This window comes from Quercus robur, chromosome 1, assembly GCF_932294415.1.
Source record: "Quercus robur chromosome 1, dhQueRobu3.1, whole genome shotgun sequence".
In the NCBI taxonomy this organism is placed as follows: Eukaryota; Viridiplantae; Streptophyta; class Magnoliopsida; order Fagales; family Fagaceae; genus Quercus; species Quercus robur.
In genome coordinates this window covers 32,332,453-32,476,631 of record NC_065534.1, presented here as the reverse complement: position 1 = coordinate 32,476,631, position 144,179 = coordinate 32,332,453, and the positions used below count along the sequence as shown (strand labels likewise).

General features: G+C 36.2%; 3 protein-coding genes and 3 pseudogenes across 11 annotated transcripts; all 6 read left to right on the top strand.

The window, feature by feature from the left end:
* LOC126731134 (heat shock cognate 70 kDa protein 2-like) overlaps nucleotides 1–429 on the top strand; it is a 2,624-nt pseudogene extending 2,195 nt beyond the window's left edge.
* Nucleotides 430–2,661: 2,232 nt separating this feature from the next.
* Nucleotides 2,662–5,632, top strand: LOC126731118 (heat shock cognate 70 kDa protein 2-like; annotated as a pseudogene).
* Nucleotides 5,633–27,694: 22,062 nt separating this feature from the next.
* Nucleotides 27,695–121,259, top strand: LOC126731005 (heat shock cognate 70 kDa protein 2-like). 9 transcript variants are annotated; one of them, XM_050435014.1, is made up of 5 exons: nucleotides 27,695–28,133; nucleotides 30,366–32,347; nucleotides 97,093–97,150; nucleotides 97,214–97,612; nucleotides 98,400–98,635. In XM_050435014.1, the coding sequence occupies exons 1-4, from the start codon at nucleotides 27,923–27,925 to the stop codon at nucleotides 97,609–97,611; spliced, it is 2,649 nt and encodes an 882-aa protein (XP_050290971.1). In that variant the 5' UTR covers nucleotides 27,695–27,922; the 3' UTR covers nucleotide 97,612; nucleotides 98,400–98,635. The 9 variants fall into 9 exon arrangements, 6 of the variants coding, with proteins under 6 accessions (XP_050290971.1, XP_050290974.1, XP_050290975.1 ...); XR_007658341.1 differs by lacking the exons at nucleotides 97,093–97,150; nucleotides 97,214–97,612; nucleotides 98,400–98,635 and adding exons at nucleotides 118,433–118,816; nucleotides 119,552–120,721; nucleotides 120,874–121,259 and having other exon boundaries at nucleotides 27,696–28,133; nucleotides 30,366–32,281; XR_007658335.1 differs by lacking the exons at nucleotides 97,093–97,150; nucleotides 97,214–97,612; nucleotides 98,400–98,635 and adding exons at nucleotides 118,433–118,816; nucleotides 119,552–120,721; nucleotides 120,874–121,259 and having other exon boundaries at nucleotides 27,697–28,133.
* Nucleotides 38,218–97,086, top strand: LOC126692090 (heat shock cognate 70 kDa protein 2-like; the record flags this gene model as incomplete). The annotated part of the gene is made up of 3 exons (XM_050387567.1): nucleotides 38,218–38,678; nucleotides 89,427–89,472; nucleotides 95,237–97,086. Coding segments are annotated over exons 1-3 (2,061 nt in total), but the record flags the coding sequence as incomplete, so codon positions are not given.
* Nucleotides 112,002–118,426, top strand: LOC126731102 (heat shock cognate 70 kDa protein-like; annotated as a pseudogene).
* Nucleotides 121,260–134,209: 12,950 nt separating the features above from the next.
* Nucleotides 134,210–139,480, top strand: LOC126731086 (heat shock cognate 70 kDa protein 2-like). Its single transcript, XM_050435020.1, has 2 exons — nucleotides 134,210–134,678; nucleotides 137,107–139,480. Exons 1-2 carry the CDS (start codon nucleotides 134,468–134,470, stop codon nucleotides 139,278–139,280), a joined length of 2,385 nt encoding a protein of 794 aa, XP_050290977.1. The 5' UTR covers nucleotides 134,210–134,467; the 3' UTR covers nucleotides 139,281–139,480.
* Nucleotides 139,481–144,179: the final 4,699 nt, after the last annotated feature.

Sequence of the window (144,179 nt, the reverse complement as noted above, 5' to 3'; positions counted from 1 at the left end):
CATTGCCAATGTTTGTCAAGTTTCAGGTGATATGGATGAAGAAAAACCTGAAAATAAAGAGCACAAAGTAAAAGAGATTAACAAGAAGGTTTTGGACCCTAAGAACTACATGGCACAAGATATTGAACAAAAGAAAAAGGTCGAGGCAAAGGCTGCATTGAAAAATTATGCTTACTACATGAGGTACAAAATCAAAGGTGTGAAGGATGCATTGGCAAAAACTGAAGATGCAATTGAGCAGACCATCCATTGGCTTAATAGGAACCAGCTTGCTGAGACAGATGAGTTAGAGGATAAGATAAAGGAGCTAGAGGGTATTTGTTACCCATTCATTGCCAACATGTACCAATGATAATATTGACTAAGTCTCATGTTGAATTCCTTGTCATAATTAAGGAATTCTTCATTATCATCTCTTGAGCATTTCAAAATCACCAATCTATAAAAATTACTAAGAACCAACCATTAACAACCATGAGTTCCTCAAATATTTACCTTAGAGCATCTCCAGCAGACTAGGCAAATTTTTGTACTGTTTAGAGAATGAACAGTGACATTTAGCTTTTGCCTACTCACTTTTCAAATACACTTTCTAACAAATTCTCTATCTCATTCTCTATCTCATTTAAATATTCATTCTTCATTCATTCTTTATCATCATTTATTCTACCTATATTTATTCCCAACAATTATATTTTTTAATGAAAAGTGTTATATTTACAACATTTTTCGCAATACTTTCACAAGAATTATAACAAAATCTTATATGAAAAGTTGTTACTAATTCTAATTTGAACCCACCACTGAAAATATATTTCTACTCACCAATATTAGCTAATAACAATATGTTATTTAAGATTTATTGTGAAAATATTGTAAAAATATTGTGGTAGTATTTCCATTCTTTCATCCATATGTTTCCTTTTTTTTTTTTCTTTTTTTTTTTCTCTTGTTTTTTCTACACCACACCGTATACCCATATATCTCATCCTCTACTTTTTTTTTTTCTCTACTTTCCACTTCCAGAACCTCCCTCTCTATTTCTTTCTCTAGCTCTCTCATTTTCTACTCTTTTTCTTTTATTTTTCTACCATTATCTTCAAACACACACAGACACGCATGGAGAGAAAGGAGAAATCGCCCTTGCTCCACCACACCGCCACCGTTGCTGCTCCACCACACACATACGTCTCTATTTTTTTTTTTTCTTGATCTTTTATTGTTGTTCTAATTTTTTTTTTCCTGTTCTTGATCTGTTGTTATTGTTGTTGTTGTTTTGATTTTAGGTTTGTTGTTTAAATTAAATCAGTTTTTTATGAGAGCAAGAATTGTTTTGTTAGAGCAAGAATTGTTCTGTGAGAAGAAACAAATCAAAGAAGAAAGAGAAAGAAGTGATAAAATATTAAGTGCTGGAATTTTTTAATGAAAAAAAAATCAGTTGCTAATCTACAGTAGCCCATCAGACTTGATGAGCTACTGTTCATCAGCCCAAAAAAAATCCAGGTATACCGAACCTGTTGGAGCATGAACAGTGCACAAATTCTCCAAATTTTAGCTAACAAACCCGGATACCGAACCTGTTGGAGATGCTCTTAGGAGAGAATTCTATTGCTTTGTATATATGAACTGGAACCAACCATTTTTTTTCAATTATAAATATTTATGTAATTTTGTGGTGAAAATAAAAGAGAAAAGAATCAAAATGATTGAAAATGAAAATCTCTATGTTCTTTTTTTTAAGTATTAAAAATCTTTATAGTGAGTCTGTGTTTGTCGGTAAACAAGACATGGGTATATATACAACATACAAAGAAAGAAAAAAAAGGATAGCTTAAAAAAAATAAAACTTATCCTTATTATTGTTGTCCCACATTCCCAATGTTCACACTCTATACGCACTGATATCATCTTGAAAAATGTGTATATATAATATTCATATTTTGTAATTTAGTGTATGGAGTGCGGAGGTTAAGAATGTGAGACAATCATTGTCATATCATTGAAATAGTTATGATAATCTCCACTGGTAAATGCGTTGAAACTTATTTCTCTTTATGTTGCGACTACCCGCCTCTCTTATGCTTTTATTTTATTTTTTCCTACCAAAAGAAAAAAAAAAAAATTTGTCAGACATATAAAAAGGAATTATGCAAGAATAATAAAAACGAATGCACTCTTCAAGAGGCAATTGACATTATTGTGCAAGAAAAAGACAATGATTGACTTTTTCTGAATACTAGGAATAAGTAGAAAAAGAACTTCCAGTAGATGCTTCCCCTTAAAGAATAATTGCAACTCATATAATCAAACAAACAATCAGGCCGGAATTATCATACAGATGTAAGATATTGAAGTCTTTGCATTTTTTTTTCCCTAGGGTCGGTGGTAATTAACACTTGCAAGCTTGTTTGCCTGCACGTCCTTGCAGGTCTCAGCCTTGGTGCTATGAATATTTTAGTAGCAGCTAAAAATAAAAATAAAAAGCTTGTCTGCTGGTCAAGTCCACTGTCGGAACATAGTACAAATGAAATTCTTGTTTACCTATAATAAGTTAGGCAGCTAGTACTTTTCAGTTTCTACTTCCCAGTACAAATGAACAGTCATCTTTCTCTATAAAACTCCAAGAGATTTCCTTGTTGTTTTCGTTAATTTGGTTTAGCTATGGCTTGGAAAGGTGAGGGTCCAGCGATTGGGATTGATTTGGGAACATGCTACTCGTGTGTGGCAGTTTGGCAAAATAATCAGGTGGAGATCATTGCCAATGAACTGGGGAACCGAACGACACCATCTTATGTGGCTTTCACAGAAACTCATCGTGTGATTGGTCATGCAACCAAGGAACAGCTTGCCATGAATCCCACCAACACTGTCTTTGGTGAGTTCTCACTTCTCTGACACGGTAATATGGCACGAGTGTAGATTCTAGAGTTTCATTTGTTTGTGTGTTGTGTGTATATGCAAGTAAGGTTTTCATTGTCCGCCTTAAAAGGAAAATACTAAATCTATTATAAATTTTATTACAAATTTACAAAATAATGTGTAGAATAAAATTGATCGGCGGATTTTAACAACATGATATACTAATAATGTTAGAATTTCTTTTTTGTAATTTATGATATATCATTTTATAAAATCTATGTAGTAAAAATTTGTAGTATCTCTAACATCACTTATGATAAAATTGTCAAGAAAAGAATTTTTTTTTTCTTTTTTTTTTTAAGTAAAAGGGTAAATTACACTTTATCATTTTAAACTATCACTCCAATCACATTTAACCTCTTTGAACTATCAAAACACTTGATTGACTCTCCAAAGTTACAACTTTATTTCAATGTTCTCCTACCGCGTTTGTAACTTGTTTTAGTGTTAAGTTTGACTGAATTTAGTATTAAAAGATTAATTTACTCATATTTACAAAATAAACAATTGAGGTTAAATTGGTCTTTCAATGTTAAATTATGTTAAAGTTAACAACAAAATAGATGATAGGAGGTTAAGTGTATCGTATTTTTGAAATTGGGGGATTGAATGTATGTTTTGATAGTTCATGGAGTATACTGTAATCAGGGTACGTAATATTAATCTTTATTTGGCTTTAGGCAAATCCTTAGGGTGGCATGAAAAAGTTTGTCAGTTTTGTCTTCCTAATGGTTTCATGAGGTCTGTATATTGTGAAGATAGGAATGTTTAATATGATAATCTCATTCTATGTTAATGTTCATGTTGGTGGTATGAATGTAAGGGTCTAAGCGTTTGATTGGAAAGCGATTCAGTGATGCCTCCGTGCAACATGAATTGAAATTGTGGCCGTTCAAAGTGATTTCTGACCCTGATCATGGGAGGCCCATTATTGTGGTCACATACAAGTATGGGGAAAAGCATTTTTTGGCTGAAGAAATCTCTGCAATGGTTCTCATAAAGATGAAAGACTGCTGAGGCTTACTGTGGTTCAAAGATCCAGAATTCTGTTATTTCTGTACCAGCTCATTTCAATCACTCACAGCGTCAAGCCACAAAGGATGCTAGTCTCATTGCCGGTCTAAATGTGATGCGAATTATCAATGAGCCAACTGCTGCTGCTATTGCATATGGGCTAGACTTGGTGAAAAGAATGTACTCATCTTTGATCTTGGTGGTGGAACATTGGATGTCTCAATTCTCATCATTATAGACGGTGTCATTCATGTGAAAGCTACAGCTGGGGATAATCATTTGGGAGGTGAAGATTTTGACAGTAGAATGGTGAACCATTTCATTAAAGAGTTCAAAGATAAGAAGGATATTACTGGCGCTAAGGCTCTTAGGTATAGTTGTGGAATGTTTGTGAAAGGGCTAAGAGGATTCTCTCATCTAATACTCAAACTACAATTGAGATTGATTCTTTATATGAGGGTATGGACTTCTACTCAACCATTATGCGAAGCAAGTTTGAGGAGCTTAACATGGATTTATTCTGGAAGTGTATGGAACCGGTTGAGAAGTGTTTGAGGGATGCTAAAATAGACAAGAGAAGTGTCCATGACGTGGTTCTGGTTGGAGGGTCTTCTAGGATCCCCAAGTTTCAGAAATTGTTGCAAGATTTCTTCAATGGGAAAAAGCTCTACAAAAGAATTAACCCTGATGAGGCTGTTGTTTATGGTGCTGCTGTTCATGCTGCAATTCTCAAGGGTGAGGTTAATAAGAAAGTGCAGGACATCTTGCGCTTGGATGTCACTCCTCTATCCCTTGGTTTGAAAACTGTTGGAGATGTGATGCATGTATTAATTCCAAGAAATATACCACCATTCCCTTCAAGAGGGAGACAGTGTTCACAACCTACCTTGATAAACAGTCTGATGTGCTTATTCGGGTATATGAGGGTGAGTTTGCTAGTAGTCTAGTACGCGTGACAACAATTTGCTGGGCATGTTTAAGCTTTCTGGTACTCCTCCATCTCCTAGTGGAGTTCCACAAATCAATCTTTGTTTTGACGTTGATGTTGATGGTATCCTGAATATTTATGCCAAGGAAAAAACCAGTAGACAGAAATTGGACATTAGAATCACTGATAAGGGTAGGCTATCCAATGAAGAAATTGAGAAATTGGTGCAGAAGGCTAGGAAGTACGAGGCTGAGGACGAGGAACTTAAAACGAAGGCTGAGGCAAAGAATGCACTAGAGAATTATGCATACAACATGAGGAACACATTCAGAGATGAAAAGATTTTTGCTACTGTCCTTGCTGCTGACAAAAGGAAGGTTGAATATGCAATTGAGCATATTATCCATTGGCTTGAAGGGAATCAGCTTGCTGAGTTGGATGAATTTCAGGACAACATGAGGAAGTTAGAGAGCATTTGCAACCCCGTCGTTGCCAAGATTTATCAGGGTGCTGATGGTGAAATGGAGCCTAAGGAGGAGATTAAGTTCTATGAAGGTGATGAGACTGACATGAATGGAGCTACGCAAGAGATTGTGCCTAAGAAGGACATTATTAAGATATAGGGAGGTGCTGATTGTTGCATAGTTGGAGCCACGCAAGAAGATGAGAAGTATAAGGAGATTAAGAACAAGGCGCAGGGGGCTGAGAACGAGATTGGGGCAAATAACACGTTGAAAAAGCATGTTTACTACATGTACAAAATCAGAGATGTGAAGAATAATTTTTTAACAAAGATTCAATCTAATGCTGAGTAATTGATGATAAACATGTTCGGGATCGGCAAGGCTATTGGGTTTTATTTTTCTCAAGAGCCTTCAAAATAAAAAATATTTTATGATTCAAAACAAAACTAACACCCATATTTAGCATTAACAAATTGGTAAAACTTGGATTAGGGGTACCTAGACTTGGACTCAACCCAACTGATCAGACTTGATTGGAACCGACCTACCCGTGACCAATCCGAGAGCTTTGGCGGGTCGGCGGCGGGTTATGGAACCCAGAAACTGACTCCGACGGGTTGATTGGCGGGTTTTCTCCTCTAAAACCCGCCTCAACCGACCCAACAGGAACAAATTCCAAAATCCGGTGAAGCAAGAATTTTTCGGCGAGTTTTTGGTCAAAATACTTTAGATTTTTACGAGATTTATGTTGGATTTGGGGAGATATCATCGAATCTAGTGAGATTTTAGCCAAATCTAGTGGAAATCTCATCGGATCTAGCAAGATCTCACTAGATCCAGTGAGATCTCCACCGGATCTAGCGAGTTTTCACCTGAAATCAACTATTTTGGCCAGATTTTTCACCATGGACGGTTTCGACCGAATCGACCGTTTTCAGGCGCAAATCCGACCACTCCGGTCTGACTCCCTCGCTGGTTGGCAGTGGGTCAGAACTACCTCCACCCGATTTTGTTAGGTCGGTCTCGGGTTAGGCACAAACCCGACCCAGACCGAACCGAGGACACCCCTAACTAATTGGATACACTTGTTTATATGCAATTTTTGTTGGTTCCTCAACTAAATTCAAAAACATAGTTGCATTAAATTTAATTTTCCTTAAAATATTTGTGCTTTATTGAAAAATGTAATTAAAAGTTTAAATTTAATTGGGAAACCTAATGTATAAAATCTAATTAAAAAGTTAGACCTAAGTTTTGCTCTTAACCAAATATATATACATATAGCCAAATCCAATTAGATTTCAAATTGGAATTCAATTATAACCTAATTTTGTACCACATGTCTCATCTAATCTAAGATTTTAAATTTTTGTACCAAGTAAGTTAATTCTATGTAAAAATTGGATTTTAATTAGAGTTTAAATTTGCACCACGTGTCCCATCTAATCTAAGTTTTTAAATTTTTATGTCAAGTAAGTTAATTCAGTATAGAAACGAGGAGTTCAATACAAATAAATCATAAAAAATTTTAATCATATATTTAACTTTATATATAAAATTAGAGGAAAAAAGAGTTTGGATGATTTTATATTTATGAACATTTTTTTTTTGTGTAACTAAAAATAATTCAGATTTATAAGTCATTGATGTAATATATCATAACTATGTACGGTCCATTGCTAATTAGGTAATCTATATATATATATATATATATATATGGGAGGATGAAGCCTGAAGAGAGAGGATCATTGAGTGGAATCAACCTGAGGAGCAACTGGGCCCAACTATTCATCAGATCAGGCCCAGCCCCAACCAGGATAACCCAGTCGGAGAAACCGAAGAGAGCGGTTGGATCGAGGAGCATCTGCTCCTTGGGAGATTGGGGACAAACCACCAAGGCCGAAAGGTTAAAGGCCAAGGAAGGAAGTAGAGATGTGTAAGTAAGGGAGGGAGGAAGTTTCCAAATAAAGCACCCATCACCTCCACATTTAATCCACTATACCAACTCAGCCTGCCACATTGATGGCAGAATGACCCCTAAATAGTGTCCTCATAGCTTGTAGCCTACTCTACCACCACTAGCAAGGCAATGATGGGACAAATATCTAAGGAGAGGTCAACGACCATCCAAGTGGAAGGCTAGGGTGCAATCCAAGCAGCTATATATAGGAAAGAATATCCTCCTAGACAGGAGATCGAAAAAACTCACAAGGAAGATAGAGAGAAAAATTGAGAGCTATAAAACCGAGAAGTGTATATCCTAAGAACTATTGCTCCTCGGCCCACCCGAGGACGAGCATAAATAAGAATTTCTATTTTCTTGGTCATAATCCTCCATTTAAACTGTTGTCTTTGCCAGCCTTCTTTCTCTAATTACTGAACCATAGTTATCAAGGCATAAAGGTTTGTTCTTGGCTAACCACCTCTACAAATGAATTGTATTGGGCCTTCATTCCAACCCATTATGTTCAAAGATTGGGCCGGACGGTCTATTTTTCCCCCTACAATATATATATATTTTTTTTAAAACCAAAGTTTAGAGAAAATTCAGTTAGAATTAAAATTAGATTTTGCTTTTGTTAGCATTTCATAAAAATTAAATTGCTTAGTTTTTGCTGTTATTTTTTCTCTAAACTAATGAACATATTTTTTATACTGTTTTTATTCAGATATTTTGTATGCGAAGATCTTGAACCTAAAAAATTGTAATTGAGCTGAATAATCTCATGCACCTATCCCCATTTAATTTAGGAGATACTATTGGACCAATCTATTCTTTTTATTTTGTGTTGTATTTAGTAGAATTTCACATGCAATGATTGTGAATTGATATTGTATATGTAGTATCCAATAATGATTTTCAAAATTATATACATAATAGTAATGTAATGAGAAATTGACGTAACTAACATCATGAAAATTACAAGGAAAAACCATTTTAACACCTCCAAATGTCCTAGTGGAATAAATGTCCTATATGTTTAATAACCCAAGCTAACATCAATAGCACCATTACAATTTATTATTATTGTGCGTAAGCACGGGTTACATACTAGTATAAATAAGAGAAAAGAGACAAAATAATAGTTTTTAAATTTGTAGACATTTTCTTTCTCTTTTTAAATATTGTTTCAAATGATGTAGTTTCAAAAAAAAAAAAAATATTGTTTTGTTCATATTTGTTACATTACTCATGGAGATGGATAGAAGAGTTACATTGAAAATTGACTCAAACTTGAGCAACGAAAATGTAAATTTGAATAAATGAGGTACATGAACATCAAGGGGCAAAAACATAATTTAGGCTTTAAAATATTATTCAAATTATGGTCCCTATAAAAATAAGTTTTAAATAATTAATGATATTATGTATATATATATATATATATATATATTTTTTTTTTTTATGTATTAAATTGTATAATTTCTGTTCTGTAACCCATCCATGGTACTAGTTTAATTGTATGATAATTCCTGGAAATATAAATGCTTTATTGGCTCATGATATTATTGGGACTAAAACAAAGGAATCTCATAAACCCAAACGTTGAATCACCACCGGCCACCATAAGTTTAATCAAACCCAGGACACCTCACCAACAAATTTACCCATGCCCCCATGACTACCTAACACCATATTTGCAAACAACCAATGGACCTATCAACCCGCCACCATGATGTGGCTTAACTCGCCCTTAAAACAACATAGTTTACGCAGTTTTTATTAGTAAAACAACGTCGTTTTGAGGTCATGTGACACATAATGACAGCATCTCTAGCAAAATTAGATGGAATGATAAGATTTAAAGCAATCTCAAATGTTAAGGACGAAAATATAAATTCTTAAATATATTGGGAAAAAATCAAAATTACTCCAAATTTAAAAAGTGGAGTATGTAATTTAATCTAACTTCTTTTAGAATATAGCAGGAACTTTCTCCAAAGGTGCTTTACTAGCTTTTGTTATTCAAAGTGTGTAATGGAAAGCTATTCAAAGTGAGTAATGGAATCGGGTGCTTTTTGGTTTATTAGTTATTATTTATGAAAATTTTTGTGTAAAGATAGTTTTTTCATGTTTTTCAATGATTGATAATATCATAAAAAATGAATTAGAGAAAAACTATCTTTGGCTAACAAAAAAAAAAAAAAAAAAAAAAAAATTATTGCTTATTTTTAAAGATTTTTTTCCATTAAAATATTTTTAGAAAATAACTCTATGTCACAGTAAGCTAAATAAGAGAAGTTACCAGATTATTTTTTAACTGATTTAATGTTTCTACAAAATATAATTAAATGAAATAATTTTATAGAAAATACGTTTTTAAAAAATCATTTATTTTCTAGAAAACATTACTACTGAAACAAATAAAGTGTTCAGTAAAGATATTTATATATTAGGTTATACAATTATATTCAAACACATAATTGATTTGATTTGATTTGTTTTTTTTTTTTTTTGGAAAGATAACATCTTTTGTTCTATATTGGTCATTGCAATCATGTATTTGAATTTAATTAAAGAACCTAATTTATAGTACCCAAGGACTTGTAATAAGTTTTACCCATTATTTATTACTACTTAATGACAAAGTCACCCATATTTGCTAATGAGGCAGACATGCTAGTGGTATTGCTAAAGATATGACAAATTTTATAATATTTTCCATAATTTATTGAGAGTTAAATGTCAAATTGTGATTGTTATAACATTCCTTTAACAGGAACTTATACACAGCTTTTATCATACACCAACACAACAAAACACCTTAACCTGTTTAAAAAAAAAAAAAAAAAATTGTGTCAATAGAATTGTTGTCCAATTTATCAAATTGTTTTAGAAATTTTTTTATTTTTCATAACTTGTTGAGGTGAGAGATTGTAATTAATATAAATGAATTTCGCATATGACCACCAATAATATCATTTTTATTTAACATCAAGAAAAGGTCTATAAACACACAAAAATTTACAATTATTGAGGTAACAAATTATCAAAGTAAATTAAAAAGTAATGTTTGTATGGGTCTATATAAAAATTAAAAAAAAACTTATCAATTTAATTATTGTAAAAAATATTGTAAAAGTTTTTGGATACGTGCCATTGCTCTCTAAAGATGGAATTTGTTGTCTATTTAAACTTAGTGCAAATTTATTACTCTACTTAAAAACCAAAAAAACCAACGTTTTATGACGCAAGCACCTCAAATGAAATGTGATGTCTCTATTGGTGTCACTTCACAATCACAACGGTAGAAACTAGACGAAAAAGTTTGGGTCACAACAAAAGACACAACTTGTGCCACAACTCGCTTATGTGGTAAGTTATTGTTGGTAGAGCGGTGTCCCTATATGGACTCACCATCACCCCTCTACCAACTACAACTCACCACATGGGCCAGTTGTGGCACAAATATGGGTGTCAAATGGGTGGGTTTGGGTGGATTTGGAGTGGGCATAATTGGGTTGGGTATATAAAACTCATTTACCCATTAAAACTCATTTAACTAATTGCTTCTAACCCAAATCCAACCCAACCCAATTATTATGGGTAAACCCCAACTCACCCAATTACCCAATTATCAAAATTACCAAAATGCCATTAAGGTGAAAACTCCAACACTTTCTTGGATTCTCTTTTCCACTCTCTCTAGTCTCCATTTTTTGGGATTAAAAAATTCCACATAAGCACATCCACGTTAGCAATTATATTAAAAATCCAAATAAGTTTTTTTTTTCTTTTCTATTTTCTCTCACTTTCTTGGCAACCAAACAGTGTAACAAATACAAAGAAATGTCATTTCAAGCTCAAAATTTTCCTAAAATTTCGAAAGCAACTGTCCTTGAAACAAATAGAAATTCTTCTGAACCAAAAAAATAGAAAAATGAACGCATCCTTATCAATTACTTCGTTCTTAAATTACCCAAATATAAAATTAAAAAAAAATTCAAACCTAGTAATGGTGTTTGAGATATAATGTGAAAACTATCAAGTCAAAAATACCCCAACTCAAGCTTTTGTCTTTCACGATCAGTGAGCTTGGCAGCAAACCCATTGAAACTCCTTTTGTAACTTCTAACCAAGCAATTTTCTATAGAACTAGAAAGAGAGGGAGCAAGCATAAAAAGTAATAATTGCTTGCTAGTGATACAATAAAAAGTTCGAGCAATGCTCTGGTGGAGATGACGGCGAGTCGAGTCTAGACTTGGCGATGAGCCTTCACGTTTTGGCGACGATCTACTTGAGTTTAGGGTGGTTCGAGGAGGCGATTTCGGTTCTGGAGCGGGCCATTTAGGTTCCGGATCCTCCTAGAGGCGTCGATCACGCGCTCGTGGCGTTTTCCGGTCACATGCAACTCGGCGACATGTTTTTGATGCTTGGACAAGTGGATCGCTCAATTGCTTGCTATGAAGAAAGGCTTAAGATCCAAATTGAAGCCTTGGGCGACACCGATCCACGCGTCGGTGAAACTTGCAGGTTTGAATTTTCGTGCTTTTGATTTGCTAAATGTAGATCAGATTGCCATAGAGAAATGTGTTTGTTGTGCCTCATCATTCTCTGTGAGAGCTAGAGAGAGAAAGAGAGAGAGAAGTGTTTGGAGGGCGAGAAAATGAAGGAAAATGAAAACACTAAAACGTGGTTTTTTTTTTTTTTTTTAATTTTTTATGGGAAGGGCTGGGTTGAATTTGGATATATTGTTTTTGGGTTAAATAGGTCTCAATGAGTTTTTAGTTAAAACCTAATAATTACTGGGTCTAATTGGGTTTATGCTCATTTAACCCAACTAATAATTGGGTGGGTTTGGGTTCAATTAGAGTGAGTGAGTTTGGGTGGGCAAATGAATTTGGGGTTACTTTGCCACCTCTAGGCACAAATTGTGCCTTTTGTTGTGGCACTAAAACTGCTTAAACTAGACAGTTTTTTTTTTTTTTTTTTTTTTTTTTTTTTTTTTTTTGAGAAAGAGAAACTAGACAGTTGGGAAGTAGTACATGTAGAATAAATTTATGAACTATATTCAATGGTGCAAAGAAAAGGACAATAAAGTTGACCTAAAACTTCACGCTGATTTTTTATTATTATTATTATTCAATTTGAAGAAATAAAATAAAATTCAGTCCATAAAAGAGTTATTAATTTTGGCCCTTAGAAGGTTTGCTTGAATACCGTTTATTATTAAAAATTGAAAACTAAAAACACTGTAGTAAAATAATTTTTAAATGTATAAATAATACCGTGTGATCTAGTTTTAAAGTTAGATTTGCGTTTTTCCGTATTTACGGGTCTCGTGAATTGTACACGGGATCCAGCCAAAAAAATACATAAACGGGCACGTCCTCTGTTTTCAATACAATCGAAACATACACAAAATTTTTTTCCTAAGTAATTTTGGCACTTATAAATCAATATTGATCTTCCCTTTTCATCATTCATGAGCTTAATTTTTTTTTTTTTTTTGGGAATGTATACTAAGTTGAGTGTAATATAATTTACTTCTTTACTTGTTTGGCTAAAAATTGATAAAAATACAATTATATTTAAAAAGAAGTGAAACTTTAAAAAATTATATTTACTAAAATAATTAAATAAATTGAGAAAAAATGTTAGCCAAGCACATTCACTAAATTAGATTAATTAGAAGCTGACACATACATATTTACCTTTCAAATATTTTAATGGATTTACGAATTAAAGTGCGAGTTAATATTGTTTTATTTTTTGAAAAAAACGATAAAGTTTCATTTTGTTTTGAAGGATTTTTTTGATGGAGTTGTTAAAGTAACAATTCACCTAATGCCTGTCTAGGAAAATTTATTTCTATTAATTTATTAAGCTGAAAAAATACGTGAATAAGATAGTGTGGGGCCCGGCCCAAAATAATGGGCTAAGTAAACTACGGGCCCGTTCGAGAAGAATCCTGTCCGAGGAGAAGTCATAGCCCAAACATTATTTAAGCCCAATTGCAGTAAAGGAAACTTGTCCGAGGAGTAACTCCTCCTCGGACATTACGAAGTCCGGATCAAGAGCTCGCCCCAACCATTGCAGCTCACCCTCCAAGCATATAAAAAAGAATAAAACCCAAAATATCTCATGGAAAGCTGCCACCACCACATTAAATGTGTCACAATCACTCTCTTGGCCGCATTAATGAGGAAAAGACCCCTGAACAGTGCTACCTTGGCCACTGCAACTCACAGAGGAGTGATAAGGGTGGCTGATAGGACAGGTGCTCAAGTGGGGACCTAGATGATCAACAAGTGTAAGGTTCAGATAAGAATGAGAGGCCTATATAATGTAGTGGAGTTCCTCAAAGAGGGGGACGAAAAATGTATGATCTGTGCCCAGGAAATAGAATCTTCTGTTAGACATCCATTCTTGTGTTTTTTGTTTCTGCAATAACATTGTCCATGCATCAGACCGACTAAGTTCACTGAGGCTAAGTTCTTTGACCCATCATCTACAAAGATTTATTGTGTGTTGCGCCTTGGGCCAAGGCCTGATCAGTAGGATTTGGACTAGGAAAATCGTGCAACTACAATTGGTGCCGTCTGTGGGAAGAGCTAGGGCATCAGCTAGCACAACAATCGAGCATGGCAGAACCAGGTCCACACCAGGAGAATCCTCACCAAGCTAACTCCCAACAGACACAACCCGTTGAGTCCCAGAGGCAAAATAACCCTGCCAACACAGGCGGCAGAGGAAATCGTGAGGGAAGCGTGCATACTATCCATACGAGCTAGAGTCACACTCGGATAGGTAGTCACGTATCCCAGAGGCGAAAAAGTCATCAGGCCATTCAGCAAGAGATTGACGACTTGAAAAGGAAGTTATGACGTGTGCAGCGAAAACGATCCCCCTCTAACTCAGAAGAGTCCTCTAATGGGGAGGATGCGAGTTACCAACGAAGATCAAGGACCCCCCTGAGTGAGACCTTTTCCTATGAAAGGGAACCACACCCTGTACGGAAATATGAGAGCCCATCCAGCAAGGGCTCGGGAAACGATGCTATGAAGAAGGCGCTAGACCAGGTTTCAAGGTTACCCTTCACGTATAGAATCGAAGGGGCTAAGCTGCCTTGACGCTTCAACCAACCGGCGTTCGCCATCTATAACGGCCGAGCAGACCCGGTAGAGCACGTGAGTCAGTTTAATCAAAAAATGGCGATCTACTCGCAGAATGAAGCCCTAATGTGCAAAATCTTCCCATCCAGCTTGGGATCAATGGCGATGAGATGGTTCAACAGCCTGAAGACAAATTCCATAGGCTCATACAAGCAGCTCACTCAGGCCTTCTGCTCCTGCTTTATTACAAACACCAGAGTCCCTCGACCCCTCAGTTCGCTATTGTCCTTATCCATGCACGAAGGAGAGACCCTGAAAGCATATTCGGATAGATATTGGGAGGTGTATAAGGAGTTAGATGACAATCATGATGATGTTGCTATCAGCACATTCAAAAGTGGTCTCCCCACCGAGCATGGCTTAAGGAAATCCCTCACTGGTAAACCGGTTGCCAACGTTCATCAGTTGATGGATAGGATCGACAAATACAAAAGGGTGGAGGAAGATCAGTTGCAAGGAAGGGGAAAGGAGAAGACCACTCCTCCCAAAGCAAACGATTTTAGGTCGGAACGATACAACAACAGCCAGCCGAGGAGAGATTTTTCGCAACAGGCTGAACAGAGCAACCCGCAGACAGTGAATGCCGTATTCAAGGAGCCAGTACAACAGGTGCTGGAGAAAGTAAGGAACGAGCCTTATTTCAGATGGCTGGAGACCCTTCCAAACGTAACCAGAACCTGTACTGCCACTATCATCAGGACTATGGGCATACCACTGAGGATTGCAGGAATCTATGGAATCACCTAGATCAGTTGGTCCGAGAAGGGAAGTTACGTCACCTTCTGCACCCCTTGAGCGGCCATCCCGGTCAAGCAATACAAGAGTCTCGAAAGGATGTGTCCTTAAGACCCCCCACCGGAACGATACATGTCATCCTCGTCGCACCAGGAAGAACTGGGCCACCCCTCCCCAGGGTACTGGCTGTTGATCGGCTCCCCTCCGAGGACAGGCAAAGGGAACCCAGAAGGTCAAAAAAGGGAAGCTCTTTGATACTGGGATTCTCGGACGAGGATAAGAGAGGAACTATTCAACCTCACGACGATGCCTTAGTGGTTACGTTAAGAATTGGAGGCTTCGATGTGAAAAGGGTGTTAGTAGACTCGGGAAGTGCGGTAGAGATAATGTACCCTGATCTATACAAGTGGCTGAACCTGAAGCCGGAAGATTTGGCAGCTTATGACTCCCCCCTTCTTAGCTTCGAAGGGAGGATTGTTACCCCAAAGGGGCAGATCCGACTACCCATACAGACTGGGTCGGAGGTGGTGGAGGTAAATTTTATCGTGGTCGACGCTTACTCACCCTACACCGCGATAGTTGCCAGGCCATGGATCCACGCCCTAGAAGCCGTATCCTCCACACTCCACCAAAAAGTAAAATACCCATCCAGAGGACAAGTAGAAGAGATCCGAGGAGATCAGGCCATGGCCAGGCAGTGTATGGTGGTCGCTATCTTACATCGGCCCCGTGCTGAGTCCTCGGCCCCTGAGAGCTTATAGCAACCAGCCGCCTCGGCAGGGCAAGGCGATGGACTAGCCGAGGAAATAAGGTGTGAAAGTTTAGATAAATTCGCTGTCAACAGTGACCCGGAGAAGTTTTTTCAGGTTGGCTTCGAGTTGCCTTCTCAAGAAAAAGAGGAACTGGTCAGATTTCTCAGAGGAAATGTCAATGTGTTTGCATGGGACGCCTACGACGCTCCGGGAGTTGATCCTAGCCTTATTTGTCACCACCTGAACGTCAACCCCTCTTCCACTCCGAAGAAGCAGCCACCCCGACGCCCCTCAAAGGAACATGCTAGTGCCGTAAGAGACGAGGTGGCAAAACTGAAAAAAGCAGGGGCTATCAAAGAGGTCTTTTACCCCGAATGGTTGACAAACACGGTGGTGGTAAGGAAGAAGACAGGGAAGTGGAGAGTCTGCGTGGACTTCACGGACCTGAACAAGGCGTGCCTAAAGGACCCATTTCCCTTACCCAGAATCGACCGATTAGTGGACGCAACCGTGGGTCACCCTCGAATGAGTTTCCTGGACGCCTTCCAGGGCTATCACCAGATACCCCTTGCGTTAGAAGACCAGGAGAAGACAACTTTCATGACGCCCGTCGGAAACTATCACTATAAGGTGATGCCGTTTGGACTGAAGAACGCGGGGTCAACCTACCAAAGGATGATGACCAGGATGTTCGAGCCACAGTTGGGCAAAATCATTGAGGTCTACGTAGATGATATGGTCGTAAAAAGTAAAGTGGTGTCCGAGCACGTGAAAGACCTCGAAACAATCTTTGCTGTCCTAAAGGAGCACAAGCTGCGGCTCAATGCTTCCAAATGTTCATTCGGGGTCGGGTTTGGGAAATTCTTGGGGTATATGGTAACCCACAGGGGAATAGAAGTAAGTCCCGATCAGATCAAAGCAATTAACAGCCTGTGTGCTCCTCGAAATTCGAAAGAAGTGCAGAAGCTCACAGGCATGATCGCAGCGTTAAACAGGTTCATATCACGATCAGCGGATCGATGTCGACCTTTCTACCTCTTGATAAATAAGTGGAAAGGGTTTGAATGGTCGGAGGATTGTGTTCGGGCCTTCCAGCAGCTTAAGGAATACCTATCACGACCACCCATCATGTCCAGCCCCGAGGCAGACGAGGTACTGTTTGCATACGTCGCTGTAGCCCCCCATGCTGTCAGCCTGGTACTGATACGGGACGATAATGGGGTGCAGCGACCAGTTTACTATGTGAGCAAGTCATTACATGAGGCTGAGGTGCGATACCTACCCTTGGAAAAAGCAATTCTGGCGATAGTGCACGCCACACGGAAGCTCCCTCACTACTTTCAGGCGCATACGATCATCGTTCTAACTCAGCTCCCCCTTCAAGCGGTGCTTCGAAGCGCTGACTACACAGGAAGGATCGCCATGTGGAGTGCGCTTTTGGGGGCCTTTGATATTAAATATATGCCCAGATCCTCTGTCAAAGGTTAGGTCCTCGCAGACTTGGTCGCGGAGTTTGCTGAACCCTCTATAGAAACAATAACCGAGAAGAAAGACATGGATGGAAAATCGGTTGGTACAATTTCAGCAAGGCGAACCTTGCATTGGAAGGTCTACGTGGATGGCACGGCCAACCAGAGAGGATTTGGAGTTGGGATAGTTTTAATATCACCGGACGGTGCTGCCATTGAAAAATCACTGAGGCTCGGGTTCTCGGCTACGAACAATGAAGCCGAATACGAAGCCTTACTTCAAGGGATGACGATGGTTCAAAGATTGGGCGGAAGAGTAATAGAAGCATTCTCGGACTCCAGGTTGGTCGTCGGCCAAGTGATGGGTGAGCTGGAAGCCAGAGATGCTAGGATGCAAGAGTATCTAGGACAAGTCAAACGCCTACGGACGAGCTTTGAGTCCTTCAATCTGACGCATATTTCTAGGAGTGTAAACACCCATGCAGATCGCTGGCCACTCTCGCCACGTCCTCGGCGCATAATCTGCCGCGAATGATCCTTGTCGAAGATCTAGTCCAGGCAAGTCCCATTAGAAGAAACCCGGCCCAGGTCCATCAGATCAGAAAGAGTCCCAGCTGGATGGACCCCATAAAAAACTTCCTCCGAAACGACATCTTACTAGAGGGAAAATTAGAGGCCGAGAAGATACGTAGGAATGCTCCTCAGTTCTGGCTATCAGAGGACCACAAACTATATCGGCGCTCCTACTCTAGGCTGTACCTACTCTGCATACATCCAGAAGAATCCGAGTCTCTACTTGAAGAGTTACACGAGGGAATTTGTGGAAGTCACACTGGAGGAAGGTCGCTGGCACACAAGGCACTCACCCAAGGATACTGGTGGCCGAACATGCAAAGAGAGGCCCAAGAATACGCTAAGAAGTGTGATCAGTGCCAGAGATTCGCCCCAAATATCCACCAACCCGGAGGGGTCCTCAACCCCCTCTCTAGCCCATGGCCATTCGCACAATGGGGTCTTGATATTGTCGGACCTTTCCCCAAAGCTGCGGGGAACAAGCGATACATAATAGTCGGAACCGATTACTTCACTAAATGGGTGGAGGCTGAACCTTTGGCCAACATTAGGGACGTGGATGCCCAGAAATTCATCTGGAAGAACATTATCACCCGCTTCGGAACTCCACGTACACTCATTTCAGACAACGGTCTTCAATTCGACAGTAAGAGCTTTAGGGAGTATTGCCGCGAGTTTGGGATCATTAACCGATATTCCACTCCCGCCTACCCCTAAGGAAATGGGCAAGTCGAGGCCGTGAACAAGGTCATAGTGAACGGACTGAAAAAAAGACTAGATGAGGCAAAGGGGAGATGGGTAGAAGAGCTCCCACACGTCTTATGGACCTATCGGACAACGTCGCGACGGTCAACCGGTGAGACCCCCTTTTCAATGACTTATGGGGCTGAGGCCGTGCTCCCAATCGAGAACAACTTTCCCACATTGAGGTCTAACTCATTTACCCCAAACAGTAACGACGAGTTATTGGGAAGAAGTCTAGACCTAGCCGAGGAAAGAAGGGAAAAAGCAACGATCCATATGGCCTATTATCACCAGAAGCTAAGACAAGGGTATAATGCCAATGTTAAACTGCGACCTTTAGGTCCGGGTGATCTCATAATGAGAAAGATTCTCAGCAGCGCAAAAAACCCCTCTTGGGGCAAGCTGGGGCCCAATTGGGAAGGACTATATCGCGTCACATCCGTGGCCGGGATAGGCGCCTACTATCTAGAAGATTTGGATGAAAAAACTGTACCTCGACCATGGAATGTAAATAACCTCAGAAGATATTATTATTAATGAAAATGGCTTAGCCCATGTTTTGTTTCGTGATTATCCTGTGCCTACTGGTCTATTTACAACTATTCATAGTTTTAAACAGAACCTAAGTCCTGCATGGCTCCTCGGACCACAGACTTAGGGGAAATTATTACTTATGACAATTTATCCAAGTTTTAAACAAAACCTAAATCCTGCATGTCTTCTCGGACCACAGACTTAGGGGAAATTATTACTTATGACAATTTATCCAAGTTTTAAACAGAACCTAAGTCCTGCATGGCTCCTCGGACCACAGACTTAGGGGAAATTATTACTTATGACAATTTATCCAAGTTTTAAACAGAACCTAAGTCCTGCATGGCTCCTCGGACCACAGACTTAGGGGAAATTATTACTTATGGCAACTATTCATAGTTTTAAACAGAATCTAAGTGCTGCATGGCTCCTCGGACCATAGACTTAGGGGAAATTATTACTTATGACAATTTATCCAAGTTTTAAACAGAACCTAAGTCCTGCATGGCTCCTCGGACCACAGATTTATGAGAAATTATTACTTATGACAACTATTCATAGTTTTAAACAGAACCTAAGTCCTGCATGGCTCCTCGGACCACAGACTTAGGGGAAATTATTACTTATGACAATTTATCCAAGTTTTAAACAGAACCTAAGTCCTGCATGGCTCCTCGGACCACAGACTTAGGGGAAATTATTACTTATGGCAACTATTCATAGTTTTAAACAGAACCTAAGTCCTACATGGCTCCTCAGACCACAGACTTAGGGGAAATTATTACTTATGACAATTTATCCAAGTTTTAAACAGAACTTAAGTCCTGCATGGCTCCTCGGACCACAGACTTAAGGGAAATTATTACTTATGGCAACTATTCATAGTTTTAAACAGAACCTAAGTTCTGCATGGCTCCTCGGACCACAGACTTAGGGAAAATTATTACTTATGACAATTTATTCAAGTTTTAAACAGAACCTAAGTCCTGCATGACTCCTCGGACCACAGACTTAGGGGAAATTATTACTTATGACAATTTATCCAAGTTTTAAACAGAACTTAAGTCCTGCATGGCTCCTCGGACCACAGACTTATGGGAAATTATTACTTATGGCAACTATTTATAGTTTTAAACAGAACCTAAGTCCTGCATGGCTCCTCAGACCACAGACTTAGGGGAAATTATTACTTATGACGATTTATCATAGTTTTAAACAGAACCTAAGTCCTGCATGGTTCCTCGGACCACAGACTTAGGGGAAATTATTACTTATGACAGTTTGGGAAATTATTACTTAAGGGAAATCATTTTAAGGCGTGCGCGCAGTCTAGCATCATTGCAACCCTCATTCAAATTCGCTGCACAGCATCCTTTTTATCTCGACCGTTTATATTTATTTATGTCGTTGCAAACGCAAAAAAAAAAAAAAAAAAAGGAATGGTACTAGCATACATCCATAGAAAGCAAAACAAACATTCTATATTAATATTCCGAGGTCAACACAAAGAGAGGTCCTTACAAAAGAACGCAAAAACAGGACGACTCTCATTCAAAAAAAAAAAGGGGGAATACAAAAATTAAAAGCCTAAAATCTAAGCCTTAGCAAGAGGATCTTTCTTCTGCTCTGGCTGATGAGGAGGATCTTTTTTTCTGCTCTGGCTGAGAAGGAGGAGCCTTGGTGGTAGAGTCTGTGGCAGGATCCTTCGCTTTATCAAGCACAGGGACGACATCAGGCACCGCCAGATCTTGCTCCGAAGCCGCTTGGGTGCCATTAGGATTCTCTCGGATCTCCTGAGAATAGAAGATGTTCTCGGGCAGTCTCAGCGGCGAATTCGCAGGAATTCCTGCAGCATCAAGGGCATGAGCCCATGAGATGCTGCAATAGTCCCTGCACACCTCGGGGATCTCCTCGGATAGCCTGGCCTCCGTTTCTTGGACCCCGAGCTGGCGAGAAGCATTCTTTTCAGCCTTTGCAGCCTCTCGGATCAGCTGAGCCTCCTCTTTGACCTGCCGTAGCTCATCCTCGACTTTTTGTAGGGCAGTCTTGAGATCCAGTACTGCCTGCTTCTCGGTGGCAGGGTTGATCTGGGTCGCGTACAACTCTTTGCGTTGATCCTTCGCCTGGGTCTTGGCACTTTTTAAACCGGCCTCTGCACTCTTGCGCCATTTCTCCAACTCCTTGAACTTCTCCGTGAGTTCAAGGTGATCGTGCTTGAGGGACCCCAAGGCTTTCTCCATCTCCGTCCGAGACTGGGTCTCAGCCTCAGCCCGACTGCGATTATCACGACAAAACTCCTCAGCCACAAATACCTACTGAGTAATCTGCGAACAAAACAAGATTGGTTTAGAATTTAACAGGGTTAAATAAATTAATTTAATAAAATAGTAAAAGGGTCACTTACCATGGCGAGATCCCTTTTGAGGGATAGGAAAATCTCAGGCTGAGAGAACCGCCTGTAGGCTTCCATATCCCGAGGAAGGAGTAGGGGTTGCTCCAAGGCATCAGCTACGTATCCTGCTCGGCCCCGATTATAGTCTCGGTTCGACGCATTGTAGGGGATAGCAACCCCATCTAGCTCCAGCTTGGGGCTCCATGTACGCGGGGTAGCGTGCACCTCAGCACGGTTCTCCTCATCCCGGCTTTCCACGGAGTCACCCCTTCTGCTCCTCGGCGCCCGGGTGGTTTTTTGTTGCTTGGTCGGCTAGGCAACCACCTCACCTTCCTCAGGAGCGTCAACCGGCCTTTTCTTCTTCAGGTCCGGATTAACCTTGAGGCCTAGGTCCGAGGGAATCTGAGAGACCACAGGGGGAAGGGTCTGGGCCTGTGACTGAGTTGGTCCTTTTGATGATTGACCTTTTGATGATTGACCTTTCCCTCGGGAGGCCATCAACTCCCGTAAAGTTTTTCCCTTACCAGCCATGGGGTCTATCTCTTTGTCCGAGGGGTCGTCCAAGCAGGCTATGATTAAGGGAGCACCAACTGCGAAGTGTTGATCCTGCTCTCCTTCAAGATCAGAAAGCTCAATCAAGGGGGCTTGCTGAACCTCCTCTTCAAAATAAAACTCGTCTATCTCTTCCTCAAGGGAAAGACGAGATGATTCGGTTTCCCCTTCAATCGGAACAGCAACGCCAGGGTCGTCTGGCGGAGGTAGTTGCTCTGCTAGGAAGGGATCTCGAACGCCAGGTAGCACGACTGGTGGAAGATCACGTCGAGCTAGGAACCCGGTCTTAGACACGTCAATCCTAGCCAACCTCGAACTGCCAGCCCTTATGGCGTGACTGATAGCTTGGAAAGAGCGGCTTAGAGGTTGATAGCCCAGAACCAGATGAGCTGCACATAACTGTCCGTCCTCAGTAACGTAAATTTCCGACCTTAGAAGGTAGTTCAACGCCGGCACGTTCACGAGGCTTAGCCGAGGAGCGACATGAACTTTATCTACAAACGTCCAAGAGGAGTGGGATTAGTTCACGAAATTTTCCAATTGTAAAGAAAGCGAGAAAAATAACCCGCCAATACTAAACCCTTTCCCGAAAAGGACTGGCCCTAAAGACGCCGCACCTGGGACTCATGCCCGAGTTGGACAATGAATACCATCGCTCCACTCCCCTGAAGCAATAAGGAAATCCTTCTTCACGGTCTTATTGGATATTGGGAGACAAGAGATCAACCTAATGACCTCGGATCGGGATTTAAGATAATACCCTCCTTTCTCGATGTGATGACACTCGTACAGATAAACCACATCGTGCCAGGTAAGGCCTAGATTCATCCGCTCGTCTAGGACGTCTACATAGCCTAGTATCTTGAACATGTTTGGGGCACACTGATGCGGCGTTAACTTATGGTTGAACAGGTATTCCCTTGTAATCCTACGCATGGGAAGTGTCATCCCTCCCTCTATGAAAGCAATCATGGGGATAACAACTTCTCCCTCGCCTCTATCTGTCAATACTCCTTCAAGAGGACAGTACTGCAGCCCCACCCCTAGGGGAATGTGGTATTTTGCCCTAAAGGCCTCTATAGCGGCCGGAGTATTTACTAGTTTTTCGAATCTACCCATCTGAGCTGAACTGGAGGAATGAAAATAAAGACCGAGGAGAAAAGTAAAGTCCGAGGAGGGAATCGAAACAGTGAAATGAATGAAATTTACTGATACCTTCACAAAACGCTCAATGGGATGCCTGGAAATCTCTCTTGGAGGAGACGCTTCACGAAAAACGGCTATGGAAGCTTAGCGGACGCAAGTATTCGTAGATCTCTGGAGTTCGATGGAGTTCTCTGGAATCCTCTGGAGTTTATGAGATGCCGATAAAAAGAAAACTGAACCTCTCTGACATCTTATATAGCCGGGAGGAGAGAGAAAAGATCGCTCCTGCCTAAAAATTCGAGAAAAAATGCTGGTCGTCCGATCCACGCCTCACCGTTGGATGAAGGGGACATAAAGCCTCCGGGAGTAAATGGCCACGCCTCGTAAATTGTAGCGCGTCCAAAGTAACTGCCCGCACGCGCGCCCAAAGCCCTCCTTACTTCCATCCTCTCACTAACATCAAAACCCCGCTTTTCTCCTCGGAAGGAGATAAAAACCGGAGTTTTGAGGGGCTATTGTGGGGCCCGGCCCAAAATAATGGGCTAAATAAACTACGGGCCCGTTCGAGAAGAATCCTGTCCGAGGAGAAGTCATAGCCCAAACATTATTTAAGCCCAATTGTGGTAAAGGAAACTTGTCCGAGGAGTAACTCCTCCTCGGACATTACGAAGTCCGGATCAAGAGCTCGCCCCAACCATTGCAGCTCACCCTTCAAGCATATAAAAAAGAATAAAACCCAAAATATCTCATGGAAAGCTGCCACCACCACATTAAATGTGTCACAACCACTCTCTTGGCCGCATTAATGAGGAAAAGACCCCTGAACAGTGCTACCTTGGCCACTGCAACTCATAGAGGAGTGATAAGGGTGTCTGATAGGACAGGTGCTCAAGTGGGGACCTAGATGATCAACAAGTATAAGGTTCAGATAAGAATGAGAGGCCTATATAATGTAGTGGAGTCCCTCAAAGAGGGGGACGAAAAATGTATGATCTGTGCCCAGGAAATAGAATCTTCTGTTAGACATCCATTCTTGTGTTTTTTGTTTCTGCAATAACATTGTCCATGCATCAGACCGACTAAGTTCACTGAGGCTAAGTTCTTTGACCCATCCTCTACAAAGATTTATTGTGTGTTGCGCCTTGGGCCAAGGCTTGATCAGTAGGATTTGGACCAGGAAAATTGTGCAACTACAGATAGGATTTTAGTTTTTTTTTTTTTTTTTTTTTTTTTTTTTTTTTTTTTTTTTTTTTTTTTTTTTTTTTTTTTTTTTTTGCGAATACTAAGTATTTTTTAACATACACACACACAGAGGGGAAAATGTTTTTTAAAGAAATTTACAGTGGTGTATATCCAAAAGGGTCTAACTCTTGGATACATAACACATGCTTTAAACCTTTTTAACTCACACTCATTTTCAAATGTAAGATTAACCCATTGTTTTTGTGAATAAGATAGGATTTTAGTTTGTTGGCTTATTCCGTGCTATATTTTCTTGTATTATAATTTATTACTCTTAATGGGTTAATTTGTAATTGGCGGAGAGGTCAAAGAGTTGGAGCTAAAGTTGGCAAAAAAAAAAAAAAAAACTCGTAAAAGTGAGATTACATGAGTTAGGTGACGTGTTAGGTAGATTATTCATTTTGGAAAACTGTTGGAGAAAAATCTCACCTCTCTTTGTCGAGCAAGATTGCCAGAACTAGGGGCAGACGAATCAAGAAATTTTATTTGCGGAGTCGAGATTAAGTTATGATATTGATCTGCAATTGAAGAAAAACTCAGAGTACTACATACTTACATACATATATGTCTTTGTAAATTATTTTAAAAAAGAATATTAAATGTAAAGTAAACCACAACTCATATATATAATAGCACAAGATTCTTGTAAGGGATTTTTAATTAGTGTGCTACGTATTATTTAGTAGCACTCAAAATATTAACAAAGCTAAATGACCAATTTAGGTCATTTTTTCCATGTGTTTCTCATATTCTTTTGAAAAATCATAAGGTCATAACATTCTTAAAAATTAAATATAAGTATATAAAAAAATTGGACTACTTCTACAAGAAGACATACTATCTGTAGGGGTGTTAGGCCCAAGAGCCTACATTTATGTATATATTGGGCTAGAGGCCCAATCCGAGGACATTAAGCAATCCGAGGACGGGGGGAAACACTTTCATAAGGATCTGTTTTAGTAAGTGAAGAGGAGAAACCCGTTTAAGGTCGTCTAGAGGGGTGGTTTGAGGAAGAATCCCTCCTCGGCTGAGCTAAGCCAAAGTTAGAAGGTGTGGTCTGTCATCAAGAGTAACATTCTGGATCATTCCATATCTGGAGATAAGTATCAGAAAGTAACAGGATAGAGAAAGATCATGAAATATCTCAAGGGAAAGCTGCTACCTTCGCATTAAATGCTCTGCAGCTAACTCTCTAGCCGCATTGATAAGGAAGTGATACCTGAACAATAATTTCTAGCCTTATAGCTACTACCTAAAAACTTTAGGAATGTGCTGATGGGACAAGGACCAATGCCTACAATCTGATCTGCACGTGGAAGGTGGGGATGAAAGGGGAAGATAGTATAAAAAGAGACAGAGGCACTAAGAGAAGGGGATTAAAATCAAGAGAGAAACATTGTAACAATCAGGCACCAAAGTTGTAATCAAATTTGTGAGAAACATATAAGAACTGATCTCCTCGGACTGTACCGATGACGATTTTCTTTACTTTAAATTAATATATCTTCCTATTCTTGTCATCTGGGCCTACTTTATTTGTTGTCCAACTCATTTTAGCCTAATTTTCCAACCCACTCTTTACAAATTCATTGTTTTGGGCTTATTGGGCTTGAGTCCATCCATTTTTTGGGCTAGGAACTCAAATCCGGTTCTTACACTATCAATAAAAATTAAAAAAAAAAATCACTAATAAGCAAGTATAAAATAAATAGAATTTAAATTAAACTAAAGTAGATTACTATGGTCAAAAATAAATTCAAAACCATTTTTGTACCTCAACTAAATATAAATTGAACTAAAATAGAAAAGTTAAATGATGGGGAGTTGGAACCTGAAAGTTAAGGGGTCGTTTGATAATGTTGTTCTAATAATGTTGTTTATATTTTTTGAAAATATGTGTGGATGAAAAAATGTGTAGAAATATTTGTAATATTGTTTAAATACTGAAAACTGTTGCTCAAAATACTTCCTTTTTTTACTATTTTTAATCTCAAAACAATTTTTATTTTTTATTTTTTTATAAACTGGTGTTTGCTACTCTTTGCTTTTATTCTCAAAAAAAGAAAGAAAAAAAAAAGAATCATTTCAAAAATGATACTTTTTTTTTTCAATTTACGTTTTTTTTACATAATAAAAGTTTTTTTTTTAAAGAAAAAAATGATATTTTATTGTAAAACTTAATGTGTTGTTTAGAAAATAAAGGATGTGTTTAATAGAAGTGTTTAAACAGTAACTTTCAGTATCAGGGGCAGTTTGATGCATTTGGGGGCCTAAGGAGAAAATTGATTATATTGTATTAGATGTAAAATTACTACTAATTAATATGAACTACGTAGAGTTTTTTCTTTTTTTAGAAATTTTATAGATAGAAAAAATTTGACAAAAATTTTCATACTTGTTGATGTGGCAGATTGATAGTGGTAAGTAAAAAAGCGGTGTTAGTGGTAGACTTAAATGAGAACTAGTAAAAGTTTACTAATTCAACTCTTATTATTATTCTTTATTTTTAGAAGTGCAGCATTCACAATATTTTTTACAACAAATCCTAGGTTTTAAGTTTTTTTTTTTGTTTTCTATTTGAAAATATCACTATAATTATTTTTTTGCCATCAATAACAACCTACTACTTAACATTAGTTGTAAAAGTGTTGTGAAAAATATTATGGACATTGTATTTTTCTCTCTTTTTTATTTGTTTTTCATTTGGTAAAAAAACATTATTTTATTTATTGATTATAAATAAACCTATTGGTTCAAATTTGAAAACCTTTTTTTTACTTAGGGTCTTAAACAACTGCATTTCTTAATCTAGCATCCAGCCGACTCTGTTCAGTATTTAAACTTCACAACATATATTTTTTCAACACGTTTTAATGGACAATTATGTATTACCACGCCACTTAAACAAAGATATTAAAAATCTATAACCAAAACGGGCCTACAAAATTTGCCGCGTTAAAAGAAATTATTAAAAAAAGTTGTAGGAAATTTCGAGATCTTTGCTCGGTTGAAAAAGAATTGGCCTAGGATAAAGCGATACTATTTATCCAAGGCATCGCTTTATCCTTTATGACATTGATTGAAAGTGGTACGAAAAGTAGAACAAGAGTCGTAGATTCGTCTTGGGACCATAGTCATCTAAACAGACAAACAATCATGAGACTTGTGAGCTAAGTTTAACTTTGAACATGGTACAAATAGAACTCGTTTACTCCACTTCCCACTGCGTCTTTGAGTCAGCAAACCATAGTGATAGTGTAGAATTTCTGTGATCTTAACTTAAAAGTTCCAACATTTTCCTTGTTCTTTTTTTTTTTTTCTGTTCAATCTTGTTAGCTAAGATGGGAAAAGGAGAGGGTCCGGCGATCGGAATTGACTTGGGAACGTGCTACTCATGTGTGGCAATTTGGCAACGTAATCGGGTGGAGATCATACCCAATGATCTGGGGAACCGTACAACACCATCTTATGTGGCTTTCAATGAAACTCACCGTTTGATTGGTCAGGCAGCTAAGGACCAGGTTTCCATGAACCCCACCAACACTGTTTTTGGTGAGTTCCTTACTTTTACAAGTTTAGATTTTTAGAGTTTTATTGGATTGTTTCATGTTTGTGTTTAAACTTTAAACATATATATCTGGGTTCTGTTTTAATTAGTCAAAATTATTGTGAAGCTGAGGAAACTTGAAAAAAAAAAAAATATATTACTGTTGTTTTGCTTTCTTTTATAATAGTGAAAAGGAACAGAGTCATTTACTGTAAAATGGGGAATTTCTCTTTCTGTTATAGGAAAGTCCTTTGCTTTTAGTGAGAGTTGTAGTTTAGCCCTGGTTACCGGTTTGGTTTGAAAGCTGGGTTTCGGACTATTGTGATCTGTGTAGTCAAGAGTTTTTCAAGTCACAGTTGTTATAACTGTATTGGATCATTATTAATAATCAATGTGCCATGACTTTAAAGTTTAATTTTTGTAAGCAAGCTTCCTATACATTAGATTGTCAAAATTAGAAATTAGATTTTAGCTTTCCTTAATTATGCATGGCTTTACCAATAATGTTATGGACAACTTTTTTCACAACAAATTCTATAATTTTTGAAGTTATCAATTGTGAGTAATGGTCTATGAGCATCAGTTATATCTACCATTTATAGTCAACCACTTTAGTAATTGTAGAATTTGTAGTAAAAAAAAGTTGTGTTTGCCGCATTACTAATTGTCTTATGTAAGGTAAATTAAAACTTAAAAAAAAAAGTTTCATGTTTTTTTTTTTATATATAAATTTTACGTCTTAACTATGATATTTGATATTTTATATATAAATTGTTTGCTGATTTAGTTAGTAATAATTCTTCTAATTATTTCTTAAAATTGTTTTTGTTTGAACAAGTTAAGACCGTTGGGTGAATTATTAAGTTACAATATTGACTTTAATAAATTAGACTATATTGTTCTATGCTTTATATTTTATTTTATTTTTGTCATATTCTAATTTTATATTATTGATTCTATTTCAATTATTTGTAAATATTTTTCAATTATAAATATCTACTAAAAAATATCAATCTAAATATGAAACATTTAAGAAAAAAAATAAGAGAAGAGCAAAAAAATCAACTGAATCTCAAATAGAATCTCTTGATAAAGTTATTAGGAATTTAAAAAGTATAACAAAAAATTTATGTGAAATTTGAAAATTCAAAATAAAAATTTATCAAAAAGAGTTGGAAGGGCATGAAATAATATTAGGGAAAAATGGCGATGAAAATAATCATAATAATATTCAAATTTCAAAAATATAATATAACAATTCTTGATTACATAAAAATGTTAATCATTCTTTTTAAAATGCATATATAGCTTACAAAATTTTATTACCAATATTTATTTACAGTTGTTTATTTGTTTCTATGAAAGGAAAAGTTTTTAAAACTAAAATTGATTATGTCACAAGAAAATTAAATGAATTAGTTATATTATAATTTGAAAAGTGGATATGAGAAGAACCTAAATATAAAAACTTAATTAGTAATTTTACATCTCAAAAGGTTAGAAGAATGTATTTTAATTTTTTTTTAAATAATGAATTTTAAATATAAGAGATGCTCCATTTCAATCTTATTTCAAAATCAATTATATCATAAGAAAATTAAATGGATTGCTCATATTATCGATTAAAAAGTTGTTATTAGGAAAACCTATATATACTAACTAAATTAATAAGAAGAGTAGCTTTTATGTTATAAAAAAAAAACTATAATGGATTTTGGATATGAAATGGTCCCACTTAAGATTATGCTCTTAGCCTCTTAGAGCAACCACATCAGCATGTGTATAGTCTTCTAAAATAAAATAAAAAGTACTCATTTTATACATTTTGATTTTGAGCAAAAAAACACTCACATCAGTGGGTGTAAAAATGTGTAAATATACACATTAGCTACAGTAACTGTGTATATTTATATGGTTACTGTAGCTCGTCTATCTATTATTTTAGTATTTGTTTCTCTCAACTTGATTTAAGCTGGTACTGATTGTATAGCTCATTAGTGGCGTGGTCTTCTCATATTGTGTTTCTTTTGTTAATAATATTTTCTCATTCAATGTTGAAATTTCATTTTGCATAAGACAAATCCCTGGAGCGGTAAGAAAAGTTCATCTATGTTTGCTTTGATATGGTTTCAATGAAGCTATGAATGTTTAATGTAATGATTTGTTTATTCAGCAAAAAAAAAAAAAAAAAGTAATGATTTTTTTTGCATATTGATGTTCATGTTGGTGGTATGAAGACTCTAAGCGTTTGATTGGAAGGCGATTCAATGATGAATCTGTGCAACGTGACATGAAACTGTGGCCATTCAAGGTGATTGCTGACCCTGATCATGGGAGGCCCATTATTGCGGTCACATACAAGTATGAGGAAAAACATTTTTTGGCTGAAGAAATCTCTTCAATGGTACTCGTAAAGATGAAGGAGATTGCTGAGGCTCACTGCGGTTCAAAGATCAAGAATGCTGTCATTTCTGTCCCTGCTCGTTTCAACCACTCACAGCGTCAAGCCACAATGGATGCCGGTGTCATTGCTGGTCTAGATGTGATGCGACTTATCAATGAGCCAACTGCTGCTGCTATTGCATATGGGCTTGACAAGGATGGTACTGGTGAGAAGAATGTGCTCATCTTCGATCTTGGTGGTGGGACACTGGATGTCTCGCTTCTTACCATTGAAGGGGGTATCTTTGAAGTGAAAGCTACAGCAGGTAATACTCACTTGGGAGGTGAAGATTTTGATAGTAGAATGGTGAATCATTTTGTTCAAGAGTTCAAGAGAAAGCATAAGAAGGATATTACAGGGGGTAAGGCTTATAGGAAGTTGTGGAATGCTTGTGAAAGGGCTAAGAGGATGCTATCATCTAACACTCGAACAACAATTGAGATTGATTCCTTGTATGATGGTATTGATTTCTACTCTTTTATCACCCGAGCCAAGTTTGAGGAGCTTAACATGAATTTATTCAGGAAGTGTATGGGGCCTGTTGAGAAGTGTTTGATGGATGCTAAGATGGACAAGAGCAGAGTCCATGATGTGGTTCTGGTTGGAGGGTCTACGAGGATCCCCAAGGTTCAGAAATTGTTACAGAACTTCTTTGATGGGAAGGAGCTCTGCAAAAGAATTAATCCTGATGAGGCTGTTGCTTATGGTTGTGCTGTGCAGGCTGCAATTCTCAATGGTGAGGGTAATATGAAAGTGGAAAAAATCTTGTGCCTAGATGTCACCCCTCTATCTCTTGGTTTGGAGACCTCTGGAGATGTCATGACTGTGTTGATTCCAAGAAACACCACTATTCCCACCAAAAAGGAGGAGGAATTCACAACCAACTCTGATGAACAGGAGAGTGTGAATATCCAGGTTTATGAGGGTGAACATGCCAAAACAAGTGGTAACAATTTGCTGGGCAAGTTTGAGCTCTCTGGTATTCCTCCATCTCCTAGTGGAGTTCCAAAAATTGCTGTTTGTTTTGATGTTGATGTTGATGGAATCTTGAATGTTTCTGCCAAGGACAAAACCACTGGAAAGAGGAATAACATTACAATCACTGATAAGTGCAGGCTCTCCAAGGAAAAGATTAAGAAATTAGTGCAGGAGGCTAAGAAGTACAAGGCTGAGGATGAGGAGCATAACATGAAGGCCGAATTAAAGAATGCGCTTGAGAACTACGCTTTCAACATGAGGAGCACATTTAGAGATGAAGAGACTGTTGCTAAGGTTCGTGCTGTGGACAAAAAGATGGTTGAAGAAGTAATTGAGGAGACTATCGATTGGCTTGAAAGGAATCAGCTTGCCGAGGCAGACGAATTTGAGGATAAGATGAGCGAGCTGGAGAACATCTGCAATGCAGTAATTGCCATGATTGGTCAAGGTGCTGATGATGACGTGGGTGGAGCCAAACTTGAGGATGAACAGCATATGGAGGAGATTAAGATTCATCAAGGTGTTGATAGTGATTTGAATGTAGCTACTCAAGAGGATACGAAGCCTAAGAAGGAGATTCACGTTTGTCAGGGTCCTAATGGTCACATGGCTATAGCCATGAAAGAGGTTAATATTCAGAAGGAGATTAAGGACAAAGTGCAGGAGGCTGAGAAGAATATAGCTCAGGATAAGGAGGACAAGAAGAAGGAGATTAAGGACAAAGGGCAGGAAGTTGTGAAGAATATAGCTCAGGATAAGGAGGATAAGAAGAAGGAGATTAAGGACAAAGGGCAGGAGGTTGCGAAGAATATAGCTCAGGATAAGGAGGATAAGAAGAAGGAGAAGGTTGAGAAGTACAAGGCTGAGGATAAGGAGAATAAAAAGAAGATTGAGGCAAAGGACGCGTTGGAAAATTGTGCTTACTACATGAGTTACAAAATCAATGATGTGAAGAAGGCTTTGACAAAGACTGAAGATGCAATTGAGCAGACCATCCTCTGGCTTCAAAGGAACCAGCTTTCTGAGGCAGATGAGTTTGTGGATAAAATGAAGGAGCTGGAGGGCATTTGTTACCCGTTTATTACCAAGATGTACCAAGGAGCTGGTGGTGATTGTTAAATGATTCCATGGCACATTTCCTTGCTTAATAGCTTATTAAGAATGTTGTTGCTGACAGAAACATAATTCTCTCGGGGTCTCCCTCTGTAAATTTGGTAGTAGCTTATTAATAATGTTGTTTATAAAGATGCAGCAACAGCCTTATTGTTAATCTCGTTTTGGTTTGTGAATGATGAGGGTTACATGCTTGGGCTGATATGGTCCATGCTCTCTGCTTCTCTCTGTTTTGAATGCCAATATCTTTTTACCTCTATGAAGCTATTTTCTCTGGAAAAGATAAATTTCTACCGCTCTCGACCTTTCTCAAATCTCAAACCAACGAAATTTCGTAGTTAACAAAGCAATAAAAGTGCAATATGAGAGCAAAATTTCATTCGGTAGTTGTGTATCTTCGTGTGACAATGTTGCTTTACTTCTTACAACCCAATGCCTTAGAAAGATGCAAATTGGTAAAGGAACAAAATTAAGTGATATTTGCGGAAGTCAATACTTGTAATTCCAAATTTAATCAACGTCAGAAATGTGGCCCATGCGGACTAAGTAAACCAAAAAAGAAAACCTTATATGAACTAAGAAAATATTTTAAGAATATAATCAACAAGAAAGTGGATAATAAACATGAAGAATAAAACTGACTTCAAGTTACATGGTAAAAATAAACACACGAAGACCAAATTTTTACTAGAACCAAAAATTATACTGTAATATTTTATAATGAACTTTCTTTTTAAGTTCTTTAAAAATTTTGGTATTTAATATAATCGGAATAGTATTCTAAATTGTTTGAATATTCAGTAATGAGTTTTATTTTGAGCAAACTATGTTAAAAATTCCGTTGTACTCATAATGTGCCAAATAGAAAAGCATGTCGAACGGTGGGTAAAACTTAGTTGAGCCATATATCGCAAGCACGCTGTGTAAGAATTCATTTTTATTATTAAAACAAAAAAAAAAATGTTATTTAAAAATAATTTGATAAAAGATGAAACTTCTTTAGGACTATTGATTAATTGGAGTAGTTTTTCTACTTTTCGAAACGTTAGGCAAAAAAGTTTATGTAGGGACACGTTTTGCAGCCCAAGCCCGAGGTGTATGGGATCTTGGACTAGTGAGCCCAGTACAATAAATTTGTAGAGAGTGGGTCAAAGAGCTAGGTTTTAGTGCATGGATGATAGTTAATATGGTGTTCATGACAATCAAACAGAGATGAACTGAGTTTATCAAAGAAAGTATGTTCTTGGCACAATCCGAGGAGTTTTGTTCTAGTAAATATTGAATGAGAATGGTTACAGGAGTTCTTGAGATTGCTACAGTGCTTTCTTTGTTAATCCCCGAATCTTCCCTCCATGGTGGGTTTCTCCTATTATATAGTCCCCTTGAACGATTTTGGCCTTCCATTTGTTGATCATCCAAGTCTATACTCGAATGCCTGTTCCATCAGACACCCTCTCTGGCATTCTGTGAGTTGCGGTAACCGAGGTAGCACTGTTCAGGAGTCTTGTCCACATAAATGCGATGTTAGCAGCGTTACCTTAGATATTCCTGAGTTCCTATCCTTTAGAACTTCCTAGAGGGTCACTCTAACTATTTAGGACTTATATCTGATCGTGCTTTAGCTGGTCCGAGGAGATATTCCTCCTCGGACTCGGACTACCATGCTCTCGGCCAAAGCCCCACGCCCCATTGTATGATTTTGGGCCCATGACCCCACAGTTTATAATTGGGGTAAAATGCTGTTAACATCCATAAGGTTTATGCTAATGTCAATTAGGTCCAAGACTTTTCAAAATTGATAAACTTGGTCACTAATCTCAACTTAGACTTTAATATGTTATTCATTTTATCCTCTCTCTTATGGTGATTAGGGATCAAGTTAGTCAGTTTTGAAAAGTTTTGGATCTAGCTGACATTAACTCAAACCTTAAAGGTGTTAAGTGTATTTTACCCTAATAATTTTAATGTAGTTTTGGTGCAAAGCATGGAGAAAGCACATGCTACACGTCATACCACACGTAACACTTGTGTCCGGCCATTTGGCACAACCACAATGTGTAAAGACACAACATTTAGTATTTAGTACTAGGCATAGGCAAGATATGTTTACGTCCTACATTAAACTTTTCCATGGTCTCTAGTAGCACTGAACCCCCCCCCCCCCTCCCCGTTACTAGAGTAATATCTCTCACGTTGTCGTCTGCCTTGTCCTATTTTTTTTTCTCCCTATCAGTGTAGACATCTCATTTTGTACCCGTTAATAAATTTTGGTCCCCGGCTCCAATGATAAGCTTGATATACGTCAACCAAGGGTAATTAAAGAGTTCACAATTGTTTGGAAGTAATCACGACTCAAAAGCGCTCAAATCGCTTTGAAAACAATGCTGAAAAATGACATTTGTTTACTGTTTTGACCATAATTTTGGCTCCACAAATACTTTTTGAGTGAAGTTTGTTTCATTGGAAAGTAGACATCCTGGGCTTCAATTTGAATACAAATTTTGCCTAATTTGGATGAGTTAGTTATAACTGTTTGAAGTCGGGCCATCAAAGCTGTCGGGAATTAGGGTATGCGTACGCATGAATCAAGTGTGCATGCGCACACTTGAAAGATGCGTACACACACTTGTTTTCTAGGCAGTGAAACTTCATTTTTAAGGGCCCAAAACATCATTCTTTGATGTGAACCAACCCCTAGACCCTTGGGAACGTCTAAAGACATCTAAAAATCCCCGAAAACCCTAATTTTAACTTATAAATACTCACCTTATGTCTCCAATCAAAACCCTAACTAGAGAGAGTTTATTTTTTACCTCCATCTTCTCTAAAACCTTAGTTCTCTTTGCTAAAACATCCACATAGCACCTAAGCACGTTTTTTACAGATTCAAAACCTCTCTCCTTAACTCTCTGTGGTCTTGGGAAGTAAAAGAAACCAACTTACGTTGCCCAACGTAAGATTCAAACCTCTCGGGTCTGCTTTGCTGACTATAGTAGGGGATTTTTTTTATTCCTCTTGTGTATTTTCTGCTATCCTTTCTTTGATACTTTTCTTATTATTAATGGATGCGATGATGGAGGAGATGTGGAGAAAATTTAGCCTATCAAAAGAGGAAAAAGGAGTTTTGGTAGTGAGCTCCCAGGATGTGTCAAACTCAAAACAACATGCAAAATTCAATATCTTGTTCAAGTTACAAACTAGAAGGACTTTAACAAGGAGGCATTCAAATCCACCGTTCAGAAACTTTGGCATGGTTTGCATGGTGTTACTATTAAAGAGGTTGGAAACAATCTTTTTTTTTGGCTATTTTTATAAGTGAGGAGGACATGGTGGAGGTTCTAGACAAAAGTACTTGGACCTTTGACAGGAGATTGATTTTACTGAAGCAATTTAAAGGTGATCTCAGTTCAGGTAATGTTTCATTCCTATACTCCCCTTTTTGGATTCGGGTCTTCAATATTCCCATTAAAAGTATGAACTCCTTTGTTGGTACTCGGATTGCCAATGAGATTGGTGTTTCAATTTTGGTTGATGCCCCGAAGAGTGGATTGGCTTGGGGTCCCTTTCTTAGGATTTGGGTTGATATTGACATTACTAAACCCCTTATGAGAGGAAAAATTATTCAAATTGAAGGAGCGGAGAAATGATGGGTATTTTTTAAGTATGAAAGGCTGTCTACCTTTTGTTATAGGTGTGGCATACTTGGTCATCAAGATCGAGAGTGTCGTAAGGTACATAGTGGTTGTCTGTCAATAGATGAGGATGAACTTCAATTTAGTCCATGGATGCATGCAATTGCTCCAAAAATTAAACAAAGAAAAGGAAGCCCCAGCTAGTCCAGGTTTAGTGATGATGATGAAGAGGACAATCAAGTTACTGATGGGGAAGAGGATGGAACTAGACAGCCCAATATCCACCATCAACCACCATCTATTCCGATGACTAGTGAAGTTGATATGGATAAAGCCAAGCAACAACCAAAGAATCCAAGACAGTTGACAGATCTGAGTAAGTTGAAATTTCTTGATCCTATTCAAATCTCAATCTTTGAGTGGGATAGTGGTGTATCCGAATCTATATCTTCTAAGAATCTAGATTTTTCTTCTTTTTCGAAATTAAAATCACCAAGGAATCCACAGGTAAGTGTTTTGGAGGTTGCATAATTTTCAAAAGAAGAAAATTCGGATATATTGGGTCCTTTTATTGGGGACTATATTTCGACTAGGACTCTTTTAAGTGATGGGAAGTCAGATAAGGTTCCAACTCTGAACAAGAAGCAGCAACTGACAAGTAATATGGCAAACAGTGTGACAACCGTGATTAAGGGGAAAACGCTAGCAGATGTGGATAACCAAAATTCAATTAAGGAAAATTCAAATTCAGATACAAAGATGGAGTGTAATTCCAATTCTACCGAGGATTCATCGGGCAAAAAAGATTCTTATTTGAGATCATGGAAATGTATTCTATGGAATTTTAATACTCAGACTTCTCTTGAGAATTTGTCTAAGCTTCAACCTTTGGGTAAACTTTCTTTATCTTTTTCCTTTGATCCTTCACATCTTAAAAAACAAGCTATTTGCTCAAACAATTCAAGTGTCTCCCAAAAAGCTATTGGGGGTAATTCCTTAACCCTCCCCCCCCCCCCCCCCCCTCCCCCTTCCCCTCTCTATCATGAAGATTCTTAGCCTTAACTATAGAGGGCTTGGGATCTCGGAGGCAGTAGAAGAACTCCGTTGTTTGGTGAGAGAAAAAGGTCCCAAAATTCTTTTTCTGTTTGAAACTCGTCTTGACATGGATGGTTTTCACAAGTTAAAGAAGAAATTGGATTTCACAGCTAGTTTTGTAGTTCCCAGAATTGGGTTGGGTGGTGGTTTGGCCCTCCTTTGGGCAGATTGTGTGGATTTGGATATCCAAACTTCTTCCCCACATCACATTGATGCTCTAATTAATTAGGATGGCATTGTTTGGCACTTTACTGGTTTTTATGGATATCTTGAAACTTTAAGAAGAGGAGAATCGTGGGAAAGTTTTTTTTCCTAGTTTTGGGCTTTTCTCTTTGCAAACAGTTCTAGTGTTCCTTTGGGTGTGATTGATTGTTTAGGATATGTTTTTTTGATTATCTATCAATGCATATCTTAATTGGTTAATTACACCAATAATTTAATTTGGTTTGTTAATTAGCTTCATATTGACATTATCCATAAAATTGAGATTTAAAGTATAATTCTCAGAATAAAAGTACGTAGGTATCTTTAGAGTATAGGAGTAAGGATCAGAGTTCAAGTTTTTATGAGAAAACCTAACACATATATATTTAGATTAAATTAGAGTAGAATTTCTATTTCGTATAAAAAAAAAATGATAAATCCATAAAAATGATGTTGTTTTATAATAAAACTTAGAGCATTGTTTGGAAAAAAAAAATTTCCGTGTTAAAAGAAATTAATAAAAAAAAGTTGTAGGAAATTTCGTGATCATTGCTCAATTAAAGAAGAATTGCCTTTCGATATGTGGTATTGCTTTATCCTTTATGACATCGATTGAAAATGGTACGAAAAGTAGAACAAGAATCGTAGATTCTTCTTGCAACCAATAATATAGTCATCTAAACGAGGTGGTATACAGCATCTGATGCCCTCTCCACCTCCATGTATCAGGAAGGAAACATGCGGTGTATTTTCTCCATCTAAACAGACAAACAACTATGCAGCTCGTTTACTCCACTTCCAACTGCGTCTTTGAGTTAGCAAACCATAGTGTAGAATTTCTGTGATCTTAACTTAAAAGTTTCAAAATTTTCCTTGTTCTTTTTTCAGTACCTTTTTCCTGTTCAATTTTGTTAGCTAAGATGGGAAAAGAAGAGGGTCCCGCGATCGGAATTGACTTGGGAACGTGCTACTCATGTGTGGCTGTTTGGCAACGTAATCGGGTGGAGATCATACCCAATGATCTGGGGAACCGTACAACACCATCTTATGTGGCTTTCAATGAAACTCACCGCTTGATTGGTCAGGTAGCTAAGAACCAGGTTTCCATGAACCCCACCAACACTGTTTTTGGTGAGTTCCTACCTCTCTGACACATTACAAGTCTAGATTTTTAGAGTTTTATTGGCTTATTTGTGTTCAAACGTATGTGGGTTCTGTTTAGTCAAAACTATTGTGAAGCTGAGGAAACTTGAAAAAAAGAAAAAAATTATTACTGTTGTTTTGTTTTCTTTTATGATAGGGAAAAGGAACAGAGCCATTTGCTGTAAAATGGGGAATTTCTCTCTCTGTTATAGGAAAGTCCTTTGCTTTTAGCGAGGGTTGTAGTCAAAAGTGGGTTTCGGACTATTGTGATCTGTGTAGTCAAGAGTGGTTTGACTTGTTTGTTTGAGTAGTTTCGTTTGGGTGTTGCATTGCTACTTATTTTATGAGCCCGTTCTCTCTCTAGCTTGTTTTGATGTCAACTGAAGTTTTTCATTTCTTTATTATGAATAAAGTCCAGGCATTGACAGTCTGGTTTCTCCAAAAAAAAAAAAAAAAAATTTGCCCTGACTTTAAGGTTTAATTTTTGTAAGCAAGTTTCCTATACTAGATTGTCAAAATTAGAAATTAGATTTTTGCTTTCCTTTACTATGCATGGCTTTACCAATAATGCTATGGACAACTTTTTCCACAACAAATTTCAGAATTTTTGAAGTTATCGATCGTAAATAATGAGTCCATGAGTGTCAGTTATATCTACAATTCATAGTAAACTATTTCAGCAATTGTAAAATTTGTAGTAAAAGAAAGTTGTGTTTGCCGCATTATTAATTGTCTTACGCAAGGTAAATAATAAAAATAAATTTTCATTTTTTTAATATAAATTTTACATCTTAATTATGATATTTGATTTTTTGTATACAAAATTGATCGTGATTTGTTTAGTAATAATTCATCTAGTTATTTGTTAAAATTGTTTTTGTTTGAACAAGTTAAGACTGTTGGGTGATTCTATTATTAGGTAAATTAGTGGCAACAGTGGCGCCACGTTCATTTCAGGGTGTCCCTGAACTGAAAAAAAAAAAAAATTTATATATAATAATTAAATTTTTTTATTTGTTTATCCTTAAAAAAAAAATTAGGAACACCCTCAATCAAAGTTAGGAACACCCTAATTTTTTTTTATTTGTTCTACTTCTAAGCAAAAAAAAAAAAAAAAAAGGCAAATAAAAAATTTTAAAAAAAAATTTAAAAAAAAAAAAAAAAAAAAAAAAAAAAAAAAACTTACCTAATATACTGAAATTAGATCGGGCCTCAAACACTTCACACTTCACACTTCACACTTCACAAACGCAACAACCAACCAAGGGAGTTAATTCCGTAGCGTACTGGCCGGTACGGCCAAAATTTTTCGTGTCGGTGGTTGGACAGGTACAGAAACTAGGTTGATTCGTACCGTCCTAAATACCGGGGTGTTTCGGCCTGTATCGGCTATTTCGGCGGATTCCGGTGCTTTTCGTTGGTAACTTCATTCCGGACCGGTACAAATTGAAATGGGTTTCTAGAAATTTTTTGCTACGCCACTGTCAAACCTTCATTCACCGGTGAGATATTGCCGGAGGTTGAGGCTTGAACTCGTCGTCATTGCGTCACAGCTTCTTCATTTTTCTTCTCTCCCTCATTGTCTCTCTTTTTCTTTTAGCATTTCTTCTAGTGTGGGTTTCTAAAGAGAATGTTAACATAGAAACTCAAAATGACTTCTTCACTATTTCACTCCTAGTCCTACCTACTTTTGATTTAACCAAAGTTATTAATGGGCGGAGAAACCCAAGTGGTTTGCCTGCCACTTTTTTACTTTTTATTTTTTAATTTCATAGAAAACCATCTGGAGTTATTTTCATTTAGATTTTTAATTTTTTTACCACTCCTATTTAGTTTTAATTTTTTATTGGATAGTAAAATGGGCTAGACATTAGCTTAAAATAATTTGAACATGCATAAAAAAGAGAATTTTTTTAAAGTATAATTGGCTTTATATTGGCTCTAGTCTTGTGATTGGGGCCATGGGGCAGTGGGGCTTGTCTGTTGAATTGGGGTGAATGGAGGCATGGGACTGGGGTAGATGCACATGAGTATGTGGCTATGTGCTAGTGCAACAATGCAACTAATAATTAATAAAAAATCATTTAATTAACCAATAATTAATTGGAGGAAGCAACTAATAAATAATAATTAATAATTTAATTAACCAATACATTATAAAGGACAAACAAATTAAATTATGTTACTATGTTAGGCTAAACAACAATTAATAATTTTATAATTAATGAAACAACTAAACAACAATAATTAATAATTTTATTAATATTATTGTTTATTCTTTTGCTAGAATTATGGACAAATATTTGATAAGAAAACCACATGTCCAAAAAAAAAAAAAATTTCTGGGAAAAATTTTTAGGAACACCCTAGGAAAAATTTCTAGAGTCGCCACTGAGTGGCAAACTCACGCGATGCGTGGGAATATAAATATTATGTAATAAGATGTAATATATAAAAGATAACAATTACTTTAAATATTGTCCATTTTTTTTAAGAAGATTTCTATAAGGTTTTTTTTTTAATTTTTTTTTATCTTTTTATCTCTACAAATATATAATTTTATTATTATTATTTTTTGTTTGATTAATATTTTTTAAAGGTGAATCATATTCTTTTAACATCTAGTGTAGTTTATTATATTTGCCTAATATATAACTAAACTTTATAAGTTTTAAATTTATGATTCAAATTTCTCATATCTTAAGGAATAAGGAAATTATCATAATAATCAAAACTCATCACAAAATTACAATGTTATCTTAGCCAAAATTAAAATGAAACTAAAGGAATAAAAAATAGACTTTATAATAATTTATTACTCAAACAATTGGTAGGTATATTCAAATTCCTATTTCCAAAAGAAAATAAGTATTGACCCAAACCAAAATTCAACCAAAGTTATAAAAGGGACAGAAAACACTTTCTAATGGGAAATTAGGAAAAAAAATAAAAAAACACAATACCAAAACACATATTAAAAAAGAAAGAAAAAAGAACCATCGACCTTAATTAGAGGTATAAGAAAGAACAAAAATTCATAGAGAGAGAGAGAGAGAGAGCGAGCTCACAGTTTTGCAAGGGAAAAAATATGGACTGAATGAGGAAAATGATATCAAATTTATACAAAATGAAATGGGGAGAAGAAGAATCAAAATATAAGAAAGAGGAAGAAAGTGTAACGATAAAGTTGAGAGTAGTGGGGAGATAAAGAGGCAAAAAGGAAGGGAAAATGTTGGAAAAAATGTAAAGTAGGTGTGAATTAATAGGAAGAAGAAGAGGGATTATTTTTATTTATTTTTAGAATAGGGGGGAAGAAAAGTTTAGATAGAGAAAAGAAAATATAAAAAATAAGTGGATGACGTGACTGCTGATATGGCTCAACAAGAGTGTAGCAACAATAAATATTACGTTTCAACTTTTAGATATATATAGATATAAACTAGTTATTTGTTAAAATTGTTTTTGTTTGAACAAGTTAAGACCTTTGGGTGATTTTATTATTAAGTAAACTAGCCACAGACCCACACGATGCGTGGGAATATAAATATTATGTAATAAGGTGTAATATATAAAATGTGACAATTACTATAAATATTGCCTATTTTTTTAAGAAGATTTCTATAAGTATTTTTTTTAAATCTTTTTATCTCTACAAATATATCATTTTATTATTATTATTATTATTATTTTTTTTTTTTGTGTTTGATTAATATTTTTTAAAGGTGAACCATATTCTTCTAACATCTATTGTAGTGTATTATATTTACCTAATATACAACTAAACTTTATAAGTTTTAAATTTATTATTCAAATTTCTCATCTCTTAAGGAATAAGAAAATTATCAAAACTTATCACAAAATTCCAATGTTATTTTAGCCAAAATTAAAATGAAACTAAAGGAATAAAAAATAGACTTTATAATAATTTATTACTCAAACAATTGGTAGGCATATTCAAATTCCTATTTCCAAAAGAAACTAAGTATTGACCTAAACCAAAATTTAACCAAAGTTATAAAAGGGAAAGAAAACACTTTCTAATGGGAAAAAAAAAAAAAAAACCAAAACACATATTAAAAATAAAGAAAAAAGAACCATCAACCTTAATTAGAGGTAAAAGAACGAACAAAAATCCATAGAGAGAGATAGAGTACTCACAGTTTTGTGGGGGAAAAAATATGGACTGAGTGAGGAAAATGATATCAAATTTATACAAAATGAATGGGGAGAAGAAGAGTCAAAATATAAGAAAGAGGAAGAAAGTGTAACGGTAAAGTTGAAAGTAGTGGGGAGATAAAGAAACAAAAAGGAAGGGAAAATGTTGGAAGAAAATATAACAGTAGGTGTGAATTAATAGGAAGAATAAGAGCTTTTTTTTTTTTTTGAAAATGGGGGGAAGAAAAGTTTAAATAGAGAAAAGAAAATATAGAAAATAAGTGGATGACGTGGTTGCTGATGTGGCTCAACAAAAACATAGTAACAATAAATGCTACGCTTCAGCTTTTAGATATACTAGTCGCAGATCCGCGCAATATGCGGGAAAATATGATATGATTATTTTTTATTGGATAATTATTGAATTAATATATTAGATTGTATATTTTAAAAAATTCAATATGTGTTATTTGAAATTATGTTTTAAATTAGAAATTTTTTGTAGTGTAACAAAATATATTTTGTAGTAAGGTATTATATACAATGAGATATGTATGAAAACACAATGCAATAATTATTATTATTTTTAAATTGATAGTGTGATAACTATTAGACCAAGTTGTAACTATGTATACTTTGTTTATTACTATACATATGTATGCGATTTAACTCTTATAGATATATTTTTCTCAAAAACATAGATCCACATCTCTTTCTTCCTCACAATTGAAACTAAGTGAAAAAGTAAATAAAGATAACTATGCAATAGATTATTATCAATAAATCACATATTATAAAGTGGAAATATAAAATAAAATAAAATGTAAAAAGAAAATGTTCCTTAAGTATCTATACATAAAAACATTAATAGCATAATGATGCTATAAAGTAAATTATATTTTATCTTATTCTCTTTTTGGCATTTTCAGTAAAGATGATTAACTAAGCAAAGTAAAATCTTACCAAGAAAGTTTAGATTAATTATAAATTTGATGGTGGAGATGCTAATTATTTGTAATAAAGTGACCAAAATAAAAATAACAAATAGATTTGAGAAAAACATATAAGATTTCTAAAAGAAATTTTACCAAACACATGGGATGAAACAATACAAAATTACTACACTAAATATTTTTTGACTTTTTTGATACTCTACAAATAAAAAAACTTTATTAACTTTTTGTCACAGTATAGACTATAGAGCGATTACAAAATAACAAAAAGTTGAGGAACTTATAACAAATGATTTCTATACAAAATTCTAGTAGAAGGGAGACTAATAGGCCCTTTGCTTTCTTCAAGACATAGGGGATTATGAAAGACCATACATCCTTTGCCTACCATTTTCTCTTTCTCAAATTCACATTACTAAAGAAGTATATGAAGCTAAAAACATTGTGAATACATCTCTGTTCAATGGAAGTCCATTGGTAGGCACATTCAAATTCGTAACCATGTATATTTTGTTTAGATATAAACTCAAATTTCTAAAAAGAAATTACGTATTAACCCAAACCAAAATTCAACCAAAGCTATAAGAGTGATTTGTGATGGGAAATTTAAAAAATACAACACAAAAAAATTAAATAAAAAAACCATCAATCTAAATTAGAGTTATAAGAAAGAAAAGAGAGAGAGAGAGAGAGTACTCAGTTTTTGTGTGGAAAAGAATATGGATTGAATGGAATAAATGATATCAAATTTATACAAAATAAAATGGAAAGAAGAAGAGTTACAATATAAGAAAGAGGAAATGATGAAGGAAGTTTAATGGTAAAGTAAAGAGTAGTAGAGAGATAAAGAGACAAAGAGGGAGGGAAAAGGTTGGAGGAAGAGAAGAAGTTTTTTTTTTTTTTTTTTAGAATAGGAAGATGAAAATTTTAAATATTCAATTTTAACAATTACTTGAAATTAGAAAGAAGAATACGAAAAATTGAAATCAATTTGGATAGCTAAATATAGTCAAACATTTGCATCTAATGAATAGTAAACATGTGCATATATCCACTACATGATAATGAATTATTCAATTTTAACAATTACTTGAAATTAGAAAGAAGAAAATGAAAAAATGAAATCAATTTGGGTAGCTAAATAGTTAAATATTTGCATTTAAAACAAATGAATAGTAACATGTTGAATAGTAATAGAGTGTATTAACATGTTTTTCCATTAACTATATTTAATTATTTTATATAAAATAAAATAGAAAAATCATAAAGGAAATTATAAAAAAAGTATGATGTGGCTAATGAGGTGGCTTAACAGGAGTACAACAATATAAAATTATACGTCTCAGCTTTTAGATATATATAGATATAGATTTGTTATTAAGTTACAATATTGACTTTAATAAATTAGACTCTATTGTTATATGCTTTATATTTTATTATATTTTTGTCATATTCTAATTTTATATTATTGATTCTATTTCAATTATTGGTAAATATTTTTCAATTATAAATATTTGCTAAAAAATATCAATCTAAATATGAAATATTTAAGAAAAAATAAGAGAAAAACAGAAAAAAATCAACTGAATCTCAAATAGGATCTCTTGATAAAGTTGTTAGGAATTTAAAAGGTGTAACAAAAAATTTATGTGAAATCTGTTAATTCAAAATAAAAATTAATCAAAAAGAGTTAGAAGAGCGTGTAATAATGTTAGGGAAAGATGGCAATGAAAATAATCATAACAATATTCAAATTTCAAAAATATAATATAACAGTTCTTGATTACATAAAAAGATTAATCATTCTTTTCAAATGCATATATTGCTTACAAAATTTTACTACAAATATTTATTTAGAGTTGTTTATTTGTTTCTATAAAAAGAAGAGTTTTTAAAATTAAAGTTGATTATGTCACAAGAAAATGAATTAGTTACAGTATATTAAAAAACTTAAATATAAAAACTTAATTAGTAATTTTACATCTCAAAAGGTAAGTAGAATGTATTTTAATTTTTTTTAAAATAATGAATTTTAAATATAAGAAATGCTCCATTTCAATCTTATTTCAAAATTAATTATATCACAAGAAAATTAAAAGAATTACTCATATTATTGATTAAAAAGTAGTTATTAGGAAAATCTATATCTACTTACTAAATTAATAAGAAGAATAGATTTTATGTAAATATAAAAAGAAACTATAATGGATTTTAGATATGAAATGGTCCCACTTAAGATTATGCTCTTAGCCTCCTAGGCCTCAACTTGATTTAAGCCAGTACTGATTGTATTTATAGCTTATTAGCGGCTAAGTCTTATCATATCGTGTTTCTTTTGTTAATAATATTTTCTCATTCAATGTTGAAATTTTATTTTGCATAAGATAAATCCCTGGAGCGGTAAGAAAAGTTCATGCTTTGATGTTGTTTCAATGAAGCTATGAATGTTTAATGTAATGATTTGTTTATTCAGCAAAAAAAAGAAAAAGTAATGATTTTTTTTGTATATTGATGTTCATGTTGGTGGTACGAAGACTCTAAACGTTTGGTTGGAAGGCGATTCAATGATGAATCTGTGCAACGTGACATGAAATTGTGGCCATTCAAGGTGATTGCTGACCCTGATCATGGGAGGCCCATTATTGCGGTCACATACAAGTATGAGGAAAAACATTTTTTGGCTGAAGAAATCTCTTCAATGGTACTCGTAAAGATGAAGGAGATTGCTGAGGCTCACTGCGGTTCAAAGATCAAGAATGCTGTCATTTCTGTCCCTGCTCGTTTCAACCACTCACAGCGTCAAGCCACAATGGATGCCGGTGTCATTGCTGGTCTAGATGTGATGCGACTTATCAATGAGCCAACTGCTGCTGCTATTGCATATGGGCTTGACAAGGATGGTACTGGTGAGAAGAATGTGCTCATCTTCGATCTTGGCGGTGGCACACTGGATGTCTCGCTTCTTACCATTGTAGGGGGTATGTTTGAAGTGAAAGCTACAGCTGGTAATACTCACTTGGGAGGTGAAGATTTTGATGGTAGAATGGTGAATCATTTCATTCAAGAGTTCAAGAGAAAGCATAAGAAGGATATTACGGGGGTTAAGGCTTATAGCAAGTTGTGGAGTGCTTGTGAAAGGGCTAAGAGGATGCTCTCATCTAGCACTCGAACAACAATTGAGATTGATTCTTTGTATGATGGTATTGACTTCTACTCTTTTATCACCCGAGCCAAGTTTGAGGAGCTTAACTTCAATTTATTCACGAAGTGTATGGGGCCTGTTGAGAAGTGTTTGATGGATGCTAAGATGGACAAGAGCAGTGTCCATGATGTGGTTCTGGTTGGAGGGTCTACGAGGATCCCCAAGGTTCAGAAATTGTTACAGAACTTCTTTGATGGGAAGGAGCTCTGCAAAAGAATTAACCCTGATGAGGCTGTTGCTTATGGTTGTGCTGTGCAGGCTGCAATTCTCAATGGTCAGGGTAATACAAGTGTGGAAAAAATCTTGTGCCTAGATGTCACCCCTCTATCTCTTGGTTTGGGGACCTCTGGAGATGGCATGACTGTGTTGATTCCAAGTAACACCACCATTCCCACCAAAAAGGAGAAGGATTTCTCAACCTATTCTGATCAACAGGTGGCTGTTGCCATACAGGTTTATGAGGGTGAACATGCCAAAGCAAGTGGTAACAATTTGCTGGGCAAGTTTGAGCTCTCTGGTATTCCTCCAGCTCCTAAAGGAGTTCCAAAAATTGCTGTTTGTTTTGACGTTGATGTTGATGGAATCTTGAACGTTTCTGCCAAGGACAAAATCACTGGAAAGAGGAATAACATTAAAATCACTGATAAGTGCAGGCTTTCCAAGGAAAAGATTAAGAAATTAGTGCAGAAGGCTGAGAGGTACAAGGCTGAGGATGAGGAGCATAACATGAAGGCCAAATTAAAGAATGCACTTGAGAACTACGCTTTCAACATGAGGAACACATTTAGAGATGAAGAGACTGTTGCTAAGGTTTGTGCTGCAGACAAAAAGATGGTGGAAGAAGTAATTGAGGAGAGTATCGATTGGCTTGAAAGGAATCAGCTTGCTGAGGCAGACGAATTTGAGGATAAGATGAGCGAGCTGGAGAGCATCTGCAATGCAGTAATTGCCAAGATTGGTCAAGGCGCTGATGATGACTTGGGTGAAGCCAAACTTGAGCATGAACAGCATATGGAGGAGATTAAGATTCATCAAGGTGTTGATAGTGACATGAATGTAGCTACTCAGGAGGATACGAAGCCTAAGAAGGAGATTCACACTTGTCAGAGTTCTAATGGTCACATGGCTATAGCCATGAAAGAGGTCAATAAGCTTCAGAAGGAGTTTAAGGACAAAGGGCAAGAGGCTCAGAAGAATATGGTTCAGGATAAGGAGGATAAGAAGAAGGAGATTAAGGACAAAGGTCAGGAGGCTGAGAAGAATATCACTCAGGATAAGGAGGATCAGAAGAAGGAGAAGGTTGAGAAGCACAAGGCTGAGGATAAGGAGCATAAAAAGAGGATTGAGGCAAAGGACGCGTTGGAAAATTGTGCTTACTACATGTGTTCCAAAATCAATGATGTGAAGAACGCTTTGACAAAGACTGAAGATGCAATTAAGCAGACCATCCTCTGGCTTCAAAGGAACCAGCTTTCTGAGGCAGATGAGTTTGTGGATAAACTGAAGGAGCTGGAGGACATTTGTTACCCCTTTTTTTCCAAGATGCCCCAAGGAGCTGGTGGTGATTATGGTAAATGATTCTCTTGCACATTTCCTTGCTTAATAGCTTATTAGGAATGTTGTTGCTGACAGAACCATGATTCTCTCGAGGTCTCCCTCTGTAAATTTGGTAGTAGAATCAATAATGTTGTTTATAAAGATGTAGCAACAGCCTTATTGTGATCTTGTTTTTGGTTTGTGAATTGAGGGTTACAGGCTTGGGCTGATATGGTCCATGCTCTCTGTTTCTCTCTGTTTTGAATCCCAATATCTTTTTCCCTCTATGAAGCTATTTTCTCTGGAAAAGATAAATTTCTACCACTCTCGACCTTTCTCAAACCAACGAACCTTTGTAGTTAACAAAGCAATAAAACTGCAATTTGAGAGTAAAATTTCATTCGGTAGTTGTGTATCTTCATGTGACAATGTTGCTATACTTCTTACAACCCAATGCCGTACAAAGATGCAAATTGGTAAAGGAACAAAATTAAGTGATATTTACAGAAGTCAATACTTGTAATTCCAAATTTAATCAACATTAGAAATGTGGCCCGGGCGGACCAAGTAAACCAAAAAATAAAAACCTTATATGAACTTAGAAAATATTTTAAGAAAAAAAAAAAATATTTTAAGAATATAATTAACAAGAAAATGGATAATAAATATGATAGAGTAAAACTGACTTCAAGTTACATGGTGAAAATACACACACGAAGACCAAATTTTTACTAGAACCAAAAATTATACTGTACTATTGTAAGGAACTTTCTTTTAAGTTCTTTAAAAAATTTGGTAGTTAAATTAATCGGAATAGTATTCTAAATTGCTTGAATATTTAATTATGAGTTTTATTTTGAGCAAACTATGTTAAAAATTGGTGAAACTACACTATTAATCCCTAGAGTTTACCTTGTAATTGGTCCCTCAAGTTTCAAGCAAGTGCAATTGGTCATTTAAATTTTCAAAATGAGCAATATAAGTCCTTCAGTTAACTTCCGTTAGTGGTGTTACTTAAGTGTCTAACGAAATAATGACTTGGTATTTTTTAAATGATGTGACATTTCTTTTATTAAAAAATTAAAAAATTAAATTTACAGATAAGAAAGAAACTACACCCATTTCAATTCAAATCTTTATCTCGGTACAAATAAACCTCCATTTACGGTGAAAGAGCTAAATTGATGATTTTCAAGGGAAACACAAATTCATAAATTTATTTCCATTGTTTTGACTTGTAAGTTAGCACTTGTATTATGAAATTTTTTTGTTTTTCAGCTGGGTTTCGACCCAAGAGCCACTGCCACAGCCAACTTATTTATGGATGCAACGTGCATTGGAGAAGAAATCATTAGTGACGATTACTGCTTTCTACTAAAGATAGAGACGGGCAGCAATTCGTGAGGCTCAAAGCAGTCCAAACTATTAGATCATCCACCATACAATATGAGTTTTTTGATTCAATTCGAATTCTCAAGGCTACTTAGGATGAAAACTCAGACTGAAGAGGATGTGTTTTGGGAAACCAGCATTGAATCAGTCATGGAGGTGGGTCAGTGGTTGTGCGAGAGAAGGAGGGAGGCGGGTCAGGGGCTGTCAGTTGGAGAAGGATGTGTGAAGCAAGAGGCCACCATCTCCAGCCAAGGGCGGCAGCGTTGGTAGTGGCTAGGCCTTGGAACTTGATAGGGGTATTTTTGACAAGAATTGATATCCCCAGACACATCATGAAAGGAAGCCGGCGACGCATATGGACCGTTAGCTCTGCTGAAGTAGACGGGAAGACCTAAGGTGATGATAGCTAGAATGATGAGCCTACAATAGCAACCCGACGGACACTTCTGTGACCCGACGAGAGTCTTTGGACGAGATGAAGAGGCCGACGAAGTAAAGGGGCTGACGGGTCCAACATGATTTGGCTTGGTCCTCACGAATACCTATATATGGAAACATCTTGCGTGATATATAAGATAAAGCCCATTACTTACCCATATCACTCTCATATGGAAAGGTACCTTGAAATCTTGGAAACCCTAAGTACCAAGCCCTCCCAGCAGGGAAAGATCCCTACTCTGGAGATATTTCGATTCACCACTCACCACTATATAAACACCAGACCTCCACTTTTCTCAGATACACAGAAAATCCCTAGCTCTCTCACTATAGAGTACTTAGAGATTTCTTATTCTCTAACTTGACCTTCGAAGGGTTCTTGACCGGTACCACATCGCTGCCTTCTGTTTGGTCCGTTTGTTCTTATTCTATAGGTACCCATTAAAGTGATTTGGAGCCTACAACTCACTGACGATTTCAGCACATCATCAGTTGGCACCATTTATGGGAAGCGATTGTGATTAACCATATCACCATCTCTAAGACAAAAGAGTTGCATGGTCTAGATGTGTTCAATGGCTACCATCAACTAGGAAACAGGGAATCCCTTCAACACCCTGGAAAAACAGGTGCAAACCCTTGCTACAACAATAGAGCGACTCACCTAGTGTAACCAGGAGCTGGAGCAGCAACTAAACCAAAGGAACGAGCAAGGCCAACACAACGAGCATGATGTTGATAAGCAGAATGGTAGTCACCTACCAACAGGGGACAGACAGGAAAGGGAAGACTAGGAAGAAAGCAACGTCCCTAGTAGAAAGGATGGCCAGAAGGATACCAGCCGCCCTTCCGAAATAGAAGTAAGCACTGCATGCATGGCCCAGGATATGCAGATGATGAAGGAAAAGATGGATTTGATGATGAATGCCATAAGGGGACGAGTGTCCAACAATTTGGATGAATTGGTCCACTGGACGGACTCCCCATTCACCACCCAGGTTACTTTTTTCCCCCTTCTAGCAAAGTTTCCAATGTCGCAGGTAGAGGTGTACGACGGATCAAAGGACCTACTTGACCACCTGGAGTCATTCAAAACCCTCATGCAGCTATAAGGAGTTTCGAATGAAATCATGTGTAGAGCCTTCTTTACCACACTAAAAGGGCCGATGAGAATATGGTTCAGCAAACTTACCCCGAACACTATATCCACCTTTAAAGAGTTAAGTTTTGTCACGCACTTCATCAGGGGATAAAGACATAAAAGATCCTTAGTGGCCATACTAAGCATTACATAGCGGCAAGATGAGAGCCTAAGGTCATACGTAACCCATTTTAACAAAAAGGCCCTCCTAATTGACAAAGCCAACGACAAAGTCCTGGTCACTGCCTTCACTCGTGGGTTACGACTGGGGGAGTTCCTCTTCTTCCTCTACAAAAATGACCCAAAGACAATGGTCGAAACACTATACAAAGCAACGAAATACGTGAATGCCAAAGATGCAATGATAGCCCGAGGGGACGGGCCGAGGAAGAGACAAAGACAAGATGACTCTCGTCTAGACAGAGGCAAGAAGACAACCTGAATGAGTGACCAAAGGGATGACAAGAGGTTAAGGCCGCAGTAGGGACAAGTGACGAACTTCACCCCTTTAAATGCTCCATTGGATCAGGTACTCATGTAGATAAGGGACGATGCAAAATTGACTTGGTCGGATAAACTGAAGGGCGATCCAAACAAAAGACCCCGAAACAAATACTGTCGCTTCCATTAGGACCATGGTTACGGTATTTTTGACTGCTACGACTTTAAGCAGCAAATCAAAGCCCTCATCAAGCAGGGGAAGTTATAGCGGTTTGTCAAGGGTGGAGAAAACCCACCAAGGGACCCCAAACCCAACCGACGAGCTGAGGAAAGACCTTGAGTCCCGCTTGGAGAGATAAGTGTAATCGTAGGAGGGAACACTATGGCAGGATCATCTAAAAAGGCAAGGAAGACGTATTTACGTATGACATAGAGCGCCCAAATCTCCGGACAGCCTCCTAAGGCATCCAGGGTTAACAACCCCATCATTAGCTTCACGAAAGATGACGCTAGATGACTACACCATCCTTATGATGACGCCCTGGTTATCAACCTGTCAATCACAGATTTCAATACTCGACGTGTTCTGGTAGATAACGGGAACTTAGCAAATATCCTTTACTACCCAGCGTTCTAGCAAATGAGGATCGACAGAGAATGCCTTTTACCCTCAGACGCACCATTAGTAGGATTCGGTGGCACCACGGTTTTTCCCGTAGGGACCATCACCTTATGGGTAACCATAGGGATGTACCCTCAGCAACTCACTAGGGAAGTCAGTTTCCTTGTGGTTGATTGCTCCTTTGCCTACAATGCCATCATTGGTCAACCCATGCTTAACGCATGGAGGGCAACTACGTCCACATACCACCTGCTAGTAAAGTTTCCAACGGAGTACGGGATATGGGAGGCGTGAGGGACCAAATGGCCGCTTGCGAATGTTATATTTCCATGTTGGAAATGGACGATCACTTGTAGGCATTAAAAATCGAAGAGAGGAGGATGGCAATAGAGCCAATAGAAGACCTAGAGGAAGTCTCCTTGGACGATAACATCCTGGGCTGAACCACTTGTATCGGCACATAAGCCGACCCTTCAGTTTGTAAAGAGCTGGCCCTCTTCCTAAAGAATAATCGAGACATTTTTGCTTGGAGTCACGAGGACATGCTAGGAATCAGCCCCAGTACCATGGTACACAAGCTCAACGTGTGCCCGTCCTTCCCCCTAGTCTGACAGAAGAAGAGGGTTTTCACCCAAGAAAGGGACAAAGCCATACCTGAAGAAGTGCGCAAACTATTGGAGGTAGATTTCATTAGGGAAGTCTACTACCCTGAATGGTTGGCCAACGTGGTCATGGTCAAAAAAGCAAATGGCAAATGGAGAATGTGCATGGACTTCACCGACCTAAACAAAGCATGCCCGAAGGATAGTTATCCACTCCCACGCATCGACCTGCTCGTGGACTCTATAGTTGGCCATCAATTGTTAAGTTTCATGGACGCCTTCACCGGATACAATCATATCAAGTTAGATGACGTAGACCAAGAGAAAACCTTATTTGTCATGAGTTAAGGACTCTTCTGCTACAAATTCATGCCATTTGGTTTAAAAAACATGGGGGCGACATACCAAAGGTTTGTGAATAAGATGTTCACCTAGCAGACTGGGAGAAATGTAGAAGTATACATAGACAACATGCTCGTAAAGAGCGCACGGGAAGTTAGCCATTTAGACGACCTTCGGGAAACATTCGATACCCTTTTCCTTTACGACATGAAGTTTAACCCCAGTAAATGTGTATTCGGTGTAGCGTCAGGAAAGTTCCTGGGCTTTATGGTGTCACAGTGTGAGGTGAAAGCTAACCCTAACAAGGTTCGAGCTATAATAGAGATGGCCCCTCCGAAGAACATCAAGGAGGTGCAAAGCTTGAACGGCAAGGTTGTAGCCCTTAATTTTTTCGCCTCCAAGGAAACATATAAGTGTCTACCTTTCTTCAAGGTGCTAAGGAAGACTTTTGAGTAGACCAACGAATGCTAGGGGGCATTTGAAGAACTGAAGACAGACCTTGCATCCCTACTGTTACTCAGTTCGTCCAAACCTGGTGAAGAGCTCTTCTTCTACTTAGTTGTATCCCCAACGACCATTAGCTCCACTCTCATACGGAAAGAAGACCGAATGCAGTTACCTGTTTACTACACCAGCCTAGCACTCTAGAGAGCTGAAGGGAGGTATCCCCCAATGGAGAAACTGGCCTTTGCACTGATCACAGCTGCACGGAAGCTCAGGCTATACTTCCAAGCACACACCATAGTGGTCCAAATAGATAAACCGCTATGGAAGGTGATGAACAACCCAAAGGCAACAGGGTGACTAGTCCTATGGGCGAAAACTCGGCGAGTTCGACGTCTAGTATCGACCTAGGACTGTGATCAAAGTACAGGTTATAGCTGATTTCATTTCCAAGTTCACGACAAAAGAAGACGAGGAAGTAGAACTGATGGTATGGATGATATGGACGAAAGGCTCATCTAATCAATGGGCCGGAGGAGCTGAGGTCTTCCTACGATTGCCAGAAGGAGATACAATAGAGTGTGTGATCCGCCTCCAGTTCTCAATAACCAACGAAGCGGTCCTCTCAGGCCTCGACTTGCCCAAAGCAGCAAGAGCCATATCGGTAGTCATACACTACGATTCACAGGTTATTGTCGAGTACATCAATGGCGACTACGAAGCAAAAAGAGAATGGATGAAAGAATACTTGAGCATGGTCAAAGACAAGATGAGCGAGGAATTCTCGGCTAAGTTTGTGCAGGTCCTAAGGGAAGAGAACAAGCAAGCGGACCGCTTGGCCAAAGTTGCATTCATGGAGTATATGGACGTTACTAATCAGGTACCATCCTTTGTCCAATACTCTCTTGCCATTGACAAAGTAGAGGTACAGGTTATCCTCATAGGAGCCGACTGGACGACATCAATCGTATCCTACCTCAGGAGTGGGATGCTGCCAGAAGACCATAATGCTTCTCGTAGACTGAAGGTGCAGTCGTCACATTTCCTAATGATTGGGGATGTCCTTTACAAAACTTTACGAAAGGGGTTTCTCTCGTCCATATCTAAGGTGCCTAACCCTTGGCAAAGCAGACTATGTCATGAAGGAAGTACATGAAGGGGTATACGGGAACTACTCAGGGGCACGCTCACTAGTTCACAAGCTGATATGGGCTGGATACTACTAGCCCATTACGCAAAAAGATGCCCAGTCATACGTGAAGGCGTGTGACAAGTGCCAACACTTCAACAATTTCATGCGGTAGCCTACGGAGGAACTTACGCTAATGAGCACCCCCTGGCTGTACGCCTAATGGGGATTGGACATAGTAGGACCCTTCCCCATTGCCATACTGCAGCTTAAGTTCCTTGTCGTAAGGATTGACTACTTCACCAAATGGGTTAAGGCTGAACCATTGGCCACTATTATGGAGAAAAATGTCTAAAACTTCGTCTAGAAAAACATCATCTACCGTGTCAGAATCCCTAGGGTCCTCGTCTCCGACAAAGGAAAGCAATTCTACAATGATGCATTTAGGGATTTCTGCCAACAGTTGGGGATCAAGAACCACTACTCCTTTCCCACTCACTCTCAGGCCAACGGACAAGTTGAAGTAACAAACCAATCCCTACTTAAGATGATCAAGACTTAGTTTAAGGGGGCAAAGGGCATATGGCTAAATGAGCTATCCGATGTCCTGTGGGCATATAGGACAATGGCTTGCACACTACAGGGAAGACACCTTTCTGTCTTGCATACGGACATGAAGCCATCATTTCGATTTTTTTCTCCACTATGTAGGGATACCCGGTAGCTGGTTAGCCTTACTTTTGCTAGGATGACCGGCTACCGGGTATCCCAACATGGTGGAGAAAGGAATGAGGAGGGGATGCGTCTACAGTTAGATCTTCTGAACGAAGTGAAAGCAATGGTAGAACAAAAGATGGCTCATTATCAAGACCTTATGGAAAAACACTACAACACCAAGGTTAGGCCTCATCATTTCCAGGTCGGGGACCTAGTTTTGAGGAAGGTAACAACGGCCACTAGAGATCCTACATAAGGTAAGCTGGCCCTAATTGGGAAGGACCCTACAAGATCATCGACTACGATAGGAAGGGGACATACTACTTGGAAAACCTTGACGGGAAGAAGCTTCATCACCTGTGGAACACTAAGCACTTGAGGAAGTACTACCAGTAGTAGTTGGATGCAGCTTATTTTATCGCTTTCTTTTAATTTTTTCGTTTCCCTATTAAAAGTTGAATGTTGAGAGATGATAAGACTCTAAGGATCTTAATTTTCTTTTTAGCTCCTTCTATTATTGATAAAACTTGGATGCATTATCAGAAACATTACTCTACTCTCTACCATCTAAACCGTACTAAGTCCTATCTATGGGGTGGACGGACAACCAAGGTTACTGACGGGTACACCTACGGGATGGACGGAGGACTAAGGATATTGACGGGTACCTGGTCCTGAAAATTTTATTAAGTCCTACCTAAGAGATGGACGGATAGAATAAAATATCGTTGATAACAATACGACGGGGGCATAACAGTTGTACTAAAGACAAAAATGAAACAAGTATAAGCAACGAATAAAAACAGTAGATGTAACCCAAAAAGGTAAATGTTTTTACATAAAAAGCCCAAAAGAAGGGGGCATTAATAATTGTCTTACAAATTCCTACAAAGATTTAAATACAAAAGACGGAGAGAAATCAAGACGGAGGGGCATTAGGAACGGCTGGATTCACGGTGGACAGACGGTCAAAAGTCGATAGGTCTATAGTGGATGAGACCACAATAGCATCAGGGCCTTCAAAAGTAGGCTGGGTGATGACCACACCGTCAATGTCCTTCACCTTCTACTCAGCTGTATGAGTAGAGTCAATGATCTCATCACAGACGGTGTCATCTCCTCTAGGAGTCGGCAGGACTATGTCGTTTATTGTGATCTAGTACAGGTCAAGATCGGGATAAGCAAATCCCACCTGCTTCAAGCAATCATCGAACTTGTCACCATAATGGGTATTAGTCTTCTATTTAGAGTTGTAGTACTTTCTATTTAGTTGATTAATAATGAATATTTTCAAAATTTAAGTGCTATGCTTTCTTTATGGTTTGTGTGATGCAACCTTCTCCGAGGTGTGATGCCAAGGAACCCTAGGTGTGATGCTTAGGAAGTCTAGGTGTGATTCTTAGAATTTATTTATTTGCTTTCTTTAATTTTACTGCTCACGAATCACTATTCACAACACAGGAATAGCCACCTAAACCTTGATTGTTTTCCTTTTTTTCATCCCCAAACCCTACTAATCCTTGTCCCTTTGGAAACCCTATTATCCCTCTTATTTTCTAGCCTATTCCCCACCAAAACCTAACCCTAAACCCTTAAAACAAAGGTAATACCATATCTGCCCTAACATTTCTATACCTTACCTTATTCCCCCTCAAAAAAAAAAAAATTGTGACTATGACAGTTATAATATTTTATGAGTAGAAGTTTATGAAGAAACGTTTTGTTATTCTTTAAGATGTTTCTAATTTAAGACAAAGTTACCCATTATCTGATTTAAGTCAAAATGATTATTTTGTAATAAGAATTTATATATATATATATATATATGATTTTAAATAGTCAATATTATATTTCGTGACTTTGAAATAAATGAAAGAAATTCAGTCTAAAAGGGTTTGTAATATTATTCTGATAAGAAAAAGGAGAAAAATATTTTCCTATGAAGAGCATATAAGATACAATTATGAATAGTATAAAATACTATGCATGAAAAGATATTCTCCTATCTGAATAATCATAAAATGATTTGATTTGATTTACATGCATTCTTATTAAATTCTCGTGTAACTTACCCATATTGAGCTGTGTAGCTCATCCCTTCCACTCTTTCAGTCAATACGTTTTATTTTGGAGCAAAGGGAGCCTTAGTTGAGTTTTGGAAGGAGCTGGTTTTAGTTTTGAAAGTATAGATCCTAATTTAGCAATTTGATGTTTAGCTCTATAGTATTGTGTATTTTAGGATCTTCTGATTGGAGTTGTATATTTTAGTGTAATTAGAGATGTATTATGTGAAAATGTGGAATTTAAATGACTAGTGGATTATGTTATTCCTTGAGTATAGTGTAGATGCTCTAAATATTAAGTGGAAATTTTATATTAAGAAAGTAAAGAAATAAGAATGATAAGAAAGAGGAAAGTTTTTGTTTATAAGTTTAGTTGGTTCTTATTAATATCAAGTTTAAGCTTGCTATTAACATGCTGATCATGGTCACAAATCTAGGTATTGGGTTTGGGACGTGACATATTTGGTCTTCTATGATCCTGCCTAAGATCAAGACATTTATTTGGAGAGCATGTAATGACGGTCTACCTACACAAACTATGCATTTTGATAGGAAGATTGTAAATTCCTTCTCTTGTGCTTTGTGTGTTGATGAAGCTAAAACGTGTAACCATCTGTTCTAGGAGTGTTCATTTGCACAAGCTATTTGGCGACAAACACCTTTCTGGAATGGTCTCAGCAGTGGCGGAGTTAGAAAGTTTTCTTTAGGGGACCAAGATTAACCTAAACTATATATATAAATTGTATCCAAGTACTTTATATCTAAACAACACAAAGCTCAAGAAGAAGGAAAAAGTTTGTATCATTATCATTTATATGTAAAATGCTTTGAAGAATTATTTTTATATTTTATGTTTCTATTTTGATTTTTTTTAGATGTAAAAGAATACTATGTCATTGTATATTATGTATTCTATGATTTATAAGTTACCTGTATATTAAATGAAACACATTTTTTTTTTTAACAATTTGCTGGCAGCCAAAGATTGTAATTAAATCACTTATAAACTATAGATATGTGGTTAAAATGATTGAAAATTACATGGAATGAAGAAAAAAAACATTACACTTGGAAAGATATTATTATATTTTACACACCAAAAAGTTAAAAAAACACTAATGCTATTTACAACATAATATATATCGTCACTCTTGACATATATTATGAGAAGATTATTACTTAATTATTTGTTCATTATGCTTACACTAAAACGTATTTAGACATTTAATAACAAATTGAGGGGGCCAAGTTGTATTTTCCAAAGGAGCTACTTAAAAATATAATTACATCATATAGTAAAATAGATATCTTTCAAAATGTTTTTTTTGGGGTGGGGGGGGGGGGGGGGGGGGGGGGGGGGGGGATGCCTTGGCCCCCTCTAGTCCCTTTGATCATCCGCCATTGGGTCTCAGGTTACCAAATCAGATTAGCTTTATTGATGCAATGGAGGTTGCTCTCAAGAATTTATCTTAGCCAGAATTTGGCACTCTCTGTATTGCTTGCTGGATGATATGGAACTGTCGAAACAAGCTCCTCTTTGAGAAAAAAAATTCCCTCTTTCAAGGATCTCTGGCTATGGGCTGAGAATTATAGGCTGGAGTTTGTGGAAGTTCAGCTGAAAAATTCACAAGCTTCAACTTGTCAACTAGCTAAATGGCGACATAGTTTATGCAGTTTTGACTAGTAAAACGACGTCGTTTTTAGGTCACGTGACACTTATTAATTACCAAATCTCTAAAAAAATTAGATGGAATGATAAGATTTAAAGCAATCTCAAATGTTAAGGACGAAAATCTAAATTCTTAAATATATTGGGAAAAATTCAAAATGACTCCAAATTTAAAAAGTGGAGTGTGTAGTTTAATCCAACTTCTTTTAGAATATAGCATATATGTGCTTTACTAGTCCTAGCGGGAACTTTCTCCAGAGGTGCTTTACTAGCTATTGTTATTTCAGGTGTGTAATGGACTCGGATGTCTCTTGGTTTATTAGTTACTAACTTGTAACTCCAAGCATATGCATGAATACACTTAAAGATATATGATAGTTTTTAGATCCCTTAAACAATTGATTTAACCTAGGTAATTAGCCAAGTTGTTACTTAGTCTAATTAAACAAGTCTAGGTTATCACAATAACAAAGATCAAATCATGCAAAACAGCGGAAAATAAATAACACAAGATATGATCACCCAGGAAACCAAACCGGTAAAAACCTGGGGAGGATTTGACCTATCTATCCTCAAGGTAAACTTGAATCCACTATCTTGAAAGAATCGAAGTTCATACAATAAGACTTACAAGCCCCCACGCTCGACTTCTTATTGCTACCAACCAATAGAACTTACTGACACAACCACGTGCAAGCTCCGAATCCACGGACTCCTTCTTTCTTAGATTCACCACCAAATACAAGCACATCCGCTTGTGTTTTCTTTAAGCTTTAATGGCAGCAACTGAATTGATCATCAAGGCGTAGATAAATCTTCTCCTTGAAAACCCTAAGTTTGTGTAAAGGAAAGCTTCTCTAGATCTCACAAGAGATTTACACAAACCGCAAATAATGAGTAACACTAAAACGTGGCTAGGGTTTGCCTTTTATACTTAGGACAAATAAGAAACCCTAAAAAAGTTTTAAAACACTTAGGGCTGAGTTGGAAAAATCTGCAGAAAATCATTCTGCCCGAGCTTCGATCAATCGAGCCAGGCCGAAAGGCACAATGCTTTCCTGCTTTAACTCGATTCCAACTTTACATAAATGCACAACTTTGAGCTAGACTAAAACACTTCTAAACACATTGTTTTGATCATGGTTTGCCAACAATACAAATTAGAGTTCTAAATACATAAAATCCTAAGACTTTAGAACCTAACAATATACAATAAGATATATAATATAATTCATATATATATAAATTAAATACTATCGATAGTCATTTTCATATTTTGTTAACTCTTTAAAAAAAATTTGCAAGAATATTATTAGGTATAAAATGTAGATTGTCCATTTTTAAAAAAATTATTGTGAAGCATTTTTTATTTTTATTTTTATGATTCATTTATTCTAGACTCTTTAGTTTTTGTACTTAATAAATTACTTAGATGAATATTATGATGTGGTCTCACATTTGATTCTAAAATTAAGAAATAAAACTCTTTAAAAATAATTAATTTAGGACACATGACGTAAAATTGGAACTCTAATTTAGAATTCTAATTTGAATTTTTCTCAGTTTCACCTATTATTATTATTATATAGATTAGTTATGGAAAACCTTTTGTAAAGAATAAAGATAATTTTACATGTTTTCTAGTATCAGAAAAATGAATTAAAGGAAAATTATCTTTAGTTAACAGAAAAAGTATTGCCTATTTTTAAAAATTGTTTTTCACTAATTTTTTTAAGAAAACAACTCTATCTCACATTAAGATAATTGATTTGATCTGATTTAATTTGATTTTTTTTTTTTTTTTTTTTTTTTTGGTGTGTGTGTGTGGAAAGATTACATCTTTTGTTCTACATTGGTCATTGCAATAATGTATTTGAATTTAATTTAATTAAAGAACTTAATTTATTGTATCTAAGGAATTGTAATAAGTTTTACCCATTATTTATTACTACTTGATGACAAAGTCACCCATATTTGCTAATAAGGCAGACACACCAGTACTATTACTAGAGATATGACAAATTTTATAATATTTTCTGTAAGGACCGGATTTGAGTCCTAAGCCCAAAAGTGAAAAGGATCTATGCCCAAATAGCCCACTACAATAAATTTATAGAGAGTGGGTTGGAAAACTAGGCTCTAATAAGTTGGGTAGTGTAGTGGGCCTTTTTTACAATGTTGGGCTGGGCTGCCTCCTGCGGTATTTGGCCCAAATGTTCTGAGTAAGGGAGTTGGGACCGGTTCAATTATAACTCACTTTGGTCCAGCTTGTGCACAAACTATGCCTCATTCGCCAGAGTTTAATCACAGACCCATGACAGGCAGAACCACTGTGAGTAAGTTATGGTAGACAGATATAATAAGATGATATAAGAAACACAATCACTACTTTTAGCCATAATAAATAAAAGTGAGCAACAAAAGGCTCTTTGTACATAGAATAAGCTAAGTGAAGAATAAAAAGAGTTAGCAAAATCGAAGCGTTAGTTTGCCACGCTAAGTAATACACGGGGTTGAAACCAAGAAGGAAAAAACCGTTCCCTCAACGCGAGTAATCTTAGAGAAGAAATTAATTACTTTGAGAGAACAGGCCTAAATGGTCCATGCCCAAGTATAGATCTTTTGCCTTTTAAAGAGAGCAAGGCTATTGAGGGAGAGAGGAAATCAACCTATTGGTGCATGCTTGCCGTTCTAAGCTCTCTGTTTTTCTTTTCCTCTCCTTCCTACTTCCTAGCTTTTCTTTTTCTTTTGTTTTACTTCCTTTCCTTCTCGATGCTTACTTCTGGGTTATGTTTTTCTCTATAAATTCCTATTACTGTGATTTTTTTCTCCTTTTGTCTCAGTGCATGGCAAGGGGTCCTTTATAGAGCTTGCCGTGACTAGTATTTACTGTTTTAGCCCTTAACTGCCTTTGTCTGGTGTGGATGTCCTTGCCGACCACTTACTAGTCGTTAGTGGTTCAGCCACTACCACTTACCTGTGCTGGCTGTGCCGCTCCTCTCTGCCAGACAAAGAAGGCTATTTTGTCTGTTTGCTTGCTATGGCTTTTTCTACCCATTACAATGTGTGTACTTTTTCTCTATCCCTCATGGCATGCACCTGGTGGTTCTAACTCATCCTTGTTTCTTTTGGGTGGCATGTCATCCCAGCAGGACATTTCCCCCAAAAGAGCCTGAGCAAGAAACCCAGAATAGGTTTTTTCCCTCTCCCCACCGCCAGACCATGCCCTTTGACCCATAACCCACCACTTCCTATATTGGTTGGGTATAGGTTGGTGCCTAGGTCTCACGCGTGCTTCGCCTACTTCACCTGCTGCTCATGCACTTGCCGTGTTCTGGAGATTGTTCTGTATGTTCTGCCATGCACTTTTGGCTTTTTATGGTGTGGGTAGTTTTCCGATCTGCCATTCTTTATGACTTGCTTCTTTTGGAGATTGGGCCTTGTTAGATCATGGGCCTTCCTTCCCCCAGCCTATTCTGTGTTCACTTCGTGGCCTTGTTAGTATTTTTCTACCGTACCACTCTGCTGCTCCTGCTGTAATGTTGTTTGACTCAATCCTGCTGGACCTTTTTAGGCCTGCCGTTTATTTCCCTCCTAGTGACTCAGTGTGTTCAGTGGGCCTTTTCTTACATTGTCTGCGGGCTCCTGTGTCCCATTTCCCTCTTGGGCATCCTTGGCCCATTTGCTTTCCTTGGGCGTCCTTGACCATTTTCCAATCCTGCTTTCCCATGGGCCTTTACTAACTCTCTTGGGCTTCCCTAGCCCAATTACTTTATACTTCATCCTTGGGGCTGATGGGTCTTCCATTAGCCCCTTACTTTCTTTGCTTGCATTACTTTGGGCTTGTTGTGGCCCATTCTTGCTTTTCTTTGTACTGCCCATGGGTTTGCTTCTTCTCTCTTTCCGAGCCCATTCAAGCCCGTTTGCTTCCTCAAGACCCACTTTATGAGCTCGTGAGCCATTCATTCCTGCCACCTGGGCTCGATGGCTTTTTCTTGCTTGCTAACTTTGGTCAGCCCATGTTGCTGGGCCTTTTCTCTTACTGGGCTTTGTCAAAAATGAGCCTCAATAGGTAGCAATTATAGTGGATCTAAGTGACAACAAAGTAAAAGTGGACTGATTGTATCTAATGAAAATCGTCTTCGGCACAGTTTGAGGAGATCAGTTCGTGTATATAATTCTTGAAGTTGGTTACAAATATAGTTCTTATTGCTATAGTAGTTCTTTCTTAATTCTCCGATCATTTTCCTTTAGGGTCTTCTTTCTATTTTATACTATCTTCCATCTTTCATCTCTACCCTCCACGTGTAGGGTAGATTGCTAGTGTTGGTCCTTATCCCATCAGCACCTTCTAGAAGTCTCTGGTAGTAGCGGTAAGGCTGAAAATTACTGTTCAGATATTACCTCCACATTAATGCGGCCAGTTAATTAGGTGCAGAGCATTCAATACGGTGGTAGCAGCTTTCTTTTTAGATATTTTAGGACTTCCCTCTATCCTATGCTTCTATGATGCTTATCCGTATCAATAGAATCTCCCGGAATGTTGCTCTGGATGATAGACTACCTCTTCGGATCTCGGCTTTGATCAACTGAGGAGGCATTCATCCTCGGACCACCCTCATGGACCATTATGATCAAAAAATAACTTCTTCACTTACTAATACGAACTCCCCTGATAATGTTCACCCCTCCTCAGACTACTTCATGTCCTTGGATTGAGCCCCCGGCCCAATATATACATAGATATATATTGCTAGGCCTAACACCCCTACATTTTCCATAACTTATTGAGAGCCGTCAAATTGTGATTATTATAACATGACTTTAACATGAACCTACCACATACACAACTTTTATTATACACCAACCAAAAAAAAAAAAAAAAAAAAAACCTTAATTAACCTCTTCTTTAAAAAAAAAATTGTAAAATTTTTTTTTTGTGTCAATAGACTTGTTGTCCAATTTATCAAAATGTTTTACAATTTTTTTTATTTTTCATAATTTGTTGAGGTGACAGATTGTGATTAATACAAATCCATTTCTCATAGGACTACCAATATCATCACACACACACACATACACACACCTATATCTATATCTATATCTATATAATAACTAATAGCCGAAACGTTTGACTTTTTGTTGACCACGTCTTATTGCGCCACGTGGTTACACAAATTACTGCCACGTTTACATTTAAAAACACCAAAACATTGTACCTTTTCATTTAGTGAAATAAGAGTAACGTTTCAGAACTATTTTTTGCTACCGTTGTGTTCAATTGCATTGTTTCAGAGGGTAGTTATAAATTTTACACCTTTCCTAATAAGTTTTAGTTTATATCTCTTAAAAAAAAATCAAAATCTTCTGATTCTTCACCCTGGGCACCCCTCTCGCTGTACATTACTGATTAGCAAGATATTGCACCATCCTGCTAACAGGCGGTAGTTACGAAATTTGCATGCTTAAATATTTCTTTCAAAAAAAAAAAAAAAAAAAACCACTTCTTTCTTATTACTCTATATGTACACTCTTTGAGGAGAATTTCTCCATACAAGCATTTTTTAAAAGCCCCCCAAACTGAAAATCCTACGAACCCACGGCCACACACATAAAACTTTGCTCTTCAATTGCGACCTTTCTCTCTTACTCCAGTCTCTATCCCCAACGACCCATAAAGTCCAACTGCCCATTTGCAAGAATCATAAGATTAATCAATAGTCACAACTTCAACCATTGATCTTCTCTGTTTGCCAATGTGGTGGGTTTGTTATTGTTCTTCGAGGTACGCTCGCTTTTCTCTAAACTTATGTTCTTTCTTTGTTCTTTGAATTTATGTTGTTTATTGCGTTTCATTTTTTCCTTCTTTTTTATTATTATTATTATTTTTTTTTTACCTTTTGAATTTTTCTCCCTAACCCTTCTCGGGTGAATTTCCTATAAATCTCTACCTATTTTAAGTTTTTAACGATCTCCTTTTTCAGAAGTCAGAGGCATGTATTATCTCACCTTCAAATATTTGGGTTGAAGAAATGCCAGATTTAAAGGAGATTTTGCTTTTGCATGTCAATTCCCAATTATTAAGACTACGAATTATGGAGCAAAGCAAATGAGATGGCTTCAATTAACGATATACGTCTTAACACAACTGTAGGTATTGTTTTATCAAATTTTATTGTTTCTCTTTCTCCTAATCTCCCATTAAGTTATGCATTAAAATATGAACTTTGATAGTTTTAGTGACATGTAATGCAGCATCAAAATTGATTAAGAAATTTAATTGATTTTAAAAAATTATGTGTCCTGTTTTATTCGGGTCCAATTTCTTTGTCATATTTGTTCCCTTTAAGAACAAAGAAGGGTTTGGGGAAATGTTTATAGATTTTATTGATTAGAACCTATATGCTCCTCATATTGATACTAATTAATTCATCTAAGAAGATGTACTTTGTACCTTACAGATGTCAATTGAATTAATATGTGTGGTTTTATGCCTATGCCAGTTTAGGAATGGCTTTTCAAATTAGGGCATTCTTGTGCTTCATTTCGAAACAATTTAGGTAATATATTAAATTTAATCCTTTTTGTTAAATCAATTGTTGTGTTGTAATGCTTGAACAAATTTTTTGACACATTGAAGTTATGGTTATTTATGTTTTCTACGTTGCTGTTTCAGCTTTGCTTGAAGCTTCAAGAAAAGTTAATTTTAAAGATTTTTAAGACAAGGCTTGCATCTGGAAGGTATAATTTTATCTTTTCCTCCTTGTGGGATCTAAACATATTTATTTTTATAGGTTCTGTTTACATGGTTATGGCATAGGTTCTTATGCTTTAAGGTAGAAAACAAATATTTTTAGTAATCAACTAAGTGGCATAAGATAAGGAGGTGACATATTTTTTATTTATATGAAAAAAAAAATAGAGATTTTGTTGTAGCAAGAGTCTTAATGACAACTTAAGTTTGTTTATTAAAAAGAGTATTTTTTTTCTTTTCTTTCAAGAAACAGATTAAACTTTGGTAAGATACAGTTTTATTTAATTAAATTCATAGAAACCGTTGTTTGCCTTGCCTTTATATTTTTGTATGATGTTCTGCCAGTTTTGTTTACGAAGTTTGTCTACAAAACTTTCTACAAGTGAATTAATAGAGAGATTGAAAAATTAATTTGAAACTTAAGCAAACATATGACCTAAAATTTATTTTTTGTTCAACTTATCTATCATTCCCATATTTGATAAAATAGGGAATTAGGAGCCTCATTAAAAATCTGAAAGGATTATCAAATAGTCATAATACAACTGTAGGATAGTTTATGTACCTTAAATTTGGTTCTCTACAATCCATTTGTTTCTTTAATTGGGTTTTGATCTTACGTTATGAGATTCCAAAAGTTTTGAGACTAGGATTTGTTTTAAGTTTCAATTTTAAGTAGAAGTTGAGTCTAATCTTGATGTCAAATATGTATTCTTGTATGATTAATTTTCTTTACTTTTAGATGAGTTGCATGAGGTTGATTAATAATCTTTCTCTAAATGTATGTCTTAAATAATTATATATACGATCAAAGTGTATTCTCAAGTGGTATTGTGAGTAGTACCTTTTGCTTCCAATATGTTTTCAGTGTTTTCTTTATTTCAAAAATTTCTTTCTTTTTTGGTTTTCAGGAAACAAAGGTCTCTTCTCACAAAAGCATGCAAGAGGAAGTCCTCCCTGCAGTAGTTCGAGGTTGTTAACTAAAGGTACAAATAAGTTATACAAAGTTAGAGGTTGTTTTTAACTTTGTACGTGGGTAGAACAAAGTAATCAAATTTCTCATTTTGGTGTACTGTTTAAAGAGATTTGAGCTTTTTATAGGGATTTGAACTTCTATAATTACTTACGTATTTTTTAACATTCTTAAAAATAAATAAATAACATTATTTTAGAACTTATTTTTAGTAGTTTTCCTGTGCATCGCACGGGTTAGCGACTAGTAGACTAGTATATATATATAATTGAAGCCTTTGACATTTGGTTGCCCTCTCCACAATTTTCCATTTTAGCATTTTTTATTTATATTTTTTAATTTGATTTAATTCTTTTGATTTTATAGCACCAAATTGCAAAAAATTTATTAAATTTCTTTTAAAAAAAATTAAATTTAATTGTTTGGTACCATACAACAACTATATTTAAAGGAGACCTAAATTATCACCTAGGGGGAATAGAAATCAAGATTCTTACATGATTAGGCGTGTTTCCATAAACTCCGCCGAGTAGGAATTCATGCATGGTCCACCTTCCCATGCCATTGAAGCTATTCTTGGCGATAAAAGTGAAACTTCGCTTAGACCCATATTGTATTTCCTTAAGAGAAAGCTCTTCATCCTTTTGACATCTCCAAGTTTCAAGTGTGCAGATCTCTCATTTTGGTTCCCTTTTTTATTCCTCTTTTTCAGTTTTGTGTAAAAATAAAGACGCTCCTTGTGGGTTTCTTGAAAGACTTTGATTTATGCGTTAGGATCCCCATAAACATCACATTCAATGATATATTTCATTGAATCCTCAAACATTGGCTTTCCACTGACCCTGTTGAGAAGATAGTACAAAACGGGTTTGGCTTACCTTCAGTACTTTTTTAACTGTAGGTGTCCTTTTATTTTAAATACACAACAGCAAGTGATAGTGGGTTTTAATCTCCACCTCCACCTTTTATTTAGTTAGTGGATGATGTGGCAATTTATCATTAAAATAAAGGGAGATTTCAGTTAAAAAAGTAATGAAGGTAAGCCAAACCTGTACAAAACAAATTTTGGGTCTATGAGACCAAAAACAACACCGGGTGGCAAGTCATACAAGGCTAAAAATTAAATTTAGTTGTTTGGTGCCATACAACCACTATATTTAAAGGAGACCTAAATTATTACCTAATCAAAGAATTTTTAGATAATCCTAACAAACTATATAATAACTCTATTAATATAAATCTATCCCAAAAAACAGAATATATTTCCATTAATTTAATAATTTTTATGTTGATGACATTTAAAAAAAAAAAAAACTGTCATATTTCCTTATATCTATCAATCATGTTTTCTTATCAGGTTTAATTTAATATATATGAGAGATATTTTGGTCAATTAGAAAAAGTTTGATGAAACATAAAAGAAAAAAAAAAAAAAAAAAAAACTAAAGAACGCACAATCTGGAAAAAAAAAAAAAAAAAATAGTGATTGTATTAGGTAGAGGCTTTTGGAGATTGTTGTTTTTATCTTTGGAATTCTTTACGTTCATGCGTATGTATGTATTGGGTTTAATTGAATTGGAATTATCTTTGAAACTTTGGATTTAATTGAATAATGAAAATGGCAAAAGAAGTATGTTCTAATATTTGGAGTCTTCTGTATATGTGTTTGTGGGGCCCAATAATTTATGGGTCAGGTCCATTTGCTCGTGGGAAGTCCAAAGGCCCAAGCCAAAGAAAGCTACGGCCCAAGCTCAATAACATAAAGCCCAAATGGCCCGGAGATGTTGCCGAGGACAGTTCAGTCCTCGGTAGACCCAAAATTCCACCGAAGAAGAGGGGCAAAAACGGTATAGGACCAGACTGGAAAGGAGATCTAAAATATCTCGGGAAAGCTGCCCTCATTACCCTTCCCAGATAAGACTCTGCATCCAGCAGAGCCGGATTCTTCGGCTTTATCAACCATCCCCAACAATTCTGGGATTAGACTGACGGGACAAATATCAGTCTTGTAAAAGTTGACCCTACATGTGGACGAAGGATAGCAAACGTAGGCTAGTATAAAAGAGAAAGTAAGTAATCTGGATAGTGGGGCTGGGAACAATGGACAAAAAACCAAGGACTCCCATCCAACCTCGAGGAGAAAAACTCCAGGGGTAAGAACCACTTAACGGTATATGCTCACCACAGAAAGAAAAACCACCGCCGGATAACCGGAGGAATACCTTAATGATCCTCGGACCGAGTCCGAGGAGTCCAACCCCTCAGGATATGATGCTATAGGGCTTAAATGTTCAAATCCAACTCCTTTTTTCTACATGAATTCCTCTTAAATCAAGACCGGACCATCGCCCTGTGATCAAAGGCAAGCCTTTCAAGCCCACTCTCTACAAATCATATTGTGAGGGATCTTTCATGTATGAGCCCAACATCATTATTGGGCCGTTAAAGAAATCGTGTCCCTACAGTGTTGTTGTAGTTTAAACTTGGTATTTGAATTGTTATATTGTTAATTCATAGTTTCATTGTTCATCTATTAATCATGAATAATAATATTATTATTTGCAATCATCATGATATGGTATCAATGATGTGATCATTCCAAATATTTTCCTTTAGAGTTTAGATGGAGTTCTTTTATGATTAAAAAAATTTACAATTAAAACACTTTTGAAATTACATTTAAAAAAAAAAAAAAAAACTATTGGATACGTTGGATCTTAAATGACGTCTATTAAACTCCATCCTTTATAGCATCATTAAAAAGAAAACTCATATGGATAGGTATTAGGATATTATTTGGAACTATCATAATGGACTAATGTATTATACATGGTACAGATCTAATTGTAACACCCAATGCTATAAAATAAAAATTGGGCCTATGGTTATCTTCTCTTTGCAAAAAATGGTTAAATTCTCATTAATTGTGATAGTTCACTTTTAGATAAAATAGAAACTCTATTAACTAAGTTTTAAGAAATTTCAAATTCTATTTCAAAAAATTTCCATAAAAATAGATTTTATTTTAATTATTTTAATAATTTTATATTGTAAAAGAATAAAATTTATACATTACATACAATCATTACTTCAGTTACCTTCTAAATGATGGAGGATATGAGAATGCAATTTATAAATCTACTATCAAGATAACGTAGATTAGATTGGTGGTGATAATAGATTTAATTGTAATTGAGTATTGTGTGAAGTTATCACCATAGAATAGCCCACGCTGGGATGTGTTACATGGAACCAATGATATGAAAGAAAAAGAATTTTTATAAACCATTATATTGAACAAAAAATTACTTATTTTTATTTATTTTCAAAGTTATATTTTTTTTAAGTCAACTCATAGACTTTTAAGCAAAATAAATACTTTTTATTTTTATTTAACTATTCCGTGCATCACACGAGTTAACGACTAGTTTAACATAAAAAGGAAGTCTACAAACAGAAAAAAATTTACAATCATTGAGATAACAAATTATTACGGTGGATTAAAAAGTAATGATAATGTTGGTTCATATAAGAATTAATAGAAACATACCCATTCATTTAATGTGAAAAATATTGTGAAATTTTTTTGTACAAGTAACATTTCTCTTTAACGTCAATCACAACTTTGTCCACCCAATCTTAGCAATAAAGATAGAATTTGTTGTTTATTTAAACTTATTACAAATTTATCACTCTACTTTAGACCAAAAAAAAAAAAAAAAAACCCCAACGTTTTATGACGCAAGCACTTTAAATGAAATGCGACGTCTGTCGATGTCACTTCACAATCACATGGGTAGAAACTAGAAATTAATTTTGGCACTCATGATTTTTTTTCTAAGTAATTTGGGCACTTATAAATCAATATTGATCCTCCCTTTTCGTCGTTCATGAGGTTAAGGGCTTGTTTGATAATATTATTTTATTATGAAGTATATGTGAATAAAAAAATATTATAAAAATATGTATTGTGTTGTTTAAATAACAAAAACTGTTATTTAAACAATACAACTAAACATGTCCTAATTTTTTTTTTTTTTTTTTTTTTTTTGGGAATGAAAACTAAGCAGAGTGTAATATAATTTACTTCTTTACTTATTTGGCTAAAAATTGATAAAAGCACAATTATATTTAAAAAGAAGTGAAACTTTAAATAATTATATTCAATAAAATAATTAAATAAATTGAGAAAAAAGATTAGCCAAACACATTCACTCAATTAGATTAATTAGAAGCTGACACATACATATTTACCTTTCAAACATCTTATAGGATTTACAAATTAAAGTGCAGGTTAATATTTTTTATTTTTGAAAAAAATGATAAAGTTTCATTTTATTTTGAAGGATTTTTTTTTTTTTTTTTTTTTTGGGGTTGAGGAAGTTGTTAAAGTAACAATTTACTTAATGCTTGTTTAAGAAAATTTATTTCTATTAATTTTTTAAGCTGAAAAAATGCGTGAATATGATAGGATTTTAGTTTGTAGGCTTATTTCGTGCCATATTTTCTTGTATAAATTTGTTACTCTTAATGGGTTGATTTGTAATTGGTGTAGAGGTCATAGAGTTGGAGCCAAAGTAACAATACACACACACACACACATGCGGGGAGTGGAACAGTCACCACTTGGGCCTTAGGCCCAAGAAGTAGTTGGGTTACAGGAAAAGAATTGGGCCAAGCCTATGTATTGAAGGGAATGCTCAATGGGTAATAAACCATGAAAGGAAGAAAGCTGAGTTGTCCCAAGTACTATAGAAAAGATGAGTGACACAGGAAATCAGTTCTCGTGGAAAGGGTAAGGTGCCAACTTACCCGAGGTATGGTGTATGGATAATCCACGTGTGATTTTCAGGAGATTCCTGGAACCACGGGAAACCTCTGGAACATGCAATAAGGTTGAAGATTTTTGCCTCCGCATTAATGATGGGGCTCTTACCTCACCTCTGCCATAATAAATACAAGTGAGACAGCCTGAACAGTACCAATAACCCCCAAAAGTTAGAGTTCCAAGATAAGGGTGGGGAGGAATTCAATAAAGTTAAAGAAAATATCCCTGAGGCTCTGTCGGGCAACAAGACAGCTATGGTGATAAGAGTAAAGATTGAAGCTGTAAAGTTGTGGTTTCCAACTATGTTGTGTTGGCTTTAATTCCATGCCAAATTTGATTGTAATTTCTTCAATCATTTTCCCTATATGTATGTGGATTTATTTGTAAGGGGTGAGTGTGAGAGATCGGTGAAGAATCAAGTTTCAAAAGTTGAACAAATGGATTTCGCGACTGGCTTGCGAGTAGCTCGTGAGAAGTAACCCACAAAAAGGCCATGTCTAGAGCACATGACTGGAAGATGAAGAGTCATGCCAAGCTGTCAATTTTGCGACTGTCTCACAAGAAGGGCCAACTCGCGAAGGACCCGCGAAAGTTTCTATTTGGCAAAAAAGTTGTGTTTAGCTTTACCAAGTCTTTACCCACACTGTATATACCCTTATTAACCACAAACTATAAGCAGTAATTTTTAGAGAGAAAAACCTAGAAAATACACTTGACAGTTAGAGATTGTATACTCACAATCATCTACACATTTCCTTGTGCTTTTCCTCAATTCCTAACTCTCCATCTCTAGATCTTTGAGAGGTTGCTAGCTCAAACACTTACCACACACATTTTGGGAGAAAAGTGAGATTTTGGTGCTGTTGGGATGCATTGGAAAGAGCCATTCATTGGCAGATACAGTCGGGCAAAATTGTGGGATCCAGAAAGCTAGAGAAGATAAGACTCTAAGAAGTCTGTTGGTAGCAGGAGCTTAGAGCGCTCAAGTACATGGGGTAGACTAGGCTTAGAGGGTCTTTTGTTATTCGTGTACTCCAACTTTATTCTCTAGTGGATCGATTTTGACTTGGAGGGTTGCTAAGAGGTTTTTCGCCAAGTTCTTCGAATTCCTCTTCAATAACATGTCTCGATGTTATCTTGTGTTTGCATCTCTCTTCCCTATTCTTTAAGCTTTCATTTTATTGTTGATGATGAATATGGCTTAGGGTAGAGTTATCGGTTCATTGCGCTTATTTACTCATGTTCCACACTTTGTCTAAGTTAGAGTAAAAGCAATTTAACCGTAATTTTTATTTGGGGGTTTGAACAAACTCTTGTGTTTTAATACAAATCCGAGCTTTCAGAAGCTATAAAAAGGAGAGGAGAGGCAAAAGGTGGGGATCTAAAAAAAACAAAAAAAAAAAGGGAGAAAGGAACAAAAAGAAGAGAAATCAACCAGGGAGAGAGAGAGTAAAGATAACACCATGGGAACGTGAGAGTTATCTATTGTAATATCTAACTTGAAATTGTAATACAGGAGTTTAGAGAAATCAATTGCTTGAATTTCCCTGTGTGGAGTGTTTTTCCCTTGTTATTTACTTATATGTACGTTGTTTGAATGGTTTGAGTGAGAATCCATGAAGAAATCCACTGGGACCAATTTTTATGTCCCTATAATTGGCGCCTGTTAAGGACATATTTTGTATAATTGGCTAATCTTTTGACAAAACGCACTTTACTTGTATTTGGGTAGATCTAGGATGTGTTTAATACTTTAAGAAACATGTTGTTCAAGTCTAGTATTAAAGTTATGAAGATTGGACTAAAAAAAAAGTGAAGAAAAGCTGTTCACTAAAGCTGGACAGATAGCTCAATACCTACAGACAGATAGCTCAACAACTGCTCAACAAATAGCTATCTATCAAGGTTTAATAAGGCTCGACAGATACTATCTATCGAGGTATCTATTGAGGTTACGGGAATTCAGATTTTCAGATCTGATTTTCGGCCCATGCTTATGTATTTGTGTAGGGTTTCTTCTCTCACAACCCTAGACATATATAAGGCTTATTTTAGAGGCAATCACATAAGAGAATACAAGGAGCACATATCCAAAAGGTGACCGATGCCTTATTCTCTCTGAAAGAAGCTACTGTGTCTGCGCCTTAGGGTTTTGTAACCAAGTGCTTCTTGATCTTCATTGTTGATGAAGTGAAGAACTTTGCAGCCAACATCTTCTTCAAGTTGGTGTGTTAGTTGTTGAGGGAAGAAATTGATGTCTCTGAATGAAATGTTGAGAAACCAAACCGAGACTCAATTATGGGCTCTTGAGACGACACCCATAGGCTTTCAATGTGATGACAAGCCTATCCAAGCAAGAAGAAACAAGAACTACACTTAGCAAAACAGCAACAAAGGCCCAATAAAAAATACGTTACAATACTTAATTAGTATATTAGTGGTCCTATTTTGATAGTCCAAGGGAAAACGAATTCTCCAGCGGTAAGGGTGAAGTTGTTCTTAAGTCCAAAAGGTAAATTGTCCAACAGTAGGGGTGGAATTACACAGTCTAACCATCAATAATTAGATAGATTTAGGCAAATTTTAGGTCCTTATGTGTCTCATTCAAGAGAAATTTATTGTGCTTTCAGCCATTGTTACATCAATGTGAGGAAAAAGTTCAATCGTTACAAATACATCATACCCTTCAACAGTAAAGTAAAAAGTAAAAATTAAAGGCTCCATAGGAAGAAAAAATGGAGGATTAATTGGCATGGTGTGAAGGGAGAGAAAGACCCCCAGCTTAGTGCAGCAATTTTTAAGCTAAGACTTTAGTGAGTGTAAATTTGTAAGGCATGAATAAGATGAATGTGGGCTGCTTTTGAGTTAGTGAGATGGGGTTGATGCTGAGACTGAAGTCTTTTATGGGTAATGGGTTGTTTGTGGTTAGCTAGAAGAGACTTATGAGCTGTGGTAGTGTAAAGGGAGGAGAAGAATGTCTGGGATCAGATGGGTATGGGTTGAAGGTGATGGATGGTGAGCTAGAAGAAAGTTGAACCACTAGTAAAAATGGCCAACGAATTTCAGAGTCTCAGAGTCTTAGAGGGGTGGCTTCGTTGGTTTTTTGGTTAGCTTTCTTGTGCTTTTATAATGGAGTTTTCAGAGAAGCATTTATTGACAAAGCTCCAAAAAACGTGTGACCACTAAGAGGTGATGAATCAGAGTCAAGCTTCCCTGGGATTCTTGCTCAGAAGTAGGAAAATCCATTTAGGGGGTTGCTTTGCTTTTTTGGGTAATGATGGGATTTTAGAGCTTTTTGCATTAAATGCCAGGATTCTTAGGGCTGAGTTTGATTTTTGGCGTGTATCATGAGTGAATCCTAATGCTGCAACTGAGATTCGGACCCTTAAGAAGTAAGATTTAACACCCCAAGTCAGGTGCTAAGTTTTAGTCTACTTCAGGGGGGTTCCGCTGGAGATCCCTTTATGCCCTCCAAACCACATGTTCCCAATTTTTCCCCTTCTAGGATTCATGGGCTTGGCACATGAATCACGTTTTGAACATTTTAGTATTTTTAACATCAATTTGTTGGAGTTTGAATAATTTGGTTTCAACTCCCCTTCCGGTGGAGGTGCTGTTTTGAGGAAGATGATGGAGTTCCATCATTCTTTAGACTCCAGCTGATATGATAGCCTTTGGGCACTGTTCACGTCAGGTAGAGGGTAACAGAAAACTAATGGGATAGCCCTTAGTCCATTCTCAAGGGTTTAGTTCCCTTGTATGAGTTCTTAGTTGCTCTTTTAGGTTAGGAATGAACAAGGGTAGTTCTCCTTTGCCTCCTGCTGGTGTTTCTTTTTTTTTGCTTAGGCTTGCTCTCATGGGCTAGGTTGTGTGCACATATTGCCATGGGTCTTCATTCCTCATGGACTTTTATTAGTAAATATTTTTTGGGTTTTTCATAAATACTTGCAACGGGCCTTTTGGGCAATTTGTAATGTTTGAAACAATAGGACAAGTTTCAAAATACTTTTGTAAATAATATTTACTTTGACGAATTCTATGTTGCAAATAATGTTCATGATTTCTAATAATTGCATCATGACTTAAATGATGATCTTGTGGGTTTGGATGTTTACCATGAGTGTTTGAAGGTGTATATTATGGATGTTGCGATGCAAATGACGTCCATGTATTTCATGGGTTTTATAATACGAGAACATAATCCTCAAGATAGCTCTCAATGAGTTTTTTCATAAGATGATTGCCATGGTAACATTTTTACGTGATATTTTTTCTTTTCCAAGCGTTGATAATCTTGGACTCTTTTCTTTTTGATGAAGTAGTGCCAATGAAAATTGGGCTTTGATGTTGCCAATAAGAATTGGACTTTGATCTTGCCAATAAGAATTGGGTTTTGATGTTGCCAATGAGAATTGGGTTTTGATGTTGCCAATGAGAATTGGGCTTTGGATGAATGAATCGCCATGGGTTTGAATCATGGGCTTTGATTATGGATTTGAATTCCACTGATAAAATTGTTTTGCCATGGACTTGAATCATGGACTTTTCAAATATTTCCAAGCATAAGTATTCTTGGGTTTCAAATATAATAAGGTGTGTGTATTTGAAAGTGGATAGGTGGTACTTAAATAAAATTAGGTGTGATAAAAAAAAGTACCCTAACATTAGTTATGTACTGAGATCCGTGCAAAAAGGATGGCGTTCATATATTGAAGAGTTCAGAAATTCTGAAGTGGTAGAAATTTTCTGCTGTAAGTTCATCTACGAGGTTTGTAGAGTCTAGGGACAAAGGTTTTGTACTAGATTTGAAACTTCTCTCTACTATAGTGAATTGCTTTTCGAGAAGGTTTCCCCCTAGGTTTTTTACTGTGAAACTAGTTTGTTTTATTGGTTTTCTTGGGTTATCATATATTGTCTTATTTATTTTTTCATTGCTTGATTTTGACAGGATATTGATGTTAGGTTGATTTAACAAGGTTTATTCATAATAAATCTAATTAACAACTTGGGTATAAAACTTGTTAATTCTATTAACTGAGGTCTAAATTTCCCAACAGCGTTGTCTGTGGGAAATACTCTACTAAGCAGAAGACTCAAGAGTTGATTTGTTTTAGACAATGGTGAACCGATCACGGAGTGGTCTTGCTCATTTGGAGCGACCTAGCTTTTCAGAAGAATCTGTTCATATGGATCAACGTGTGAGATTTGAAGTTTATAAAGAGAATCAATGACAACCTAGCCTACCTCCGCAAGGAGAGGGGACTGCTACCAATACAAAAGGTATGTCCTACTATAATAGGGATGGGGAGGTAGATAGGTTGAGAAAGCAGGTGGCGTTATTGCAGAGAAACGCCGAGAAGGATAAGGAGTTGCTCTGCCGTAAAGACAAAAGCTTCATCATTGGAGAGGGCCAAGCCCATCACCTAGTCACTCCTGAGCAGATGAACACATTTTGGACGACAGGAATGGGAAGCGTGATAGGAGATCACCTTCTCCCCATGGAGAGCGAAAGTAGTCTCTACACAGGGAAAGGACAGTCTCTCCACCTCACCACAAGAATAAAAGGGGAGAGCAAGACAAGGAGAAGCATAAAGGACCAATTCCTCAGCCCTCGTTAGCCCCTCAATCTCAAGTCCTCGCAATGTCAAAGGTTTCCAGTGATGATGCCATAGGTAAGGCACTGTATCAGATATCTCAGTCCCCTTTCTCAGAAGAGATTGAGAAAACTAATTTACCATGAAGATTCACAAGGCCAACTTTCACTATTTATGATGGCAAAACAGATCTCGTGGAACATGTCAGTCATTATAACCAAAGCATGGCCATATATTCCGAAAATGAGGCTTTGATGTGCAAAATTTTTCCTTCAAGCTTGGAGCAAATAGCTATGAGATGGTTCGATGGGCTAAAAAAAGGGGCTATCCAAGGATATGATGAGCTAATCAGAACATTCGAGGCGAGATTTGTGATGTGCAGTAGAACCTCAAAGCCCTTTGCCTCCCTCCTCTCATTGGTAATGAAGGAAGGCGAAACCCTCAGTGCTTATTCAGATTGTTATTGTGAATTATACAATGAGATTGGGGGAGATAATGGGCGAATTGTTGCAAGTACCTTCAAAGTGGGGCTTCCTGTTGATTTTGACTTCAGGGCTTCTTTGGCTTTGAAGCCAGTCACGGATATGAATAAATTAATAGAGCGGGTTGAGGAGTATAGGAGGTTAGGAGATGATCAGTTGTAAGAAAAGGCTAAAGCAAAGGCACCCATCGTTGAGAAGAAAGAGATTAAGGTAGATCAAGTTCCCCGACCTTGAAGGGACTTTTTCTCTCAGGCTTAGAAGATGAGGCCCAAAATGGTTAGTTTATTATATAAAGAACCAGTATACTGGATTGTGGAAAGAATAAAGAATGAGCCATACTTTCATTGTCGAACAAGATGAGTAAGGATGTAACGAGAAGAAACTAGAGCCTTTACTGCTCATATCATCGGGACCGGAGGCATTCAACTGAGGATTGTCGAACCCTAATGGACCACTTGCACCAGCTTGAAAAGGCAGGTTATTTGGGAGAACTTTTAGTATGGGAAGATTCTCGTCCGCAAGACCTGAAAGGGGCAACCACTTCAAGAACTTCATCACCAGCCCGAGGGCTCATTGGGGTAATACATGCGGTTGGAAAGCAGGTGGAGAATATGAGAACTCTACCGAGAATATTTACCGTGAACTTAGTTTCTGACTTAGAATTGGAAAGCCCTACACCTAAAAAGAGACGTTGGAAGGACAAATGCATTGGCTTTATGGGAAAGGATCTTATGGATACTATTCAGCCTTATGAAGATGCACTGGTAGTTACACTGCGAATTGGGGGCTTTGATAGATCAAAGGAGTGGGGCAGAAATAATATACCCTGACCTATATGAAAGGTTAGGACTTACCCCCGAAGATTTGACAAAGTATAACAGCCCCTTGGTGGCCTTTGATGGAAGTATCTTTTTGCCAACTGGACAGGTGACTCTTCTTGTGGAATTGGAAGGAAGAAAGGAAATGGTCCACTTTATAGTAGTGCACTCCTATTTCCTTTATACAACAATTCTTGGACGTCCTTGGATTCACTCCATAGGTGCAGTTCCTTCATCTTTACATCAAAAGGTAAAATTCCCCACTAAGCAAAGCATTGTAGAAATACGCGAAAACCAGAGTGTGGCATGGAGATGCCAGATAGCCGCTATGGGTCACGGGAATGAGGGAGAGCCTAGACCAGCAAATCCCTTGTAGCAGCTATAGCCTCCACCCGGGGACACATGTGAACGATTGGAGAAAATACACATTAACCTCAGGAATAAGTACTTCCAGGTAGGAGCTAACCTTCTTGTCTTGGAAAAAGTAGAATTAATCTTGTTTCTAGTAAGCAATTTGGATATGTTTGCATGGAGTCCATATGAAACACCCAAAGTAGATCCAAATTTTATTTGTCATCGGCTTAATGTTGACCCCTAGTGTCCACCGAAGAAGCAGAAACCTCACAGGTCCTCGGATGTTCACGTCGGGGCAGTAAAAAGGGAAAGGTAGTAAACTCAAAGAAGCTGGGGCAATTAAGGAGGTCTTTTATCCTGAGTGGCTAGCTAACACGGTAGTGGTGAAGAAGAAGAATGGAAAGTAGCGAGTATGTTTGGACTTCACAGATTTGAACAAAGCGTGTCTGAAAGATCCTTTTCCCATGCCTAAGATTGATCAGCTTGTTGATGCAACTTTTGGGCACCCTAGGATGAGTTTTCTTGATGCATTTTAGGAGTACCGTCAGATAGCTCTGGCCCCCCAAGACTAGGAGAAAACCTCTTTCATTACCCCTACTAGTAATTTTCATTATAAGGTCATGCCATTCAGTTTGAAGAATGTGGGGTCTACTTATCAAAGAATGGTTACCAAGATGTTCAAGCAGCAATTGGGAAGGAATATGGAGGCTTATATAGATGACATGGTGGTAAAGAGTAAGGCTGTGGAGGATCACCTTAAGGATCTCGCAGAAACCTTCGAGACATTACAGAAGTACCGTTTGAAATTGAATGCTTCTAAGTGTGCCTTTGGGGCCAGCTTAGGAAAGTTTTTGAGTTATCTGGTGACTCACCGAGGTATATAAGTTAATCCAGATCAAATTGTAGCTTTACAAAGTTTGAAGTCTCCTAGGAGCCCTAAAGAGGCCCAGCAACTTACTGGGATGGCTACGGCTCTTAATCGATTCATTTCGCATTTTGCGAATAGATGTTGACCTTTCTTCCAACTACTGAAGAAGTGGAATGGCTTTCAGTGGATGGATGAATGCCAGCAAGCATTTGATGAACTAATGTTGTATTTATCTTGGGCTTCTATCTTGTCAAGGCCGGTACCTAGAGAAATGTTGTGTATGTATTTAGCTGTGACTGACCATGCGGTGAGTGCTGTCTTGTTAAAGCTAGACCAAAGAGTTTAAAAGCCAATCTTTTATGTCAGCAAGACTCTTGTGGAAGTAGAAACATGTTATCTCCCTTTAAATAAAGCTGCACTTGCAATAATTCAAGCCGTGTAGAGATTGCCCCAATATTTTCAAGCCTATATGGCAATTGTGTTAATCGAGCAACCCTTGCAGGCATTACTTAGGAGGTTAGATTTCACGGGAAGGATAGCCAAGTAGGGGGCCTCTTTGGGAGCTTTTGTTATTTAGTATAGGCCTCAAACTTCGATCAAAGGGTAGGTTTTAGTAGATTTTGTTGCTGAATACACTCCCAGGCAAACTGAAGTTTTGTTAATAAAAGGAAGCAAGGCAATGGAACCTTGAGAACAAATATAGCAGATGTATGTGAATGGAGTGTCAAACTGCCGAGGGGTAGGGGTTGGAATTATACTCATCTCTCCAGAAGGAATTAGAGTGGAAAAATCATTCAGGCTGAATTTTCTTACCTCAAATAATGAAGCAGAGTATGAAGCTCTCCTCACAGGGCTCAAAATATCTAGACAAGTAGGGGCAGACAGAGTATAGTTACACTATGATTCACGGCTGGTTGTTAGTTAGGTTACAGGCGAGTTCGAAGCTAAGGACTAGAGAATGATAAGCTACTTAAAGGAGGTCAGGACACTAAAGTATCAATTCAAGAAGGTAGAGATCTCACATATCTCAAGGGGTGGTAACAGTCATGCCAACTCTCTGGCTACTCTAGCTTCTTCCATGGAAGACCCCCTTTCGAGAATCGTGACAGTTGAACTTTTGCCTTTTTCCAGCCGAACTCCTTCTGACAAGGGCTTAGTCTTGAGCATACACTCATCTGCCAGCTAGATAGATCCAATTGTAGCTTATCTCCAAAATGGGATTTTGCCCGAGGATAAAGAGTCTGAGTGGATCAGATGTAGGTCTCCACGGTACTGGGTCTCCAAAGAAGGCAAATTATATAAGAGGTCATATTCAAGGCTTTATCTGCTGTGTGTACATCCCGAGGCAGTTGAAACACTTCTGGAAGAGTTACATGAAAGGATATGTGGGAGTCATACGAGAGGCAGGTTGTTGGCGCACCAAACCTTAACTAAAGGGTATTGGTGGCCGAACATGCAGAAACAAGCATTGGAGTACTCTAGAATATGCGATCAATGCCAAAGGTTTGCTCCAAGCATTCATCAACCCAGGTGTCCTCTAAACCCTATATCCAGTCCGTGGCCCTTTGCCCAGTAGGGGCTAACACATAGTGGGGCTTTTTTCGAAGGCCATGGGAAGTAGAAGATGACTCCTAGTGGGGATAGATTATTTCACCAAGTGGGTGGAAGTCGAGCCCCTCGCTAATATCCAAGACACGAATGTTAGGAGATCTGTATGGAAAAATATTGTGACATGATTTGGGTTACCAAAAATTCTAATATCAGATAATGGGCTACAATTTGATAGTAAGGCTTTTTGATGACACTGTTCGGAATTGGAAATTGTCAACATATATTCTACCTCGTCTTATCCACAAAGCAACAGTTAGGCAAAAACGACCAACAAGTCCATTGTAAATGGCCTAAAGAAGAGGCTGGATGACTTAAAGGGTCAATGGGTCGAAGAGCTTTCAAGTGTGCTATAGGCGTATCAGACCACTCCACAGTGCTCCACGGGAAAGACTCCTTTCTCGATGACATATGGTGTAGAGGCGGTAATACTCGTGGAAACTGGGCTCCTTACTTCTCAAACTGACATGTTTCAAGTTGAAGAGAATGATCAATTACTCTGTAAGCATTTGGATCTGATTGAAGAAAGCCAAGATGTGGCATCGATAAGGCTAGCTAACTATCAACAGAGGATCTGTCGAGGATACAACAAGGGAATCAAAAATAGGGAATTCATTCTAGAAGATTTGGTGCTAAGGAAAGTTTTGGGAAATACCCAAGACCTAGCTACGGGAAAGCTAGGCCCAACTTGGGAGGGGCTTATAGGTTCACATCCATTGCTGGGGTTAGTACTTATTGGCTAGAAGATTTGGATGAAAAACCTGTAGCTAGGCCATGGAATGTATTTAATTTAAAGAATTATTACTTACGAATGTCATGTAGAAAATATGCGCTACTTACACTTCTATTTTATCTTAGTTTAGTAAAAAATAATAGATCCTACGAAGGCCCATTTTGGGATGCCGAAATAACTACTGGACCCTGTCTTTGCCTCGGGTAGGTTTTAAGCTGAATTCTCTGCCTTAGCTTGACTTCAGGGCCACTAACAGAGAATGAAATTAAAACTTTATTCAAAGTAAAACCCGTGGTACTGGACCCTGTCTTTGCCTCGGGTAGGTTTTAAGCTGAATTCTATACCTTAGCCTGGCTTTAGGGTCACTAAAAGAGAATGAAATCAAAACTTTATTCAAAGTAAACCCAGAGGTACTAGACCTTGTCATTGCCTCAAGAGAGTTGCGAACTGAGTCTTCTACCTTAGTATGATTCTATACTTACTAACAGAAAGCTGGGTAAGGATTTTACGTAAGAAGAAAAACAAGCTCCATGGTAATGGACTTCATCTTTGCAACGAATGGGATCCAAACTATTACTTTATTTAGTTAATACATTGGGGGTACATTGGTCAGGGCAAACCTTAAAGTGATGTAGGAAATTCGTGAGTAGGTCACTCACGGGAATCCTAACTTCTCCTTCCACAATAGCAACAAGTGGGATTACCACTCTGCCCTCCCCCCTAGAGAGTATTGCCTCTGATTCCGGGCAGTATCTCACTTCAACATCCTCAAGGAAGTTGTACTTCCTTCTAAACTCTCTTAAACTCTCAGGAGTATCTACCATAGGCTTAAACTTCCCCATAGATTAAAGAAAGCTCTACGATATGGGTTGAAATGAAAAGAAAATGAGGAAACAGAAAAAGCTAGGAAAAAAGGTGATGAGGCGAAGCTAAAATTTGTAAGAAAAAAGAGGAGATGCACTTACAACAGGAAGGAGAAGCAGGAGGAAGAGAGTTGCTGAAGGTCGCTTGAAGTTCGATGGAGAAGGAGAGAAAAGAGAAAGAGAAGTTTTTCTTAGAGTTCTAATAGGACCATAATGGAGAAGCTTGAAATAGGGTCTAGGCTCTCCTTTATATGGGAGAGGTGAGGGAAAGGAAGGGATAGATGAGACCCTTCCTTTTCGCCCATTTTCCGTTTTCCAAAAGGCCCATCTAGCCGTCCATTTAGCAACACATGCTGATGATCATGGGGAGAGAACCACGGGCGTGTCCGTGGCATTTATTGCCTAACGCCACCACTGTTCATAAATGATAGTTAATGATTGCCACTTTTTTCTTGAACCATGATCCCCACGTTAGTTATTATGACCTGGAGATTGTGGGGGGCTATTGTGGGGAGTGGAACAGTCACCACTCAGGCCTTAGGCCCAAGAAGTAATTGGGCCACGGGGAAAGAATTGGGCCAAGCCTATGTATTGAAGAGAATTCTCAATGGGTAATAAACCATGAAATGAAGAAAGCTGAGTCGTCCCAAGTACTATGGAAAAGATGAGTGACATAGGAAATTAGTTCCTGTGGAAAGGGTAAGGTGTGAACTTACCCGAGGTATGGTGTGCGAATACTCCACATGTGATTTTCAGGAGATTCCTAGAACCACGGGAAACTTCTGAAACATGTAAGAAGGTTGAAGATCTTTGCCTCCGCATTAATGATGGAGCTCTTACCTCACCTCTGCCACATTAAATACAAGTGAGACAGCCTAAATAGTACCAAACCCCCCCCCCCCCCCCAAAAAGTTAGAGTTCCAGGATAAGGGTAGGGAGTAATCTGATAAAGTTAAAGAAAATATCCCTCAGGCTCTGTCAGGCAATAGGACAGCTATGGTGATAAGAGTAAGGATTGAAGCTATAAAAGGGAGAGGAGAAGTTAAAGGTGGGGATCTGGAAAAAAAAAGGGAGGTGGGGGGGGGGAGGGGAGAAAGGAATAGAAATAAGAAAAATCAACCAGGGAGAGAGAGAGAGAGTAAAGATAACACCACAGGAACGTGAGAGTTATCTATTGTAATACAGGAGTTTAGAGAAATCAATTGCTTGAGTTTCCCATTGTGGAGTGTTTTTCCCTTGTTATTTACTTATATGTACGTTGTTTGAATGGTTTGAGTGAGAATCCGTGAAGAACTCCACGGGGACCAGTTTTTACGTCCCAACAATATATATATATATATATATATATATCGTGCAAGTGAGATTACATGAATTAAGTGAAGTGTTGGACGACAATCTCACTTTTCTTTTTGTTGAAGGAGATTGCCAAAACCAAGGGCAAAATCAGGAATTTTTGTCTGATTAAGATGAGTGACATAGGAAATTAGTTCCTATGGAAAGGGTAAGGTGCGAACTTACCCGAGGTATGGTGTACGAATAATCCACGTGTGATTTTCAGGAGATTCCTAGAACCATGGGAAACTTCCAAAACATGCAAAAAGGTTGAAGATCTTTACCTCCGCATTAATGATGGGGCTCTTACCTCACCTCTGCCACATTAAATACAAGTGAGACAACCTGAACAGTACCAAAACCCCCCAAAAGTTAGAGTTCCAGGATAAGGGTGGGGAGGAATCCGATAAAGTTAAAGAAAATATCCCTGAGGCTCTGTCAAGCAATAGGACAGCTGTGGTGATAAGAGTAAGGATTGAAGCTAAAAAAGGGAGAGGAGAGGCAAAAGGTGGGGATCTGGAAAAAAAAGGGGGGGGGGAGAGAGAAAGAGAGAGAGAGAGAGAGAGAGAAAGGAATAGAAAGAAGAAAAATCAACCAGGGAGAGAGAGAGTAAAGATAACACCATAGGAACGTGAGAGTTATCTGTTGTAATATCTAACTTGAAATTGTAATACAGGAGTTTAGAGAAATCAATTGCTTGAGTTTCCCATTGTGAAGTGTTTTTCCCTTGTTATTTACTTATATGTTGTTTGAATGGTTTGAGTGAGAATCCGTGAAGAACTCCACGGGGACTAGTTTTTACGTCCCCACAATAAATAAATAAATAAATAAATAAATATATATCGTGCAAGTGAGATTACATGAGTTAAGTGAAGTGTTGGACAACAATCTCACTTTTCTTTTTGTTGAAGGAGATTGCCAAAACCAAGGGCGGACTAAGGAATTTTTGTCTGATTAAATTATGATATTGATTCGCAATTGAAGAAAAACTTAGAGTACTACATACTTACATACATATATGTCTTTGTGCATTATTTTAAAAAATAGAATATTAAATATAAACTAAACCATAACTCATCTATATATATATATATATTAATAGCCAAAGTTTAGAGAAAATCCAATTAGATTTTAATTGAATTCTCAATTTTGCGCCACGTATCTCATTTAATTTTTAATCTTGTGTCAAGTGAATTATTGATTGTAAAAATCAAATAGTCCAAATCCAATTAGAATCTAAATTGGATTTCAAATTGTGTCTAATTTTTCGCCACATGTCCACTTAAGTTTTTAATTTTTGTGGTAAGTGAATTATTAGGAGCAGAAACCAAAGAGTCTAAAACCAATTAAATTCTAAATTATATATATTTAGAAATGTATGGTTTAAAAAAATGTAAGCTAATATCATATATAATTTGAACCTCTTCTAAAAAAGAAATGTATAATTTGAACTATATAATTGTGAATATTTTTAATTGGCATAGGGCTACACACTAGCATATATAATAGCACAAGATTATTGTTAGAGATTTTTAATTAGTGTATTACTTACTAGTACTCAAAATACTAACAAAACTAAACAACCAATTGAGTACCTTGAGGTCATTTTTTCCATGAGTTTCTCGTATTCTTTTGAACAATCATAAGGCCATAACATTCGTAAAAATTAAATATAAGTATATAAAAAAAAAAATTAGACTACTTCTACATGAAGACATACTATCAATAAAAATAAAAAATAACAAAATCACTATAAGCAAGTATAATATAAATAGAATTTAAATTAAACTAAACTAGTCTACTATGGTAAAAAATAAATTCAAAACCATTTTCATTCCTCAACTAAATAGAAATTGAACTAGAATAGAAAATTCAAATGAAGGGGAGCTGAACCAAAGTTTGAGTTTTAGGCTTTGGGGAAAGATGAATGAAGAGAACCTATGGCTAAAAGTTAGTAAAATATATATATATATATATATATATTGGCATACGTCTGACATGTTGGGAAGGGTAGTGAAATAAAAGTTGAAAGAATTAGAATTTGGGAGGGGGCTAAATTTTGTGGCTGTGATGGTGGGTGGGGGCTAAACTTTGCACTTGGAGGGGCTAGCTCTTATAAACATGAACTGGGATCTACTATTTACTTGTAATTAGAGAGATTCTATAAAATTTTGTGGGGCCATGGCCCCCTGTGGACAACATAGTTCCGCCCTAAGCCAAAACTTAAGAGGAAAGTAATTTTATTAGTAAGTTTAAATTAGAGCCAATAACAACTAATCACCTATGATTTGTTGTGAATATATTGTGGACGTAGCACTTCTTTTTTCTTTTTGAGAAATGTTATGTCCATGATATTTTCACTACAAATCTTATATGGCAGGTTGTTACAGTTTGTTATTGATGGGGCAGAAAAGTAATTTTAGTGGTAGGTTCAAATTAGAACCAATAATAACTAACCACCTATAATTTATTGTGAAAATATTGTGAAAAAGATTTGTTGTGAAAATATCGTGGACGTAGCACTTCTCTTTTCTTTTTGAGAAATGTTATGTCCATGATATTTTCATAATATTTTCACTACAAATCTTATATTGCAGGTTGTTACGATTTGTTATTGATGGGGCAGAAAAGTAATTTTAGTGGTAGGTTCAAATTAGAACCAATAACAACTAACCACCTATAATTTATTGTGAAAAAGATTTCTTGTGAAAAAATTGTGGACGTAGCACTTCTCTTTTCTTTTTGAGAAATGTTATGTCCATGATATTTTCACAATATTTTCACTTCAAATTTTATATGGCAGGTTGTTACGGTTTGTTATTGATGGGGCAAAAAAGTAATTTTAGTGGTAGGTTCAAATTAGAACCAATAACAACTAACCACCTATAATTTATTGTGAAAATGTTGTGGATGTAGTACATCTTTTTCTTTTCTGCTGTACCTATCCAGAAACTAGAGATCAATCTAGAACCCTAGAGAAAAATTCCTTTGTTCTCTCGACCTTCATCCTCTCCAATTCTAAATTCAATGAGAGAAGATTCAATATCATACACGCATTGATACTTTGAGTGTTCTCGAGTGTTGTTGGTATTGGAAAATCAATAAAGTCATAGTTATCCTAAATCCTCAAGAGGCCTTTCACGTTGGGTTTTTTTTTTTTTTTTTTTTTTTTTTTTTTTTTTTTTTAAGGAGACATGATCATGCGGTTGGTGGCCCAACTTGTGATTCCAAAGACTAAAAAGGAGAAAAGATTTAAGGAATAAATTGCTTACAAGAGCGGGAAGCTTGAGTACATATTCTTTACTTAGCTTTGAGGGTTTTGTTAGCAATTTGTATTGCAACTATTCTTTACTTAGCTTGAGTACATAGTCTTTAATTTGCTTTGAGGGTTTTGTTAGTGGATTGTTTAATGCAATAGGCCCCATAAAGTGTTTTTATTCCTGGTTTTGGGTTTTTCTCTTTGCAAACAATTCTAGTGTTCCTTTGGGTGTGATTGATTGTTTAGGATATGTTTTTTTTTTAATTATCTATCGATGCATATGATAATTGGTTAATTACACCAATAATTTGATTTGGTTTGTTAATTAGCTTAAAATTGACATTAGCCATAAAATTGAGATTTAAAGTATAATTCTCAAAATAAAAGTACGTAAGTATCTTTGAAGTATGGGGGATAAAAACTAGAGTTCAAGTTTTCATAAGAAAGCTTGACATAAATACCCACCTAGATTAAGTTAGAGTATAATTTCTATTTTATATAAAAAAATTGATAAATACATCAAAATTATTTTGTTTTATAATAAACTTAGCGCGTTATTTGAAAAAAAAAAAAATTGCCGTGTTAAAAGAAATTAATAAAAAAAAGTTGTAGGAAATTTCGTGATCATCCTTGCTCAATTAAAGAAGAATTGCCTTTGGATATATATAGTATCGCTTTATCCTTTATGACGTCGATTGAAAATGGTACGAAAAGTAGAACAAGAGTCGTAGATTCTTCTTGCTGAGGTGGTATATCGCATCTGATGCCCTCCACCTCCATGTATCAGGAAGGAAACATGCATCAAATGCATGCTGTATTTTCTTCATCTAAACAGACAAACAATTATGCAGCTCGTTTACTCCACTTCCAACCGCGTCTTTTGAGTCAACAAACCATAGTGTATGTTAAAGATATATTAGCCCATTAGTATAAGCCCAAGCCTAATTCTACTTTGTGTGCAAGTCAAGTCTCCAACTTGTACTAAAAGTCTATTATTCTAGGGTTTAGTCTACTATATATACAAATGTTATGATTCATTATAACACAAGAATTTGTACTACACTCTAATATATTATTAAAGTAGCCCTTTAGGGTTTCCGTATCAATGCTAATATTTAACAGTGTAGAATTTCTGTGATCTTAACTTATAAGTTCCAAAATTTTCCTTGTTCTTTTTTCAGTATCTTTTTTCTGTTCAATTTTGTTAGCTAAGATGGGAAAAGGAGAGGGTCCGGCGATCGGAATTGACTTGGGAACGTGCTACTCATGTGTGGCAGTTTGGCAACGTAATCGGGTGGAGATCATACCCAATGATCTGGGGAACCGTACCACACCATCTTATGTGGCTTTCAAAGAAACTCATCGCTTGATTGGTCAGGCAGCTAAGGACCAGGTTTCCATGAACCCCACCAACACTGTTTTTGGTGAGTTTCTACTTCTCTGATACCATTACAATTAAAGTTTAGATTTTTAGAGTTTTATTGGCTTATTTGTGTTCAAACGCATGTGGGTTCTGTTTAGTCAAAATTATTGTGAAGCTGAGGAAACTTGAAAAAAGAAAAAAAAAAAAATTACTGTTGTTTTGTTTTATTTTATGATAGTGAAAAGGAACAGAGCCATTTGCTGTATAATGGGGAATTTCTCTCTCTGTTATAGGAAAGTCCTATGCTTTTAGTGAGAGTTGTAGTTTAGGAAATGGTTATTTGTTGTTTACAGTAGAAAAATATCGAGATCGTTCTTGCGAAGAATGGACTAAGTTTGTGTACAACACCGACCGCACATTGACACAGATTTCCAGGGTTGAAATCCCCTATACTGATGATCTTAGACACAAATTATATGTGTGGAAAACCAAGAATTAGAAAGTTAAAGAAGATTGTTTCTCAGAAGGAAAAAAAAAAAGATTCTAGCTAGTCCCTTCACTGATAGAGTCGCTTTTGGATTTGGGTACTACATGATTCTAAGAGTTACGTTTATTGAACCATTTGACGCTTTCTGTTTGTTTACACATTTGAGTGCCGATTTATGGAGAAGCCTGTAATTTCAGTGGAGTCATTTTTAGTGGGTTTGGACCCCAATGGATCAGTTGATTATATAGATGGATCACCTATTTTATTTTTAATATGGAGCTTTGCACTTTATAGCATTTTTCATTTGGTCTTTTACTCTTTTGTCATTTATGTATTTGGGATTAAATGAGGCACTATTCTGTGTTTTCTTTCTGGTTTGTATTAGGCATGAAAGTATTGCTTTTGATGTAGAAAACTAAATTCTAGTACTAACTAGGAAAGGTTTCCTTTGAGGGGACAACGGATATCGTTTATAAACTGGATTTTTGTGTGAGAAATGGTGTGCACATTCTAGAACGTGGCATGTCATGGGCAAACATACATGTTTAGCAACAGCTCTCATGCGTCAACTCCTCTCCTTTCTCTCATTGTTCAGTTGCTCCACTAAGTAAAATAATACTAAGCTGCCAAAAAAAAAAAAAAAAAAGGGAAATCTAGACCAAGTTATAAATAAATAAATAAATAATAGAAAACTATCTAAAACATGAATTCCAGAGACAGTTTGGGGAATAATATAAGGTAGACAAGAATAATATGAACTTTTAAAGAAGTATGTCAAGATTGAATCCATTCAAATTTTTATTTTAATATTGATTATTATAGATTTTTACTGTTATACGTATGCTTTGACCCCTCACCAGGTGTTGTAAAGAAAGCCATAAATATATCTCATATGGTAGGCCCAAACTAGTTTTTTTTTTTTTTTTTTTTTTTTTTTTTTTTTTCCAGATGTTGGTAGTATGTGTTTGCATTAACTATCTCTCGGATTTTATCATAATTATCTGTATTGAAAACAAACAAAAATATGTCAAGATGATGACCATCATGTTTTAGAGGAGCAACTGAACAATTTCAATAGAAGAGAAGAGCTGTTGGCGGAGAGAGAGGGGAAGAGCTGCTGCTGGGCACGCGTGAGAGCTGTTGACATATTTTTGTTTGTTTTGAATGGAGATAATTATGATAAAATCCGACAGATAATTAATGCAAACACATACAACCAACATCTGAAAAATAATCCGACAGATACAGATAATCCTACATGTGAGATATATTTATGGCTTTCTTTACAACACCTGTTGAGGGGTCAAAGCATACGTATAATACAGTAAAAATCTATAATAATCAATATTAAAATAAAAATTTGAATGGATTCAACCTTGACATACTTTTTTAAAAGTTTATATTATTCTTGTCTACTTTATATTATTCCCCAAATTGTCTTGGACTTCATGTTTTAGATAGTTTTCTATTTTTATTTTATTTATTTTTTTAACTTGATCTAGATTTCCATTTTTTTTTTTTTTGGCAGCTTAAAGTTCGTTTGGATTGGGTTTTTAACCTAGCGTGTCTGCATCTGGATTTTTTTTTTTTTTTTATTTCACGTTTTTGACTTACGGTTATTGTTCATGAACAGTAACAGTAAAGTTTGACTTTTCTCCTTCTTTTTAGCCAATCAGTGCACACTGTGTACTATTCACTTACCCACAAATTTCACTTTTCAACAATTTTTCATTAAAAATGGGTTCTACGGTACTATTCACATATTTAAAAATTATTTTGCTACAATGTTTTTCAGTTTTTAATTTTCAACCGTATCCAAACGGATCCTTGGTATTATTTTACTTAGTTGAGCGACTGAAGAGATGATTGAAGGTATGAAACGGAAAGCTGAGCGAGTTTGCGAGTACATGTTGGAGCGCAGAGGAATGTGAAGGGCAAAGTACCGGTGGGATAGAGGGAATTGCGGTAAATTGTGTATTGTAAATTGACTATACAATTTCTGTGTTGATGTTTAGAATTGTATATGAGCTAGGCGTTCATTTTTTTTATTTCCATTTAGGTAATATGATATATTTAGTTGGTGATCTTGTGCTCGGAGTCAATTGGTTTCGTTAGATGAGAGTTCCAAGTCTATTGGGTAATATAGTTTAGCGTTTAGAAGTTGTTCTCAATTTAGGAATTTAAGGGCTTCCATAAGACTGTATTAGACAATCGTTGGATCAGTGAGGCGGCTGTGGATGGTTTTTCTGGAACTGGTGTTAGGTGCTTGCAAGGCCCTTTAGGTCCTAACATGACCGGTATTTGTTTGTGTGTATGTTGTTTTTGAATCTTCTTAGTACTTGCACAATCTTCCAAGCACAGCAGGCAAACATCTTAGTGCTTACACAGCAGGCAAAATATCCAAAACACCCAAGCACATCCTGGCAGTGCAACATGGGAGGATGTCCTGTATCTGACTGACCCTGAAAACTAGTCACTAAAAGGAATGTTTCAAGTCTCAGGATTTTTGCAGAACGCTGCTACTGACTAGTCTTGCTCCCATTGGTGACATAAGATATTTGGAAGAATAAAGCAATGCCATTTTTCTCTGTATCAAGCTTTGAAGAAATCACTCTACAAACCTCATGCGTTCTTCAAAGGAATATGGTCCTTCTATGTGAGGTATTCAATCTTCAATATATATTATAGAGAATCTTTTTGTGTCTTCTTAGGTTCAAAATCCAAAATTTTGTTAAACTTTCCTGATATTGGTGATTCAATATTCACAATGTAGTGTTGAACTTCTGATCTACAGAGACTGGGTGCTTGCACATAGTTTATTTTTTGTACCCGGCTCTCCTACTAAAACATGACTTTTCATATTGTTTGAAGTGATATCTAAGTTGATTTTCACAGAATAGTGCCTCATTTAATCACAAATACATAAATGACAAAAGACCAAATGAAAAATGCTATAAAGTGCAAAGCTCCATATTAAAAATAAACTAGGTGATCCATCTAAATAATCAACTGATCCATTGGGGTCCAAACCCACTAAAAATGACTCCACTGAAATTACAGGCTTCTCCATGAATCGGCACTCAAATGTGTAAACAAACAGAAAGCGTCAAATGGTTCAATAAACGTAACTCTTAGAATCATGTAGTACCCAAATCCAAAAGCGGCTCTATCAGTGAAGGGACTAGCTAGAATCTTTTTTTTCTTTTGAGAAACAATCTTCTTTAACTTTCTAATTCTTGGTTTTCCACACATATAATATGTGTCTAAGATCATCAGTATAGGGGATTTCAACCCTGGAAATCTGTGTCAATGTGCGGTCGGTGTTGTACACAAACTTAGTCCATTCTTCGCAAGAACGATCTCTCTGTTATAATAGGTTATTGGTTTGGTTTGAAAGCTGGGTTTCGGACTATTGTGATCTGTGTAGTCCAGAGTGGTTAATTTGACTCGTTTGTTTGAGTAGTTTTGTTTGGGTGTTGCATTGCTGCTTATTTTATGAGCCCGTTCAGCTACTCACAAACTGTGGGACCCCACAATCTTGTGAGTTGCGGGCTTATTAATAATCAATTTGCCACGACTTTAAAGTTTAATTTTTGTAAGCAAGCTTCCTATACAATAGATTGTCAAAATTAGAAATTAGATTTTAGCTTTCCCTTATTATGTATGGCTTTACCAATAATGCTACAGATAACCTTATTCACAACAAATTTCTTAATTTTTGAAGTTATCAACGGTGAATAATGGGTCCATGAATGTTAGTTATATCCACCATTCATAGTTAATCACTTCAGTAATTATAAAATTTGTAATAAAAAAAAAAATTGTGTTTGCTGCATTACTAATTGTCTTACGCAAGGTAAATAATAAAAATAATTTTTTATGTTTTTTTAATATAAATTTTACACCTTAATTATGATATTTGATCTTTCTCAAAAAAAAATTATGATATTTGATTTTTTATATATAAAATTGATCGTGATTTGTTTACTAATAGTTCATCTAGTTATTTGTTAAGTTTTTTTTTTTTTTTTTTTTGTTTGAACAAGTTAAGACCTTTGGGCGATTCTATTATTAAGTAAATTTGTTATTCTTCCTCAAAAAAAAAAAAAAGTAAATTTGTTATTAAGTTACAATATTGACTTTAATAAATTAGACTCTATTGTTATATGCTTTATATTTTATTTTATTTTTGTCATATTCTAATTTTATATTATTGATTCTATTTCAATTACTGGCAAATATTTTTCAATTATAAATCTCTGCTAAAAACTGTCAATCTAAATATGAAATATTGAAGAAAAAAATAAGAAGAAAACAAAAAAAATCAACTGAATCTCAAATAGGATCTCTTGATAAAGTTGTTAGGAATTTAAAAGGTATAACAAAAAAATTATGTGAAATCTATCAATTCAAAATAAAAATGAATCAAAAAGAGTTAGAAGAGCGTGTAATAATGTTAGAAAAAGATGGCAATGAAAATAATCATAATAATATTCAAATTTCAAAAATATAATATAACAATTCTTGATTACATAAAAAGATTAATCATTCTTTTCAAAATGCATATATTGCTTACAAAATTTTACTACCAATATTTATTTAGAGTTTTTTATTTGTTTCTATAAAAAAAAATTTTAAATTAAAATTGATTATGTCACAAGAAAATGAATTAGTTATATTAAAATATGAAAAGTGGACATGAGAAGAACCTTAATATAAAAACTTAATTAGTAATTTTACATCTCAAAAGGTAAGAAAAATGTATTTTAATTTTTTTTTAAATAATGAATTTTAAATATAAGAAATGCTCCATTTCAATCTTATTTCAAAATTAATTATGTCACAAGAAAATTAAATGGATTACTCATATTATCGATTAATTAAAAAGTAGTTATTAGGAAAATCTATATATACTAACTAAATTAATAAGGAGAATAGATTTTATGTAAAAAATAAAAAAAAAATAAAAAAAAAGAAACTATAGTGGATTTTAGATATGAATTGGTCCCACTTAAGATTATGCTCTTAGCCTCTTAGGCCTCAACTTGATTTAAGTTGGTATTGATTGTATCTATAGCTCATTAGTGGCGTTATCTTGTCATATCGTGTTTCTTTTGTTAACAATATTTTCTCATTCAATGTTGAAATTTTATTTTGCATAAGACAAATCCCTGGAGCGTTAAGAAAAGTTCATCTATGTTTGCTTTGATATTGTTTCAATGAAGCAATGTATGTCTAATGTAATTATTTGTTTATTCAGCCAAAAAAAGAAAAAGTGATGATTTTTTTTTTTTTTTTTTTTTTTTTGTATATTGATTTTCATGTTGGTGGTATGAAGACTCTAAACGTTTGATTGGAAGGCGATTCAATGATGAATCTGTGCAACGTGACATGAAACTGTGGCCATTCAGGGTGATTGCTGACCCTGATCATGGGAGGCCCATTATTGCGGTCACATACAAGTATGAGGAAAAACATTTTTTGGCTGAAGAAATCTCTTCAATGGTACTCGTAAAGATGAAGGAGATTGCTGAGGCTCACTGCGGTTCAAAGATCAAGGATGCTGTCATTTCTGTCCCAGCTCGTTTCAATCACTCACAGCGTCAAGCCACAATGGATGCCGGTATCATTGCTGGTCTGAATGTGATGCGGCTTATCAATGAGCCAACTGCTGCTGCTATTGCATATGGGCTTGACAAGGATGATGGTACAGGTGAGAAGAATGTGCTCATCTTTGATCTTGGTGGTGGGACATTGGATGTCTCACTTCTTACCGTTGAAGAGGGTATCTTTGAAGTGAAAGCTACGGCTGGTGACAATCATTTGGGAGGTGAAGATTTTGACAGTAGAATGGTGAACCATTTCATTAAAGAGTTCAAGGGAAAGCATAAGAAGGATATTACTGGGGGTAAGGCTTATAGGAAGTTGTGGAATGCTTGTGAAAGGGCTAAGAGGATGCTCTCATCTAACACTAAAACAACAATTGAGATTGATTCTTTGTATGATGGTATTGACTTCTACTCATTTATCACCCGAGCCGAGTTTGAGGAGCTTAACCTGGATTTATTCACAAAGTGTATGGGGCCTGTTGAGAAGTGTTTGAGGGATGCTAAGATGGACAAGAGCACTGTCCATGATGTGGTTCTGGTTGGAGGGTCTACGAGGATCCCCAAAGTTCAGAAATTGTTACAGAACTTCTTTGATGGGAAGGAGCTCTGCAAAAGAATTAACCCTGATGAGGCTGTTGCTTATGGTTGTGCTGTGCTGGCTGCAATTCGCAATGGTGAGGGTAATACGAGAGTGGAAAAAATCTTGTGCATAGATGTCACCCCTCTATCTCTTGGTTTTGAGACCTCTGGAGATTTAATGACTGTGTTGATTCCAAGAAACACCATTATTCCCACCAAAATGGAGCGGTATTTCACAACCTATTCTGATCAACAGGTGGTTGTGACCATCCCGGTTTATGAGGGTGAACGTGCCAAAACAAGTGGTAACAATTTGCTGGGCAAGTTTGAGCTCTCTGGTATTCCTCCAGCTCCTAGTGGAGTTCCACAAATTACTGTTTGTTTTGACGTTGATGTTGATGGAATCTTGAACGTTTCTGCCAAGGACAAAACCTTTGGAAAGAGGAATAACATTACAATCACTGATAAGTGCGGGCTCTCCAAAGAAAAGATTAAGAAATTAGTGCAGGAGGCTGAGAGGTACAAGGCTGAGGATGAGGAGCATAACATGAAGGCCAAATCAAAGAATGCACTTGAGAACTACGCTTTCAACATGAGGAACACATTTAGAGATGAAGAGACTGTTGCTAAGGTTTGTGCTGTGGACAAAAAGATGGTTGACGAAGTAATTGAGGAGACTATCGATTGGCTTGAAAGGAACCAGCTTGCTGAGGCAGACGAATTTGAGGATAAGATGAGCAAGCTGGAGAGCATCTGCAAGGCAGTAATTGCCATGATTGGTCAAGGCGCTGATGATGACGTGGGTGAAGCCACACTTGAGGATGAACAGCACATGGAGGAGATTAAGATTCACCAAGGTGTTGATTGTGACATGAATGTATCTACTCAAGAGGATACGAAGCCTAAGAAGGAGATTAACATTTGTCAGGGTTCTAATGGTCACATGGCTATAGCCATGGAAGAGGTCAATAAGCTTCAGAATGAGATTAAGGACAAAGGGCAGGAGGCTGAGAAGAATATAGTTCAGGATAAGGAGGATAAGAAGAAGGAGATTAAGGACAAAGGTCAGGAGGCTGAGAAGAATATAGCTCAGGATAAGGAGGATAAGAAGAAGATTAAGGACAAAGGGCAGGAGGTTGCGAAGAATATAGCTCAGGATAAGGAGGATAAGAAGAAGGAGATTAAGGACAAAGGGCCGGAAGCTGAGAAGAATATAGCTCAGGATAAGGAGGATAAGAAGAAGAAGGTTGAGAAGTACAAGGCTGATGATAAGGAGCATAAAAAGAAGATTGAGGCAAGGGATGCATTGGAAAATTGTGCTTACTACATGAGGTACAAAATCAACGATGTGAAGAATGCTTTGGAAAAGACTGAAGATGCAATTGAGCAGGCCATCCTCTGGCTTCGAAGGAACCAGCTTTCTGAGGCAGATGAGTTTGTGGATAAAATGAAGGAGCTGGACGGCATTTGTTACCCGTTTATTACCAAGATACCCAGAGGCGGCTTGATGCATTTGGGAGGCTAAGGTGAAAATTGATTATCTTGTTTTAGATGCAAAATTAGTGTTAATTAACATGAACTACGTAGAATTTTTTCTTTTTTTAGAAATTTTATAGATTGAAAAAATTTGACAAAATTTTTCATACTTGTTAATGTGACAAATTGATAGTGGTAAATAAAAGAGTGGTATTAGTGGTAGACTTAGATGAGAACTAGTAAAAGTTTGTTAACTAAACTCTTATTATTATTCTTTTTCCTTTTTGAAGTTCAACATTTACAATATTTTTTACAACAAATCCTAGGTTTTAAGAGTTTTTTTTTTTTTTTTTTTTTTTTTTTTTTTTTTTTTTTCTATTTGAAAATATCACTATAATTATTTTTTTGCCATCAATAACAGGCTGTAAGAACTTACTACTTAGCATTAGTTGTGAAAAATATTGTGGACAACATTTTTCTCTATTTTTTATTTGTTTTTCATCTGGTAAAAAAATATTATTTTATTTATTGATTATAAATAACCCTATTGGTTAAAATTTGGGAGCCTTTTTTTTTACTTGGGGCCTTAGGCTACCGCATCTCTTGCTCTATCATTCAGCCGGCCCTAGATGTACCAAGGAGCTGGTGGTGATTATGGTAAATGATTCTCTTGCACATTTCCTTGCTTAATAGCTTATTAAGAATGTTGTTGCTAACAGAACCATAATTCTCTTGAGGTCTCCCTCTGTAAATTTGGTAGTAGCTTATTAATAATGTTGTTTATAAAGATGTAGCAACAGCCTTATTGTAATCTTGTTTTGGTTTACCTCTATGAAGCTATTTTTATCAAATAAAGAATATTTCTAGTCAAGCTAAAGCTGCTGCTGAAGAAATAGTTGCTGCGGACAACACCGAGAACAGGGGAAGTCAAGAACCAGAAGGACAGAAGAACGACTTGTAGTTAGCTGCTGTAAACAACTTGTAGTTAGCTGTTGTAAACGACTTGTAGTTTAGTTGATTGTATATGTGTTTGTTTAGTAAACTCACACGTGACACATGTGCCAAGATCTGTTAGTATTAGTTTTGTTTCTGTTAGCACCTTTTTTGCGAGTTAGTTACTTAGTTTTTTTTTTTTTTTTTGATAAACAACATGAAACTAGATTTCATTTAAAGAAATAGAGTTCGAACAGGTTAGATCATGTTGAAGTTAATCAGCTATTATGGGTGGAGTATCCTCCACCCAAATATTACAATGATTCAACATTTTGGCATTCCTAGCCATGATATGAGCAGTAGTATTCCCACTCTTGCGAATGTGTGTTACTCTCCACGCCGTAAAGCATTTCAGCCCCTCTTTTACCCCTTCAATTACTTTCTGGATGGAATTCTGCAGCAAAATTTGATCACCAAGGGCCTTCACCACCAACTCTGAGTCACATTCCATGATGATCTCTTTCAGCCCCAAGTCCCAAGCAAGTAGCATTCCCTCCTTTACAGCTTTAGCTTCAGCTTCCAACGCACCCAAAGGCAGCTCAATCTTCTTACTCATGGCCCCCATCAGTTGACCCCTCTCGTTCCTAATGACCACCCTAATCCCACAGCACCCCAAGTCTTCAAAAATAGCCCCATCCGTGTTAACTTTAAACCATCCCCGATTAGGAAGGGTCCAAGGAGGTTTTGCAGGAATGGAAGGTCTTTCTTGGATATGCTTAACCTCCTGAACTTCCTTTAAATATGCAGCTACCTCCTTCACAATCACATCATGTTTCTTGCTTTGTTCACCATGACATACCTTGTTCCTATTGTTCCACAGGCTCCAAGCTGTCACTGCAAACAGCTCCCAATTGATACCCGTATGTGTGTCATTGATTGGCCAAACTATATCGATGAAGTCCCTTGGAGGGTCCTAAAAGTAAGGCAGCTTAAGCTTTGTATTGCTCCATACTTCTTCAGCTGTTTCGCAACTCCACAAGACATGACCCGAGGATTCACTTTGTTCACATATATCACATCTGTCATCTCACCCAATTCCCTTTTCTTTCAACTTGAGCTTTGTGGGAAGGATGTTTTTACAAGCCCTCCAAAAAAAAAAATGTTTTATTTTATTTAGGCAGTTCAGATGCCATGTAAGCTTCCATATTGCATTCATACCCGTGTTGTTTGAGCTACTCCCCTCATCAGACCTGCACTTTCCTTCTTTCAACCATTTTTGAGCTACCATGTATGCACTTTTAACAGTGAATTTTCCGTTGGAAGTCCACGCCCAGATTATGGAGTCTTCTGGCAACCTGAAATTGATTGGATGCCCAAGACTGCCTCTGCCTCATGGGGAAGAAACATGGATCTCACCTTTACCACATCCCAGCACCTTCTCACTGCATCCAGGAAGCTTGAGACCTTTTCCTCATCCTGTTGATCAGCTTGTGGGCTGATTGCTTTGAAGGATTCTAGCTTTGGTATCCACCTATCCTTCCAAATGCGAACACTTGCTCCATTTCCAATGCACCATCTAGAGCCCCTGTTTATGACCTGCTTTGCTGCCACTATGCTTCTCCACGCATAGGAGGGTCTTCACCCCAATTGAGCCTCTTCGAAGGAACTATCCATGAAGTATTTCACCTTAAATACTTTGTGTACCAAGGAGTGTGGATTTCACTTAATTCTCCACCCTTGTTTAGCAAGAAGTGCTAGGTTGAAAGCTTTAAGATCCCTAAAACCCATCCCACCCTCTGATTTGGGAGTGCACATTTTCTCCCAAGAGACCCAAGCCAACTTCCTCTCCCTTTCCTTTTGCCCCCACCAAAATCTGCTCATCATAGAATTTAGTTCTGTATACAAAGAATCCAGAATTTTGAAGCAACTCATCGTATAAGTAGGCGTAGCTTGACCTACTGCCTTGATGAGTATTTCTCTGCCCGCATGAGAAAGGAGTCTACCCTTCCATCCCGATATTTTCCTTCCTACTTGGTCTTTAATGCGGTTAAAAGCCTTTCTTTTGCTCTTCCCCACAAGTGGAGGCAAACCTAGGTATTTTTCATGGTACTGGACAATTTGTGCTCCAAACTTCTCCTTAATTTGCTCCTAGACCTCCCCGTTGGTATTCTTGCTCTTCCCTACAAGTTTTCTCTTTATTAAGCTTTTGCCCCGAGTCTCCTTCATAGTCTTCTAGCACCTTTATGACTTTATCACATTCTTCAACTGTGGTCCTACAAAAAACAATACTGTCTTCGGTAAATAGTAAATGTGATATCCTCGGTGCCCCCCTACTAACCGCCACACCTTTTATGTGACCCACTCTTTCTTCCCTCTTCAACATGGCAGATAATCCTTCAGCACACAATAAGAACATGTACGGAGATATTGGGTCCCCTTGGCACAAGCCCCTTTTTGGAATAATCTTCCCCTTTGGCTCGCCATTTATCAATACAGAGTAAGACACTATGGTCACACACATCATTATGAGCGAGATCCACTTCTCATGGAACCCCATTTTCCTCATCATAGCCTCTAGATACACCCATTCCACTTTATCGTAGGTCTTGCTCATATTGAGCCTTTATAGCCATTAATGCTTCCTTTCTCTATTTCCTTTGATCGATACAATGCATTGTTTCGAAGGCCACAAGTACATTGTCTGTTATCAGCCTCCCAGGTACGAAAGCACTCTGAGATTCATCAATCACTGCTGCCAGGATTCTTTTTAGTCTATTAGCAAGGATTTTGGACATTATCTTGTAGATGACATTACACAGGCTTATGGGTCAGAACTCTGTAATTTTCTGAGGGGATTTCACTTTTGGGATAAGGCATATATATGTGTCATTTATTCCACAAGGCATAATTCCAGAGTTTAGAGCATTCAGAACACAGTTTATTACTTCCGAGCCAACAATATCCCAATTGTTTTTAAAGAAGATAGGGGACATACCATCTGGGCGGGGGGATTTAGTGGGATGCATTTGCTTAAGTGCACTCCAAACTTCCTCTGCCCTGAAGTCAGCAATCAGCTCCGTGTTCATGTCTGTGGACACCTTGTTAGATATTGCACTTAGGCTAGCTTCAAAACTGGTTGGCTGGTTCGACCTGTAAATCGAGGTAAAGTAGTCCATGATAATCCCTTCAACTCTCTCCTTATCTTCGTTCCACACTCCCTTCAGGTCCTGCAACCCCACAATACTATTTTTCCTCCTCCTTTGGTTAGCCATAGCATGGAAAAAACGAGTGTTTCGATCACCCCATTTTATCCATAGTGCCCTAGACCTTTTATTCCATATGATTTCCTCCCTAATCAGGCTTTCATTAATCTCCTTCTTAACCCTTTGAATATCTTTTGCTTCCTCATGTAGGCTATCTCGAGCTTCTAAATGTTGGAGTCTTTCTTTCTTTTGTCTCAGTACTTGATGCAGGTTCCCAAACACTTTCCAGTTCCATTTCTGAAGTTGGTTTTGGCAGCTCTTGATTCTGTCTGTGACCTTATACTCTAGATCAACCCGCAACGGGTCCCATGCCAACTCCACAATCTCCCTAAAGCCTTCCTCCCTAGTCCACATCTCTTCAAAAAAGAAATGCTTCTTTGCTAGTTTCTGGGGTTGTCTTCGTTTGATGGACAAAGCTAAGAGGTAGTGATCCGAGATGGACAATGACACATGCTGCACTCTAGCCTGAGGGAAGATTCTCATCCATGCCTCATTTGCCACCATTCTGTCGAGTCTGAGCTTAGTACGTTGGTCTCCAAAGTGCCCATTACACCAAGTATAGTGTTGTCCAAAATATCCCAAATCATGAAGCTCACATCTGCTGAAACATTCCCTAAAATCCTCCATTTGTTTTGCATCTCTGTCCAAACCACCAATTTTCTCACCTGGGTGTAGAATTTCATTAAAATCTCCGAACACTACCCATGGCATCGTGCATTGCTCTTTCAGAACTTCCAACAACTGCCAAGAGATAAACCTTTTTCCAGCATCAGGTTGCCCGTAGAAACCAGTAGCTCGCCATGGTGTTGATACCGATTCCCCATTCACAACCACATCAATGTGCGAATTGGAGCAACTTTTGAAACAAATTTCCATACCTTCCTTCCACATCAGTGCTAAACCTCCACTTCTCCCGTTGCTGGGTACCGTGATACCCTGAGTATACCCAATTTTGTTTCGAACACCCTTCAATCTGCTCTCCCCCGCTTTTGTTTCTGCAAGGAAGACCATTAATGGATCTCTCACTTTCACCTCGTCGGTAAGGGGCCGAACTGCCAGGGAAGATCTAAGACCCCGACAGTCCCAAGCTAAGATCGTCATTTGGCTCGGCGGTGCTATGCCGCAGCCACCGCCACTCTGCCATCCTTTGGTGTGTTTTCATCAAGGGTTTGGTTGCTCTGTTTTCCCCCTTTCCTTCTTTTCTGATTGTTAACATTAGAATCCAACTCTTGTAGTGAGATAGGGCCCTCTCTCTTCAACCGGGTTGGGTTTTTTTCTTCAGGGCTTGAGTTTGCTTTAGCTTCACGAGCAAGCCTTTTCCAGTGCCTACTTCGTGGGCCTAAAGGTTCAGTAGTCCATCCATTAACCGTGTCATAGCTCATAGCTATTGGGCCCGGTTTAGCACTAAGTGAAAATGGGCCGCTCTCCACATTGTTGGTTTCATGGCTTGGCGCCTTAACAATTTTAAATTTTGGCATTTCCTTGTGATCCGTTGCTGTCTCCCATAACATCTCTTCTGTTAACCCAACCTGGCCCTTGCCTTGGTCCAAGACTTTTTCACCCAAATTAGCTTCCTTCTCCACTTGCTTTCTCACCAACTCCCTGACCAAACCATTTTCGTGCAAGATTTCTAGCTACTGTTTCGAAGCATCTGCACCAGTTTCACGCCGTGTCAGCGGACACTTCTCCATGGTCGTCAGGTTTGGCACGTGTTCCTTCCCATCATTCTTTGTGCTCCCACGTGCCTGAAGCAACTCCGGCCCTTTCTCCGCCACTGCACTAGTTTCCCAGCGTCTGGTTCCTACACTTTTCTCCATACCATAATAGTTTGAGTCGTGGCCGCTACGCAATAAAATATTTCCTCTCAACCAAGCCCCATATTGTAGTTCTTCATTTTCACCCACAGCGTTGCACTCTCCAGATTCTGAGCAGTCCTTTAGAGTGTGATTAAGTAAGCCACACCTATAGCAGAAGTTAGGCAGCCTCTCATACTTGAGTTGAACCCATCTGCCTTCCCCTCCTTCTATGGTTATCTTCTTCCAACGGACCAATCTCTTTGTCACATCGATGCGCAGTCGCACGCGTAAACATCTTCCCCAATGGACTCCAGATTAAAAAACATCCACTTCTAGAACCTCACCCAGCTTGGAACCAATTGCCTAACCTATTTCCTTCTTCCTACACTTTAAGGGAAGATTGAATATTTGAATCCAAAAAGGGGCCCATTTAATCTCTATTTCCTTCGGAGTTAGCTCCCCATCAAACTCCTGTATAAGAACCAGCTGTTTTTCATAGCTCTGTGGGCACATATCAAGGACTTTCTTCTTGTCATTTCCATCACTAAATTCCACCAAGAATAGGTCTTCCTCTACCTCAGAAATTTGGACCCCCTTATTTGGTTTCCACAACATCCTCATATTCTTTCTCAAAGCATCTAAATTTATGCTTTTATGGGCCATAATCTTCATCAACGTGCAATTCTTTCCTACTTCCTTTGCCGTTTTTGTGCTGTTGCTATCAATCTCTATACCCTCATCTTCCTCCTCCGTGAAGGAAAGTTTCTTCCATAAAACTTCTAGCTCCTCTGCCATTGCCTTTCTCTTCCTCTCCTTTAAACAGACTGTGGCAGTAGGGGAGCCCTACAAAAACACAACACCACCAGGCCTCAAAGCATTCTTCACATCGTTGAGGGTGTAGAGATTAGTATTTATAAGGAATAAGAATATCTTCTTTCACACAATCCTACAAAAGACAAGAAAAGCCCCACACGTTTTTTACTTTTGTGGAACACTAGCTATCTTTCTTTCTTTCTTTCCTTTTTTTTTTTTTTTTTTTTTTTTTGCTGAGAGGAACACTAGAAAATATAGGAGACGGATTCCTTTTCTTCCATTGAAATTATTAGGGAGTGAAAATGAAAAACAATGACAGGCAATGGCAAAAGACAAGATGAGGGTATAGAGATTCAAAGCATTCCATTTGGCATATTCTTCAAAGCATTCCGTTAGCTATCAATCTCTATACCCTCATCTTGTCTTTGGCTTGTATATATAGATTAGTATTGTAATTTTAATTATTCAATTAAATCATTCTTCCCAAACTAGTTTTCACAATTTTCTCTGGAAAAGATAAATTTCTACCACTCTCGACCTTTCTCAAACTCAAACCAACGAACCTTTGTAGTTAACAAAGCAATAAAATTGCAATTTGAGAGTAAAATTTCATTCGTTAGTTGTGTAGCTTCATGTGACAAATTTTGCTATACTTCTTACAACCCAAATGCCTTACAAAGATGAACTTAGAAAATGTTTTAAGAACATAATTAACAAGAAAATGGATAATAAATATGATAGAATAAAACTGACTTCTATGTCACAAAAAAAAAAAAAAAAAAAAAAAAAAAAAAAAAAAAGCTCTGACTTAAAGTTACATGGTGAAAATACACACACGAAGACCAAATTTTTACTAGAACCAAAAATTATACTGTAATATTTTATAATGAACTTTCTTTTAAGTTCTTTAAAAATTTTGGTATTTAAATTAATCAGAATAGTATTCTAAATTGCTTGAATATTTAATAATGAGTTTTATTTTGAGCAAACTACGTTAAAAATTCTGTTGTACTCGTAATGTGCCAAATGGAAAGGCATGTCAGATCGGTGGGTAAAACTTACTTGAGCCATATATTGCAAGCATGTAAGAATTAATTTTTATTATTAAAACAAAAAATTATGTTATTTAAAAATAATTTGATAAAAGATGAAACTTCTTTAGGACTTTTGATTAGTTGGAGTCGTTTTTCTAATCTTTTTGAAACGTTAAGCAAAAAAGTTTCATTTCAAGCAATCAATATTAATAATTGGGGTTAAATATTGTTAACACTCATGAGGTTTGGACTAATGCCAATTAAGTCCAAGATTTTTCAAAACTGACAAGTTTGGTCCCTAATCTCAACTTAAACTTTAAATTGTTACTCATGTTTTCCTCTCTCTCTCTTTCACGGTGATTAGGGACCAAGTTAGTCAATTTTGAAAAGTGTTGAACTTGATTGGTATTAGCCCAAACCTTAAAGATGTTAATTGTATTTTATCCTAATAATTTTAATGTAATTTTGGTGCAAAGCACAGGGAAAAAAAAAAAAAAGCACAAGCTGCACATCATACCACACATAACACTTGCGTCTAGTCATTTGGCACAAGCCACACAACCACAATGTGTAAAGACACAACATTTAGTATTTAGTACTAGGCATAGGCATATATAATGCAGGACTTAATTAAGAATCGTAACTAAATAGAATATTTTAATACTACAGCAACAACAACAACAACAACAACAACAACAACAACAACTAAAACTTAGTCCCAAAATTCTGGAGTACGCTATGAATCCCTAACATATTATTCAAGGTCAGCCACATACACTCTTCTCTGCCATTATATTTTATCTAAAGTTATACTCTCTCTTATTTCCTTAATTGAAAGGTCATTTTTTATTACTTCTACTAATGTGATTTTTTATTTTTTTCTTCCTTTATTGTTCCCTCAATTTGGATAAACTTACTCTTTCTTACGGTTGTATTAGTTAATTTCCTCTAAACACGACCAAACCATCTCAAGTGACTATCCCTTGGCTTTTCATCAATAGGTGCTACCCCTATCTTTAAGCGAATTTTCTCATTTTGAATTCAATCTTTCTATGTATTTTCATTTATCCATCTTAAAATTTTTATTTAGGCTATACTTTTTTATGGGTGTGCCTCTTCTTAACAGCCCAACAATCAGTAAAATAGAGTACAACTAGTCATATATTACATATTAGGCACAACATACTCCTTCACAATTATAAAAGTAGTTGTTTTTTTTTTTTTTTTTTTTTTTGTATCAGTAGGATTATTGCCTAATTTATCAATAATGTTACAAACAAAACAAATTTCACAACATTTTTTCCCAACTTGTTGAGATGATTATATTGTTATTAATACAACATCAATCTTATATTATACTGTACTAAATTTAGTATCAATTACTAACTTATGATCTCAACCATTATGAAAGAAAGGACTAAGTTTGTTGTGCTATTAATCTTATTGTAAATTTATTACTGTATGCTAAAAAATATGTAACATGGGTGGAAAGGTCCATCTAAAATTTTCTCCCTAGTTTATATTAAGAGCCTAATTTTTCTATTTTAGCTAGCCATTTTTCAAACACCAACATTTTATTCTCTATCATGTATTCTATTTCGTTAAAATATTTTTTTTCTTAATTAAATTATTATTTTAACCATCTCCTCTCTTTCTCTCTTCTATGCTATTTTGCCATAGCCAATCCTACCACTACTGCTCACTTCTCACTCTGCTCTTTAATTACTCATCGAAAACCAACACCGTCTCCGTCTTGTCGTGTGTGGCCCTTTGGTTCATCATTGTCATGCGTGAGATCCACATTGTTTGATTCACCCACGTTGCCATTTGGCTTGTTGTCACGCACGAGATCCACCATGATGGATTGGCGATGATGCAAGTACCAAGTTGAATAAGAGTTTGTGGAGTGTGGGAATCGAAGGTTGCGGGATGAATTGGAATTTGCAGAGCGAGTTGAATCAGAGTTTGCTGAGAAAGAAGAAAACAATAGAAAAATAAAAGGCAAAAATATTTTTTGATTCCAATATTTTGAGTCATTTTTCACTTTGGCCCTTACTTTTTTTTGAAGCTCTTAGTATGGTCTTTAAAAATCAAAGTTCGTTTTCAATTCCTACCATTATCTCATTAATGAAAATATCTTATTTGATAGATGAAGTGTACCATTAGCACACTAAATTCCAATGCATCAATCAAAATAATATTAAAAAAATGCCGTGTCAACATCCTCCACCATCTAAATTTAAAATAATTCCTTCAATTTTATTTATTCTTAATAAATAAAACTTTTTTTTCTTTTTTTTTTCTCATGAACAAACACAAAACTAAACACGAACAAAAACCCAAAAAATCAAAGCACCACACAATGCCAAAACATCACCAGTGAGTTAAGATTTCACTTTCATACTTTCATTTTTCAATTTCGTATTTCTCTCTCTCATTTCTTTTTCTCCCTAAGGTTTTGGGATATAGGTTTGATTGGTGGGAGTTGAAGTGGTTTTGGGATTTGGGTTTGATTAGTTTGATCTAGGTTAGAGAGAGAAAGAGAGGCCGAGATTGGTTTGATCTAGGAGAGAGAGAGAGAGTCTGAGATTGATGATTTTCTAGGTGAGTTTGAGATTGATTGTGGTTGGTGTTGTGAAACAAAAGTAGAGATCAGTTGTAGTGGAGGTGGTGGTCACAGATCACAAATTGATGGTAAGTGTTTGCGAAAGGGAGGTTGAGATGGGGTCACAATGGTCGAAAATTCAACTTCTTAGTTTCGTATTCTCATATCTCTAGTTTTGGTTTCGATTTCATATGGGTTTGGCTTGTATTGAGAAATTGAAAGAATCAGCTGAATTTTTGCTATTTGGTTTTCATTTGGGTTTTCTTTCTTGGGTTTGTAAATTTGGATGAACGTGTGTATTGTTGAAGGTTTTCATTTTAGTTTAATTTGTTGGGTTTGGTAATTTGCTGAGTTTCAATGTTTTGGTGATTTGATGGGCTTGGTTACTAATAAAATGCAAAAAAAGAAAAGAAAATCTTGATTTTTTATTAATTTTTTGGGCAACCAACCATGTTATTTTTAGGGGAAGAACATGAACATTCATGCTCTGGGGAACACGTTCTTCATTAAAAAATAATGGAAAGAATTTTTTTTTAATTAGATTAATTTTTTTTTTTAATTAGAAGTTTAGAGTTCTGTTTTGTTATTTTTTCTGGCGTTGCTGTTTTTCATATTAAAATTCTGATGTGCCACTTTTTAAATGCCAAATATTTTTTTTTTAAAATATGATTTTAATGGCAACACATTAGCATTTAGTATGTTAGCGGTGCACTCTGTCTCTTACATATGATATTTTAATTAGTGAGGTGCTGAAATGGACTAAATTAAAAATGATTTTTGATTTTTAGGGACTAAAATACGAGCTCAAAATAAGTGTGGACTACAGTAAAAAATGACCCAATACCTAGGGACCAAAAAGCTATTTTTGCCAAAAATATGCATAAGCTAAAGTGCCTCCTAAATTTGGACAAGTACTGTAGAAAAATCCTATATTGGCTAACTTTTGGGCCTTATGCTATTTTAGCATGTTTATGATGCAAATGCCCTTAGTACATGGTAGAATATCTTCTAAACCATTAGAAGAAAAAAAAATCTAGTAGTATAATTGAGGGATTAAAGAAATGAACAATACAGATTTTTTTTTTTTTTTTTTCCCTATAGAACAATCAAATTGACCTTAGACTTCCGCACTGATTTTGGGTGCTTTTTTTTTATTTTTTTTTATTTATAAATAACTTGAAGAAAAAAAAAATGAAATCCACTGTAAAAGGAGTTGTCAATTTTGGCACTCATAATTTTTTTATAAGTAACTTGGCACTTATAAGTTAACATTGATCATTTGTTCTCGTTGTCCATGAACTTGATGGTGAAAAAGAGACGATAGAAAATGATTTTTTTTTTTTTTTTTTTTTTTTTTTTTTTTTTTTTTTTTGGGATGGTGAAAAAGAGGTTGGAGTTTTTCACTTAAGCCCACTAAAAACCTTCTCTCTCTTTTTGTTTTTTTTTTTTTTTTTTTGAATGTGGGAGAAAAAGTAGAGAGATTTTATTTTTTTGGTTTAAGTTGAAATTTATTATTTTTCCCAATATTTTTTATCCTCCCCTTAATAAGGATATAACAGTAAATTTATTCAAATAACAATTTTTATTATTTCACTTTTTCATTATTTCTACCAAACACGTATAAGAAAAAACTGAAATATTTTTAATCCTTCAAATTTTTGTCCTTCTTCTATTAGTATTTTCTATCTTCCCACATTTTCATCATCCCAATCAAATGGCCTATATATATAATTTTTTTTAGAGTTAAAATAAACAAAGATTGGTATAATTTCTCTTCTTTACTTGTTTTGCTTAAAACGGTTAAAGGTACAATTATATTTAAAAAGAAGTGAACTCTAAAAAATTATAATTACTAAAATAAATAATTAATTGGGAAAAAAGATCAGCTAAACACACACCACTGACTTAGAGTAATTAGAAGCAAGGTTTTCAGATTCGGACCATTCATTGAACCATAAAAGGGAGAGGTTCAAGGTTTTTAAGGTCGAACCAAGGTCGAACCGGGGTCGAACCGTGATGATGTCATAATTAATTTAATAATTAATTAAAGCCTAAATATAGATATTAAATTTATAAAACTAGCAAAATTGACAATATATCTATATATGTGAGGGAAATTTAATGATTTTCAAGCATTTATTTAATAATTAAATAAGAAAGTTAATAAAATAAAATAATAATCATGAAAACATTAAAATTTATGATTTATTTTTGAAGTAAAGTTGAATATCTTTAAAGGATTTTAATTATAATTTTTTTTATTCTTTGTAAGAGATGGATAATTTAATTAAGTAGAATAAAATTGTGTTAAGTTGTTTTAAAAAAAAAAAAAATTGCTAAGGGGTTGAACCGCATAGTTCTCACCGGTTCGTGCGGTCCAACCCCGGTTTTAGAGGTTCACGAAATTAACAAAAATTCCGGTTCTTTAGGCTTAAAGAACGGTTTTCATCCTAGTTTCCGATTTTCACGATCCGACCTCCTGATCCGATCTGGTTCTAAAAACTATGATTAGAAGCTGACACATAAATATTTACGTTTCAACATTTTGATGGACTTATAAAAATTAAAGAGAAAGTTAAATTTCAAAATAAAATGATAAAAGTTTATTCTGAAAGATTGTTAATGGTTGTTGGGTTTTAGACCCCTATATATTAAACCAAGTTTTAAGCCAAGTGATTACTTTGTCAAATTATGAACGCTTCTTGATTTAAGTCACAACCATACACATATAATAACAATAAAATCATTGAAAAATAATTGCACATACAATATGGTGACCGAAGGAAATCAGTGAAATACATTATTTCCACAATAAAACCCTGGAGTGATTTAACCTAATCAATCCCCCAAGGCAAGAAACAACTCCACTGTCAAATAGAAATTTTCAAACTGAGTAACCCTATTCTTTGTAAACTTAATAAAGTTTAGGCTTCTTTGACATTTAGATGTTTTCACAGAAGCCTTCCCAGTTCCCATCCAGAACTTCAAGTATCCACCTGAAGATTCAGATCCAATCACTTGAATGAATTGGTGTAGCAGCAACTTTAACACCATTGGCTCAATGTATGATTGTTTTGATCATTAGTAGAGTTTGAGGGCAATAGGCACAAAACCTTCAAATCTTTATTCCAAAAGTTTCTTTTAACGTTCCCTAGGTGTTTCTTTATATGGCGGAGGCTTAAAAAACAAAAAACAAAAAAACCTAGTGATTAGATGGATTGAAACACGAATCAAGTTTGCCGAACTTCAATCGATCAAAAATTAAGCTGGATCTACCCAAGTTGCAATTTCAATCGAACAGAAGCTCTCTAAAAGGTTTCAAAGCCACGTATCCAAGGCAATGAATAGTAGAACATGAAAATTGTCTTTACTTCAAATATTAAGCATTCTAATGACATTTACAAGACACTAACACAACATTTTGTTCATGGGTTTGCTAACATAGCTAAAAACACAACAAAGTTGCTGGAGTAACAATTCACTAAATGCTCCTTTATGAGAGTTTATTTTTATAGATTTATTAAGTTAAAAAAAATAAGCTGAAGAAACTAAAAATTAAACCCAGCCTAAAGGATATAAAATAGTCAAATAGGAAGAAGTTAAAATAATTTGATGATTCTTTTTTATATCTTAAAACTCAATAATTTTTTTTCCCCATAATGAGTGTATGTGTACGTTACATTGCTACTCTTGCTCCATTTTTAAAAAGCATTTCAAAAGAGTAATTCTATACGTTTCAATCCGGATCATTTATATGACTATAAAGTCTATAATTATAAACATATAAAAATGATACAATTTTTTTTTTTTTTTTTTTTGGGTTCATATTTGTACACGCGTTTGGTATATAATAAAAGTTAATTTCAATGAATTAATAAATTATTAAAAAAAAAAAAAGAAATTGTAGGTAAATTTCTTTTATCAAAACTCTCTAAAAAAATGAATTGTCTTTTGGATTAATAGTATCGCTTTACCCTTTTACACATGACATCGATTGACAATCGTACGAAAAGTGGAGCAAGCTTCCTAGGTTCTTTCTGTGACCAATAATGTAGTCGTCTAAACAGATAAACAACGACCATGAAGACTTGCGAGCTAAGTTTAGCCTGAACATAGTACAAGTAGAACTCATTTTCTCCACTTCCCACTGCGTCTTTGAGTCAGCAAACCATAGTGATAGTGTAGAATTTCTGTGATCTTAAAAAGTCCTCGAATTTTCTTTTGTTCTCTTTTCAATTTTGTCAGCTAAGATGGGAAAAGGAGAGGGTCCGGCGATCGGAATTGACTTGGGAACGTGCTACTCATGTGTGGCAATTTGGCAACATAATCGAGTGGAGATCATACCCAATGATCTGGGAAACCGTACCACACCTTCTTATGTGGCTTTCAATGAAACTCACCGCTTGATTGGTCAGGCAGCTAAGGACCAGGTTTCCATGAACCCCACCAACACTGTTTTTGGTGAGTTCCTATTTCTCTGATACCATTACAAGTTTAGATTTTTATATAATTTTATTTGGTTGTTTGTGTTTAAACGTATCTGGGTTCTGTTTTAGCTGATTAGTCAGCGGCAAAATTATTGTGAAGATGAGGACACGTTTTATTTTATTTTATTTTTTAATTACTGTTGTTTTGCTTTCTTTTTTGATGGTTAAAAATTAAATAACAGAGCCCTTTGCTGTAAAATGGGGAATTTCTGTTTCTGTTATAGGAAAGTTCTCTGGTTATTGAGAGTTGTAGATATGTAGTTTAGCCCTGGCTATAGTTTTGGTTTGAAGGCTGGGGTTCAGACTATTGTGATCTATAGAGTGGTTGCCTGGTTGGCTGCTGCCTCTGGCTTTGAGTAGTTTTGGTTTGGTATTGCAATGCTGGTATACGTAAAAACTTTTTTTTTTTTTTTTTTCCTTTCAATTTTATCTAACAACTTTTTAAAAACAGTCATCTGATTATTTATTTTTAATTCAATTTTATTAAAATATCAAATTTTTAATTGTTTTTCTCTCTTCACACACTACAACTCCATCCACTCTCAGCTTATAATATATCTCATTGTGTCCAAGCCTAGCTCTTAGGTTAGGCCATTTGGCCATGAATAGAGGGCATTAGAAAAGAAAAAATTTGAAGACAATTTTTGCCAGAATCATGATGAGACTATGGTGGAGAAAAAGTAATGGGTGAGGGAGTAAATGTAAAAGTGATAGGTAATTACTCACCGTCTATCATATCAGAATTGTGACAAAAGTTTTTGCACAAAAATTGTGGTTCTAAAAGAACTCCGTTAGTAAAATAAATATCATGGATTCAAAATTTTGGATCAATAATTTTTTTAATGAAAAAAAAGAAAGAAAAGGAATAGAGAAAGCATGGATGGGCTGTGGGTTCTCTCTCCCCACCTCAAAAGACTCCTAGTAAGCAAATAGTAATTCAATCCGGTTAAAATTCGAAGTTGTTTAAAAAAGAATGGTTGTAACTGAGTCAAATCATCATGAATTATCAATTTTCCATAACAATTTTAAGACTTCAATTTTTGTAACCAAGTTTCCCAACCAATAAGTTGTTATTATACATTAAATAATTCCTCTCTCAACACCAAAATCAAAATAAGAAATTAGATTCTAACTTTCCTTCACCATGCATCACTTTAATGTTAATTTCTTTTGTTAAATTTTGTGTTGTAATTTTGATATTTGATTCTTTTTATATATAATTATTATTGATTTGTTTAGTAGTGATTCATCTAATTATGTGTAAAATTTTTCTTTGTTTAGGGAAGTTAAAATCATTGGGTGATTCTATTTTTAAGCAAAGTTTCAAAATTGACTTTGATAAGTTAGATTCTATTCTTCTAAGTATTTTTTTTTTAAATTATATTTTGATTTTGTTTCAATAATTTGTAAATATTTGTCAATTATAAATTTCTACTAAAAATATGAAAGTAAATATGAAAAACCAAATAAAAACTGAGAGATGAATAGAAAAATTAACTAAATGTCAAATAGGATTGTATATATAAAACATAGAACAAAATATTTCTAGGAAATCTCACAAATTAACAAAAAATTTATTAAAAAAAAGAGTTAAAAGATAATAAATAATACAATCGAAAAATTAACAATAAAAATAATCATAAAAATGTTCAAATATGTAACATAACAATTCTTAATTATATAAAAAAATACTTTTTTTCTATCTCTAAATGCATATACTGCTTATAGAATTTTACAATCAATATTGTTTGTTTTTGTGAAATCAAAAATTCAAAACTAAATTTGATTAATAAAATTAGTTGGATTAATCATATTATCAATTGAAAAATATATATTACGAAATCCTCAAAAATCAAGAAGAATGGATTTTAAATAAGAAAGACTCCACCTAAATCTTACTTAAAATCGAATATGTCATAAGAAGATTAGATGGACTATTTATATAATTAATTGAAAATTAGTTATTAGGAAAATCTAAATATAAAATTAACGATTTTGCATCTAAAAAATTAAGAAGAATTACTTTTAAATAATAAAAAAATTATAATGGATTTTAGATACAAGAAAGGTCACACTTCAAATTATGGTCTTAGGCTTCAAACTACATTGAGTTGACCTGATTGTAACTTCAACAATTTATTAGTGGTGTGCTCTTGCAGTACAGTGTTTCTTTGGTAAATAATATTTTCTCACTCATCCATTTGTTTTTATTTTTTAACAAAGGTTCAATGTTGAACTCTTTATTTTGGTTTAGATAAATCCTTGGTGCAGTAAGAAAAGTTTATCTGTATTCGCTTTGTTCTGGTTTTCAATGAAGCTATGAATGTCTAATGTCTTGATTTGTTTATTCAGCCAAAATAAAAGAAAAAGTAATGATTTTTTTGTATACTGATGTTCATGTTGATGGTATGAAGACTCCAAACGTTTGATTGGAAGGCGATTCAAAGATGCCTCATAAAAATGTTATGGACAATTTTTTTCACAACAAATTTCATAATTTTTGAAGTTATCAATTGTATCTTGTATGTAATGGGTCCATGAGCGTCAGTTATATATACCATTCATAGTCAACCGCTTTAGCCATTGCAAAATTTGTAATTAAAAAAAAGTTGTGTTTTCCGCGTTATTAATTGTTTTACGTAAGGTAAATTAAAACTTTAAAAAAAATTGCATTTTTTTTTTTAATAAATTTTATGTCTTAACTTTGATATTTGATTCTCAAAAAAAAAAAAAACTTTGATATTTGATTTTTTATATATAAAATTGTTCGCTGATTTAGTTAGTAGTAATTCATCTAATTATATCTTAAAATTGTTTTTGTTTGAACTAGTTAAGACCGTTGGGTGATTTATTAAGTTACAATATTGACTCTAATAAATTAGACTATATTGTTCTATGCTTTATATTTTATTTTATTTTTGTCATATTCTACTTTTATATTATTGATTCCATTTCAATTATTTGTAAATATTTTTCAATTATAAATATCTACTAAAAAATATCAATCTAAATATGAAACATTTAAGGAAAAAAAAAAAAAGAGAAGAGCAAAAAAATCAACTGAATCTCAAATAGAATCTCTTGATAAAGTTATTAGGAATTTAAAAAGTATAACAAAAAATTTATGTGAAATTTGACAATTCAAAATAAAAATATATCAAAAAGAGTTGGAAGGGCATGAAATAATATTAGGGAAAAATGGCGATGAAAATAATCATAATAATATTCAAATTTCAAGAATATAATATAACAATTCTTGATTACATAAAAATATTAATCATTCTTTTTAAAATGAATATATTGCTTACAAAATTTTACTACCAATATTTATTTACAGTTGTTTATTTGTTTCTATAAAAAGAAAAGTTTTTAAAACTAAAATTGATTATGTCACAAGAAAATTAAATGAATTAGTTATATTATAATTTGAAAAGTGGATGTGAGAAGAACCTAAATATAAAAATTTAATTAGTAATTTTACATCTCAAAAGGTTAGAAGAATGTATTTTAATATTTTTTTAAATAATGAATTTTAAATATAAGAAATGCTCCATTTCAATCTTATTTCAAAATCAATTATAACATAAGAAAATTAAATGGATTACTCATATTATCGATTAAAAAGTTGTTATTAGGAAAACCTATATATACTAACTAAATTAATAAGAAGAGTAGCTTTTATGTAAAAAAAAAAAAAAAAAAAAAAAAAAAAACAAAAAACAAAAAAACAAAAAAAAAAAAAAACTATAATGGATTTTAGATATGAAATGGTACCACTTAAGATTATGCTCTTAGCCTCCTAGGCCTCAACTTGATTTAAGCCAGTACTGATTGTATTTATAGCTTATTAGTTGCTAAGTCTTGTCATATCGTGTTTCTTTTGTTAATAATATTTTCTCATTCAACGTTGAAATTTTATTTTGCAAAAGACAAATCCCTGGAGCGGTAAGAAAAGTTCATCTATGTTTGCTTTGATGTTGTTTCAATGAAGCTGTGAATGTTTAATGTAATGATTTGTTTATTCAGCAAAAAAAAGAAAAAGTAATGATTTTTTTTTGTATATTGATGTTCATGTTGGTGGTACGAAGACTCTAAACGTTTGATTGGAAGGCGATTCAATGATGAATCTGTGCAACGTGACATGAAATTGTGGCCATTCAAGGTGATTGCTGACCCTGATCATGGGAGGCCCATTATTGCGGTCACATACAAGTATGAGGAAAAACATTTTTCGGCTGAAGAAATCTCTTCAATGGTACTCGTAAAGATGAAGGAGATTGCTGAGGCTCACTGCGGTTCAAAGATCAAGAATGCTGTCATTTCTGTCCCTGCTCGTTTCAACCACTCACAGCGTCAAGCCACAATGGATGCCGGTGTCATTGCTGGTCTAGATGTGATGCGACTTATCAATGAGCCAACTGCTGCTGCTATTGCATATGGGCTTGACAAGGATGGTACTGGTGAGAAGAATGTGCTCATCTTCGATCTTGGCGGTGGCACACTGGATGTCTCGCTTCTTACCATTGTAGGGGGTTATGTTTGAAGTGAAAGCTACAGCTGGTAATACTCACTTGGGAGGTGAAGATTTTGATGGTGGAATGGTGAATCATTTCATTCAAGAGTTCAAGAGAAAGCATAAGAAGGATATTACGGGGGTTAAGGCTTATAGCAAGTTGTGGAGTGCTTGTGAAAGGGCTAAGAGGATGCTCTCATCTAACACTCGAACAACAATTGAGATTGATTCTTTGTATGATGGTATTGACTTCTACTCTTTTATCACCCGAGCCAAGTTTGAGGAGCTTAACCTGAATTTATTCACGAAGTGTATGGGGCCTGTTGAGAAGTGTTTGATGGATGCTAAGATGGACAAGAGCAGTGTCCATGATGTGGTTCTGGTTGGAGGGTCTACGAGGATCCCCAAGGTTCAGAAATTGTTACAGAACTTCTTTGATGGGAAGGAGCTCTGCAAAAGAATTAACCCTGATGAGGCTGTTGCTTATGGTTGTGCTGTGCAGGCTGAAATTCTCAATGGTCTGGGTAATACAAGTGTGGAAAAAATCTTGTGCCTAGATGTCACCCCTCTATCTCTTGGTTTGGGGACCCCTGGAGATGGCATGACTGTGTTGATTCCAAGTAACACCACCATTCCCACCAAAAGGGAGAAGAATTTCTCAACCTATTCTGATCAACAGGTGGCTGTTGGCATACAGGTTTATGAGGGTGAACATGCCAAAGCAAGTGGTAACAATTTGCTGGGCAAGTTTGAGCTCTCTGGTATTCTTCCAGCTCCTAAAGGAGTTCCACAAATTGCTGTTTGTTTTGACGTTGATGTTGATGGAATCTTGAACGTTTCTGCCAAGGACAAAATCACTAGAAAGAGGAATAACATTAAAATCACTGCTAAGTGCAGGCTCTCCAAGGAAAAGATTAAGAAATTAGTGCAGAAGGCTGAGAGGTACAAGGCTGAGGATGAGGAGCATAACATGAAGGCCAAATTAAAGAATGCACTTGAGAACTACGCTTTGAACATGAGGAACACATTTAGAGATGAAGAGACTGTTGCTAAGGTTTGTGCTGCAGACAAAAAGATGGTTGAAGAAGTAATTGAGGAGAGTATCGATTGGCTTCAAAGGAATCAGCTTGCTGAGGCAGACGAATTTGAGGATAAGATGAGCGAGCTGGAGAGCATCTGCAATGCAGTAATTGCCATGATTGGTCAAGGCGCTGATGATGACGTGGGTGAAGCCACACTTGAGGATGAACAGCACATGGAGGAGATTAAGATTCATCAAGGTGTTGATTGTGACATGAATGTAGCTACTCAAGAGGATACGAAGCCTAAGGAGATTCACATTTGTCAGGGTTCTAATGGTCACATGGCTATAGCCATGAAAGAGGTCAATAAGCTTCAGAAGGAGATTAAGGACAAAGGGCAGGAGGCTGAGAAGAATATAGTTCAGGATAAGGAGGATAAGAAGAAGGAGATTAAGGACAAAGGGCAGGAGGCTGAGAAGAATATAGCTCTGGATAAGGAGGATAAGAAGAAGGAGAAGATTGAGAAGTACAAGGCTGAGGATAAGGAGCATAAAAAGAAAATTGAGGCAAAGGATGCATTGGAAAATTGTGCTTACAACATGAGGTACAAAATCAACGATGTGAAGAATGCTTTGAAAAAGACTGAAGATGCAATTGAGCAACCATCCTCTGGCTTCAAAGGAACCAGCTTTCTGAGTCAGATGAGTTTGTGGATAAAATGAAGGAGCTGGAGGGCATTTGTTTCCCGTTTATTACCAAGATGTACCAAGGAGTTGGTGGTGATTATGGTAAATGATTCTCTTGCACATTTCCTTGCTTAATAGCTTATTAAGAATGTTGTTGCTGACAGAACCATAATTCTCTTGATGTCTCCCTCTGTAAATTTGGTAGTAGCTTATTAATAATGTTGTTTATAAAAATGTAGCAACGTCATTATTGTAATCTTGTTTTGGTTTGTGAATGATGAGGGTTACTTGCTTGGGCTGATATGGTCCATGTTGAGATATCTAAAGCTAAGTCTGCAATTGACAATTCCCAATGGCTAGTTTTTAAATCCCAAGAGCAGAGCAACAGCAACGGCTAGTCATCTAAACGATGTCGTTGTATTTATTTCTAGTGAAGTTGTTGTATTAGTCAAAACACTGTCGTTCTACTAAGCACATTAGTGTGTCTGTTGTCAGTTGAGATTAGGTGGGAAAGGTCGTTACATTTAGCTCCATCTTTCACGGATCCATTCCGTGATTTCAGGGTTGGTTAATTAAGTAGTTACAGTCAAATCTATGTATAAATAGAGATAATTGTAATGCAAATCATTCAAGCAAGTATTCACAGAAAATTCTGGAGCTTTCTTTTCTTTTCTCTTTCTCACTCTCACTCATTTTCTGGTTTCCTGTGATTCTGAGTTCTTTGCTGCACTATTGCTTGTTTCATAATTGATTCAACTTTCCAGTCTTTTAGTTCAATTTCTTTCATGGTATCAGAGCATAATATGGTCCCTACTAACTCTGATTCTACAATGGCAGCTACGACTTCAACTTCTTCTTCAACTATGCCTTCATCAACAACTTCAACTTCAATCAATTTGATCAATCAGCCTCTGTTGCTGCTGTCAAATATGTCAAACATGATGACAGTCAAGTTGGACAATTCCAACTACATAGTGTGGAAGCAACAAATTTCCATGGTGCTGGAGACTTATTCAATGATTGAACTTCTTGATGAAATTCCTCTTGTTCCAGAGAAATTCTTGAAAGATCTCTCAGGTACTATTACAACAGTACTAAATCCGGATTATCTTGCTTGGAAATCAAAGGAAAAGGCACTGCTTACCTTTATCAGTTCCACTCTAACACCTTCAGTTCTTGCTATAACTGTTGGTTGTTCATCAGCTCTAGAAGTTTGGAAAGTCCTGGAAAACAGGTTTTCTTCCATTTCGAGATCTCATGTGATGAATCTCAAGGGAGAATTGCACAATGTAAAGAGAGGATTAGATTCTGTAGACACATATCTGCAGAAAATCAAGGTCATTAGAGACAAATTAATGGCAGTTGGAGTTTTTCTAGATGATGAAGAATTGCTTCATGTGGCAATTAAAGGACTTCCAAGAGAATTTAGTGCATTCAGGTCTGCAATTAGGACAAGAAGCACAAAACTGAGTTTTAATGAGTTAGCTACTATGCTAAATGCAGAAGAAGAATCACTGAATGAAGGACTGGAGATTAAAGACTCAACCTTTGCAATGGCTGTCAACACAGCACCTAGATCTAATAACAATGGTGGTTTTAGCAATTACAATCAGTCCACTAATCGTCGTAGAGGGAGAGGCAACAATAACAGAGGTAGAGGACGAGGCTCTTCACCTAATCAGTTTTCACAATATTCTCCTAATCAAGGATCTGGTCCAAGAGCAGAAAGGCCTATTTGTCAAATCTGTGGTAAAGCTGGTCATATAGCTATAGATTGCTACCATAGGATGGATTATGCCTATCAAGGCAAACATCCACCAACTAAATTGGCAGCAATGGCCACTTCTTCCAATTCTATGATTGCACAAGAGCAGCCTTGGCTAGCAGACAGTGCAGCCACTGACCATGTTACCTCTAGTCTTAATCACCTAAGCTTTCCTAAACCCTATAATGGACAGGATCATCTCACAGTGGGTAATGGACAAACTCTGCCTATCACACACATAGGTAACACTCTTATCCCATCTTCTACTTCTGCATCACAACTTAATAATGTGTTAAGAGTTCTTGCTATTGCTTCCAATCTTGCATCTGTCCACAAAATCTATCGTGATAATCATTGTTGGTGTTATTTTGATGAAAACACCTTGTCTATCCAGGCCTTGGCCACGGGGACAGTGCTCTACAAGGGCAAGAGTGAAGGTGGGGTGTATCCTATTTACCCTCACAAGGCACCTAAACTTCTGCTTCCACCCAAAATCTGCAATTCAGTCTTCACTTCACCATCTAGTTGGCTTCTATGGCACAACAGACTTGGTCATCCCATTTCCCAAGTTCTTAGATTTCTTTTTCAGCACAAAAGCTTGTCTTTTAATAAGTGTCCAAACTTTGTAGATTCTTGTGTTCATTGTCTACATGGAAAAATGCATAAACTTCCTTTCCCTAGCTCTAAATTTGTTGCTACTGCACCATTTGAGCTTGTACATACTGATCTTTGGGATCCTGCACCTCTTACTTACAATAAATGGTTTCCAATATTATGTCATCTTTGTTGACCATTATACACGTTTTACTTGGTTGTACTTGCTTCACAATAAATCTGAAGTTTATTCTAAATTTGTGCACTTTCATGCTATGGTTAAAAATCAGTTTTCAGCTTCTATTAAGACACTTAGATCTGATGGTGGTGGGGAATACACTTCCAAACTCTTTGAGTCTTACCTTTCTTCTCATGGTATTCACCATCAAATCTCCTGTCCCTATACTCCTCAGCAAAATGGGTTCGTGGAAAGGAAACATAGGCACTTAATAGAAACCACCATTACTCTCCTTTCCCAAGCTTCCTTGCCTTCTCAGTTTTGGTCTTTTGCTGTTCAAACTGCTATGACTCTTATTACTCTCTTACCCACTGCTTCACTCAGTTTTCTCACCTTGGTTCAAGCTTTATGGCTCTCATCCAGATGTCACTTCCCTTAAAGTGTTTGGTTGTGCTTGCTACCCTTACATTAGACCATACACTAAACACAAACTTGAGCATAGGACTACTGAATGTATTTTCCTGGGTTATTCTTCTGTTTCTAAGGGTTATTTGTGTCTTGATGTTCAATCTAACCGCTTGTACACCTTCAGACATGTACTATTTAATGAGTCCAGGTTTCCTTCTACTTCTTCTCATCTTACCTCTCTTCCACATTTTGTTAAACCTACACCTGACATATGGTTATCTAACCTTCTCTATTTACATTCCTCTAATCAACCATCCATACTAGGTTCCTATTCTCCTTCCACCTCCTCTACTCCTATTTCAGTCAGTCCATCTTCTAATTCTCCACATACACTTACACCTTTGCCCTCTTCAACTCCTACCTCCTCAAGTCCCATGCACGTTTGCCATGTCTACTTTCTTTTAAGTTCTTTAAAAATTTTGGTATTTAAATTAATCGGAATAGTATTCTAAATTTCTTGAATATTTAATAATGAGTTTTATTTGAGCAAACTACGTTAAAAATTCCGTTGTACTCGTAATGTGCCAAATGGAAAAGCATGTCGAACGATGGGTAAAACTTACTTGAGCCATATATCGCAAGCATGTTGTGTAAGAATTAATTTTTATTATTAAAACAAAAAATTATGTTATTTAAAAATAATTTGATAAAAGATGAAACCTCGAAAAAAATGGGCTTTTGCCCCTTTTTTTTATAAAAAAAAATCCAGCATTTTGACTTCTTTCCCAAACTAATTAGGGAAATACACTTCTTTTGAAACTCGATTTTCTCAAAATCGAGTTTAAAAAAAAAAATTCTGGAGCCCTATAGTGGTGTTTTTAAAGAGCCTATAGTGGCGTTTTAAGGAGCCTATAATCGAGTTCCATGCAAGTTTTTTTTTTCTTTTTACGTATAACTCGAGTTTATGGAGCTCGAGTTCTAAAACGTCACTATAGGCTTCTTAAAACGTCACTATAGGGCTTAACTTGATTTTAAGAAAATTGAGTTTCAAAAGAGTGACATTTCCCTAATTAGTTTGGAAAATGGGGAAAAATGCTGGATTGTTTGATAGAAAGGGGCAAAGACCAATTTTGTCCATGAAACCTCTTTAGAACTTTTGATTAATTAGAGTCATTTTTCTAAACTTTTTGAAACGTTAGGCAAAAGAGTTTTGTTTCAAGCAAACAATATTAATTATTGGGGTAAAATACTGTTAACTCCCAGTCACCCATGAAGTTTGGGCTAATACTAGTTAGGTCCAAAATTTTTCAAAACTGACAAGCTTGGTCCCTAATCTCAACTTAGACTCTAAATTGTTACTCATTTTTTCCTCTCTCTCACAGTAATTAGGGACCAAATCAGTTATTTTTGAAAAGTTTTGAACTTGACTAGCATTAGCGCAAATCTTAAAGGTGTTAACTGTATTTTACCTTAATAATTTTCATGTAGTTTTGGTGCAAAGCACAGAGAAAGCACATGCTGCACATCATACCACACATAACACTTGTGTCTAGCCATTTGGCACAAGCCGCACAACCACAATGTGTAAAGACACAACATTTAGTATTTAGTACTAGGCATAGGCATATATAATGCACAACTTAATTAAGAATTGTAACTAAATAGAATATTTTAATACAACAACAAAAAAAACTTAGTCCCAAAATTCTAGAGTCGGCTATGAATCCCTAATATATTATTTAAGGTTGAGCACATACACTCTTTTCCACCATTATGTTTTATCTAAAGTTATACTCTCTTTTACTTCCTTAATTGAAAAGTCATTTTTTTTTACTTCTACTAATGTAATTTTTTTGTCTTTCTCTTCCTTTATTGTTCACTCAATTTGGATCAACTTACTCTTTCTTCTCATTGTATTAGTCAATTTCCTCTAAACACGACCAAACCATCTCAAGTGACTCTCCCTTGTTTTTTCATCAATAGGGGTTATCCCTATCTTTAAGCGAATTTTCTCATTTTGAATTCAATCTTTCTATATATTTTCACTTATCCATCTTAAAATTTTTATTTAGACTATACTCATTTTATGAGTGTGTCTCTTCTTAATAGCCCAACAATTGGTACAATAGAGTACAACTAGTCATACATTAGGCACAACATACCACCTCCTTCACAATTATAAAAGCAATTGTAAATCAATAATGTTACAAACAAAACAAATTTCACAACATTTTTTTACAACTTGTTGATATGATCATATTGTTATTAATACAACATCAATCTTATATTATACTAAAATTTAATACCAATTACAACTTATGATCTCAGCCATTATGAAAAAAAGGACTAAGTTTGTTGTGCCATTAATCTTATTGTAAATTTATTACTATATGCTAAAAAAATTTAACATGGGTGGAAAGTTAGGCAATTAGGTCTATGTAAAATTCTCACCCTTCCTTAAAAGTTACCATGGGTTTTGAGTAGAGTTGTGGTATGCTTTTGTGTTAAAACTCATTTTCCTGTGTATGTGCGTATTTGTTTCTAAAAAAAAGGGTAATTGTCCCACGTTGCTTAAGAGAGTGTGTTGTGTGTAGTATAACTTGCTCCATCCTCCCTTAAAAGTTACCATGGCTTTTAAGTGGAGTTGTAGTGTGTCTTTGTGTTAGAACTCCTTTCCTTTTCCCTTGTGTGTGTGTGTGTTTGTTTCTAAAAAAAAAAAAGTCTATTTAAAATTTTCTCCCTAGTTTACATTAAGAGCCTAATTTTTCTATTTTAGCTAGCCATTTTTCAAAACACCAACATTTTATTCTCTATCATGAATTCTATTTCATTAATTTTTTTTTCTTTATTAAATTATTATATAAGTAAATTGCAAATTACACCCCTAAAGTTTGTAGGTGCTTGAATTTTATACACTGAAATTTCAGAATTTGGATTTTACTTCCTGAAATTTAGGGGTGTTTAGATTTTATGCCCTAACGTTTCAGAATTTGAATTTTACTTCCTAAATTTTAGAGGTGTTTGCAAATTACACCCTTAAAGTTTTGGGATGTTTGGATTTTATACCCTGAAATTTTAGAATTTTGGGGTATAAAATCCAAACAACCTAAAACTTTAGGATATAAAATTCAAATTCTGAAACGTTAGGGTGCAAAATCCAAATACCCTCATACTTTAAAGGGTAAAATCCAAATTCTGAAACTTTAGGGTGTAAAATCCAAATACTCCTAAACTTTAGGAGTGTAATTTGCAATTTACCCTTATTATTTTAACCATCTCTCTCTCTCTCTCTCTCTCTCTCTCTCTCTCTTCTGTGCCAGTTTGCCATAGCCAATCCTACCACTACTTGTTGTGTGCAGCCCTTTGGTTCGTCATTGTCATGCGTGAGATCTACCTTGTTTGATTCACCCACGTTGCCATTTGGCTTGTTGTCACACATGAAATCCACCATGATGGATTGGTGATGATGCAAGTACCGAGTTGAATAAGAGTTTGTGGAGTGGGAATCAGAGGTTGCGGGTTGAATTGGAATTTGCCAAGCGAGTTGAACCAAAGTTTGCTGAGAAAGAAGAAAACAATAGAAAAATAAGGGCAAAAATATTTTTTGGTCCTTACATTTTGAGTCATTTTTCACATTGGTCCTTACTTTTTTTGAGCTCTTACTATGGTCTCTAAAAATCAAAAATCGTTTTTAATTTAGTTTCTACCATCATCTCACTAATAAAAATATCTTATATGATGGACACAGTGCACCACTAGTACACTAAATGCTGATGTGTTAATTAAAATAATATTAAAAAAATTATTTGGCATTTAAAAAATGATGCGTCAACATCCTCCACCTTCTAAATTTAAAAAAATATATATATATCCTTCAATTTTATTTATTTTAATAAATAAATTTTTTTATTTTTTTTTCAGAAACAAACACAAAATTAAACATGAACAAAAACCCAAAAAATCAAACCCCCACACAATACCAAGACATCACAAGTGAGTTAAGATTTCACTTTCACACTTTCATTTTTCAATTTCATCTCTCTCTCTCTCTCTCTCTTTCTCTCTCTCAAGTTTTGGGATGTAGGTTTGATTGGTGAGGGTTGAAGTGGTTTTGGGATTTGGGTTTGATTAGTTTGATCTGGGTTAGAGAGAGAAAGAGAGGCTGAGATCAGTTTGATCTAGGTTAGAGAGAGAGAGAGAGAGAGAGAGAGAGGTGCTAAGATCTAGGTGAGTTTGAGATTGATGGTGGCCGGTGATTTTAAAACAAAAGTAGAGATCAACAGTGGTGGAGGTGGTGGTCGCAAATCACAAATTGGTGGTAGGTGGTTACGAAAGGAAGGTTGAGATGATGGGTCACAGTGATCGAAGATTTGGCTTCTTACTTTCATATTCTTATATCTTCAGTTTTGGTTTCGATTTCAAGCGAAATTTGGTAAATAGTACATTTTTAGGAAAAAAATTCGATGACTAGCACTCGTTTGAACTTAATTAGTTAGTTGGATTGTTTTTGGAACTCGAGTTTGGCAAACTCAAGTTCCAACTTAAAATCAACTTTACCACACTCGAGGTCCAACCGATATAAGTCTGACATGGAATTAAAAAAAAAAAAAAAATACCACGTGGAATGCAGCTAGAAAAAATAACCCAAATGGAACTCAAGTGTACTAAACTCAAGTTCCAATAGATCAGTTTGATCTAGGTTAGAGAGAGAGAGAGAGAGAGAGAGGTGCTAAGATCTAGGTGAGTTTGAGATTGATGGTGGCCGGTGATTTTAAAACAAAAGAAGAGATCAACAGTGGTGGAGGTGGTGGTCGCAAATCACAAATTGGTGGTAGGTGGTTACGAAAGGAAGGTTGAGATGATGGGTCACAGTGATCGAAGATTTGGCTTCTTACTTTCATATTCTTATATCTTCAGTTTTGGTTTCGATTTCAAGTGAAATTTGGTAAATAGTACATTTTTAGGAAAAAAATTCGATGACTAGCACTCGTTTGAACTTAATTAGTTAGTTGGATTGTTTTTGGAACTCGAGTTTGGCAAACTCGAGTTCCAACTTAAAATCAACTTTACCACACTCGAGGTCCAACCAATATAAGTCTGACATGGAATTAAAAAAAAAAAAAAAAATACCACGTGGAATGCAGCTAGAAAAAATAACCCAAATGGAACTCAAGTGTACTAAACTCAAGTTCCAATATGTTTTTAAAATGGAAATTGAGTGTAGTAAACTCGATTTCTAGGGTAGCATACATCTCTCAATTTTTATTTTTCCCAGCAGTCACAGCATCCCTCTCTCTCTCTGTCTCCGGTCTCTCTCAATCACGCATCCCTCTCTCTCTCTCTCTCTGGTCTCTCTTAGTCACACATCCCTCGTTTAAATACACTGGTGTCTTCCTCACGTTCCTGACCTTGGCTTTGCCTGTAAGGTATGTCTCATTCTCACTTCTCTATTTTTCTTATCTAGGATTTTTTTTCTTCTTTACTTTTTAGTGTTATTGGCCTGTTTGTTGTGTCTTCAAATATTCTGGATTGTTTCAAACGGTCAAGAAAACAAAACTTATTACTTCAAATAGAGCAAAATGTGAAAAAGATTGCTACTTTTTTTTTTCTTTTTCTTTTGGAGGTTATATTTATTTACTTTTGTTAGGGTTGTTGAGAAAATGTACACAAGTTCTGGAAAGAAAGTTTAGATCTTTTTTTTTTTTTTTTTTTTTTTTTGCTTCCTTTTTGATTTTATAGAAAAGAATGTGAGAAATGGTTGTATTAGGTTCACTACCGTATCTCTTTTGCTAGAATCAAACTTTTTGCACAGATATAAAAAATAGAATTTCTCCTGTTTTTGGTTTTGAAGTCTTCAGATTGTTTATTCCTTTTCTATTTATTTGTTGTTGTAAATTGCAATCGAACATGTTCATGATCTTTTGCTTCTGTGATATCTAGACTGTGATCAATTTTTTTTGTAGTGACCACCCAAAACATGAATTATATTTATTTATATATATAAAAAATAAAATAAAAAAATGATGCTTACAATTCTAATTAAAAGTATCATTATCCAGCATCACTTATAGTAGTTATGGAGAACCTACTACATAAGTATCATTAGAATAACCCAAATTTGATAATGTGACAAAAAATCATACAGCGCTAGAGAATAAGTCTAGGATTTTAGCATATAGGCTTGTGGGGTTCTTGTACTTCATCTTCCATTTCTTTTACCTCCCAGGAACTCAAGTTTACTAATCTTGATTTCCAAGCGGGTAAAAAAAAAATACCCATCAGGAACTTGAGTTTTCTAAACTCGAGTTCCATGTGTTTTAAAAAAAAAAAAAAAAAAAAAAAAATCCACAGACAACCTACATAAGAGGAAATCGAGTTTGGTAAACTTGATTTTAGGTTGGAATTCAAATTTAGCAAACTCGAGTTCCAAAAACAGTCCAACTTACTAAATAGTTTTAGCTGCATGCTATTCATCTAATATTTTCCTAAAAAGGTGTTGTTCAGCAAATTTTGCCTTCGATTTCATATGGGTTTGGCTTGTATTGAGAAATTGTAGAATTGGCTGGGATTTTGCTATTTGGATTTCATTTAGGTTTTTTTTTTTTTTTTTCTTGGGTCTGTAATTTTGGATGAATGTGTGTATTTTTGAAGCTTTTCATCAGTTTAATTAATTGGGTTTAGTAATTTGCTAAGTTTCAGTGTTTCAGTGATTTGATGGGCTTGGTTGATAAGAAAATGCAAAATAAATAAATAAATAAATAAAAATATTGATTTTTTATTAATTTTTTGGGCAACCAACTATGTTATTTGGGGGAAGAACATGAACATTCATGTTCTGGGAACACAGTCTTCAAAAAAAAAAAAAAAGCGTAAATGTACTTTTAGTCCCTACATTTTGGCTTTTTTCCATTTTGGTCCCTACATTTTAATTTTACCACTTTTAGTCTCTAAACCAATTAACGCGTGCTATTTTCGTCCTTTCTGTTAGTCAACCAACGAAAATATTTGAGGTGGCTATCAGAGGAATTAAAATATTATAAAAAATGCCACATCAGCATCTTTTTTTTTTTAAATAATTTATCAATTTTAACTAAATAAAAAAAAAGAAAAAACATAATTAAAAACAATAAAATACATAAATTTAGATCTAATTCATTTTGAATAAGAACACACAATAATATGATCACGGATTTAAACATTATCACAAGAATATTAAAGCACAAACCCAGAATCAAACACAAACTCAAATTTAAAAACACAAAGAACACAGTAACAAACAAAAAAGAATGAATTCAAAATCCCAAAATGGTAGAATTCCTGGAACTAGAATCCCAAGACGGAGTCCGAATGCCATGGAACATGATCCCAGGCACAAAGCAAGAATCCTCGAACTGCGTCGTCCTAGTCTTTGCCATCTACTCTCCGATCAGACCTCTCCCAAACATCACCCTCCTCCCTTCCTTCCCTCTCTGCTGCCGCACATGTTGCTTTGTCCTCGACCCCTTCGCCATCGTCGACTTTGCCGCCAAGATCTGGATATGCCCTATTTGCTTCTAGTGCAACCACTTCCCTCCCAACTACACCTCCATCTCCGACGACAACCTCCCCGCCGAGCTCTTCCCTCATTACACCACTATCGAGTACTCCTAAGACAACCAAATCGACCAGTCGCCGCCGCAACTACCACTTGTTTTCTTGTTCATGATCAATTCCTATCTCATTGAGGAAGAGATGGGGTTTCTGAAGTCTTCGATCTACAAGCTAAGAGCATCTTGAACGGCGCTTAATCCACAAAAATGAGATGTGGAGGTTAAAGGGCAAAACAGAGGGTAAGTGCTAGGTATATGTGTTTGTGTGCTCAGTGTTGTAAGGCTTTGTGAGCATGTAACATGTGTAATAACACGCACACCCAAATTGGGTTGGTTAGGTTTGATGGCTGCACCAGATTGGTGGAGGTGGAGATCGTGGTGGCTGGGTCAGATCAGTGGTGTTGGTTCAATTTTTTTCGGTCGTAGGTGGTGGGTAGATCTAGGTTTTCTAGGTCTGGATCGGCTAGGTCCATTGTGGGTTTAAAGAGAGGTTGAGATGTTTTGCTTTGTCTTGGTATGGTTGAGGGATTGAGCTGGGTTTGTTCAATTTTGTAGATATTTTGTTAATGATTGTATTGATTTAATTTTCAGATTTAAATCTATTTTTTCTTTTGGATAATTTGGTTTGTGTATATATATGGATTGATTTTTTTTTTTTTTTGTACAATATTCTTTTATGATTTTTCTGTGTTTGATTTCTGGGTTTGTATGATTTTTTTGGGTTTGTGCTATTGTGTGTTCTTGATGGGTTTATATGATTTTCTGGATTTGACTTGACATTTATTTTGAGAGTAAATAGTTTATGTTTGTTATTGTGTTCTTTGTGTTTTTAAATTTGAGTTTGTGTTTGGTTCTGGGTTTGTGTTTTTATGTTCTTGTGATGATGTTTCAATCTGTGATCATGTTCTTGTGTGTTCTTGTTCAAAATGAATTAGATCTAAATTTATGTATTTTATTTTATTTTAATTCTGTTTTTTCTCTTTTTATTTAATTAAAATTGATAAATTATTTTAAAAAAATTAGATGCTGATGTGGCATTTTTTTATAATATTTTAATTCCTCCGGTAGCCACCTCAAATATTTCCGTCGGTTGACCGACGGAAAGGACAAAAATAACACGCGTTAATTGATTTAGGGACTAAAAGTGGTAAATTTAAAATGTAGGGACTAAAAGTGGTAAATTTAAAATGTAGGGACTAAAATGAAAAAAAAAAGCCAAAATATAGGGACTAAAGTGCATTTACGCCAAAAAAAAAATAGAAAGAAATTTTTTTAATTTAATTAATTTTTTAAAAAGTCAGAAGTTTAGGGCCTGTTAAGTAAGAGATTTCTAGTAATGTTATTGTTGTTTTGTGGAAATATGTGTGAGTGAAAGTGTATGAAAATACGTGTAATATAGTTTAAATACTGAAAACTGTTGTTTAAACATCAATAACGAACACCCCCTTAGAGTTTTGTTTTTGTTGTTTGTTTGATGTGGCTGTTTTCATATCAAAATTTTGACGTAGCACTTTTTAAATGCCAAATAATTTTGTTAAAATATTATTTTAATGGTAACATTAGCATTTAGTGTGTTAGCGGTGCACTCTAACTATCACATATGAATATTTCCATTAGTGAGATGATGGAAGGGACTAAATTGAAATGATTTTCAATTTTTAGGGACTAAAATAGGAGTTCAAAATAAGTGTGGACTAAAGTGAAAAATGACCAAAAAGATATTTTTGCCAAAATGCAAAATGAATAAAATTATGAAAAGCATAGGTTACAGTGCCTCCTAAATTTGGACAAGCACCGTAGAAAAATCCTATATTGCCTCATGGGTCCATAATCTGAGGCAATTGTTTTTTAAGCTTTATTGGCTAACTTTTGGGCCTTATGCTATTTTAGCATATATATATATATATATATATATATCATACAAATGCCCTTAGTACATAGTAGCATATCTCCTAAACCATTAGAAAAAAATCTAGTAGAATAATTTAGAGATTATTCAATTATAAATTTAAAAAAGAAAAGAACAATACAGTTTTTTTTTTTTTTTTAAGAACAATCAAATTGACCTTAGACTTCCGCACTGATTTTGGGTGTTTTTTTATTTTATTTTTAATAACTTGGAGAAAAAATAAAATCCACTATAAAAGGAGTTATCAATTTTGGCACTCATAATTTTTTTGATAAGTAATTTGGCACTTATAAGTATAACATTCATCATCTGTTTTCGTTGTCCATGAACTTGATGGTCTACTTGGTTGGGTAAAAAAGAAGATGAAAGAAAATGAAAGTTTTTCTTCATTTGGGATGGTAGAAAAGAGGTTGGAGTTTTTCACTTAGGCCCACCAAAAACCATTTTTTGTATTTAGGAGGAAAAGTAGAGGGATTATGTTTTTTGGTTTAAGTTGAAATTTATTATTTTGCCCAATCTTTTTTATCCTCCCCTTAATAAGGATATAATAGTAAATTTATTCAAATAAAAATTTCTATCATTTCACTTTTTCACTTTGGTAGAGAAAATTGGAACATTTTTAATTCTTCAAATTTTTGTCCTTCCTCTATTAGTATTTTATATCCTCTCACTTTTCCATCATCCCAATCAAATGGACTACTTATATAATTTTTAGAGTTAAAATAAGCAAAGATTGGTATTATTTCCTTTCTTTACTTTTTTTTTTTTTAAACGGTTAAAGGTACAATTATATTTAAAAAGAAGTGAACTCTAAACTCTTAAAAATTATACTTACTAAAAGAAATAATTAATTGGGAAAAAAATCAGCCAACTACACACCATTGACTTAGATTTGTTAGAAGCTAACACATAAATATTTACGTTTCAACTTTTTGATGGACTTTTAAAAATTAAAGAGAAAGTTAAATTTCAAAATAAAATGATAAAAGTTTATTCTAAAAGATTGTTAATGGTTGTTGGGTTTTAGACCCCTATTAAGCCAGGTTTTAAGCCAAGTGATTACTTTGTCAAATTATGAGCGCTTCTTGGTTTAAGTTATAACCATACACATATGAATAACAATAAAATCATTGAAGTGGATTTTAGTTAGCTCAATTGGTAAAGTCTCTGATGGTTGAATAAGAGATCTGGGGTTCAACTTTCGTCTACACCAAAAATCTGATTGGTGTCTTGATCTAATAATAAAGAACTATCATTGGCTCAATGTATGATTGTTTTGATCATTAGTAGAGTTTGGGGGAAATAGGCACAAAACTTTTAGATCTATAGTAAGATAGACTCTAAAAGTCTCTTTTACGTTTCCTACGGGTTTCTTTATATACTGGAGGCTTAAAAAACCAAAAACCTAGTGAATAGATGGGCTAAAACACGAATCAGGTTTGCCGCACTTCAATCGATCAAAAATTAAGCTCGATCTATCCAAGTTGCAGTTTCAATTGAACAGAAGCTATCTAAAAGGTGTGAGTTTTAATTAGCTCAACTGGTAAAGTTTCTGATGGTTGAATAAGAGATCTGGAGTTCAATCCCCGCCTATACCAAAAACTGATTGGTGTCTTGGTTTGATGACAAAGAGCAGTCATCAGAAACGAACGCCACAGGTTGAAATTTTCTTAAAAAATTTAAAAAAAAAAAGTATAAAATCTTGTGCTCTCACTCTAAATAAAAATGAACCTTTATTGATGAAAGAGTGAAATAAAAGCAATAAAATAATACTAGCTCTGACCCTATATTTATATACAGAGACTAAAGTAACCAAAGAAAACTATTAAAAAACTAACTCCCTAAAAGAGGGGAAAGTCTGTTACAATTGCATTCCAGCTCATGCACACGTGTCCAATCACCTTCTTAACATCCTTGCATACGTGGCATCATCTACTGCATTGAGTACAACACTTGATCATAGTGAGGCATTACTTCAATCATAGCCATAGCAGCCGTTTGATCAATGTCTTTGTCACCTTGAAGTTGTGAGCTGATCTGATTAGCAAAATGGACTTCTCCTTGATGCAAGGAAGCATCCTGCTGTGCTGTTTTAACAAAAAGTTTAAAAGGTCACAAAGCCACGTATTCAAGGCAATGAATAGTAGAACCTGAAAATTGTCTTGTCTTCAAATATTACAGGACGTTAACACAACATTTTGTTCATGGGTTTGTAAACATAACTAAAATTCTAACAAAGTTGCTGGAGTAACAATTCACTAAATGCTTCTTTATGAGAGTTTATTTTTATATTGATTTATTACGTTAAAAAAATAAGCTGAAGAAACTAAAAATTAAACCCGGCCTAAAGGATATAAAATAGTCAATTGGTAAGAAGTTAAAATAATTTAATGATTCTTTTTTATATCTTAAAACTCAATAATTTTTTTTCCCCATAATGAGTGTATGTGTACGTTACATTGCTACTCTTGCTTCATTTTTAAAAAGCATTTCAAAAGAGTAATTCTCTACGTTTCAATCCGGATCATTTATATGACTATAAAGTCTATAATTATAAACATATAAAAATGATACAATTTTTTTTTTTTTTTTTGGGTTCATATTTGTACACGCGTTTGGTATATAATAAAAGTAAGTTAATTTCAATGAATCAATAAATTATTAAAAAAAAAGAAAAGAAATTGTAGGTAAATTTCTTTTATCAATACTCTCTAAAAAAAATGAATTGTCTTTTGGATTAAGTGCCCGTTTGGAGAGCACTGAAAGTTGCGGTGTGTTTTACTTTTCACGTTTTGCCTTCTTTTTTTTTTTTTTTTTTTTTTTTTTTTTTAAACCGGAACATTTGACTCAGTCTTCCGTGAACAGTATATTCGTGCACTGTTCATGTATCCATAAATTTCACTTTTTAACAACTTTTTCATTAAAAATGGGTCCCGCGATACTATTTACACATTTAAAAATTATTTTGCTACAGTATTTTCAATTTCAGTAACAATAAACTTAATCCAAACGGACCCTAATAGTATCGCTTTACCCTTTTACTCATGACATCGATTGACAATCGTACGAAAAGTGGAGCAAGCTTCGTAGGTTCTTCCTGTGACCAATAATGTAGTCGTCTAAACAGATAAACAACGACCATGAAGACTTGCGAGCTAAGTTTAGCCTGAACATAGTACAAGTAGAACTCATTTTCTCCGCTTCCCACTGCGTCTTTGAGTCAGCAAACCATAGTGATAGTGTAGAATTTCTGTGATCTTAAAAAGTCCTCGAATTTTCTTTTCTTCTCTTTTCAATTTTGTCAGCTAAGATGGGAAAAGGAGAGGGTCCGGCGATCGGAATTGACTTGGGAACGTGCTACTCATGTGTGGCAATTTGGCAACATAATCGAGTGGAGATCATACCCAATGATCTGGGAAACCGTACCACACCTTCTTATGTGGCTTTCAATGAAACTCACCGCTTGATTGGTCAGGCAGCTAAGGACCAGGTTTCCATGAACCCCACCAACACTGTTTTTGGTGAGTTCCTATTTCTCTGATACCATTACAAGTTTAGAGTTTTATATAATTTTATTTGGTTGTTTGTGTTTAAACGTATCTGGGTTCTGTTTTAGCTGATTGGTCAGCGGCAAAATTATTGTGAAGATGAGGACACGTTTTATTTTATTTTATTTTTTAATTACTGTTGTTTTGCTTTCTTTTTTGATGGTTAAAAATTAAATAACAGAGCCCTTTGCTGTAAAATGGGGAATTTCTGTTTCTGTTATAGGAAAGTTCTCTGGTTATTGAGAGTTGTAGAGATGTAGTTTAGCCCTGGCTATAGTTTTGATTTGAAGGCTGGGGTTCAGACTATTGTGATCTATAGAGTGGTTGCCTGGTTGGCTGCTGCCTCTGGCTTTGAGTAGTTTTGGTTTGGTATTGCAATGCTGGTATATGTAAAAACTTTTTTTTTTTTCCTTTCAATTTTATCTAACAACTTTTTAAAAACAGTCATCTGATTATTTATTTTTAATTCAATTTTATTAAAATATCAAATTTTTAATTGTTTTTCTCTCTTCACACACTACAACTCCATCCACTCTCAGCTTATAATATATCTCATTGTGTCCAAGCCTAGCTCTTAGGTTAGGCCATTTGGCCATGAATAGAGGGCATTAGAAAAGAGAAAATTTGAAGACACAATTTTTGTCACAATCATGATGAGACTGTGGAGGAGAAAAAGTAACAGGTGTGTGGGTAAATGTAAAAATGATAGGTAACTACTCACCGTTTGTCATATCAGAATTGTGGCAAAAGTGTTTGCACAAAAATTGTAGTTCTAAAAGAACCCCATTAGAAAAATAAAGTTCATAGATTCAAAATTTTGGATCAATAATTTTTTTAATGAAAAAAAAGAAAGAAAAAGAATAGAGAAAGCATGGATGGGTTGTGGGTTCTCTCTCCCCACCTCAAAAGACTCCTAGTAAGCAAATAGTAATTCAATCCGGTTAAAATTCGAAGTTGTTTAAAAAAGAATGGTTGTAACCGAGTCAAATCATCATAAATTATCAATTTTCCATAACAATTTTAAGACTTCAATTTTTGTAACCAAGTTTCCCAACCAATAAGTTGTTATTATACATTAAATAATTCCTCTCTCAACACCAAAATCAAAGTAAGAAATTAGATTCTAACTTTCCTTCACCATGCATCACTTTAATGTTAATTTCTTTTGTTAAATTTTGTGTTGTAATTTTGATATTTGATTCTTTTTATATATAATTATTATTGATTTGTTTAGTAGTGATTCATCTAATTATGTGTAAAATATTTCTTTGTTTAGGGAAGTTAAAATCATTGGGTGATTCTATTTTTAAGCGAAGTTTCAAAATTGACTTTGATAAGTTAGATTCTATTCTTCTAAGTATTATGATTATTTTTTTAAATTATATTTTGATTTTGTTTCAATAATTTGTAAATATTTGTCAATTATAAATTTCTACTAAAAATATGAAAAACCAAATAAAAACTGAGAGATGAATAGAAAAATTAACTAAATGTCAAATAGGATTGTATATATAAAACATAGAACAAAATATTTCTAGGAAATCTTACAAATTAACAAAAAATTTATTAAAAAAAAGAGTTAAAAGATAATAAATAATACAATCGAAAAATTAACAATAAAAATAATCATAAAAATGTTCAAATATGCAACATAACAATTCTTAATTATATAAAAAATACTTTTTTTCTATCTCTAAATGCATATACCGCTTATAGAATTTTACAATCAATATTGTTTGTTTTTGTGAAATCAAAAATTCAAAACTAAATTTGATTAATAAAATTAGTTGGATTAATCATATTATCAATTGAAAAATATATATTACGAAATCCTCAAAAATCAAGAAGAATGGATTTTAAATAAGAAAGGCTCCACCTAAATCTTACTTAAAATCGATTATGTCATAAGAAGATTAGATGGACTATTTATATTATTAATTGAAAATTAGTTATTAGGAAAATCTAAATATAAAATTAACGATTTTGCATCTAAAAAATTAAGAAGAATTACTTTTAAATAAATAAAAAATTATAATGGATTTTAGATACAAGAAAGGTCACACTTCAAATTATGGTCTTAGGCTTCAAACTACATTGAGTTGACCTGATTGTAACTTCAACAATTTATTAGTGGTGTGCTCTTGCAGTACAGTGTTTCTTTGGTAAATAATATTTTCTCACTCATCCATTTGTTTTTATTTTTTAACAAAGGTTCAATGTTGAACTCTTTATTTTGGTTTAGATAAATCCATGGAGCAGTAAGAAAAGTTTATCTGTATTCGCTTTGTTCTGGTTTTCAATGAAGCTATGAATGTCTAATGTCTTGATTTGTTTATTCAGCCAAAAAAGAGAAAAAGTAATGATTTTTTTGTATACTGATGTTCATGTTGATGGTATGAAGACTCCAAACGTTTGATTGGAAGGCGATTCAAAGATGCCTCTGTGCAGCATGACATGAAACTGTGGCCATTCAAGGTGATTGCTGACCCTGATCATGGGAGGCCCATTATTGTGGTCACATACAAGTATGAGGAAAAGCATTTTTTGGCCGAAGAGATCTCTTCAATGGTGCTCATAAAGATGAAGGAGATTGCTGAGGCTCACTGTGGTTCAAAGATCAAGAATGCTGTTATCTCTGTCCCAGCTCGTTTCAATCACTCACAGCGCCAAGCCACGATGGATGCAGGGGTCATTGCTGGTCTAAATGTGATGCGGCTTATCAATGAGCCAACTGCTGCTGCAATTGCATATGGGCTTGACAAGGATGATGGTACAGGTGAGAAGAATGTGCTCATCTTTGATCTTGGTGGTGGGACATTGGATGTCTCACTTCTTACCGTTGAAGAGGGTATCTTTGAAGTGAAAGCTACATCTGGTATTTCCCACTTGGGAGGTGAAGATTTTGATAGTAGAATGGTGAACCATTTTATTCAAGAGTTCAAGAGAAAGCATAAGAAGGATATTACCGGAGGTAAGGCTTTCCGGAAGTTGTGGAATGCTTGTGAAAGGGCTAAGAGAATTCTCTCTTCTAATACTCGAACTGCAATTGAGATTGATTCTTTGTACGATGGTATTGACTTCTACTCAACCATCACCCGGGCCAAGTTTGAGGAACTTAACATGAATTTATTCATGAAGTGTATGGAGCCTGTTGAGAAGTGTTTAACGGATGCTAAGATGGACAAGAGAAGTATCCATGATGTGGTTCTGGTTGGAGGGTCTACAAGGATCCCCAAGGTTCAGAAATTGTTGCAGGATTTCTTTGATGGGAAGGAGCTTTGCAAAAGGATTAACCCTGATGAGGCAGTTGCTTATGGTTCTGCTGTGCAGGCTGCAATTCTCAATGATGAGGGTAATATAAAGGTGAAAAAAATCTTGTGCCTAGATGTCACTCCTCTCTCTCTCGGTTTGGAGACCTCTGGAGAAGTCATGGCCGTGTTGATTCCAAGAAACACCACTATTCCCGCCAAGAAGGAGGAGGATTTCTCAGCTGAATCTGATGAAAAGGATAGAGTGACCATCCAGGTTTATGAGGGTGAATGTACCAAAAGCAGTGATAACAATTTGCTAGGCAGATTTGTGCTCTCTGGTATTCCTCCATCTCCTAGTGGAGATCCACAAATCGCTGTTTGTTTTGACATTGATGTTGATGGAATCTTGAACGTCTCTGTCAAGGATAAAACCACTGGAAAGGGAAACAACATTACAATCACTGATAAGGGCAGGCTCTCTAAGGAAAAGATTAAGAAATTGGTGCAGGAGGCTAAGAAGTACAAGGCTGAGGATGAGGAGCATAACATGAAGGCTGAATCTAAGAATGCACTTGAGAACTATGCTTTCAACATGAGGAACACATTCAGAGATGAAAAGATTGCTGCTAAAGTTCGTGCTGTGGACAAAAAGAAGGTTGAAGAAGCAATTGAGCATACTATTGATTGGCTAGAGAGGAACCAGCTTGCTGAGGCAGATGAATTTGAGGACAAGATGAGTGAGCTGGAGAGCATCTGCACTGAGCTCATTGCCAAGATTGGTCAAGGTGGTTATGGTAACATGTGTGGAGCTGGACAGGAGGCTAAAGAGCGTAACAAGGAGTTTAAGATTCATCAAGGTGTTGATATTAACATGAATGGTATCATGCATGAGTATACGAAGCCTAATAATATTTGTCAGAGTTCTACTTCTAATGGTCACATGGATGTAGCCACGAAAAGGGATTATGAGGCTAAGGAGTTTAAGGACAAAGGGCTGGAGGCTGAGAAGAACATAGCTCAGGATAAGCAGGATAAGAAGAACAAGGTTGAGAAGTACATGGCTGAGGATAAGGAGCATAAAAAGAAGATTGAGGCAAAGAATGCGTTGGAAAATTGTGCTCACTACATGAGGTACAAAATCAATGATGTGAAGAATGCTTTAACAAAGACTGAAGATGCAATTGAGCAGACGATCCTCTGGCTTAATAGGAACCAGCTTGCTGAGGCAGATGAGTTTGTGGAAAAAATGAAGGTGCTAGAGGGTATTTGTTACCCGTTTATTGCCAAGATGTACCAAGGAGCTGGTGGTGATTATGGTAAATGATTTTCTTGCACATTTCCTTGCGTAATAACTTATTTATAGGAATGTTGTTGCTGATTCTCTCGAGGTCTACCTCTGTAAATTTGGTAGTAGCTTATTAAGAATGTTGTTTATAAATATGTAGCAAAAGCCTTACTGTAATCTTGTTTTGGTTTGTGAATAATAAGGGTTAACGTCCTTGGGCTGATATGGTCCTTGCCCTCTGCTTCTCTCTGATTTGAATGCCAATTCTTTTTTTGCATTCTCTGGAAAAGAAAATTTTCTACATTCTCGACCTTTCTCAAGCCAACCAACCTTTGTAGTTAACAACTTAAACAATGCAATAAAAATGCAATTTAATTCTATCCAAAAAAGAAAAAAAACTGCAATTTAATGGTAAAATTTAATTTGGTAGTTGTGAATCCTCATGTGACAATGTTGCTATACTTCTTAGTTCTTACAACCCAATGCCTAATAGGGGCGCATTTTGGCAAAGAAACATAATTAAGTGATATTTGCAAGAACTCATTTCTGTAATTTCAAATTAATCAACATTAGAATTGTGGCCGTGCGGATTAAGTAAAAAAAAAAAAAAAAAAACTTATTTCAACTAAGAAAATATTCTAAGAATATAATCAACAATTAAATGGACAATAAATATAAAAGAATAAAAATGACTTCATGTTACACGGTGAAAATTGAAAATACACACACGAAGACCAAATTTTTTACTGAAACCAAAAATTATAATATTTTTTTATAAAAAATAAAAAATGAAATTTCATTTAAGTTCATAAAATTTTTTGGTATTTACTTTTAATCGGAATAGTATTCTAGTTTGCTTGAAAATTCAATAATGGAGTTTATTTTGAGCAAACTATGTCAAAAATTCCAATGTATTCATAATGTGCCAAATGGAAAGCATGTCGAACGAAGTGTAAAACTCGAGCCATATATTGCAAGCAAAGCACAATCTGTGAAGATGATAAAATATTGGGCCTAATGGCTTACCTTAATGGGCCTGACGGACTGGGTCTCTTGGGCCTGTGTGATGATGGTCCTAGCTTCGAAGGCCCATCACTGACTGACATTGTAAGGGCCCATGATCCGAAACGTCCATAGCCCAGAAAGACCCCATGATCCGGAAATGGGAATCCTTGCTCACCACGCTTAGGAGAATTGGGAGTAGAGTCCCACATTGAAAAGATGTGGAAACCAAAAAGGAAAAGTCAACCCTTTAACACTATAAAAGGCATAATACCCCCAGAAATCGAGGTACGCTTTAATTGACCCTCTCTAACGCTCTAAGTAAAACAGAACAATTCTAACTTGACCGTCGGAGAACCTTTGGCCGGCACCACACCGGTGTTCTCTGAAGGACGTCCGTCGGTTGTTCTTGTCGTGCAGGTTCGGTTCGAGTCGCGAGTACGGTGTGACCCATTGGTGACAAATTTTCGACGTCATCAGTTGGCGCCGTCTGTGGGAACGACGACCGGGTACGGTAACATTTCCTAGATAAAGGAGTTACATGGTACTCACGCGCTCGATGGCAACCACAAATGACGTCCAAGAAGAAGCCCCTACGACTGCCCTCGAGAGACAGGTCAAGACACTAGCCGCAGCCGTGGAGCGCCTCACCAAACAAAACCACGACCTGATAGAGCAGCTGAATCAAAAGAGTGCGGCGGTGAATAGCCAAGGAGAAGATCAAGAAGGGAACAGTGATGAAGGGAGAAATAATGACGGACCACAGGAGAGTAACGCCCCGAGCAAACAAGTGCGACGGGACGCTAGCATCCCTTCAGTGACGGATACAGCTCCACAACCCATCATCGCGGAGATGCAGGCGATGAAGGAACAGATGGAAGTACTGATGAACGCTCTCAAGGGGCGAGTGTCCAGCGATCTTGACGACCTTGTCAACCGGACTGACTCGCCATTTTCGGCGTCCGTCAATTCCTTCCCCCTGCCGAGTAAGTTCCGCATGCCGAGTATGGACAGTTATGACGGAATCAAGGACCCTCTCGATCACCTAGAGACCTTCAAGACCCTGATGCACCTTCAGGGAGTGGCGGACGCAATTATGTGTAGGGCATTCCCTACAACCCTGAAGGGCGCAGCAAGGATTTGGTTCAGCCGGCTAACACCAAACTCCATCGGCACCTTCAAGGAGCTGAGCGCTCAGTTCACTACGCACTTCATCGGAGGGCATCGGTACAAGAAATCAACAGCTTGTTTGATGAATATCAAGCAGAGAGAGGAGGAGACGCTACGGGCCTACATATCACGCTTCAATAAAGAAGCGCTCTCGATCGACGAAGCCGACGACAAGATATTGGTGGCAGCGTTCACGAACGGGCTGAAGGGGGGTAAGTTTTTGTTCTCCCTATACAAAAACGACCCAAAGACCATGTCAGAGGTGCTTTACAGGGCCACCAAGTACATGAACGCTGAAGATGCACTGTTAGCCCGAGAAGACAGACCCAAGAAAAGGGACAGACAAGAGGACCCCCGACAGGACCAGGGGCGGAAGAGAGGACGGATGGGAGATCGAAGGGAGGAGAGACGCCCAAAACCAATGGGCGGAAGGTTCACAAGTTTCACTCCGTTGACCGCCCCGATAGACCAAGTCCTAATGCAGATTAAGGACGAAGGATCCCTGACGTTTCCGGGAAAGCTGAAGAGTGATCCCAACAAAAGGTCAAGAGACAAATATTGCCGCTTCCACCGTGACCATGGTCACGACACGGCCGACTGCTATGATTTGAAGCAACAAATCGAAACCCTTATCCGACAAGGGAAATTGAAGAAGTTCGTCAGTAAGGAGAGAACGGATCAACCCCCACAAGAACAACACCCCCGCCGAGAGAACGAGCGACCAAGGCCCCCATTGGGGGACATAAGGATGATAATTGGAGGAACAGGTGCGGCCGGATCGTCAAAAAAGGCTCGCAAAACATATCTTCGGATGGTACAGAATGTTCAATTGGCAGGCACAGTGCCGAAGATGGCAAGAAGGGAAGGCCCTATTATCGGGTTCTCGGAAGAGGATGCGAGACGCCTACACCATCCACACGACGATGCCCTCGTCGTCACCTTGCGGGCAGGCGACTACAACATCCACCGAGTGTTGGTCGACAACGGTAGTTCGGCCGACATCTTGTATTATCCGGCGTTCCAACAAATGAGGATTGATAGGGAGCTGCTGATACCGACAAACGCCCCACTCGTTGGTTTCGGAGGGAGTAGGATATTCCCTTTGGGCGCAGTCACGTTATCGGTGACAGTAGGAGATTACCCTCAACAAATCACTAAGGACGTAACATTCTTAGTGGTCGATTGCTCGTCAGCCTACAATGCTATTATTGGACGACCAACGCTCAACTCCTGGAAGGCGGCAACATCAACTTACCACCTGATGATCAAGTTCCCAACGGAGTATGGGGTAGGAGAGCTACGCGGAAGTCAAATCGCCGCACGAGAATGCTACGTAGCTATGATGGAGGTGGAAGACCAGATCCAGGCCTTGAACATAGAAGAACACCGAACGACGGCAGAACCTACAGAAAAGCTAGAGGAAATAACTCTCGACAGTTCCAATCCAGACCGAACCACCAGGATCGGAACACTTGCCAAACCCGCAATCCGTCAAGAGCTCGTAGCTTTCCTGAGAAGCAATAAGGATGTGTTCGCCTGGAGCCATGACGATATGCCAGGAATCGATCCCTCGGTCATGGTACATAAGTTGAATGTGTTGCCCTCGTTTCCACCCGTCCGACAGAAGAAGAGAGTATTCGCCCCGGAACGAGACCAAGCAATCGCGGAAGAGGTCCGCAAACTCCAAGAGGCAAGCTTCATTAGGGAGGTCTACTACTTCGATTGGCTGGCGAATGTGGTAATGGTGAAGAAAACGAGCGGCAAATGGCGGATGTGCGTGGACTTCACAGATCTTAACAAAGCATGCCCCAAAGATAGCTATCCCCTTCCAAGGGTCGACATCCTAGTCGACTCGACGGCTCAACACCAGTTGCTAAGTTTCATGGATGCTTTCTCGGGTTATAACCAGATCCGCATGCACGAGGACGATCAAGAGAAGACTTCGTTTGTAACCAGTCAAGGACTCTTCTGTTACAGAGTAATGCCATTCGGCCTGAAGAATGCAGGGGCAACATACCAGAGACTAATGAACAAGATGTTCGCACAGCAAATCGGGAGGAATGTCCAAGTCTATGTCGACGACATGCTGGTGAAGAGCCGGAAGGAGGAAGACCACTTGGAAGATCTCAAGGAAACATTCGGCACACTTCGATCCTACAACATGAAACTCAATCCGGGAAAGTGCGCATTCGGTGTAACGGCGGGCAAATTCCTAGGATTCATGGTATCTCAAAGGGGGATTGAAGCTAACCCGGACAAAATCCGAGCCATAATGGAGATGGCCCCCCCGAGAAACGTGAAGGAAGTACAGAGCCTTAACGGCAAGGTAGCGGCACTGAATAGATTCGTGTCGAGAGCGACGGACAAGTGTTTACCCTTCTTTCGAACATTGAAAAAGTCTTTCGAGTGGACGGACGAGTGTCAGCGAGCCTTCGAGGAGTTAAAAACCTATCTATCTTCACCACCTCTGCTAAGCCCCTCGCAACCAGGTGAAGAACTCTTCCTCTATTTGGCTGTCTCCACGGCGGCCGTCAGCGCGGCCTTAATCAGAGAGGACTACAGGGCACAGAAGCCCGTGTACTACGCCAGCCGGGCGCTCCGCGGTGCCGAGGAAAGATACCAACCTATGGAGAAACTCGCTTTTGCGTTGGTCACGGCGGCTCGCAAGCTCAAACCCTACTTTCAAGCCCATACCGTGAACGTGATGACCGACAAGCCCTTGCGAAGGGCACTGAGTAATCCTGAAGCCGCGGGTCGACTGACGCT

Excerpts from the sequence above, each read along its gene's own strand:
- LOC126731005 (XM_050435014.1), top strand. The coding sequence starts at position 27,923 with ATGGGAAAAGGAGAGGGTCCGGCGATCGGAATTGACTTGGGAACGTGC. Across the intron at positions 28,134-30,365 it reads CCCCACCAACACTGTTTTTG|ACTCTAAGCGTTTGATTGGA; the intron begins GTGAGTTCCTTA and ends GGTGGTATGAAG. Across the intron at positions 97,151-97,213 it reads GAAGGAGATTAAGGACAAAG|GGCAGGAGGTTGCGAAGAAT; the intron begins GTCAGGAGGCTG and ends TTAAGGACAAAG.
- LOC126731086 (XM_050435020.1), top strand. The coding sequence starts at position 134,468 with ATGGGAAAAGGAGAGGGTCCGGCGATCGGAATTGACTTGGGAACGTGC. Across the intron at positions 134,679-137,106 it reads CCCCACCAACACTGTTTTTG|ACTCCAAACGTTTGATTGGA; the intron begins GTGAGTTCCTAT and ends GATGGTATGAAG.